This window comes from Miniopterus schreibersii (assembly GCF_964146895.1).
Source record: "Miniopterus schreibersii genome assembly, chromosome: 8".
NCBI lineage: Eukaryota > Metazoa > Chordata > Mammalia > Chiroptera > Miniopteridae > Miniopterus > Miniopterus schreibersii.
The window spans coordinates 705,542-842,495 of NC_138109.1; the positions used below are offsets into that span (position 1 = coordinate 705,542).

Here is a 136,954-nt window from a genome sequence, read left to right on the forward strand (position 1 = left end):
GGAGGAGAGATAGTAGGGAGGGTAGGAGGGGACGTGGCCTCTTCTGGGCACCGCAGGAGACCCCTGTGCCCTCACCCCAGGCAGGGGCTGCATGTGGTCCCAGACCCAGGAGTGGAGCCTCCTCCAGGAACACCTCCTGGGACAGTTGCCTCCCCCTCCTGAAACCCCACAGAGAACAGTGACCCAGGCACCAGCCTCCAGAAGGGAGGCTCCCAGTTGGCACCCGAGGCCAGGCCAGTGCCCAGGGGATGCTGGATGCCTGTGGCTCCAACCCCAGCAAGGTTTTTCCTGGTTAGAAAGGGCCCTGGGGCCCCGGTTGGAGCATTGTCCTGTGCACCACAAAGGTTGTGGGCACCATTCCCAGTCAGGGCACATACCTTGCTTTGGGTTCGATCCTTGGTTGGGGCACATAGGAGAGGCAACCGATCGATGTTTCTCTCTCACATTCATGTCTCTCTCCACCCCAGTCCCCCGTTCCTCTCTCTCTCAAATCAATAAAACATGTCCTCAGGTGAGGATTTAAAAAAAAAGGCTCTGGGGCTCGACTTGGGCTGTTGTGTCCGGCGGGGCCTCGGCTAGGGCATGGTGAGAAATGGTGTCCAGTGGAACGGCCGCCCGCCAGCCTGTCCGCCTGCAGCAGCTTCAAGGGTTGGGCCACTTCCCTGTCGGGCTGGACACGGGGGGGTGGTGGTGGTGGTGCTGTGGGATGTCAGAGGACCCCCCTCCAGGATGGCCTGTGCCCATGGAGGTGGAACGGGGTCGGCTGAGGGGCCTGCACAGGGGCTGCATGTCACACATTTGCCTCCCTGGTTGCTGCTCACGTGGCTGATTCCTGTTCCTCTCCGGGAGTGCCACACTGCTCCCCTCACGTGGCAAACCCAACTGAGGGCCATGGAGCTGTGTGCCCATGCTGGAGGAGTCACCCACGGGTGGGGGTGGTGAGTAGACTAATAGAGGGGAGGTGGGGTGGGATCTAAAGGAAGTGTGGGCCTGGGCAAAGGTGCTCCTGGGAAAGAGAACGGCAGGTGCAGAGGCCTTGAGGCAAGAGGTAGGTGGCCAGGTGGCTGGTGTGGAGTGAGCCGGGGTGCAGATGGTGGGAGACGAGGGCAGAAAGAGATGGGGGTCCAGACCCTGCAGGGCCTGTGGGCTTTTCCCAAGAACAGTGGGGATCATTGGGGATTTTTGAGCACCAGACAGACGGACACAGACTGACTCATGTTTTAAGGAAATTGGGGCTGCTGCAAAAACCCCAGGGCAGAGGGTGGGGCCTGGCCCAGGTGGTCGCCATGGAGGTGGCAGGACGGCGTTGGAATCCGGAAGTATGTTGAGGGTGGAACGTTCCAGGTTTGCAGCGGGAGGGCGGGAGGCGTCAGAGGGAGGACGCAGAGGGGCCTCCCAGGCCTTCAAGTTGAGGACCTGGACAGGTGGTGCTGGCACCGTGGTGAAGAGCAGGGTAGAGGGAGGTTAGGAGGAGAGGTGTGTGTGGTGGGGATCAGGTGCAGGGGAGCCGTGGGGGCTTGGGGTGGCATTAGGAGCCAGCGCCTGCTGGGAGGAGGCAGCCTGGGGTGGGGGTGGGTGGGAGAGAGGCATTCTAGAGTGAGAGTTTCTAAGGGGATCCCGCAAGGGTCAATTAAGAAAATGTCTGTCCTGCCAGTGTGGCTCAGTGGTTGTGTCGACCTAGGAACTGAGAGGTCATGGGTTCGAGTTCCGGTCAGGGCACATGCCAGGGTTGCAGGCTCCTCGATCCCCAGCAGGGGGCGTGCAGGAGGCGGCTGATCAATGACTCTCATCGGATGTTTCTCTCTCCCTTCCTCTCTCTAAAATCAGTAAAAATGTATTTTAAAGAACAAACAAGTTTCTTCCATTAAGAAAAACCACGTGTGAGGGGTGACCATTGTATTTAATTTTTTTAAAAATTGATTTTAGAGGAGAGGGAGAGAGAGAAGCGTGGATTGTCGTTCCACTTACTTATGTGTCATTGGCTTCCTCTTGTATGGGCCCTGAGTGGAGATCAAACCAGACACGGTGGCGTCTGGGGGGCTGAGCGACGGGCCAGGGGGACCATCGTGGGTTTAAAACACAGGAGTCGTGGTGGGTGGGGGCAGGGCTCAGAGAAGGTGTCAGGAGAGATCAGGCGGCCTAAGGGATGCAGACAGACTCAAGGGGCCGGTGGGTGGAGGCGTGCGGGGTGCCTGTTTTTAGTGGGGTTTTTTGTCCAAGAAGGGAGAGTCCCCAGCACCTTAAGTAGGTGAGAGGTGGGTCGTCAGCAGGTTTCTCTGTGGCCGGGTCCAGGAAGAACACGGAATCTCTGACCATAGGGACGGTCCCTTTGGTTCCCCACGGTCCCTCCAGTGCCCAGCACCAAGGAGGCGCCGGGAACCATCTGTGGAATGAAAGAGTGAGTGAGTGAATGGGAAGTCCTCACGGGTGTCCAGGCGAGGGGTGTCCAGGTGGGGGCTGTCCAGGCGAGGGGTGTCCAGGTGGGGGCTGTCCAGGCGAGGGGTATCCAGGTGAGGACTAGCCAGGTGAGGATTGTCCAGGCGAGGGCTGTCCAGGCGAGGAGCGGCTTGGCAGGGAGTAGATGGGGAAGGGGAGGGAGGTGGGGGGGTGATGGCCAAGGACCGGGCTTGGCAGGGTGTCCGAGATGAGGGGCTGCAGACCTGGAGCCCAGGTGCGGTCCTGCTACCCCCTTGCAGGTGCGGGTCGGGTGGACGCAGCCGGTAAGGGGTGGGCTCCCCAGGAAAACTCAGTCCCCCATATAGGGGAGGGGGCCTAGGAGGCAGGTCCCCGAGGGCGCGGGCGGAGGGGCGCGGACGGCGCCTGAAGGCGACCGCCAGGCCCAGCGCCAGGGGGACGCCGCGAAGGCAGAAGCGGCCGCGGGCAGCCGGGCGGACGCAGTGTCCTCGCCCAGGCGCAGAGCGAGCGGCTCCGGGCGCGGACGGGCCTCCCCCCGCGGGCCGTGGGTTCCGCCGGGGCTGCAGCGGGGCTGGACTCCCTCCGCCGGGGCCTCGGGCGCGGCCTCCGCTCCTCCGGCCTCAGTCTCCGCATCTGTAAACGGGCCGCCGGGGGACGCGCCGTCGGAGCGCGCTGGGGACCGCGGGGGGGGGGGGGCTGAGCTCGGGACCGCAGGGGTCCCCGGGGGAGGTCGCGCTCCGGTGTCCGCCCGGCTCCCCGAAGGTCAGCGGCGCGCCCTCCCCGCTGCCCCCTAGATGGGCGCTCGCCCTGGCATCGCCCGGGGCTCGTCGGCACCGACGGCTGCGGTTTCGAGGCGGCCGATCCCGGCGCGGGAGCTGGGTCCCGGTCCGAGCGCCCCGGGCGCCGCCGCGAGGGCCCCCCAGGACCCGCGGGCCCCGGGGTGCGGGCGGGCGGGCGGGGAGCGCGCCGCCGAAGGTTGCCGGGCAGAGCCGGGGCGCGCGCGCTCCGATTGGCCGCAGGTGGGCCCCGCCCGCCCGACAGGTAGCGGCCCCGCGCCCCGCCATTGGGCCGCGGCCGCGGGGTCCCCCGGGGATTGGCCCAGGTGGCGGCCCCGCCTCGCCCTCATTGGCCGCAGGTGCCGCCGCCCCCGCCCCGGGACCGCCCGCCCCGCCGATTGGCCGCCGGCTGGGTCGGCCATGTTCGGGCCCCCCCCCCCGGACGCCGCGCCCGCCGCCCCCCCGCGCCCGCCCCGTCCCGGCCGCGCAAGTTCTGCGGAGTTGCCGGGACCGCCGCCCTCGGGCCCCGCGCCGCGCCCCGCGCCCCGCCGCCCGCGCCCGCCGCCCGCGCCCGCCGCCCGCGCCCCGCGCCATGGCCCGAGCGCCCGGGGCGCAGCGCTGACGGCCCGGCGGCCATGCCCAGCAGGACGGGCCCCAAGATGGACGGGAGCGGCGGCCGCGTCCGCCTCAAGGCGCATTACAGCGGGTGAGCCGCGCGCCCGCGGGAGGGGATCTGGGCGCCCCGGTCCCCGCGTCCTGACGCTCCTGCGCCGGGAGGGCCCCGGGCGCCCCCGGCCCCCGCGCTCCCTGCGCTCGGACTCGCGGGGCGGACGCCGCCTGGAAGGGCCGCCGGACCCCGAGCGCTCAGCCTTCTGGGGGCGCGCCCCGCGGGGAGACTCCTAGCGCCCCGGCTCCCTGGTCCTCCCGGCGAAAGACCCGGGCGGGGCGCACCTTCCCGACGCCGACGGCCCCGCGGCCGCGCTCGGCGCCGGACTCGACCTGCCCCGCGGGGAAATGGGCGAGCGGCCGCCGAGGGCGCGGGCGGCGGGCCGGGGCCGCGGGAAGCCCCGGGGGGTGGGGGGTGGGGGCGGCGCCGGAGGAAGAGCCGGGCGCCCCTGCTGCTCCCGCCCGAGTGGGTCGGAGCCGGGTCGCCGCTGCCCCGGGCGCTGGGTGGGGGTGACCCCGCGCGTGAACTCGGCGGCCCCCGAAGCTGCGGCCCGTGGGGTCTGCCCGAGGGGCGCCGCCCGGGCGGGTCCTCAGGCCGGAGGAAGGGCTTCGGGCTCTTGACCTCCCGGGTGTTTCTGGTCTGGGGTCTGGCGTGAGGTCCCCCCTGCCCCCTGCGCCGTCCTCAGCCGGGGTGGGGGGCGGTTGGGGGGTTGGTGGCAGAGCCCGAGCGAAGGAGGGTTTCTGGGGGAGCCCGCCGGAGAAGGTGGGGGTCCTGCCTCCGGGATGGGAGGCGGGGCCGCGATGGAAGCTGGACGGGGGTGCGGCCGGGCGAGCTGCGGGTCGGCCGCGGAGCCTTAGAGTTGAGAGCCGGGGCCCGGTGAAGATCAGAGGTGACCCTCAGCGCGAGGGTGTCCGCGCCCAGCCCCGCCGCGGGCGCGCGTGGGGGGCCCCGGGCCTGCGGCATCCCTGCCCCCCCCCGACGGCCGGCGTCCCCCCAGGACGGCCGCGGGCGCCGGGCGGGGGCGCGGGGCGGGGGCTGGTGGGGGGCGTCGCAGCCCCGAGTTGTGGACCCGCCGCCCGTCCGCCCGGCTGCGGCCCCCGGGGAGCGCTTTGGTTACCGGGGGTAACGTGACCTGTTGAGTCGGTTTCCCGGGGATGGGGCCGCGCCCCACGCGCCGCCTTCCCGGGCTCGCTCCTCCCGCTCGGCCCCTCTTCCCCTCCGTCTCCCTCCCCCGCACTGCTCCCCTCCCTCCCGCACCCCTCTTTCTGCCGAGGGCTGCCCCCCGGGTTCCTTCGCAGGCCCAGCTCCTCCCTGGCGGCCCTGAGGCTGGGCAGGAAATCCCCCCCCCCCCCCCCCCCCCCCCCCCCGAGCTCAGCGCTCAGGGACCCCAACCCCGAGGGTCCGGGTCCGATTCTGCACCTGGACGAGGTGGCTTTTGTGCAGCAGGGCCAGGGGCTGAGGGTCAGGCACGTGGGAGACCCCGTTGGTAAAGAGGGGAGCCCCCCGCCGCCCCTGGGGGGCTCCTCCCGGTCCCCGTGCCCCTCCCGCTGTCCACGTCTCCTTCCCACCCAGGGGCCCTTCGGAGGGTGTGTGGTCACCAAAGTCTGAGTGAGGTCCCACGGCACCTGCATTTTTCAGGTGTGTTTTTTTTTTTAGGGTGATGCTTGGCGGGTTTGGGGACGCCCTGCTTTCCTAAGGTCATAGAAATAAATGATCCTGAAGTCGGGCCTTGTTGCGGTTGGGTGGGGAGGGGCCCCTGATGCTGGGTGCTTCCAGTGTTGGGGTCCTGGGGGTGAAACACTAGCTTCCATTCGGAGGTAGAAAGCAGGGGGAGGGTCTTGGGGCAGGGAGAGGTCAAAGGTGAAGGGATGGCAGACCCTGACTCCCAGAGTTCCTGGGGCAGGAGGGCTGTGGGCACTGGGCCAGGTGACGGGTGTGCCGGGCAGTGAGGGTTCCAGGTCTGGGTGACCCCAGGGTGATGGGGGAGACGGGGGTGGGAGCTTTGTCTCTGGAGCCCTCACTCATGAGCCATGTGCCCCTTCTGTGCCTCAGTTTCCCCATCTGCTGAGACACTACAAGCCATGGTGACGACAGGCTGGGTCTGTCCTGGGGGACCGCTTGGGGTGCTGGGGGCAGGTGCTGAGGGTCTGTGAGCAGACGATGGCCAGTTCCAGGGTGAAGGGGTGGCAGTGGGGGGCCGTGAGGGTGAGCAAGGCCTGTGGGCGGGGCCCTGGGCTGCTGTGTTGAGCCAAGGTGCTGCCCACGGATGGACGAGTCCTGGAGCCTGGTGGCCCTGGGCTTACTGTCCTGTGGTCAGAGACTTTATAGCCACTAGTTTGGTGGGATTCAGGAGCCAGCGGTGCTAACACCAAGCAGCCCCCCATGTCTGTGGTTTGGGATGTTTCAGAGCCCGTCAGATTTTTTGGGGGCTCTGCACCCTCGGGATGTGAAATGTGGGTGCCTTTTCCCCTCAGCTGCAGCCTCGGCTCTGAGGGTGAGCTTCCCACGCAGCTTCTGCAGGCACGTCCCCCTGAGTCAGCGCCTTCTCTGCCCTCTGGTGAGGGGACAGGACTGGTGCTTGTTTCAGGGCATGGGGGGGCAGAACTGTCCGCTCCCGCCTTCCCCTTCCCCCCAAGGCCAGCCATCCGAGGGTGACCCAGAATCCCCGAGCCATCTCCAGCCTCCCTGCGTCAGCGCCCCATTTTTGGATGAAAAGAGAAAAGGCAATAGCACTCTGTGACTTGGCTTTTCAAAAAAAATCGTGCAGGAGGCAGTTGAATGGTCCCTCTGGGGCGCCCTCAGGTCACCCTGCCCCTCCCCAACCAGGCCCCCCCTTCCTGAGGCCCTTAGTCCTTGGATGTGACCCTCTTGTCCGCACTGTCCAGGTTTGGGGGACGACTTAATGAAGTGGATGCTCTTGACCTGAAGGGCCTGTGTCCACTCCCACCCCCCACGTGACCTTTTGGGCAGAACTGGAACCTGGTGCCTGGGCCCCTGCTTGCCCGCCTTCCACTAGGGGGCGCGTTCTGCCGTCCAGGCGCCAGGATAGGTCGTCCTTTTCTGCGCAGGGGCCTTGGTGGAGCTAATTTAACAAAACTGTGGTCAGTGGTCCTGGGAAAATCTCATTTATTTAGTCGATAGTTCGGTTAATCAGTAACCCGAGTTCAATGTGACTTACATATGCGCCCTGGTGACTTGCCCCGCCCTCTCTGCCCCAGGGACATCCTCATCACCAGCCTGGATGCCGCCACCACCTTCGAGGAGCTCTGTGCGGAAGTGAGAGAGATGTGCAGCCTGCACCAGGGGCAGCCGCTCACCCTCAAGTGGGTGGACAGCGAAGGTAGCCCTGGGTCACCTGCCATCAGGGGGTGTCTGGCTGCCCCCGCCCTCCATGGGGAGGCGGAAAACCACCCGGCAGCTTCCCCAGTGGGGGCAGGGGTCTGTCCTGGACAGAGGTTGGCCGTCTGCGGGAGGGTGGGGGTGGGCAGGTGAGACACCCCCCGGGGAGGACTGCAGGGGTCCCGGCCCCACCGTGGGCTCATCCTTACCCTTCTTACCTGACCCTTGGTCTCATGTTGGGGGCTTTCCTGTGGGTGATTTGGAAGGATGGGCTCTCCACTTCTCAGGGAAAGTGTAGCCAGGCCCCCCTCACTCTGATCCCTCCGTCTCTGTTTCTTTCTGTCTGTCTCTGTCTCTGTCTCTGTCTCTCTGTCTTTGTGCCTCTGTCTGTCTCTCTGTGCCTCTGTCTCTGTCTCTCTGTTTCTCTCTGTCTCTGTCTCTCTGTGTCTCTGTCTTGTTTCTCTCTGTCTCTGTCTGTCTCTCTGTGTCTGTGTCTCTGTCTCTCTGTTTCTCTCTGTCTGTCGCTGTCTCTCTGTTTCTCTGTCTCTCTGTTTCTCTCTGTCTCTGTCTCTCTGTGTCTTTGTCTTGTTTCTCTCTGTCTCTGTCTGTCTGTCTCTCTGTGTCTGTGTCTCTGTCTCTCTGTCGCTGTCTCTCTGTTTCTCTGTCTCTCTGTTTCTCTCTGTCTCTGTCTCTCTGTCTCTGTGTCTGTGTCCCTGTCTTTGTTTCTCTCTGTCTCTGTCTGTCTCTGTCTCTCTGCCTCTGTCTCTATGTTTCTCTCTCTCTGTCTCTGTGTCTCTGTCTCTGTTTTTGTTTCTATCTGTCTCTGTCTCTCTGTCTATCTCTCTCTGTCTCTCTGTCTCTGTCTCTGGCTCCCTCCCTCCTACTCCCTCACAGTCAGACACACCCCAGAAAGCTGAGGGGTTGGGAGACTGTCCAGGAGAGACCCCCTTCCCCGGGATGACGGTGACCGTCAGCTGTCAGCCCAGGACGTGGGGGAGCATGTGCCTGTTTGGGTTCCCCGTACAGCGGTGGACGACCAGGAGCCTTTCCCACCGGGTTGGGACTGACCTAAGAGGAACATTCTGGGTCCCGTGCGAGCCCGGAAGTTGGTGAAGCTTATCTCTGCGGGTGGCTGGCTGGGGCTGAGGGTGACCTCGCCTCCTCCTGCGGTGGTTTGGTTCTGATGTGGGGCCTGGGCTGGCTGTTCTGGGACCTCCCTCTGCCCTGGGGGGATTCGCGTCGAGGGGACCCCTTTGCCTTAGGCCTGCTGTGGCCTCAGCGCCGTGTCTTGCCGCCTAGGTGACCCCTGCACGGTGTCCTCCCAGATGGAGCTGGAGGAGGCCTTCCGCCTGTCCTGTCAGCACCGGGTCGATGGGCTCATCATTCACGGTCAGTGTCCCCGGCGTGGCGGGCGTGGCGGGCGCGGCAGGGTCAGGGGGCAGGGCTCTCCGGGGCCGCCCTCTTCCGTCTGGGGACACGGGAGCTCATCTTTGCCAGACCACCCGGGGACTGGAAGCCACATGGGGGTCACAGTTTAAAATCTTAGGGCACCAGAGAATTTAAGGTGTTGAGCCTAATGCAATTTGGATTCCTTTTTTTCTTTTACATATTATTAACCCAAATAAAAATCGCTCTTATTGCTAGAATCCGTAGGGTGTGTCTTCTCGCTGGCACTGAAGCCTGGGTTCTGCTTATGAGTCCTGGGGGCCAGTGTCCCCATGAGCCTCAGAGCCGGGCCGCTCAGCTGCCTGCAGTTCTCCCGGAGCCCCAAGGGTTTGGACCCACAGCCCGGGGCAGAGCAGGGACCGTCCCGCAGCACTGCTCAGGGACACACCGGACCTTCCCTGTGGCTTCCCGGGCTCACAGCTTTCCCCAGCCTGTTAGGCTCAGAGCTGGGGTATAAATCAAAATACTGTCATTCCAGTTCTAGTGGGAGGTTTCTCACTGTGCTCCCCACACTTCCGGGGTTTTCCACCGGATGTCTGTGGGGCCCAAGAGCGTGGCTCCAGCAGCTGTGGCCGACTAGGCGCGTGGCCGACCAGAGCGTGAAACTGGTCACCGTTTTCTCTAACGCTGGGTTAATAGTTGGCTGAAACACCCTATTTTTGTGGCTCTTTCTATAAACATGGTTTAGATTTGAAAGCTCTCCTGGTCCACTTTATCACTGTGGTGTAAGCACATTTACGGCACCTTCGACATTCACAGCTAAGGTGCTTTAGAAGTTCACTGCTTCCCAGGTTAGGAAAAAGATTGTTTTAGCTTAGTTTTCGTGCTTCCTAAGCTTCTGTTTTAATAACTAACCGAGGAAGTCCTGCATATTTGACAACCTTTAATGGTGAACTTGAGTACAGAGACGCGGAGTGTGGCGAGCTTTCAGACGCTGGGTTTTTTTATTGTTAATCTTCACCCGAGGATATCTTTTCCATTGCTTTTTAGAGAGAGTGGAAGTGGGAGAGAGAGAGAGAAACACCGATGTGAGGGAGACACATCGATCGGTTGCCTCCTGTACGTGCCCTGACCCAGGGCCAGGGATGGAACCCAGCCCAGGCATGTGCCTTTGGCTGGAAATTGAACCCGAGACCCTTTAGTGTTCGGGCGGATGCTCTGACCACTGAACCAAACCGGCCAGTGCCAGACATCGGTTTTTATAGTAATGCTGGGTCTCCCGCTCCATGTTAACTTGGCACCCGTCAGGCTCTGTGTCCGCATCCCTGACGGCTCCGCAGACGTCCCCGTGCCTTCAGAATTCCTGTAGGAGGGACTTGGGTTCCCAGGTCTTTGCCTCCTTGAGCGTCTCCCAAAAGCAGGTGGTCGTCGGCCACGCGGGCTTTGTGCTCCTGTGTGGTCAGCCCGATCCGCCTGCCCGTGAGACTGCACCGGGTGACGGGTGCCCAGCACTGACGCTGTCTCTCCCCCTCCGTGTAGTGTTCCCGAGCATCCCCGAGCAGCCCGGCATGCCGTGCCCCGGAGAAGACAGTGAGTACCACCCTCTCCTCTGACTGCCGCGGGCGGCGGGCTGAATGTGGATGTGTTTGCCGGCAAGGGGAAGACGGCATTTTTGGTGGCCTGTGGCTTAGGACCATTTACCCCATGATGACTCTACTGGGAGTGGGCAGATGATGAGGCCTCCTGTGGGTTTTCTCTGGCTGGTGTCCCTGCCTTTTTCTGTGTGTCTGTCAAGAGGGAGGGGCACAGTCTCAGAGCCGCATGCACTGGATGGGCAGGGGGCAGTGGGAGCCCGACCGTCCAAGCGGGAGGCAGGTGATCAGTGAAGGCAGAGGTGGGGAAGGGAGGGATGGGGGTGTAGCTTGAGATTTGGAGGCTGGGAAGGGGTGAGGGAGGCACTTTCTGGCAGTGGCCCAGCCCAGGTGGGGCAGTCCAGGGGGCACACTGGCCCAGGAGCTCTGGCCTGGGTCACATTCTCACCGGCCCCGTGTGGGGAGGGTCATTGGGATTGGCTCGGCCTCTCTCTGCTGTGGCCGGGGATGTGGGGGTCATGAGACGCTGAGGACCCGGGTCTCTGCCCAAGGTAGAAAGGGGGGAATTTGGAGAATGTGCTGAGCTTCTCCAGAGTCCCGTCTCGCGCACAGGTCCTCAAGATGCTCACGTGTGGCTCTGAGGCTGTGGGAGATCTGGGGTTTGTGGGACGATATTCCACCAGCGCTGGGAGGCGGCGGGAGGTGGTGGGTGGTGGGGGAGCCAGGGTGGCTGGCGGCTGAGTGTCTCCCATGGGCACGACCTTCGTTCTGGGCCCTGACGTCGTCTGTCTGACGGCCACAAGGAGCAGGATGGCTTCATGTTGCTGGTCAGCAGTGGGCAGAGCCCCCCTCACACGGGGCCTCCCAGGCTCCTAGGCTGTTTGAGGGTTGACATTCTCTCCAGGATTTTACTCTTTGGCTCGGTTTTAATGCTAATCTCGGACAGTTAGGACAGCCCTGTTGTGGTCCCCCCATAGCCCCAGTGCCCATGTTCCTGGTCATTTTCACGGCCTTGAGAAGCTCAGCCCAATGCCGAGGGTGCGTGTGAGGGATCAGGTCAGAGGGATGTAAAGTTGTCCTTGAGCCACGTGAGGCCCTCGCCAGGAGGGCTGGATGGACTGATGCACCACAGCCAGAGATGGGCATGTGGCAGGAATGTGGCTGCACCGTGGCAGGAATGTGGCTGCACCGTGGCAGGAATGTGGCTGCACCGTGGCAGGAATGTGGCTGCATCGTGGCAGGGATGTGGCTGCACCGTGGCACCTGGGCATGTCCAGCTGGAAGGACTGTGCTGCACCAGCCCAGCCCTTTTTTTCAGCAAAACACCTTCTTACACATTCTGTTCAGTATGAATTTAATCGGTTTTACAGATTTTTTTTTTAATCTTCACCTGAGAATATGCTTATTGATTTTTTTTAAGACAGAGAAGGGAGAGTGAGAAACATCGATGTGAGAGAGGGAAATGGATTAGTTGCTTCCTAGATGCATCCCAACCAGGAATTGAACCTGAAACCTTTTGGTGTACGGGTGACGCTCTAACCTCCTGGGCCGCACTGGCTAGGGCTCTGTTTGTAGTTTTTGGAGGGCTCTCCACACTGCCTTGCACAGCGGCTGCACCATTGTACGTCCCCACCATTGGTGTGCAGGGTTCCAGTTTCTCCGTGTCCTTGTCGGTGCCTGTTTTCTGTTGTGTTTTATAGTAATGATCCTAATGGGTGTGAGGTGGTGTCTCGCTGTGGTTTTGATTTGTAGTTTTGATTTTAGGTCTTTGACTCATGTCAAGTTAACTTTTGTGTGTGGTGTGAGGTAGGGGTCCAGGTTCACTCTTCTGCGTGTGGACGTCCGGCTCTCCCAGCCCTGTTTGTTGAAAACACTGTCCTCTCCCCATGGGTGGTCCTGGCGCCCTTGTTGGAAGTCGTGTGACCACAGGTGTGAGGGTTCACTGTGGGCTTCTGTTCTGTCCCATTGGTCTCTGTCTGTCTCTATGCCAGCACCACCCTGATTCGATCCCTGTAGCTTTGTTGTTGTGTTTTTTTTAATGTTTTTTATTGATCTCAGAGAGAGGAAGGGAGAGAGAGAGAAAAACATCAATGATGAGAGTCGTTGATCGGCTGCCTCCTGCACGCCCCCTACTGGGGATCAAGCCCACAACCCAGGCATGTGCCCCCACCGGGAATCGAACCCTGACCTCCTGGTTCATAGGCTCAACCACTGAGCCACGTCGGCTGGGCCGTAGGAGGTTTAAGACAGGACATGTGGGACCTCCAGCTGTGTTGCTCTTCTTCGAGAGTCTTTTGACTATTTGGGGGTCCCTTGAGATTCCATAGGAATTTTTGGATGGGTTTTTCTGTTTCTGCAAAAAGCATCCCTGGGATTTGGATACGGATTCGCTTGGGGTGGGGTTTCCTTTTTATCCATGGATGTGGGATGTCTTCCCCGCTTACTTGTATCTTTGATTTCTTTCAGCAGCGTTTCGTAGTTTTCAGTGTACAAGTCTTCGATCTTCTTGTTAGGTTTATTTTTAAGTATCCTGTCCTTTCTGATGTTATTGTAAATGGAACTGTCTTATTAATTTCCTTTTTGGGCCGTTCACAGTTAGTGTACGAAAATGTAACTGAATTTTGCTGACTCTATATCTTGCTCTTTTGGTAAGTTTGTTTATGACTTACGATAATAACCATTTTCCTAGAATCATTAGTGTTTTCTGCGTCCCCCAGAGACAGTTTCATTCTTTCTTTTCCAACCTGGATCCTGCTTATTTATTTTTCTTGTCTAATTGCTCTGGCTGGAAATTCCAGTGCTGCCTCGGATTGAAGTGGTGAGCTCCAGGCATCACTCCCTTGTTCCTGATCCTGGAGGAAAAGCCGAAGTCTCTCCCCACTGATGTGTTTGCTGTGGGTTTTCATACATAGCTTTCGTCACATGGAGGTACATTCCTTCCGTGGCCTAATAAGAAATATGTGGTCTGTGTTCCTAGTTCCGGACTCAGAGCTCCTAATGCCCTTGGAATTTCCTGAGTGACCGGAGTATGAGTAGGGCCCCTGGATAGCCTGGGGGTCGGGCTGCTTAGCACAGAGACCTGGTGACTGGAAGGTTGGGACATTCACTCAAACCCCTCACCTCGGGGGAGGGGAGAGGGCCGGAAGCTGAGTCAGTCCCCACCGGCCGATGGCCGAGTCGGTCATTCTGGGTTGGTGAGCCCATGGAGCTGTGCGGTGAGTGGTGCCCCGAGAGAGCACGGACACGGACACAGGCGTGGCCGCCCTGGCCCCTTTCCCCGCACCTGGCCGCCCTTTGCGTCTCTTCTCACCGGCTGTCCCAGAGTGACCGCCTTTTATAATAAACTGGTGATTCCGTGAGCACAGCATTTCCCTGAGTCCTGTGAGCCCTTCTAGTAACTGAATGGAGCCTGGAGGGGGTTGCGGGGACCTCTGATCCATAGCGGGTGGTCGGAAGCACAGGCGACACCCTGGCTGGCATCTGAAATTGGCGGGTGTGGGAGACGGGCGGGCGGGCGGGGTGGGGGAGGGGACTGAGCCCCTCACCCGTGAGACACGGCGCGGGCTCCAGGGAGACAGGTCAGGATCGAGGTAATTGTTTGGTAACATGGGGACAAAACACACGTGGTACCTTCTGTTTCTGGTTTGTTCGGTATTTTTATTGTGACTGGATTTTCAACGTTGTCAAATGCCTTTTTGGCACCGATTGAAACAGCGCTGTGGTTTTTTCCCTTTGCTCGGTTAACGTGGAATATTACACCTATTGCTCACGCGTGGGGCTGCCCTTCATGAACAGGCCCCCCAGGGACTGTGTCTAATCCTTGCCGGGTGCCGCTGACTCTGTTGAGGGCCTTGTGTCAGCGTTCATAGGGGAGGTGGGTCTGGAGTTTTCTCTTGTGTTTTTGTCTGGCTTTGGTGTCGGGACGGTGCTGGGTTAAGATGTGTGTTCTCTCCAACTTTTGGAGAAGTTGGGGAAGGGTTTGTGTTCGCTTTTTTGAGTGTCGGGTAAAATCACCAGTGAAGCCGCCGGGTCCGGAGCTTTTTTGGGGGGAGGACCGATGTCTGACTCACTCCCCCCCCCCCCCCCCCCCCCGCCCGCGCAGGTCTCCGTGGCGTTTCGGCGTCTTCAGGGTTTGCCCGTGTGGGTTGTGACTCCGGCGTCTGCTTCGTGCAGGGTGCCCGGCTCTGGGCCCCGACTGTAGAATCTCCCGCCACCCGCCCGACGTCTGCAGAACCAGCACGAACGTCCCCCCTTGCATCTCTGGTTTTAGTGACTCGAGTCTTTTCTCCTCCGTCCGTCTCGCTAAAGGTCTGTCGGGTTCGCTGGTCTTTCCGCCGACTTTCTGGGCTGTGTCCTGCTCCCTGTTTCGCTTCCCTCTGCGCCGATCCGTGTTCTTTCCGTCCTTCCGGTCGCCCTGGGTTCGGTTCGCTCCTCTCTCCAGCCTGAGTCGTGCGTGAGGTCGCTGGCGTCTCCAGCCGTCACCCCCCCTTCGCACCCCCTTCTCTGCCTCCTGTGAGCCTTGCTTTCTTGTGTCTTGTTTTCTTTTGTCTCTAAGTATTTTCTAATTTCTCTTGTGATTTCTTGTTGGCTCCATCAGTTGTCTGAGAAAAGTGTCATTTAGCCCGGCCGGTGTGGCTCGGCGGTTGAGCACCTACCCACGAACCAGGAGGTCACAGATCAATTCACGGTCGGGGCACATGCCTGGGTTGCGGGCTCGAGCCCCAGGAGGGGACGTGCAGGAGGCAGCCGATCAGTGTTTCTCATCCTTGATGTTTCTCTCTCTCCCTCTCCCTAAAAATCAATAAACACATTTTAAAAAAATAAGTGTTGTTTAGCCCTGGCCAGCATTGCTCAGTGGTTAGAGCATCGGCCTGCGCACGAAAGGGCCACAGGTTCGATTCCTGGTCAAGGGCAGGGACCTGGGTTGCTGGTTAGATCCCCGGCCCCAGTCGCACTTGCGGGAGGCAACCAATCGATGTCTCTCTCGCGTCGATGTTGTTTTTTTTTCTCTCTCTGTCTCCCTTCCACTGTCTAAAAATCAGTGGGGAAAAAATCACCTCAGGTGAGGATTTAAAAAAGAAAATACAGGTTCCCAGGCACCCGTGCCTCGGTTTTCCCCTTTGTAAAAGCCGGCTGTAGTATTAGGTATCTCAGGGCTGTGTGAGTTGGGAAGGGCCCCGGGAATGTGCCTGGGGCTCGGTAAGGCCAGCTGGGCACCCCCCCCCCACACCCAGCTGGCTGACCGAGTGGGAAGCAAAGTGCCCCTGGCAGGTGTGTTCAGGCCCCACCGTCCTGGGGAGCGAGAGGAGTAGGCCGGGCTGGGGTGGGCACGGGGCTCAGGGTGGCCAGCTGGTCGGGCAGGGAGCCTGGGACCTGGGGGCCGAGGTCCTCGGGGGCATCCTCCGGGCACAGCAGTTGGGCTCCCAGGCGTCTTTCAGAAATAACTAAATGCCTGTAAGTCCCTGGTGTCTCTAGGGATGTGTATTTTATTAAAAAATCTAGTTTCATTCAGCTTTGTCTCCAGTTATTTGCAACAAACTGGAAAAGCCAGTTTTCTGCCTCCAACAGGCTTCCAGTGAAGTCAGCGGCCTGCCGGTCCAGCCCGGGCTTCCTCCCGTCCTGCAAAACCCCGTGTTTTGGCTGGATTGGGGGCGCCGTGGGCCAGAGGGCAGTGGTTGTGCTGGAAAGCCCGTCACAGGCGACCGTTCACACCAGACTCGCCAAATTTGCGTTTCCCGTGGGAGCCCCGTGCGGACGTGGGGGCTCAGTTGTCTTAGGATTGATTTTAACGACTTACGGGTCGTGGGCAAGCTTTTGCGTGACGGCCCAGGTGGTACATCTTTGGGCTCTGTGGGCTGTTTGCCTCTGTCGCAGCTGCCCGGCCGCCGTGGTAGCACGAGAGTGACTGTGCACCAAGCGTGAACGGTGAGCGTGGCTGTGCCACGAGGACACGTCGTCAACGGACACCGGCATTTGTGTTTCACGTAATTTTCGTGGGTCTTGAAGTATTACTATTTTGATTTGATTCTGCTGATCAGAACCACAGAAGCCAGCCCTGGGGGGTGTGGCTCTGTGGCTGGCGCGTTGGTCTGCAGGCCAAGTGGTCTTGGGTTCGATTCCCATCAAGGGCACGTGCCTGGGTGGCAGGTGGAATCCCCAGCCCTGTGTGCAGGGGCAGCCGATGGCTGTGTCTCTCACGTTGATGTTTCTCTCTCTCTCCCTTCCTCTCTTTCTAAAAAAATCAATGGAAAATACCCACAGGTGGGGATTAACAACAACAAAAACCTACCTGAGCTCGTTGGCTGGGAGGCCCTCGGCACCCTGGGTTTCCAGTAAAGGACACGTGGGGACCTCGGGCGCCTCTGAGTGACGTGTTTACAGTGTCACGCTGGTGAAGGGCTGTGACACGGCCACTGGCCGCTCAGGAGGGAGCCTCCAAAGCCACTTCAGGCCACAGGGCGAGCGGCTGAGGTGCCGGCGTTCGAACCCAGACCTTAGGCCAAAGTCTGTGCTGTGAACACGGCAGACTCCTGAGCCTGATGCCTGCTCTTTGCAATGGGGGGGGGGGTCAAGCCGGGGCCGCTCCCCCCAGAACTCTGCCCTGCGAGGGCAGCAGGCGTTTGTCAGTGGGTGGGCATGTGGCCTGTCACTGCCTGAGCCCCGGGGTGAAGCTGGGCCACGTAGAGTTGCCACTGCGCCAGGCGGATGTGGGGCAGTTGGCAGAGCCCCCTGGGCTTTCCTGTGTGTGTTTTGGGTTTGGAGGGAAATGGGCTTGGGCTCTGGGGGCCCCGCCAGGACTGAGGCCTGGGTTTAGGGGGACGCACACAGGTGGAGTGGAGTCAGGACGTCCATGGTGGCTGGGGTCTGCTCTGGCTGCCTCCGGGCACCACCCAGGCCACATGCAAGGTCCTGCCTGGCATCACCAGGCCCCTCTCACCTTAGGCTGGCGGGTATGTGATTGCAGCCAGTCGCCCCATTCTCACCTCACGTGTGGGCGTCCCCCTTGCTGCCCACTGCCCCCCGGAGCAGCAGAAACCTCAAAAGGCCACCTGACCCAGGGCTTGGCCAGCATTTGACCCTCCCCACAGCTTCTCCCTCCTCCGCTTGTCCCCTGGGCCAGGGCATCCAGCTCAGACCCCCCCGGGCATTCGTGTTGGGTCCATTCTCGGCCTCTGTGGATGCAGGTCACAGGTCACTCGCACTCGGGGGGCCGCTGTGTCCCTGCACCCCGGCCAGCTGGGCTCTGCCCCTGCGGACCCTGCGCGGATGGCTCGCCCCGAGCACCGAGGACGTCTCCGCGCGGAGATGCTTGTTTTCATGTGACGTCAGCTCCTTGATATCCAGGCCGTGTTTTCGTTGGTGCCTCAGCTGCCGGCTCCAGCTTCCCAGGGGAGCCGGGTACCACCCGGGCCTGGAGACATGAGGAGGCAGGGATGTGAGAGGCGGGGGCAGTGCCGGCCAGCGAGCTTCTGAAAGCCATCCCTGCCTCGGAGCCCACCCGCCTATTGTGGGGTCGCGGGGACCGGGCAGCCCCGGCGCCAGAAAGGGCAGGAAAATGCCTGCCCTCCCGCCCACCGCCCCGTAGAGCATAAAGCCCCTGTGCCCGGGAGGAGGAGGGTGAGTAACGAGCCTCGCCGCTGGCCGCCGGCCGCCGGGCCGGGTGCTCGCGGGAGAACGGCCCCGGACTCCCAGCCGCACAGATGTTCCAGCTCAGACGCAGAGCCGGGCGGGCGGGGGGGGCGGGAGGCCCTTGTTTCCGAGGGTGACGGATGAGCCCAGCCGGGGGCGGCTGGCGCGGGGGCTGCGGCAGCGGCCGCGTGGCCCCCAGAGCGGGTCCGCTGGGCGGCCTGTCAGCGGCTGCGGCTCTGGGGATAATCGCGTCTCCGCCTGAGCCCCGGGGGGGCCGGTGGCGGCCCTGCTGTCAGCAGCGGGCGAGGGGCATGTGCGTGGCCGGCTCCTCGCCCTGCGGAGCCGCGGGTGGCGGGTGCCCGGCTGCAGCGTGGAGCCCAGCGTGGCGGCACCTGCTCCCCGCCCGCCCGCCCGCCCGCCGCGGCTCCCGTCCCCGCCGCCCCAGCCGGTCCTGGCTCCGGTTTGCGTTGACGACAGCGCGTGGCCAGTGTTGACGTGCGCCCGCCCGCCCGCCCGCCCGCCGGTGGGGTCCCCGTCGGAGGCGATGAGCGTGGTGCCCGCTTCTCCGCTCTGAGATGGTCGGAGGTACGCCGAGTGGCGGGGGCCGCGTCGTGGGTGGGAGGCGGGGTGGGTGCTTTTCTAACGTCCATTTTGCGAGGTGTTTCTGTAAAAAACAAACAGCAACAGGAAGCCCCCCGAGGCTGGCGGGGGGCCGGCAGCTTGGCCGACGGGCTGGGGCCGTGGGTCTCGCATGTGCATGTGCTGGGTGCTGGGGCGGCCGGGGTGCTGGGGCGCAGGGGGCCCCGGAGCAGGTGCGCCCCTCCCCCGCAGCAGAAGGGGGGCTGTGCGGCCCCCGGGTCACAGGGCGGCTCGCTTGTGTTGGGCCCTGGAACCGGGAGATGTGGGCAGTGCTCTGGGGCCGGCGGGCAGGGCCCGGCGGTGCCTGCGTGCGTCCTGCCGGTGGGCAGAGATTAGCTGTGTCATGGTTTCCTCAGGACGCCTGGGACATCTCGGCCTCCTTCCTTTCGGGTGATCACGCGCTGGCCCTGCACGGCCAATGCAAACCCTCAGAGCACGGACGTGCTGCTTGGGGACCCGGAGCAGGACCAGGGGAACCGAGAGCAGGGTGAGGGACCTAGAATGGGCCGGGGGACCCAGATCCGGGACAGAGGGACCCAGAGCAGGGCCGGGGGACCCGAGCAGGGATGGGGGCACCCAGAGTAGGGCCTCGACTGGGTCTAGTTAGAGCCACGAACAGGGACAGGTGGGAACGGCACCCCGCAAAAGAAACAGCTCCATTCTGCATTGGTGCTGGCAGAGGGGCTGTGGCTGCCTGTCACCTGTGCCTGTGTCCTGGTCAAATCCGTGGACTCGCTGTGGCCCTGTCTCAGCCGTCACGAAGTTTGGAGCTGCTGACAATTATGTAAGGAGTTGAGGGTGCTGTTTGCTTGACTCTGGGCTCGGGCTAACCTCCCAGACTTCACCCCCGAGCGCTGGGCTGCCTCCCTGTGCCTTAGGCCACCTGTTCACCAGCCGGTGACACGGAGCAGCTGAGAGTCGGGGTCGGTCCTGATGCGATGGGGCAGGGCCGGTGGATGCCACCCTCGGCCACCCTGCCATCTGGTGGGGACCCCATCAGGGCTGTCTGTGGCCCAGCAGAGACTCCCCGTTTCATGAGCTCCCTGTAACGTGGTGGAGGTGAGGCTGCGTCTTTCCTGCCGGGTGACCCTGGCCTGACCCTCCAGATGACCATTCTTGGGTCAGGTCCATGGTGCCTGGGGCCAGGCCCTGACCTCCGCTGAGGATGGAAGCTGCTGGTAGCCGTTGTCTCCTTTACTGACTTGAAGGACGCACTGAGCAGGGGTTGTCCTGGGGCAGGGAGATGCCCCTGAGCCTGGCCCATCCGGGAGAAACCTTCCTTCCAGGTCCGGTGTCTGGTGTTGACACCAACAGGACAGAGAACGTCTCCTTTCTGTGCTTTTTGGGGGAAGATTATCAGGCCTGGCCAGTGGGTCTGTGCCATCTGCTCAGTATCCCTGCTGCCACTGGGCCTTTGCACATGCGGTTCCCTCTCCCGGTCCTCAGGGCCCGGAGGACGCAGGCCCTGCTTTACGGGAGGGGCAGAAAAAGCTTTGTCCGAAATAAGCCGTCGTCTGAACCACTCACTCCCCCGATGTTGCTTTTGGTGATGAAGTTGTGGCAGCACCTTGCAGGGTATTTGTGCTGTATTTTTAGGCGTTTCCTAAATATGTCAAGTTAGGGCACCTCGTTTATGACTCGTCTCTCTTCTCTTTCGTGTCCCTGAGGCTTCCCAGCTGATCCAGCCCCGTTCTGACCCACCCCAGCGGCCGAGCTGGGAGCCCGGGGGTCTCTCATTCCCCAGAGGACATGACCGTGCTCGGGTCTCAGAGTTGGGAGGGGAGTGAGGGGTGGGAAGGCCGCGCCGAGAACAAGTCCTTTAAAAGGTGGTGTCACTGGGGTCCGTCCGACAGACGTGGAGGCCGCTCAGCTTCCTTTTACTCCTTGGTCATTTATGGGGCTAGTAAGAGGCGGTAGCCTTGCTTGTCCCACGTGGGTTGCGGGTTCGATTTCCGATCGAGGTATGAATGGGTGGGGGGGCGGCCAATCAGTGTTTCTCTCTCTCTCTCCTCCCCTCTCCCTTCCTCTCTCTATAAAATCAATAGACGTTTGCTTGGGCAGGGATTAAAATAAAAAAATAAGAGAAAGAGAGATTGTCTTCACGTTGCCAGTGGGTGGAGGGGACCCAGATTTTATATTTTACTGTCTGATATGGTGACTTGATTGGGTCTGGTTTTTTAAAGTTTACTTTTTATAATGTCGCTTTCATGGGGAGTTTAAAACGGTTTGATTTGCAGCAGGATGGAGCCTGCCCGTGTGCGTGTGGCGAAGGCCTCGCGGGAGAGCAGGCCGCCCGCGCCTGGCCGGGCCCCTCGCCCCTGCCTCCGTTTGCTCGCCTGTGAAATGGGACCGTCGGAAGTCAGATGTGGTCGTGTGAGGGTGCGAAGGCTGGGCTGCCGCCCTGGTCAGGAAACGGCCGTTACCGCTCAACGCGCGTGTGTTTGTATCATGCGTCGTTTTCACGAGTTTGACGTATTTCTCTTTGAGGGCATTGAACAGCCCGCGGGGTTTAAAAGAGAACAGGTGTCCTCGCCGCCCCCCCAACCCCAGGAGGGGCTCACATCCCGTCGTCGCAGGTTCTTGGCGTTTGTTTCCAGATTTCTGAATAACACATTTGTGCTGCTGTTTCTGGACTTTTATGTTTGGGGCGTTCCTGGGTCCCCTTGTCTCTGGACCGTGTCTGCTGGGCTCGCCTTTCCTCTGTCCCCCCCAACCTGCAGGGTCAGGTCACCATTTATCGTTTAACCGCTGAGCGTTTGAGTGTCATGATTTTCTTTCATAGAGTTTTCTAGAACTCCTGGGGATAGAGCCCCGGATGGGAAATCATTTACCCTCAGCTCCCAGGCGGGTGGAGGGGTCGGGAGACATTGGGTTTTGTATGTTTTCTCTTCCCGGGAGTGTTGAGAACTATTGTCTCCCGTTTTCTCGAGTTTGCTGATGTTGCCCCTCGACTGGGCCGTTGGCCTGCGGTGCTGGGAACTGCGAGTGCGGGGACTCGGGCGTCTGGGCGGGACGGTCTCACTCAGGGGTCTCCTTGATGATTTCCTACCACTCTTGTCGACAGCAGGGTGGGGAACGTCCCGCCCGCAGGCCATATACAGCCCGAGAAATCATTTGGTCTGGCTCTGCCAAGGCAGCTGCAGGCAGACTCGAAATTCAATAAATCTAGCTTTTTTCATAGCTGATTTTTAAGTGGATAATTTTGTATGGCCCGCGAATGGTGTTATAAATATCCAAGTGGCCCTCGGTCGATAAAAGGTTCCCTACCCTTGGTCTAGACCTACTAGCGATCATTTGATGTGACCCCCAGACTGTTCTCTGATTTTCTTGTCTGTTTCCCATTTCTGTCCATTTTCTTTCCCAGGAGATTCTTCAATTTTTTTTTGGTCTAAACCACCTATTAAGCTTGTTGTCTTGTCTTTTTTTTTTTTTTTAAATTTCCAAGAGTTCTTTCTGTGCCCACAAGGTTCCTCTCTAAGAGAGTCCTGCTTCCATTTCAAAGGGAAAAGATCACACCTTTTATCTGAGGTTATTAATTGTGGCGAGAGGCCCCAAACTATAAAGCGATTATATAAATCATCAAGTACTTTGATGGCTTTGAGGCTTCACGTGTGTGAACCCGTGTAACCCTCACCGGTGCCCCGTGCGGGGCCTGCTGCTGTCTCCATTCTGTGGCGAGATCGGCACCTGAGGCACAGAGAGGGCGAGTAATTTTCCCAGATCGCGCAGCTGGTGGGCGGTGGAGCTGGGCTCAGCCCCTGTGGCCGGGCCAGATCCGTGGGCTTTGCCGAGGGGTCCGGCCCTGCTCTGCCGTCTGCCAGCCTGTGACCTGGTCACAGCACCATCCGCCCTGTAGCTGACACCCTCGCGAATGGAGTGGCCGTCGTGGGTGACAATTAAGTGATGCTCCAGTGCCCACCCACGTAGCCAAGACTCGGAGAGGTGCAGACACGTAATGAGGTAACACGGTGCTTCATGGAGCGGTCAGGTCTTCTTTGGGTGTTTTCTTTGGTCCTTACGCACTGTTTCCACCGAGGTTCCTCTTCTCGGTTGGTTTCGGCCTGGCAGGCTACCCTGGGTCTACCCTACATTGACATGTGGGCACTGGGAAGCTGGTGGGCATCACGGTTGGTCCTGGCTGGGCCTGTCCCTAGGAGCTCCTGCGGTGGCTGCCGGTCCAAATGCCTGGGGCAGGTCTGAGTGTCCCCCAGGCCGCGCCCTCGTTCCGCTGGCTGCTTGGGGTAAGGACGGGGTCTCCTCCTTAGAGGGGTGGAGCTTGTGCCTGGGCTCCCCACTCCCTGGTCCCCGGAGCCTCCTGGTGGCTGGCTACCCACCGTCCAGCGTCCAGAGTGGCTTCCCCCCCACCTTCGATGCTGTGGGTTCATCCGTGTTTCTGTCTGCGGGGGGAGCGTAGGCAGCCGCTCTCCTCACCTGGGCACCGTCTAGGTCACACCTTCCCGAGGCTCATTTACACCGAGACCTGGTCCCAGGAAGGGTCTTCCCTGTGGCGGTGGATGTGTGGCTGTCGAGAACCAGCAGGTCCCGGGAGCTCCAGTTGCCGTGGGTCTGAGCGCGAGGGCAGAGGCTTGTGGGCACGTGGTGGGTGAGCCCGGGGGTGTGGAGGTCGGTTCTCCCCCCTCATGTGGGCAGGTGCTAGGAAGGCAGAGCTGGTGGGCCCGCAGATGCTGTGGCAGCAAAGGTGTGTGTTGTCTGTGTTTTTATTTTATTTTGTTTTTTTAAAATATGAATGTGTTGTCTTTTTTTAATATTGATTTCAGACAGAGGAAGGGAGAGGGGGAGAGAGAGAAACGTCAATGATGAGAGTCGCTGATCGGCTGCCTCCTGCCCGCCCCCTGCTGGGGGTCGAGGAGCCTGCATCCCAGGCCTGGGCCCCGACTGGGGATGGAACTGCGATCTCCTGGATCCCACGTTGATGCTCAGCCGCTGAGCCACACCCGCCGGGCGGAAAACACTTTAAATGATGTAATGTTGAGGCAAGATAGGAATGATGACAGCTTTATTTTATTTTTTTAGAATGCAGAAAAAGTGATCTTTATTTTTTCTAATAACAGAAGGAAACATTTTAACAGACAATAAGCTGGTAAAACTTGAAAGAACCTAGAAGCAGTGGCTTGGTTATGAGGTCTCCCTGTTCTCTGTAATAGGGGACTTGACAGCTTTGCAGTGTATTTCCTGTATGGCTTCTTTGTAAAAGTCGGTAAATGTTTTAGGAGGCAATTTTTATTATTTTTTTAAATATGTCTTCATTGATTTCAGAGAGAGGAAAGGAGAGGGAGGGAGAGAGAAACATCAGTGATGAGAGTCACGGATCGGCTGCCTCCTGCACGCCCCCCACTGGGGATGGAGCCCACAACCCCAGCCTGTGCCCTGACCGGGAATCGAACTGTGACCTCCAGGTTCACGGGTCGACGCTCAACTGCTGAGCCACACGGCCGGGCCGTGCGTTGTCTTTGAATAGACTTTATTTTTTAGAACAGTTTTGGAATTACAGGAAAACTGAAAAGCTATAGCCCGTACAAGTTTCCTGTTATTAATGCCTGTGGTCAGTGTGCGTATTTAGTGTAATTAGTGAACAAATGTGGGTACGTTGTTATCAGCCACGGTTCTCACTCTATTCAGATTCCTTAGTTTTCCCGACGTCCCCTTTATGTCTCAGTGTCCCATCTGGGGGCATTAGGGGGGCGGCCAGCCGTGCGGGCTCCTTGGGCCCAGAACTGCCCATTCCCGCCCAGGCAGGGCTCCCCCTCGGTCCCTCGGCCCTGCCGCCCTCTGGGACACACCACCTTCTTTTGTTGTGTGAGCAGATGGCAAAGGCGGGAGCGAGCGAGGGGCAGTGTGGCCGGCACCCACCTGCGGATGGGCAGTCTGCCCTGTAAGCGCGTCCGTGATTCTGTCGGTGGTGACGTTCCTAGAGGCGACCCCGGCATGGTGGTTCCCATTGCAGTTCCAGATTGGACCCCTCATGGTGACCCGGGATGGCACCCAGGGCTGCTGGGAGGCTCTCCGGGGACGGCTGCCGCAGTGACCCGGCTCCTCTCCCCCTCTGGGGCTGCATCTGGACAGAGGGACCCCTCGCGGTGCGTCACCAGCGATCGGGACGGGCTGGGCGAAGTGTGTTTTCGAGCGGTCGCCTGTCTGGCTGAGACCAAAGGGAGTGGGTGTGAGGTGCGTCATTCACCTGGGCCGGGAAGGGGGTGCACAGGGAGACTCGCTGACCCTCAGAGGTGGAGAGGCACCTGGTCTGCTGGGATGTCGGCCCCACCCTTTGTTTTTGTGTCATTAAACTGTGCTTCCTTGGGTGGTGTTTTATTTTAACAGAAATGCCCCCGTGGCATTTCGGTGTTTTGTGCCCTGCTGTGACGGGAAGCGGCCACGGAGCTGCACCGTGGCCTCAGGACTTGGTGGCTTTAATGGGCCGTCGGACAGGGTGAGCTGGTGACGCTCACTTGGCACCGCGGCATCTTCTCAGACGGCCAGAACCCGGCTCTGAGGGGGTGACCATCCTGGGTCCTACCTGTGGTCCCCACGCTGGCTGGCGACAGGGCCAGAACCCCAGCCTCCCGCCATGGCCCCGTCACCTCCCCTTTCCCAGACGTGCTTTTGTTTATTGTATTTTTTCAGAATCCTTTGTTTCTTGGAGATGCTCGGAGCCAGTGCCAGCCAGAGATTGTGCTCTGACCGCAGAGCCAGGGCGAGGCCGGTGGCCGCTGGGTCCCGCGCCCCCTCCCCGGTGGTTCTGCACCCCGTGGTGGGCTGTGCCAGACCCCAGGTCACCATTGTGTCGCCGTCACCCCCTTTCCAGTGCGAGCTGGCACATACTGCAGGAAGGGGGCCCCCTCTCCCCTCTGACTGACGACACGTAGTAACTGTGGATGGCGGTTCCGAGACCAAGTTTATTAAAACCCATTTCTGTTACTGATTTTGAGGCTCATAGTCTCCCACATTTGGCAGGTGGAGCCTCTTTAAGCTGCTCCCATGTTTTTTTAATTTTATTTTATTAGATTTACTGGGAGCCTGGCCAGTGTGGCTCAGTGGATAGAGCATCAGCCGGAGCACCGAAGGGTCGTGGTTTCGATTCCCCATCCGGGGCACGTACCTGGGTTGCAGGTTCGATCCCTGGCACCAGAGGCAACCAGTTGGTGCGCCTCCCTCCCGTCGATGTCTCTCTCTCCCCCTCCCACTCTCTGAAGGGCAATGGAAAAAAATTTCCTCGGGTGATGATTAACAAAACAAAATTATTGGGGTGACGCTGGTTAATAAAGTTACGTAGGTCTCACGTGTCCAGCTCTATAATCCATCATCTGTGTGTTGCCTCCTCTGGGGAGAAGGGAACTTGGAAAGCAGGGTCCCAGGCGCTCGAGCTCCTGCTGGACCCAGTCTAGCCCGACCCTCAGCTCCATCTCCTTCCTCCCGTCCAGGTGCCCGGCCCGTCTGCCTGTTGCTCGGGCCGTCACTCCGACCCGCACGGGGACAGCAGGGTCTCCCGGTTCCTTTGTCCCGACTGGGCCCGGGGAGGTGCGGTGGGCGAGGGTCCGGGCGTTAACGTGGGCGCCGTCATCCTGGGGGTTACGTCACAACGTCACAGTCACTGGGTTTGTTTATTTCTGCTGGCATTCAGTTTCAGGGTGCTTTCGTAACCCCTTTTTATTTTATCTATGGGATGTGTAAAATAGTTACAGGACTCACAAATAGTGACATGAAAAGATCCCTGTTGCTATAACGTCCACCCCGTGTGCACCCAGTTTGGTTCGCTTTTGGCTTTTGTTTTTGTCAGAATGGGTGTGTTTACTTTTTAAAAAAAAACCTCACTCGAGGACATGCTGAGGGAGAGAGAGGAGAGAGGGAGACGTGACAGAGAAACATCAGTCGGCTGCCTCCTGACGAGGAATCTAACTGGCAGCCTCGAGGGGTGCAGGACGACTCACCAGCTGAGCCAGCGGCCGGCTCTCCTGTTGCCGGAGGGGAGTCTGGGCCCTTTGCTACTTTGTTACACTCGCCTGCTTGCTAAGGCGCACGTGGATACATAGTTACCATGAGATTACAAACCAAAACGAGTGTAAATTTTTACAGATCAACAGCCTCACAAAGTCCAGGAAAACAGCCTTATTAAGACTCGTCATTAGATGGTCCTACGATACCTCCTCCCCGGTATTTTCTAGCTGCAGACGCTTTGCCGTTGCATACGACAGTGTTGCAGTATTTCCTACAGATAAACCTCAAAGATCGTTACCTCAGTCTTTCCTATTACAGTCGTCAAAATTTCCCTCTTTTTGGCCATTTAGAAAATCTTTTTTTTTTTTCCCTCCCAGCCTCACCCGTTATTGCCGTCATGTCACAGACACGTTTAGGGTGGTTTTCCAAGTTTGGGAAGAATCTAAGTAAGTGCGTTTCGGTTAAGTCCTGGAGGACTTGGGAACATTTCCGGTTTTCTCGTGCGGTGACTCGTCTTATGTGTGTCACGCTCGCCATCGAGGTCCTCGTTGTAGGCACACGCTCTGTGAGTTTTGCGTTACCTTTGTTCATGCTCTGGTTTTGAGAGATGTGTGAAGTGGGTGACAACTCGCTGTTTTTGTGGGGATGCGTGAAGCGCCGCTTGTCACACAAAAGTACCAGCTGCCAGTAGCCCGGCTCAGATTTGTGCCCACAAATGCCACGGGTCTTACATATTTTAAATCATGTGATTCTTTTCTTATTAGCTATAAAATTTTTAAAGGCCATTACATATTTTTTGTTTATGGATTTTTAGGGCGAGAAAGGAAGGGAGAGAAACATCGATTCGTTGTTCCACTTATTTATGCATCATTGGTTCATTCATGCATGTGCCCTGCCCAGGGATCGAACCCACAACCTTGGTGTATTGGGGTGACGCTCCAGCCAACTGATCTACCTGGCCAGGGCTATTAGCTATAATTTTTATTCAAAATAACCACTTCTGCTTTATTAACTGGGAGGAAGATGATTGGTGATTTATCACACAAAGCATCTTAGTGGACCAGGAAGACTCCTAAGTGACGATCATGCACCACTTAACCAGGGTACATTCTGCAGAATTTGTCATTAGGTGATTTCACTGTTGTTCGGACATCACAAAGGCACATACATCACCCAGATGGTCCATCCCGCTGCACACCTGGGCTCTGAGGTCCAGCCTCCTGCACACCTGGGCTCTGAGGTCCAGCCCCCTGCACACCTGGGCTTTGCACTCCAGCCTGTCATTGTACTGAATCCTGTAGCAGTTGTAACACTGTGATACACAGTATTTATGTATCTAAACACAGGAAGGCTACAGGAAAAATGACTGTATAAAAAGTGGTTCACCTGTGCAGGGCCCTCACTGTGAGGGGCCTCGGACTGGCTGTGGCTCTGGGGAGCTGGCGAGTGGCTCACGCAGCGAGTTCTGTGGAAACGGGAGATGAGCAGCAGTTTCGGAGCCTCGCAGCTCACAGGGCTCCGCACACCAAGAGCTGTCCCGTCAGCACCTTGGACGGGTCCTGAGACGCCAGGTGGTTCCTGCGGCTTCCCTGCCACTCACGTGACCCCTTTGCTCAGAGGGACCCTGACGAAGCCCTTATTTCTGCAGAACTCATTTTGGTCTTTTCCCAACACCCGGAAAATGTTGGTGTCGTATCACCAAAGGACTATAATAGAATCTCTAGTCACCAGAAAGGTTTATTGTCTGAAACCCACATTTGGAAAGGGGAGGTTTGCCGCCTCCTGTCTGTAGTGGGAGAGGGTTGTTGGGGGTGACATACTAGGGAAACAGGTCTGATTCCTGGGAGCAGGGCAGGGGCCCCACTCCATCCGAGCCCCTTGGTACCGAGGCCCCCGCTCCATCCAGGCCCCTTGGTGCTGAGGGGCCCGGGGCCCTGAGGGCCGGCCTTGCCGTGGGGCTGCAGCCCAGGTGTGAGGAACGCCTGCATGGTGACTGGCACGTGCTGGCTGCCTGGACGCAGGGTTTGAAGGCGTCCTTTGTTCCAGTGAGTTCGGGGTTCTGAATAGTGTCTTTCTCTAGCCGCCCTCAGGGGGGCGGGGGCTGTGGTGGTGACGGGCTTCGCCTCAGAGGCAGCCCGAGTTCCAGTTTCCTTTCTGTTGCTCCCCTGGCCCTGGCTTGCGACCTCAGGATGGTCACTTAGCAGCTTCCCCACCTCCCAGGCTCAGGGTCCACCTCCCTTACCAGCTGACCCCGCCCCTACAGGCCGAAGGAGCCTGTAAACAGCCCCACTGGGCCTGGCCGGTGTGGCTCAGTGGTTGAGCATCCACCCAGGAACCAGGAGGTCGCGGTTGGATTCCGTCAGGGCGCACGCCCGGGTTTCGGGCTCAATCCCCGGTAGGGGGCGTGCAGAGGGCAGCTGATCAGTGGTGTTTCTCATCAATGTTTTATCTCTACCCCTCGCCCTTCCTCTCTTTCTAAAAAACCAATAAAAAGTATTAAAAAAGAAAAAGAGCCCCACTGGGCCATGACCCTCCCCCCTCCTGGCTTCTCTGTGGTCAGCAGGCCCTGCACTGCCTGAGCCCTACGTCTGCGAGGACAGCTCAGGCCAGGAGGTCTGCTGGCTGCTCTTCCCTTCCCCACGGTCATTCCTCCTCCCACCTCTCCCCTCCTTCCCTGGAGGTTCTGCCCCGAGGTGCCACCCCTCCGTGAAGGCTCACCCCATCATCCTCTCCCCAGCTCGCAGGCTATGTGACCCCCAGCGTGTGGCCTCCTCCAGGGTGGGACCATCTGCTTTGATCCCGGGTGTGTCCTCGCTGGGCACTGACTGGACGTCCTGCAGTGAAGAGGCCCCTTTGTGATGGGCACCTGGCTCCTCGCACAGGCCCCAGTCCCCAGACGGGTAAGGGAGGGGCTGCAGCAGGGTGGCCCGGTCCAGGGGGTGTCACCACTGCCGTCTGGGTCAGGTTGCACCCCTGGGTGTCATGTGTGCCACTTGGTCGCGCAGAGGCCTCCTGGGCTCCAGCTCGTCACTGGGCGTCTCGGGAGGAGCAGTGACCACAGGGACGGGGTGAAAGCAGCACCTGGAAGAGAGGACTTTGCACTTTGTATTTTCAGCAGCGTTTCTGGTTGTAAAAGCGGCACAGGTTGATGACAGGAAATTTGAGACGTGCAATAAAATGTTAGGAAGAGAGATTAATTGCCCCGTGTGGTGCTCCCCGGAGAACGGACCGTGTTAAAATCGATTCTGGCCTCATGTGCTTATTAATACGAAGGAAAAGGTAACATCAGGTTAGATAACGTTCCTCCCGGTCACCAGCTCATGGTTCGGGATCCTGTCGTGGGCGGTGGGTCCTCGGACTCGCTGACCTACCCCCGGGGGCGGTGTGTCCCCTCGATGGGGCCCTGCAGACAGCTTTCCTGGGAGGGAGTCCTGGACCCCCTCCTGGGTGCAGAATCCCAGAAGAAAGTCACTCCGTCAAAGAATTGAAATAAATGCATTTTTATCACTTAAAAATTTGTGAAATGGTGAGACCGTCATGGTAGGTGTGGGGCACTTGTCTCCTGGGACACGGTCAACTCAGGTGCACGAGTGACCGGAGAGGACCCTGCTGACCCAGGGGGTGTGGCCTGAGCACCGTGCACCAGGGCCCTGTGCCCAGTGTCCAGCACTTTCCAACTTCCCAGACTGAAACTGTCCCCATTAAACACTCACTGCCACCCCCGCCCGGCCCCTGCACCACCATCTACTCTGTCTCTGTGGATCTCAGTCCTCCAGGGACCTCCTGTGGGTGGAATCGTGCAGGATTTGTCCTGAGTCTGGCTCATGTCACGGAGCATGTCCTCCAGGTCCATCCTTGTAGCAGGTGTCCTCTGAGTTTCCTTCTGTTTAAAGGCTGAATAACATTCCGTTGTATAAATAGACCACGTTTTGTTTGTCCATCCGTCTGCTGATGGACACTTGGGTTGCTTCCACCTTTTGGCTGTTGAGAGTAGTGCTGCTGTGGACGTAGGGGTGCACGTATCTTTGGGTCTGTGTTAAAATTTTTGAGGAATTGCCACACCGTGTTTCATCACATCGACACCACTTTACGTTCCTGGGGGTGCCCTGTGTGCTGAGCACTCGGCACCCTCGGCCTCCCAGGGAGCACCTGCTGGGCCCTCAGCCAAGGCCACAGGTGAACGGAACCCCCCCCCACTGCTGAGCTTTGGGCCTTTAAAGAAGCCACGGGGTCAGGCGCACTTGAGGCTGTGGGTGACGCAGGCTGTAACTTCGCGAGCTTCACATGGGTGTTCTCGGAAGCCAACGAAACGGGCATAATTTATTCATGGATCTTAGCCGGTCTGTTTTTGTACAAAGGGAGCCTTTACATTTAATTATTTTTAAGCACTAAAGGGCGGTTTATCTGAGGAAGCTGAGGCCCGGTTTTCCAGGTGAGCAGCCGGCGAGGCCGTGGGGAGGCGTCTCCCATGGGGAGGGCCAGGTTTGCGTCCCACCCCTGGCTTTTCCTCCAGCGGAGACCGGAAGGGTGCTACGGTGGCGTCCACTCTGACCTCAGTCTCTGCTCAGGCCCGGGAGCTGGGACCTGCGCACAGACAGGCTGTGTGCCGGTTCCCAGGGAGCCTTCCCTGCACTTGGGTTGGGTTTTGCAGAGTTTAGGGGGACGAGCAGTTGGAACAGCTGATTAGCTGATATCCGTGCAGAACTGATTTGTGTGTTAGCACAGCAGGGTGGGCACTGACGGTGCTTGTCGCCGAGTGTTTCCTCGGACGTCACCCGGTGGTAGCTGACTGAGGGACAGGGGAGCAGTGTGCAGCAAGGGGGGTCGGGGCAGCCTGACCACGTGTCAGCAAGCCCAGCCTGGTGGGAAAGCGTGGCGTCGGGGCCCAGCCGAGGAGCAGCGGACCAGAGGAGCAGGGAGGGTGACGGGGCGAGGGCTCTGCCCCCCTCATGCTGGTGGTTCCTGCTCCTGTCCATTTTGACAAAGATCCCACTCTCCGCTCTGATCCCCGTGCCCCTTCCTGGGTCCTGGGCCCACCCTGATTGTTTGTAAGGGGTGCGATGTCCCGGGACCTGGGATGGAGTGGGAAGCACCCTGCACCCTGCACCCCGGTGCTGCTGCTGCCTGGAGGTGGGAAGTTGTCAGAGCCAGTGGCACAGCTGCCCCCCCCCAGGAGCTGGCCGTCTGAGAAAGTTTGTCCCACGGACCTGGCTCCCAGTCATTTGGGGAGGGGTGGAGGCTACTGCTTCTCAGGACTGTGGAGACCTAGCGAGGGCCTGTGGGTAAAACGCCGTGTGCTGGGCAGACCTCAGGAAGGGCCGGTCATCTACGTTCTGGTGTGACTGTGGGTTCTCTGGGTGGATGGGGGGGGGGGGATGTGTGAGCCGTAATAGGTGCCCTGCTCTGCCCCCAGGACCAGGGGTCCCCAGTGAGAGGACCGAGTGGCTGGAAGCTGGGCCAGGCCCTCGGGCCACTCACCCGCCCTGGGGATCAAGTGTCTGGTGAGTGGCTTCTCACAGAGACACAGGCCTGTGACCTGCAGGCGTTCAGGTCACGTCTCCAAATTCAGGAGCTGCTTCACTAAAAGGAAATGTGACTGTGAGAGACGCTAAGTGTCAGCTTGGGTTGCGATCCTGCCTCAGCCTGGAGCAGCCCCTGGAACCTCCTCTGTGCGTGGCAGGGCAGGTGTGCACGTGGGACAGGTGTACTGGCCAGGCTGTGTGTGCATAGCAGGGCAGGTGTGCATGGCAGGGCAGGTGTGCGTGGCAGGGCAGGTGTGCGTGGCGGGGCAGGTGTGCATGGCGGGACAGGTGTGCATGGCGGGACAGGTGTGCGTGGCAGGGCAGGTGTGCGTGGCAGGGCAGGTGTGCGTGGCGGGGCAGGTGTGCGTGGCGGGGCAGGTGTGCGTGGCGGGACAGGTGTACGTGGCAGGACAGGTGTGCATGGCGGGACAGGTGTGCATGGCAGGGCAGGTGTGCGTGGCAGGGCAGGTGTGCATGGCGGGACAGGTATGCATGGCAGGGCAGGTGTGCACGGTGGGGCGGGTGTGCTCGGCGGGGCGGGCGTGCCAGCTCCTGGAGGTGGTGCTCGGGACTGTAAGAGCCGTGCTGCCGTCTGAGCCTTTCTGAGAAGACGGATGGGCTGAGGCTGAGAGGTGGTGGGTGATTTGGCTTTGAAACCAAACCCCGCTCCTGCCCTGGAAGCCTCTGTTGCGTTGACTTTGGAATCAGGTTTTTAACTTCAGACCGAGCAAAACCCGGACAGCTGGGGCTGAGGCCAGTGACAGAAACCACAGACGTCCTGTGGCCTCCGGGACAACTCCAGTTCAAACAGCTCTGCCCACTAATTGACCGAAGGATGGGCGTTGGCTGCTTTGAACCTAATAACGCACCACCTTTATCTGCGCTGTGATGTGGGCTCTGGGAGGGGCTCCGGGAGAAGTCACTCCTAGAGCCACACAGTCAGGGTCACCTGGAAGCCTTGTCATCTCCCTTCGCAGGAGGAGCAGTGACCCTTCCCCCTCCCTCCAGGTTGCAACATTGTAGCTGGAGGCGGCTGTTCCCTCACTGCCGAGGTTTTTCTCTGCATGGCATTCTGGGAGGTTTTCCTTCCTAGAGTCCTGCCGTTCACTCACTCACTCATTCCCTGTACGTTACTGGCACCCCCGGGTGCTGGGCAGCTGCTGAGAGAGCAGTGACCCCATGTACTTGAGCACAGACAGGTAATTTAAAGTTCCAGGTTGTAATTAACATAAAAGTGGCCATCACAGTGGAGCCGAGACAGAGACACTGATTGGGGCGGGTGTGGCTGGCACCTCAGTTCCAGGAGGGCCTGAGGGGGGACCCGTGAGGCGACGCTCAGAGGGCACGAGGACCTGGCAGTGGAGGGTGCTGGCCGGGGCTTTCTGGGTGTGGGGCAACACCGTGCAAAGGCCCTGGGGGGTGGGTTGGGGCTGGTTAGAGGATTGGGGAGACCCCATGGGACAGAACAGCCTCTAGAGGTGAAGGTGGGCCTGGGGGGCTGCACAGTGGCCGGTCCCTCAGTTATGCATTTTGTGAGCCTTTGAGCTTATTCAGTGGCCCCGAAACCCAGGTGTGACCTGTTTCCCGTTGAGTTGAATGTCAGTTATCCGTGTCCAGCTAAATTGGTTTTCACGCCAGGAGCAGAACTATCTCGAAGTGCATTTTTGAAGCACGGAAAGTGGGCTGAGGATGCCTTGTCCTGGGAAAGGACGAGACTCGGGACCTGCACCTGGGTCCCCGATGAGCCGTGCCCATGGGGCGAGACACAAACACCCTGCTCATTAAACCTCGAGGTATTTGTCCGTCTTCTCGACGTGCCTCCAATCCCTGTCAAGTATTAAATCGCCCAGTGTCTCCCTGGCGTTTAAATAATTACGATTTCTCACACCCTGGCCCAAAGGCAAACGCGGAGGCGTCCTTGGCCCACGGCTGACCCTTCGAGTGGTTTAATTTTATTCTGCAGTCGTAGAGGTGGTTTTGCTAAAACTATTTCAAAATCTGCCACATGGAGAACACGCATGTCAGGGGACCATCTGCGGGAGCTGAGGATCCACGAAGGCAGCAGCTTCTGTGCGGCTCGGTGCTCCGCCCACCTGCTCGCCCCAGGGTCACCAGCTGCCCTCTCTGTCCCCTCCCCCAGGGCCCGACTAGCTGCCCTTTCCTGCTGGTCTCCTCCCTGATCTTCAGGTCCGGTATTGCTCTGGGGCCCTGCCTCTGGGTCTACCTGCCACGTCCTGTCCACTCCGAGGACAACCTTGTCCGGGCGCCGGCTTCTCGTGCCTGCCCCATGCGTGAGGATGTGGGTGACGGAGCTCACGGGCAGTTTGTAAGCCGGGCTTCCTCCAGGAGACGTGAGCAGAGAAAGTGAGGCCACCGCCCTGGAGGATGCCCTGTGGACAGGCCTTCCCCCAGCTCAGGAGCCTGGACACCTGAGAGGTGGGGCCTCCCAGGGAGAGGTGGGGAAGGAGGAGGGATGGGCACCGCGGGTGCTCTGCCCTCGGCACCTCCCTTTCCCCTACCCAGGAACCGGCTGACCATGGGAGCGTCCAGGGCGTGCTCCAGGTACCCCCCTCTCACTTTCCAGGGGACCTGAGAGGCTGTCCCTGAGGTGCCATCCCACCTTCTTATGTCTGACTTCCTAACATGAGCAGGACAGTGAGACGTCACTTTAGTTTGTGAAGGACATTAAAACGGTGCTGCTTTGGGGGGCCATCCCGAGGGGCTCTGGGGCCGGCCCCCCCCTTGCAGGTGAGTCACCATCTTTCCCGACCATGAAGTCTCTCTAGTGCCATATAGACCCCCGAGTCTGAATTTAGTGGTGACAACTAGCGGCTTCCCCCCTGTAAATTCTTAAAACCTTTAAAAATGCTTAATTGCAAAGAGAAACAGGCCCCCTTTTTTGTGCTTAATTACTAAAGCTGTTTTGAATCTCAAATATGATTTAAGAAACCTAAAGAGCCCTGGCTGGGTGGCTCAGTTGGTTGGAGCCTCATTAAAAAATGTTGCGGGTTCGATCCCCGGCAGGGTGCCTGTGGGAGGCAATGATAGATGTTTCTCTCTCCCATCACTGTGTCTCTCCCCCCCCCCCAAAGTCAATAAAAAACATCCTAGGGTGAGGATTAAAAAAAAAAATCTAAATAGCATACAGCCCACTGAGTCCTATAATTGGGGGAGGCTGGTGGGCACCCTCCCTCCCCCTCTTCTGGGTGGGGCACTGGATCCCTGTGCCCATCTGACACCCCTTCCCCTCCTCTCCTTGGACCTTGTCCTGAAACCGCAGGGATGACCTCCTGGGGGGAGGCTCTGAGGCTATTCACTCGTAGTCCCTGGTTTAGTTTGTGTGCTCACTCACTCCATCCTTCATTCCTTCTAGCTCAGCTGTTGAGACCATGAGCCAGGCAGCTTCAGCTGGGCTTGGCCTGTGTCGGTCACCAGCTGTGGGACCCCCCAGGGCACTAGGCTTCAGGGTCCTCATGCCTCAGTTCCCCTCCCTATGATACCAGGTGGTAGCAGTGCCGCCTTGTAGGCTGGTGTGAGCCCCTCTCCCTGCTCTGTGCTGCTCTTTGCTTAGCAGTGGTGACAAGGCCCCTACTGCTCGTCCCTCACCCCACAAGAACGGGGCCCAGGGAGGGGAGAACCGTCACATGGACGCAAGCCTGAGCCTCAGCCAGGCCCATGGGACTTCTGCTGTGTGTGTGTGTGTTTTCCTGCCCACCGTTACCCTCGTTCTGTAGCTCCATTCCTTGGAAGTTAAGGATCAAACAGGCTTTGGAAATACAGAGCTGACCTGGAGTCCAGGCAGTGCCACAGTTTCACCAGCTGGGCAGCCCTGTCTGTGAAACGGACGTGACGGTGCTGCCTCCTCCGGGGCCTGGGGAAATGAAAAGATTCAGTGCGTCCTGGTGTCTGGAACAGCATCCGACACACAGCAGGTAGACAGTGGACACGTCGTAGAAAGGGAACAGGAACACAGGTATGGACTAGACGTGTGGCAGAGGCACACGGTAAATATAGACTAGATACATAGTGTACAGAGGATAGATATGTAGATGGATAATAGATACGATACACAGCAGAGATACATAGTATATGTGGGCTAGATACATAGTGGAGACAGATATACTAGATACATAGTACACACTTAGCTGATATGTAACAGATACATACTAGATACATAATAGATCAACACTTGCTGGTGACCAGTGTCCCAGGGATCATCACTATCTGAGGGATTTTTGTCACGAGGCAGGACTGTGGATGGGGGTTTGGAAAAATACCTGATTTCCTTTCCCTCTGTTCCTCGTTTCCATTGGATCAGACACAGAAGAGCCACTTCTGTCTGTGGTTGGGGGGTGTGGCTTCTGTGTTGGCCCCGGAGCTGATTTTCCAGTGACCTTGACTCCAGGCCTTCCTCACACCCATCCCTTTGCTCTGCCCCAGGATTTCCTTTTTTAAAAATATGTCTTTATTGATTTCAGAGAGAGGAAGGGAGAAGGAGAGAGAAAGAGATAGAAACATCAGTGGTGAGTCATTGATCGGCCGCCTCCTGCACACCCCACGGTGGGCATCGAGCCAGCAACCCAGGCATGTGCCCTGACCAGAAATCAAACCGTGATCTCTTGGATCATAGGTTGATGCTCAACCACTGAGCTATGCAGCCAGGCAGGATTTCCTTTTTTTTAAATATATATGTATTGACCTCAGAGAGAGGAAGGGAGAGGGAGAGAGAGAGACAGAAACATCAGTGATGGGAGATTCCTCGATCAGCTGCCTCCTGCACGCCCCCAACTGGGGATGGAGCCCACAACCCAGGCATGTGCCCTGACCGGGAATCAGACCGCGATCTCCAAGATCCTAGGTCGATGCTCAACCACGAGCCATGCCCAGCCAGGCAGGATTTCCTTTTTAATTTATCTTTTCCCTCAGGGTCTGGCGTGGGCTTTTCCAGGCCTGTACGTTTTTTGTTGTTTTTATTTGTTCGGGGCAGCCACAGATTCCTAGAAATGATGTGTATTTCTGCTTTATTTCAACATTGCAGAAAACAAGTCTAAAAATGCAGCCCCATTCCCACCTCACTAAAGGGCCCAGAAGCAAATAAAAAATGTGCATGGCCAGGTGTGGGGCCCATGGCCCTTCTGACTGGCTCTGGGCTCCGTCTGCACTGAGAAAGCAGATAGCACTTCAGGCTGTAGGGCTGGCAGCCAACCAGGGACAAGGAGCCTGTTGGGGATTTGCAGAGAGGACCTGGTGGAGAGTGTGGGGAGGGTATAGGGAGGCATGGTAAGTGTGCCCAGGTTCATCTTGTCCTCCTGAGAATGAAGTGAGTCCAGTGGTCAGTTGTTCCGGTGTCCAGTTTAGGTCTTTTTAAATGAATGTCCCAACAGAGTGGATTATGGGTCTAGTCACATGGCTGAGGGCTGCCAGGAGCAGGGCATCCCAGCCCCTGGGTTTGTCTGGGTGCTGCTGTGGGGGTGATGACCAGGTGATGTCAGGAGGATTTCTTTGAGACATTGAGTAGCTGCGGACAATACTCCTTCCTCCAGGGTGGACATGGCTGTCCCCAAGGACCGAGATGAGTCCCGAAGGGGGACCGTGCATGGTCACCAGCACAGCCCCAGGACAGCAGCAGGATAAGGGGGAGAGGCTCCTGTATTGGTCATCTCTCTGGTCATCTCTTATGGAGGCATCGCTCTGTTCTTCTTGGTCTCATTTGCATTTGGCTTGTTTCTGAGTTGAGAGAGCCATTTGGCTCCCCCCACCCCGCTGGCTGAGTGGCCTGGGGGGCTCATGAAGGCAGAACCCCCTCTTCCCAGAGCTAGCTTTCCAGCTCAGGTGGGTATGAAAGCCAACAGTGGAAATCAGTTTCTTGTTCTTTTAAAGAAATTTTTTATTATGAAAATTCTGAGCATCTACAAAAGTAGAGAATTGTGTAATGCAGCTTCATGCACCCCCACCCAGCTCCAAGCTGCAGCCTCAGGCACCCCCACCCAGCTCCATCCTGCAGCCTCAGGCACCCCCACACAGCATCCTACAGCCTCATGCACCCCCCTGACCCAGCTCCATCCTGCAGCCTCAGACACGACCCCCCAGCTCTGTCCTTAAATTCTGGCCAACCTGTACCCTTTTCCCAACCCCAAATCCCAAACGTGTCATCCATAATTATTCTAAAAGACAAGCATCCCATAACAACACTGTCTCACTAAAACAAAAAACATTTATTGTCATTTTTTTCACTTGTTTACTTTTTTCCATTGCTGACAGTATTACAGATCCTCCCCCATTTCCCCCCATTGCCATTTTTAATATTGCCAAATAGGTAGTAAATATTCCAATTTCCCAAGTGTCTCAATTTTTTTTAAAACAATGTTTGCTTTTGAATCAATTAAAACAAGACACGGACCGTAGCCAGCAGTTGCCGGAGTCGTAGAGTCTGGCGCCCCCTTGGCTCAGCTCCCCGGCGGCTCCCATGTGTAGCGGGAGCCCCGGAGGCCTGCGTCAGAGGCAGCCAGGGGCCGTTGGGCGAGTCTAGTTCCACATCGTTTCATCAGCTGTGTGACCGGTCAGGGTGTGGACTGTTGCATCGGCACAGGATCTGCTGCTGCTGCCCTTCTGGTCCGCCCACCGCTGCCCCCGCCAGCCGCCCACCTGCTCCCCATCTCTGTGTGTGCCCCGCTGGCTTCCTTGGGGGCCTCCACCCTCCATCCTTGGTCACGCACTGCCTCGCAGTCCCGCTGATGCTGCGTCTCACCTGCGGGGGACAAGCAGAGGCTCTGGCTGGGCACTGGGGTCCCACCAGCCCCTCGATGCCCTTGGTCACCCACCCTCCCTCAGACCATCACCAGCAGAGCCCAGAGGGCGGGGAGTGGCGTGTAAGGGGACCCTCTCTGACCGGTCAGCCGCCGTAACATCCCACGGACCCGTGGCTTAGAGGACAGAGGTATTTCTCACGGTTCCGAGTTCAGGTGCCAGCCGGGTCCTATGTCCACAGCGACTTGAGGCCGTGTCTGTGAGCAAAGAGGCATTTAGTGTATAAGAAATGCCCTACTTCCTCGGACAGAAGCAAATGTGGTGGATGTGAATTCTGTTTAGAAGTAGTTTTGAAAAATAATATATGAGAGCCCTGGCTGGTGGGGCCCAGCGGTTAGAGTGTCCGCCAGGCACTGAAGGGTCACTGGTTCAATTCCCAGTCAAAGGCATGCACCTGGGTTGCAGGTTCGATCCCCAGGTTCGATCCATCAGGGCGCATGCGGGAGGCAGCCAATCAATGTGTCTCTCTCACATCGATGTTTCCCTCCCTCCCTCTCTCTAAAAATCAATGAAAAAATATCCTCAGGTGAGGGTTAATAAAATAAAAATAATATGTAACATTGATGACATAGCAGGTTAACTTTTGAGTGTGGGCCCCAAGAGTTCATCTTATGGAGCAAATAGAGGACAGAAGAGAACATTAAGACCCGGAAGGGACACCATAGGCCGGCCCTGGTGTTGGAACTGTAGCTTTCCTTCCTGGAGGTGCTGTTATGACCTGGGTCCCTTCTGTTCGGTGACCCCTCTTTCTTAATTTTTTTCTTAAATTGAAATAAAGCATTCCATCCAACGTAAACCCTTTGTCCCGTTGTGGGATTCCTGTGGTCTGTCCCTCCCGGCACCGGGTCATGGGAGACGCTGGTTTTTGCCGGCAGAGCAGGCGTAAGTGGCGTCGGGTTGTGGCCTGGGTTTGCCTTTCTCACGCTGACAGCCACATGGCATCTGCTTCTGTGACGTGCCGTCCGGGTCTTTGGCCCAGTTTCAGAGCAGTGTAATTGGGCTGCTTGCTGTTTTTATTAACTCGGGGAGCTCTCTGCGTTTCGGAAACGCTTTCTGTGACTGTGTCACGCGCGTCATCCCTCACCCAGCGGCCTACTTTTCACTCGGGGTGAGCGTGAAATCTTACAGGTAGTGCTTTCTCTCCTGTCGAAGAAGAAATTTCCCCTGTAGCCGAGGTTCTGCTCTCACGCCCAGGTGGCGGCCTGGCCCTGAGGCGCGTGTGGTGCGAGGTAGCAGCAGGGTCCTTGTCCTGTGGCGAGTGCCAGGTGACCCAGAACCACGCCTTCCGAGTGGATCCGAGCAGCATCCTTCCCACAAACTAAGTGACCACCTGTGGGGCTGCCTCTGGGCTCTGCCCCTTGGTCTTAGTGGCAACATAGTTACAATTCAGTTATGATTCAGTTACGATTCAGTTACGACTCAGTTATGACTCAGTTACGATTCAGTTACAATTCAGCTTCATAAAGGCTACTATCCTGTTGTAAGCCTCCTGGTTTTGTATCTTATGTGTCTATAGAAACGTGTGGAGGTGCCCTGGCAGGTGTGGCTCCGTGGTTGGAGCCTGCACACCGAAGGGTTTCAGGTTCGATTCTGGCCGAGAGCACGTACCTGGGTTGCAGGTTCCAACCCAGGCCCAGGTCAGGTACGTGCAGGAGGCAACCAATCGATGTGTCTCCCCCCCCCCCCACTGTCTCTAAAAATCGATGGAAAAAATACCCTAGAGGATTGACGACGACAGAAACGTATGTAGAAATGCGGTGAATTGCCCTGTTCTGCCCTCTCACCCAGCTGCCTCGCACGGTCACGTTGGCCCCGGTGCCTAACCAGTAGATTGCTTTGGTTTCCCACACGCACCACCGTTTCTCCGGGGGACGACCTTTGCTTACCCCTCCCAGCCCTTTGTGTGCCGCCTTCAGCCCACCTCGTGTGCCTGGCGTCGGGGAAGCTTCAGTTTCACCACTGACGCCGTTGTTTGCCGAACGACTCTTCTCTGTAAATCGCCACCACCGGACGGAGGGGCTTCTCCATTCCTGGGTCGGAGTCAGTATCCTGAGTGGTGCAGAATTTTGTCAAATGCTCTCTTCTCTTTATCTGTGGACGTGCTGGGACTTTTCTCCTTTATTCCGTGGAGGAGGAGATTTATGCCTTGTGGCTGGAGGTGAAGCAGCCCCGCGTCCCTTTAGTTGCCCCCTCCGGTCACGTGCGTTACCTGTGTGCTGCTGGACTCGACTTGCGAATATTTTGTATTTTTGCAGCTGTGTCTGTTTATGACATTGGGCTATAATTTTGCTTTTTGGGGGATGTTGTCAGAGTTTGACATGGACGTATGTTGGCCTTATGACATGAACTGAGCCTTTATTTAAAAAAATTGTTAATTCTTCCCCGAGTATTTTCCCCCATTAATTTTCAGAGAGCGTGGGAGAGAGAGAGACACGTCTGTGTGAGGGACACACACCGAGAGGTTGCCTCCCGCACGTGCCCCAACCAGGGGATCGAGCCTGCAACCGAGGTACGTGCTCTTGGTCGGAAATCGAACCCGGGACCCTTCAGTCCGCAGGCCGACACTCTAACCACTGAGCCACACTGGCCAGGGCAGTCTGGTTACATTTAAGGTCACTTTGTGCTGCAGTTTAACTGTCTCACCTTTTTCTTTTGTCATCGACCCCTCGGTCCCTCCTTCGGTTTACTCAAGTGTTGTTATTCTATCCCCGCTCTTTTACTAGCTTTGTTCAGTGATACTTAAAAAAAATGTATTTTTAAAATATTCTGGCTTCCTTAGAAATTATAAGACACGTCCTTAGGACGTACCTTCAGTTGTTCCTTTTACTGGTTCCCAGCAAGACAAGAACCATGTCACACGTCGATTCTCTCTATCCCGCTGTCAGTTTTTATGCTGTTATGTGTGTAAATTCTACGTGTATTTGAAACCCCACAGTCATCAGTAATATTGTGGTAAGTGGTATCCATTCGGGTTTACCCTGTGTGCTCGTTTCTTCCTGCACTGACTGTGCTTAAGCTGAGACCGATTTCCTTCTGCCTGAAACGCTTTCCTTCGCCTGAAACACTCTCCTTCTGCCTGAAACACTTTCCTTCGCCTGAAACACTTTCCTTCTGCCTGAAACTTTCCTTCTGCCTGAAACACTTTCCTTCGCCTGAAACACTTTCCTTCTGCCTGAAACACTTTCCTTCGCCTGAAACACTTTCCTTCTGCCTGAAACACTTTCCTTCTGCCTAAAACACTTTCCTTCTGCCTGAAACACTTTCCTTCTGCCTGAAACACTTTCCTTCTGCCTGAAACACTCTCCTTCTGCCTGAAACACTCTCCTTCTGCCTGAAACACTCTCCTTCTGCCTGAAACACTCTCCTTCTGCCTGAAACACTGCCTTTAGTGTTTCTTTTAGCGCAGATTTCCCGACGATGAGTTGGTTTTTGTTTCTGTTAAACGTCTTTCTTTTGCCTGCGTTGGCAGGGACATTTTCCATTGGGAGTGACGTCAGGTGACGTCGGGCTGGTGGTGATGCTCTGTGGGCACCTGTAGGCCACTGTCTTCTGGGCTTTGTTTCTTCTGTTGGAAACTCACCTGTAGATCTTGTCGCCGTTCCGTCGAAGGTAATGCTTCTCTTTTCCCTCTGGCCACCTTAAAAATGGTCTTTGTCCTTCCGTTCCAGCAGCCTCTTGGAAGCCGGGGAAACACTGAATTTGTCCTGACTTGGGTCTCTCGAGCTTTTTGGATCTGGGGCATAATGTCTTTGACTCTTTTGCAGGAGATCAGCTGGTGTCTTTTCAGATATTGCCCTGTTCCCGGTACTTTGTTCCCAGGCCCGTGTCCCTGTCTTTTTACCGTATCTCATAGGTCCTTTGCTCTTTTCTGTTGCTTTTCCCCTCTGTGCCTCAACCTGGGTCCCTCATATGTTCTCATTTTGTCTAATCTGCTTTTTTAAAAAAATATATTTTTGATTTTAGAGAGGATGGGAGAGGAGGAGAGAGAAACATCGAGTGTCATTGATCAGCCGCCTCCTGCACGCCCCCTACTGGGGATCGAGCTGAAACCCAGGCGTGTGCCCTGAGCGGGAATCGAACCCGTGGCTTCTCAGTGCATGGACTGTGCCCAGCCAACCGAGCCCCACTGGCCAGGGCTGCTTTTAAATCCACCTCTTGAATTATAAATTTCAATTACTCTTTTCACACTTAGGATTTATGAAACTCCCAGGAATTTTAGACGTAGATTCTTTTAATACATCCAGTTCCCGGTGACATTCTCTCATTTATCTGTCTTTTAAAATATACTGAATATCTGAACCACCTGTGAGTCTGTTTCTGTTGGCTGTTTAGTCGTATGCGTCTTTCTTGGCCTGCCCGGCAGTGTTTGACTATCCTACATTGTGTTTGAAAACTGCGGGGCCCAAATGATAGGATTTTCCTCATGAAAAGACTTAATTTGATTCTGGCAGGTGGAGTGAGGACCAATCACCCTGATTCAGCGAAGGCTGGTCTGTTTCTCATCTCCTGGCATTGTTTCCGTTTCGAGCAGCTGCCCCCTGGGTGTCCCGGCCTCTTGCCCTGGACGTGTGGGCTCGGGACTGATCGACGCCGCGGGGAAACCACACCCTGAATTTCAGGTCCACACCCCGTGGTTCCCTTTCCTCTGGGCTCTGGAGAGCCCGTAGCCAGGGAAGGACATCAGAGCAGGGAGCGGGTTCGCCTGACTGGGGGGTGGGCTTGCGGGGACCTGGCCTTTCTTTCCTTCTTTCCCGGGTCTCCTCTTCGGGACAGGATGGCACCCCTGGGCCTGTTCTCACCCTGCATTCTGGAAACTGATCACCTGTCCCGTTTCATAGGTTCAAGCTGGGAGTGGGGGGTGGGGGGTGGGTTGACCTCACGATGGACACACCTTGAGCCTCAGGCTCCCAGTTGAGGTGATGTTTAGGAGACACTCGAGAGGTAGCACTTCAGGGCTGTTAGGCTGAATGACTGTTTTGCGTGTGAGACGGACACATATTTGGGGGGCTGGAGCTGAGTGTTACCTGCTGTGTCCCCCAGATTCCTGTGTTGAAGTCATAACCCCCAATGAGACATATTAGGAGCTGGGGCCTTTGGTAGGTCCTGAGGTCCTGAGAGTGGAGCCCTCAGGATGGAATCAGTGTCCTTATAAAAAGACCCAGGCAGCTCCCTGCCCTGTGAGAACAGCAAGAGGGTGCCCCTCTGATCACCAGGAAGAGGCTCCCCAGGCCCCAGGCCCCCAGCACCCCGATTTCGGGCCTCCAGCCTCCAGAACTGTGAGAAGTAACTTAGCCCATTCGTGCTCAAGGTGGCCTGGGACACACGGTCCTGTCCAGCCTGGCGGGCAGAGTGCCACTCGGGGCACTTTTATTTGTGTTTAAGTGAATCCACGCAGGGAGGTCTCCACATGGGAACGACTTCTCTTCAGTGCGAATTTATTTACAACAAATTGCTTGGAAGTTGGAATACGTGTCTCCGTGGAATCTTTGTGAAAACACTGGTCAGCTGTTTCATTAGGAACGTCACTCCTATCGTGACAAATTAGTTTCTCTGCAGTAAAAATTATTAGAAAGTTGAACTGTTATAAATGGCCTCTCCCTCTGAAAACATCTCGTGGGACTGGTTTTTGTGACGGTTTCTGACGGTATTGGATGGCGAGGGGACAGCTCTGAGGAGCCGGGAGGCCGGTCCCCCTCCTCCTCAGCCCCCCACACCCACATCCCTGTAGCAGCCTCGACCGGGCGAGCGGGACACCTTGGCCCTGGGAATGTGCCCTTCTCACCTGTTGCCATTTTGGGTCAAATATTTGCCTAGAATGAGCTGACGTAGCACCTCATCCTGGGGACACCTGGTGAGAAAGATGGGTGGCCCTGCCCTCCTGGGGTGCAGAATCCAGCGGAAGTCGCTCCCCGGAGGCAGCTGGCCTGGATGCTTGGCCAACCCATGTGGCTGCACCCACTGTCCCGCCTCCGTGGTCCGAGGGCTCCTCACCAGTTCTGTGGCCTTGCCTGGCACTGTCCCCGTGTGCCGTGTCCCCAGACTCTGCAGAGCTGGGCTGGGCCGGTCACCTGGCAGCAGTCTCTGTCCAGTGAACAGGGGAGGCCGCGACCACCGTCACAACCCGCTCTGGGAGACGGCACAGCCACGGGGGTCCCCAGATCTGGGGGATGCGCGGTTTGCGTCTCAGCCTGTTGCTCTCAGTTCAGTTTTTTTAATGTGTTTTCTTCGCCTTGTCAGAGCCGTCAAGACGCCAGATTGCCATAGAAACGGCTGGTTAAAATTCTCCGCAGCATCCTAATTATAGAGTTTCAGCCGAGGGAGGAGCCGCTTTTGAGGGCCGTGGAGCTCGGAGGCTGAGAGGGAAGCCAGTGCCCGACAGCTGCCACAGCCACCGGGCCTCTGCCACCCGCCGTCGGTCCCGCCGTGGAGCGCGTAGGCCAGCGAGGCGACGTGGTGCGCTCGCCGGGCCAGTGGGCACACGCCTCCCAGCAGCTCCACTCGGAGTGACACTCAGGGCCAAGACGGACCAGCATTGTTCCTCAGAGGCCCATCTCCAAGTACAGCCGCACCTGGGCTCAGGACTTCACCCTCTGAAATTTGGGGGGGGGCACAGACATTCTGCCCTAAGAGCAGAGATCCAGGTTTTCTCACAGTGGACGCCAGGGTCTCTGTGTTGTGCGTGTCTCCGGCCACGTCCCATGCCCACAGGGGTCACGCGGAGCTCTCTGCCCTGTCTGCTCGCTTCAGCCTGCTGTGGCTCCCTAGCCCCCCACGGCGTCTCCCAGGAAGGCTTTGGTTTCTGTTCCACTCGGCTTTAATAGGATTTGAAGGATGCCTGGTGGATGTTTTTAGATTTTGACACGTCCTGTGCGCCGGGCGGGAGAAAGAGCCAGAGTGTTGGCGCTGCTGTGTCCCCACCCGACCAGCTTGGCTCCCTCTGTCATCACTGTCTGTGTCCCTGTCTGTCCCTGTCACTCCATGCCTGGGCCCTCGCTCTGTGGGGACAGGCAGGGTGTGAATGCTGCACGTGGGGACTGTCACTCCTGTGGATAGCACAGACCCACCAGGGGCCAGGTTCCCCCAGATGAGCCTGGGGACACACCTGTCATTTGGGCAGAGGCCCTGGGGGTCACCAGGACTCCTTAGAGCTGAGGGGGTTGCCCCTCCCAGTGGCCTTTGCCTCCTGTGGACCCCAGGCCGGGCCCGAGGTGTGAGCCCCCAGGTGAGGGGGGAGGGAGGCGCCGGCTCTGCCTCCAGCCTGTCACCTGGGCGTGGAACCTTCTGGGGGTGGCCGGGCCACGCGGCCTCTGCCCACTGGCTGTGGGCTCCGCCCAAGGAACCCAGACCTCGTGGCTTCTGACTCATCTCCCACGAAGGGGGGAGAAGCAGGTTTTGTAAGCGCCGTGACCTGATTCCGGCGGGTTCCAGCCCTAGCTGGTTATTTGCTTGTTTTAAAAACATTCTGTTACAATTTCCACATTAGTGTCCTCAGGCCCGTCCACGGCTCCTGGAGTCGCCCTCACTGCGGGACGTTGTGAGAGCACAAAGCTGCCCTGTGTCCCGGAGACGCCGTTCCACACACAGTCATTTCCAAGGGGCTCGGGGGCGCGAAGGTAGAGGGGCCGAGACTCAGCTGGCAGCTCGGCTCTGGCGTCAGCTCCGTGTTTCCGAGCAGAGGGTTCGTCGCTCCCCTTCCTGGGACTTGGCGCCTGCGTGTGGTGAAAGCAGTTTGATGACAGGGCCCAGCATAGGTGTTCTGTTTGCTTTCCTCCTGCCCCAGGAGTTGCTGGGCTGGGACCCTTGGGGGCTCTCGCGTCCCGGGGAGGAGGCTGGGACGGGCTGGCAGGCGCTGTGGTCAGGCTGTGGACAGTGAGGCGTAAACGTCACCTGAGCTCACAGCTCATCTGCACTGTTTCCCGGGTGCAGAAGGGCCCGGTGGCCATGCCCAGAGGGAAAGGGTGCACAGGACGAGCGGGAGGACTGCAGGCCTCGGATAGTCCCGTCCAGGCTGCCGTCTGGGGCTCCCCTGTCTGTCCTTCCCACCTGGGCTGTGACATGAGGACCATGTGGGAGAGGCCAAGAGGGAGCAGCAAGCTGGGTGCCGTCGACTCAGTGCCTGCCTCCCGAGGCCCCTGACAGGAGCAGCCTGTCCTGAAGGCACCTCACGTGTGGAGCGGGGCCGCGGGCTGGCGGCCCTGTGCTGGTCCTTTATACTTTCCTCATGTCCTTTCCAGAATCCATCTACCGCCGTGGAGCCAGAAGATGGAGGAAGCTGTACCGTGCCAACGGCCATCTCTTCCAAGCCAAGCGCTTTAACAGGGTGAGCGCTGCCCCCTTGGGATGTGGGCTCGTCTGCCGAGTGCCATGTGTCAAGTGCTGTGTGCTGAGTACTGTGTGCCAGGTGCTGGGTGCCAGGTGCTGGGTGCCAAGTGCTCCGTGCTAAGTGCTGCTTTAAAAGCAAAGAGCAAGGAGAGGAAGCGAACAGCTGGGCTCTGTTCAGCACACAGCGGAGAGACCATCCGGAGCTGGGTTGTAGACCCGCCTTCTCCCCATCACGAATGAGCCTTTACAAGGCTTCCTGAGCTGTGTGAGTTCTGGTTCAGGTTTTTTCCGGATGGTGCTGGGTGATGAATGCAGCCTGTGTCTGGGTCTCCTCGGCCTCCGGTTATGTAACCCTTGGTCGGGGTGCTGTGGCCCTGTGGTCCCGCCTGCCTGTGCCCAGGGTGGGACTGTGGCTTTGACAGATGACACCAGGATGCATGGTGTGCTGAGCCGCGTTTCCTGTGGCAGGAAGGTCTCCTGTGACCCCGGCAGCCCTGGCCCCACCCACTGTGTCCACCGCGTCTCTTCATGATGCCTTTATCTTCTCTGGGAACCAGTGGCTCACGTGGCTGCGTGATTGTCCCGTTTCACAGCCAGAGGGGAGGTGCCTGCAGGGGCCTCGCGGCCAGGGATCGTTAGTACCCTGGGGCTGCTGCAAAAAGCACCACAAACTGGGGGTTTAAATTTATTCTCTAAGAGTCTGGAGCCCAGATGCCCAAACGAAGGTGTGGGCAGGGCCGCTCCCTCTGCCATCTCCAGGGAGGGTCCTTCCTGCCGCTTTCTTACTGCCGGTGTGGCCAGCACTCCTTGGTGCTCCTGGGCCTGTAGCTGCTGCGCCCCGGCCTCTCCCTCTGTCTCCACCTGCCCCGTTTCTCCCTGTGTCTGCTCCCATCGGGACACCAGGTGTGATTAGGGCCATACAGTCCACTCTGGCCCAGTTTTAACTTAACTACACCTGCAAAGATACTTTCTGCAAGTAGGGCCACATTCTGAGGTGCTGGGTGGACATGAACTTGGGGGACACCATTGAACTCAGTATAGTCACACCAGCGTGCTCACCCAGGGGCCTTTGCACGTGCCCTGCCCAGCCTGCCCTCCCGCACGTTCTCGGAGCTCACGCTCACCCCTGCTTCCTGTCTTGGCTCAAATGTCCATCCCTTCAGGATATCAGAGGAGGGGTCCTGGAGCCCCACACCCCACACTGGCTTTCAGTCCAAGATGAAGCCCACCCAGTGAGGCAGGCCAGGTTTTGGGAGAAAAACTCCTTTCTCTGACTGCAGGGTATAGGCCCTGACACCCCTCCTTCCCCACAATTGGTGGGCAAAGGGTTTTCCTCCCCATGGAGAAGCGGGGACTTGGCAGGGGCACCTGCTCTACTCCGTCCCCACCCTGATGAGAGATGAGCTTCTCGAGGCCATTGGCCCAGGAGCAGGTGCGTCCCTGTGAGGCCCTGTGAGCGCTGGCGCAGTGGTCTGCTTGCTTGGCCACAGTCCAAACCACGTGGTGTGGGATTTGACCAGTTTTCTTAAATGAGCTTAGTCCAGGCTACTGGTACAGGTGTGCCCTCTTACTCATCTCCAGGAGTATTTGACTCTTTCAAAAGAAAGAAATTTGTTTAAAATAGTGAAAGAGAACTGAAACGTGTAAATGAGCTATGGCTGGGGGGGATTCTAATTCAGAAACCCAGGTACCTTGGACTCCTGAGGGTGCCACGTGCCTGTGCCACGTGCCTGGAGCTGGCTTTAACCAGGTTCATCCTCACGCACCTTGAAACACTTCACATTTGGGGTCAGTAAACAAGCTGAGATGACCATCAATTAAGAACAAAGGTGGGCCATTTAAGTAAAAGTGCTGGAAAAAATACCAGGATGATCGCACATTGCCCCGTGGCCATTCAAAATGACAAGTCAGATGCGGGGAGAGTGCGTGTCTCCGTCCTTTGGGTGAGAAATTTGGACAAGGTTCGGGGGCTTCCCCATCTCCTCTCATCCTGGGTCACTCCACCCAGGCGGGTCCCCACGGAGCCTGGCTAACCGCCCTCCTTCCTGCAAGCACGGGGGGCCCTGCCCGTCACCCTCGCCCGGCAGTCCTCCCTTTGCCCCTCTCACAGAGCAGGGCCCCACACCCTCCTCGGGGCCACAGGTTCCCCCCACCTTGGGATGGACCTGAGTGGGGGCGTGGTGCCCATGTGTGACTAGGTGACCAGGGCACCTCTTGCCCCAGCGCCATGTAATCTTTTGAGAAAATCAGCGAAGGTGCATCTGACCCAGGGCATCGCCTCGTTCCTCCGTGGAGCGTGGGCTCTGGGAGTGCCCGGGCCCCGCCTAACACCCCCTCTTGTCGTCTGCAGAGAGCGTACTGTGGCCAGTGCAGCGAAAGGATATGGGGCCTCGCGAGGCAGGGCTACAGGTGCATCAACTGCAAACTGCTGGTCCATAAGCGCTGCCACGTGCTCGTCCCCCTGACCTGCAAAAGGCATATGGTGAGTGTGGGCCTGCCACGGACGAGGTGAGGGGACGGCACCTGTGGGAGGCAGAGCGATGGCCCTGGCCAGCCGTCTGGGACAGGACCCCTCTTTCTGAGCCCTGAGAACCCCCAGTGCCCTTGGGGTGCCCAGTGCCCTCTGCTGCTCTGGGCTGGGTATGGGGGAAGCTGTGGCTCATCCTACCCAGTCATGGGACCTGGGGAGGTGAGAGCCTGTGCTGCTCGGAAAGTCAGAGGGCTCAGCCCCGTGTGCTGTGCGCCCTGACCACCAGCTGGGGATCATGGATGCCAGGTGTCTGGCCCTTCAGGCCGCTGTTGGTAGATTTTTTTCTCACCAAGCATCCAGGTGTCCGCTGGCGCACGTGTGGACACTTGGCTCATCTGCGTCTTGTCGCAGTGGAGGCAGGACAGGCACCTCTGGGGGCTGACGTTTGAGTCCGGCTCTTACCCCGATACCGCTGGAGCACAGGGATGTGGGGTCCCCGCACAGACTAGCTCTAGGGTTCCTGTCACCTGCGACAGCCAAAAACCATAAAGGTGCCCATACCCTGGAACCCCCTAGGTCCATGTTAGCCTCAGAAGTGAGGCCAGCCCCAAGGACGAGTCAGTCATCGAGCTGAGGGACACCCACCCTGGAGCCTAGGCGACCGCCAGGAGGGAGCAGCTCCATTGTGACGTCAGTGTGTGGAACCCCGGGAGCTGGGCCGTGGGGCTCAGAGCCTGCCTGGCTGTGACATGCACACGTGTGGCAGTGGGGGACTGGGGAGGTGACCGAGCACTAGGTAAAAATGCCCGTTTTATAAAGAAAGCATCTGCAAGGGTCACGAAGCGCTGAGCCAGCACCCCTGCCTGTGGAACCACAGGTAACTTCAGTGCAACAAAGTAACAGTTTGCGCGATGTGTATCCTGATATGTGTAACAATGTATATGTTTTAATAGGTGACTTTAAAGTCTCGCAGCATCTCCAGAAGCCGTCCTGTGGCCCTGCCCGTCACTCTGTAACGCCCCGTCTCTCCCTCCGCAGGATTCTGTCATGCCTTCCCAAGAACCCGCAGTAGATGACAAGGACGACAGCGTAGACCTTCCTTCTGAGGAGACCGATGGTAGTAAGCGCTGCCTCCTTCCTGCTGGTGGGATCTGGCTCCGCTCGCCCCGGGACGCCTGCTTCCTCCCCTTTCTGACCACGAGTCCTGCCCAGACCCCGCCTGCTCTGCAAGGGTCCATGTCGGCAAGCGTGGCTGCCACCAGTGGGGCCTGGGACATGCTCTCCAGGGCCTCCCCTCGGCCCCAGCAGAGATGGGCAGGGCGGGTGGCCTTCCCTGGGGCCCAGGTCTCCCCGAGTTGCTGCCATGGGAGTCCAGGGCTAGGGGCTCCCCTCTGCGCCTGCGTGGGGTGTTCTACAAGGCACTCCGTGTGGCAGTCACCACGCGGGCCCCTCCCATAAATTGGCTGCTGCAGAGCCGGTCTTTGGGGAGAAAGGCCTGCTGGGCGATTGCTGTGCACGCAGCCTGCTGTTGTGTGGTTCTTGGGGTTTTGCTTTTTTTTTTGGTTTTTGTTGGGATAGACTTTTTTTAATAAGCACTTGGGGAGAGATTTTGAATGCCAGTGTAAGTGATGGCCTGACTCTGAGCTTCCACAGTCTGTGGACTATTACAGGGTGTATGAGAGCCCTGGCCCTGGCTTCATAAACGTGATCCATCCCAAGAGCCCTCGATGAAGTGAGACCAGGGCACATAAAGCTCTGAGCACAGCACCTCACCCAGGAGACTAACAGTTACCTGTCCACCCACCTACCTCCATTACCCGTCCATCATCCACTTGCCTGCCTACCTATCCATCACCCATCCACCGTCTACTACCCACCCCCCCACCCATCCATCTGTCCATCTATCTACTCTAAGAACAAAGACTGGTAGGGTAGACACCAAAATCTTACATGACTAGTTTCCTCTAGATGAGTCCCTGGGGGAACTTGTCACACATGTGGGTTCCCAAGCCCCATCCTCAGGTGCTCAGAGCCAGCAGGTCTGGGTGGGGCCCAGAAAGCGGCGTTCTCGCCCGGCTAGCTGAGTCGAGTGTGGCTGCTGCATGCGTCTGCCTTGAGGGCCCCCCTTTGTCCTGGTGCCTGGGGACATGCTCCTGACAACACCTGTTACGACGTGTTTTCTCTCTCTTCACAGTTCCTTACATTTCTTCCTCCCGGAAACGTGACAGCATCAAAGATGATTCCGAGGTGAGTGCACAGGGGGACGCGTCAGAATTTCTAGTGTCCGTCTCAGTCCGTTGGCTCATTTTTCGGGCAACTGTGGAATTTTAATGTGAACTGGACGCGTTTGGGGATTGTGGCTCCAGTGAAGGCGTGGACTTGTGGGCACCCAGGAGTGCACACCGCAGCGTTTGGGGTGGAAGCCCGTGAAGTCTTTCCTGTGTTTCGCAGAGGTGACCTCTGCGTGGCCAGATGGACTGAGAGCAGGTAAATGTAGCAGAACTTGAACCGTGGCTGAATCTCAGGGTAAGGACGTGGTGCTCAGCGTATAATCCTCACCAAGATGCTGAACAGGCCACGCTGCCGTTGGCTGTGTCTGTGGGAGCCCAGGTGGCAGGGGAGGCCGAGCTTGACTCGGGACCTCTCTGACCTCGGGGTTCTTGGCTGCCAGGTTTGGATGACGATTGCACCTGTCCGTGAGCATAAACACTTAGCACGCGCCTGGCACACAGGGAGCCTCCACAGCACTGACGTTGGTGTGGCTGTGTCCATGTCAGTACAGGGGGCTCAGGCTGTCACAGTGACCTCCACACAGGGGACCCTGTGCTCAGGCTGGCCCCCGGGGGATGGCTCACGAGCCTTTGCATTGTTTTCTGGGCCCTCTTACAGGGTTGGCATTGTCTGTGGGCCGAGGGACAGCCCAGGTTGTCACCTGTGCTTCTGACCAACCAACTGTAGATTGAAGGTTGCACCCACCTCCTCCTTGGGTTAGATGGTTTTGCTAGAGGGGCTCACAGGGCTCAGAGAAACGGTTTACTTACTAGATCACGGATTCATTATAAAAGGACCTAACTCAGGGCCAGCCCAGTGGGAAAGACCACAGGGCGAGGTGTGTGGGATCAGGGAGGAGGTTCCACGCCCTCTCTGGGTGTCACTCTGCCTGAATCTGCACCTATTCATCAACCCAGAAGGTCTCAGAGGCCCGTCCTTTTGGGGGTCTTGTGGGGGGTTCATTACACAGACAGGGTTGATTCCACCATTGGCCACAGAGAGAGAGCTCAGTCCCAGCCCCCCTCCCGTCTGTGGAGGTCGGGAGTGGGACTGAATGTTCCAGCCCTCCCATCACGTGGTTGGTTCCCCTGGCAACCAGCCCCCATCCTTAGGTGATTGAGGGGCTTTCCAAAAGTCACCTTATTAGCATAACAAAAGGCCTCCTGGCACTTAGGAAATTCCGAGGGTTTTAGAAGCTGTGTTCCAGGACAGGGAGGGAGACCAAATGCATAGTTCTTTTTATAAATTCATGTCACAGGTGGTCCTTCTGGCCAGGCAGACCCTCTGCTGGCCTTTCCTGCCCTCCCCAGCTTGGGGCCAGAGGTTCAATGTGGCCTCTGTGTGCAGCAGCTCTGGGTGACAAAAGGCATGGTCTCAGTGTCCTCGGTCAGAGTGTACTCGGGAGCAGGGAAACCTCCGCAAAACCTCAGGGAGCGGCCCCACTTTGCCCAGCTTTCCCAGAGTGACCGGCAGATGTCACATCTAGGTTTTTCTGCCTGCTGGTCCTGTGCGTGGGTCAGGACCACTTAGTCACCTCCTTCATCCACCACAGATGTCCTGGCCAGAGATGATTTGCAGGAAGGAAGTGACCTGTTTTAAGTCGATTGCCTTCCTCCTTCACTGTGCCTTTCCAGTAACACTGGCTTTGGCAGACACAAGCCAGTGATGGCCCCGGGGAGGGCCAGCAGCGCTGGGGCCCCAGCCCTGATGGCCCTGGGGTGCGTGAACCTGTGGTCAACTCTCTAGCCCATCCTGGTTTGGTTGTCCCCTATCACTCAGAGGGGCCACCAGTGGCTGGGGACGGGGCCACGCGTGGTCTGTGGAAATGAAGAGCTTTTTGGTTTCAAGCTCCTTCCATCAAAAGCTGCAAAGTCCTTTGTTCTTGGTGTTTCTTCCTGGGTGGGGCGGGTGGGTCTTTAGGACATGGAGTCATGACTCGTGAGCAGATCGGGGTCTGAGGTCTGGGGCATGCAGGGTCTTTGTCAGGATTGGCAGGGATGCCACATACTTAGAATCCCACATGTTCCCCCTTTCCACGTTCTGTTGTCCCCCCTCCCTTAGGACCTCAAGCCAGTCATCGACGGGATGGACGGAATCAAAATTTCTCAGGGGCTGGGGCTGCAGGACTTTGACCTCATCAGGGTCATCGGGCGTGGGAGCTACGCCAAGGTCCTCCTGGTGCGGCTCAAGAAGAATGACCAGATCTATGCCATGAAGGTCGTGAAGAAGGAGCTGGTGCACGATGATGAGGTGAGTCAGCCACGGGTGTGCCACGGGAGGGTGTGCCACTGAGGGAGTGCCACGGGAGTGAGTGCCACGGGTGCACGTGGCACGGTTACTGTGTGAATCTTAGTTCTGGCTTCGTGGGCTTTGTTCTTTTCATCGAAGTGAAATACACATACAATTGGCCATTGTAACCATTTTGAAGCGGTGGCATTTAGCACATTCCCAATGTTGTGCCACCATCACCTCTGTCCAGTGCCAGGATGTTTTCATCCCCCCAAAAGGAGACCTGGCAACCACTGATCTGTTTTCTGTCTCTGGGTTTCTGTTCTGATATTTCATTTACACGGAATCGCATGCTATGGGCCTTTGGTGTCTGGCTTCACTCACTGAGCATCCGGTGTTCAAGGTTCCTCCGCACTATGTAGCCTGTATCAGAGCTTCTCTCCTTTTCATGGCCAAGTAATATTCTAGTTTGCAGATGGGCCCATTTTGGTTTATCTAGTCATCTGTTGATGGACATTTGGGTTATTTCCACCTTTTGGCTGCTGTGAGTAGAGCTGCTGTGAACACACGTGTATAGGTATCTGTTAGAGCCTCTGTTTTTAGTTCTTTGGGTGTTTACCTGGGAGTAGAACTGCTGGGTTGTAGGGCAAGTCCATGTTTAACTGTCTGAGGAGCCGCCAGCCTGTCTTCCACAGCAGCTGCACCCTCCGCATTCCCGCCAGCCGCATGCAGGGGTCCCTGTTCCCAGGTATCCTTTTCAGCACCTGCTGTTTTCTGGGTTTGGATTGGCACCGAGCGGGTGGGTGTGACGTGGGATCTCACTGTGGTCTTGGTTGGGTTACCATAGTGACTAGTGATACTGAGAATCTTTCAAGAGGCTTGTTGGCTTCATGCACTTTTGATCTCCTTTCGCATCCAGATGCAGCCTCTGTGTGTGTTAGAAGCAGAGGATACTGAGCTCAGAGAACAGGACACTGTTATTGTTAGGCTGTGGCTGGGACACAGGCCCACCCTGGCCCAGGTTCATGGTGGGGAGGGAGGGCAGAGCTGGGGCTGGACCTGAGTGTGCACGGGCCCCACTCACAGGAGGCGTTTGGGCCATGCACAGACTGCCCAGCGGCCCTGAGTGCTGAGCTCACATGTGAGTGGTGGTGTCTGGGCCTCACAGTCAAGGAAACTGAGGCTCTGGGAGGTGCGGTGCTGCCAGTGTCCTCACCGCTGGTCAGCTGCACTGCTAGATGGTTCCAGACCCCTTCCCAGCACAGCTGCCAGCTGGAAAATTAATGGGATGGGTGAGGTCGAGTTTGCAGAACCCCGAGGGAAAAGGCATTTGGAGGAGTCACTGCTTTGTTCATTCTCGGCCTCTTCCCGTCGTCCGCTGTGGACCAGGATTGGGAGGTGGGGGTTTTAGGTGGTCTCCAGGGAAGAGAGAGACTCTAGGAGTCGGCGAGTGGGAGCTGAGTGTGTGTGTGAGACAGTGGTGTCCTGTGGCTGTGAGCCTGGGCAGTGGACATAAGGCTATCAGGGACACTCTAGCAGTGGGCTGGATGGTGGCCTCCAAAGAGCTATGTTCACATCCTGATCCCCGGAACCCGTGGATATAGTCTGGCAGGCAGGAGGCAGTCGCAGTCAGGCGGAAGAACCTGGTGGCTTGATCTCCACCTGGGGCGGGGGGAGAGTCTCGGCGACCAGCAGGGCTTTCTGCCTGTGCATCCGGGTGACCGGCTGCCTTTGGAGAACAGATGGCGGGGCTGGTCAAGAGCTCTGCTGGAGGCCTGCCTTGCAGGGTGAGATGCCGAGTGGAATTATCCAGCAGCCGTTACACAAGCAAGTCTGGAGCTCGGGGACAGGAGGGGCTGGGGGTCCTCTGCATGGACAGATGGGGTTGAAGCCACTCCACCCCGGGGGTCTCTTGGCACAGACGGAGGGAAGAGGAGAGCTTTTCCCCAAGTTCCGGTGTGGATTGGGAGGGGGCAGACCTGTGGGAGGAGTGATGCTCAGGAGGTGGGTGTGGGGCTCTTCGGAATCTGTTAACTCTCCATCTTCTGTTTCCTCATGTTTTAAGTGGGGATGAGACCCACCTCCCAAGGCTTCCGTGGGGAGCACGTAGAGCAGTCATAGCCTGTAGCCCAGAGGCTAGCACACAGCTGGTGACAGTGGTAGAAATGGTGGTAAATGATGATTGTGATAGATGATAGTGATGCTGATGATGGTGGAGATAGTGGTGATGGTGATGCAGTTGATGGTGGTGATGGAGGTGGTGATGGTGATGATGGTGGAGGTGGTGGTGATGGAGATGATGGTGGTGATGGAGATGATGGTGGTGATGGAGATGATGGTGGTGATGGAGATGATGGTGGTGATGGAGATGATGGTAGTGGTGGTGATGATGGAGGTGGTGGTGATGGAGATGATGGTGGAGGTGGTGATGATGGAGATGATGGTGGTGGTGATGGTGGTGGTGATGGAGATGATGGTAGTGGTGGTGATGATGGAGGTGGTGGTGATGGAGATGATGGTGGAGGTGGTGATGGAGATGATGGTGGTGGTGATGGAGGTGGTGGTGATGGAGATGATGGTGGTGATGGAGGTGGTGGTGATGGAGATGATGGTGGTGATGGAGGTGGTGGTGATGGTGATAGAGGTGATGATGGTGATGGAGATGGTGGTGGTAATGGAGATGATGGTGATGGAGATGATGGTGGTGATGGAGGTGGTGGTGATGGAGATGATGGTGATGGAGGTGGTGATGGTGGCAGTGATGGTGATAGAGATGGTGGTGATGGTGGTGATGGAGCTGATGGTGGTGGTGGTGGGTGATAATGGGTGATGGTAGTGGAGATGGTGATGGTGGTGCTGATATATTTCCAAATGGGTGTCTTCTTTTTTCTCTGCATTGTCTTTCCACAAGCAGAGGTGAGAGACATCTTCCCCTTCACCGGGCTGCCTGTGGAGAGTGTTCAGGAGCCTCCCTGACACCCCCCGGTTTCTGTTTCAGGACATCGACTGGGTGCAGACAGAGAAGCACGTGTTTGAGCAGGCGTCCAGCAACCCCTTCCTGGTCGGCCTGCACTCCTGCTTCCAGACGACCAGCAGGTAAGGAAAGGGGGTCTCTGAGATTCTGCTGACGTCTGACTCAAACTGCGTGGAGGCCGAGTTGGCATGAACCCTAGGCATCTCCTAGTGGCAGGTATGGGGGGGATTTGGTTTGTCCACTTAGCTTTGTTCTCATTGGCTGGTGTCAGATTAAGTGAATCTCATACATCTGAACTTAAATTATTTTATTCCATTTACAAAACATTTATTGGAAGCATCCCATAGGTGCTGGCATTGGATCGGGTGTCGGGTGCCCCTGTGATCAGGAGGTGGGTCTGTGCTTGTGGGTCTCATTAATTTGTGGAATAAATCGGTAAATCCTAACAGCTGCACATGTATCGGAATTCTGCTGTTTTGAAAAGGTTGAGAAACTATGGGTCCAGGATGTAAAATACATGCTCTGATTAGAAATTTCTGGCCCATTGACTTGAACTCACCAGTTTATTTGGAAAATGACTGTGTTTTGGGGGAGGCGGTCCTCACGAGCACCCCGGGTTCAGCGGTTTCCTAGAACTCACGGGGCTCAGCACACAGTTGTGCCCAAGGCTAAGATTCTTTCTGGGCAGTTTTATCTCGGCGCAGGGAACGGCTTACCATTCGAGGCCCAGCCCCCAGCTAAGGGGCCGCCTCGCAGGCAGGCCTGTCATAGTCCTAACTTTTCCTCTGAGCGCTCAGCTGTGCGTCAGACCCGCGGCTCACCCACCTCCTCACCTGCCCTCGACTCTCCCCTGTTCCCACCTGGACTGGCTGCCACCTGTGTGTGCACAGCACCTGGGATTCACTGGCCTTTCCCCAACATATGTGTTGTCACCTCCCCAGATCTCACCGATTCCACCGCCTGAATGTGCCTTAGGTTCTCCCCTTTCTCTCCGGCCTGAACCCCACCACAGCCTCCTGGGCTGCCAGGTCCCTGGGCCCCCCAGGCTGCCTGTCCCCCCATGTTGGCACTGACCCGTATTTTGAGAACACAGATCTGAAGTGTCTTTCTCCAGCTTCCAAGCTCCTCTGATTACTTTCTGAATTGCTTCTGGGGTGTGATCCAGGGCCGGGGGAACGGACCAGGTCGCTGTGACCAGCTCCACCCTGGTCCCTGCTCTGCCCAGCGTGGCCACGCTGCCTGACCATGTGGCCCTGCCCTTTCCTCTCCGCCCTGGAGCTCGCTGGGAGGGTGGCAGCCGGGGCTCCGTGTGTCGCTCTGTGTCCGGACCTCTGTTCAGCCCTGACCACAGTCTCTGGGGTTACAGACCCACAGGGGGCGGGCTGCCAACCCCAACCCCCGTCCCTCCTCACTGGGCTCCAGAATGCATTGGTTTTGGCTTTCGGTGAATTTTACTCTATGAACTGTAAATATGGGTGTAAAAGGGGCAAATATTCTAACCTCGCTTCCCTCCCTGCTGTCCAAGCACTTTCTGCTCTGAGGCCAGGGACTCCCCTCCGCGTCCCAGTCCCCCGGTGGGTTTAGGCGGAGCTGTAACGACTTCCTCCCGTTAGATGTTTCTGTGGGATCCCCACGACGTGACCACTCCCTGTCCTGCTTTTCCACGCCGGGGGCCACATACAGGGGTAACTCGTGCACGTGTGGTCTCTTAGTCGGGGGCCTCTAGAAGCGCCTGGAACGTGGGGACCCCGGGCAGGGCATCTTTCTGGGCTGTTTCCATTTCTGTCCGGGCCTTTGTGCCACGTGAGATGTGAGCTCCTAGGGCCGGGCTGTGCTGTGTGGTTTATTAACACCCGGCACCGTGTAGGCAGTCCTGGTGTTAATGATTTTTTTAAAATACAGTCATGTTCCTGGTACAAATGTAAAGTGAGCACCTGTCGGGCTTTCCTGGCTCACTAATTAGTGAGAGGCTAGCGAGACGTCACAACCAGCTCTACGTCGAGTTCCGAGTCCTGCACGCGTCGGCTGAGGCAGGTTTGCAGATGGGTGGGGGTGCCCCAGGAGGTGGGAGGGGACTGGGGTCCCTCCACCAGACAGACTGCACTCGATTGGATCGCGTGGCTGGCTTTTGAAGTTAGAAAGTGGCTGCAGACAGTTGAAGACACATAGCAACATTAACCTGGAAGGGTGTGTGCCGGGTGGTGCCCACGTCCCCTGCAGACACCTTTTCCTGGCAGCTGTCCGAGCAGAGGCCCTGGCACCGGCCCCACGTCCAGCCTTTCCTCTTCCTGCCTGTGCAGCCTTGCCCAGGTCACCCCCAGGGCCCCAGCTTCCTCCTCTGGGAACGGGTGGCAGGGGTGCCTGCCTCCTGCTGTGCGGATGCGTGAATTTAGTGGCTGGGCGGGGTGACCTGCCGCTGGGAGGCCCATCTGGTTGTCCAAGTGCTAATGTGATGAGAACCAGCAGCTCCCCCGGTCAGACACCGGGTGGCTGTTAGTGGCACAGCCACCGGGACACCCACGTGGATGCAGTCACGGAATGTTAGCGAGGCCGTGGGGACTGAGGGTCCCTGCAGGCGTTGGGAGGGCTCCCTTTGTTTGGCATCACTGAGGGTTTGCCGTGGCCGGTGCTGAGCGCCAGGTGACTGTCACTGTGTTGACACAACAGGAAACGGATTAGGCCTGGAGCTGGGCCGGGTGCCCTGCGGCCTCCGGCAGAAATCTGGTAACAAACAGTGACGGTTCCACAAACCCCGGTGATGAGAAGGGGGAGGAGTGTCGCTGGGTGGGGAGAAACGGGCATTTCTGGTCGGCCGTGTCCCGTGGTCATGGGTGACGTGGCGTCTCCGAGTGTCACCGTCTGCATCGGTGGCATCACATATACACAGGTGCTTCCACCAGCACAACTGTGTTTCAAGACAAAGTGATCATCGGTGTTGTGGAAAAACCACATTTCACACCCACATGGCCGGCCCGTCTTCTCCAAACAGCAGCCACCTCAAAATTAACCACAAAATCACCCAAACGGGAAACAGCTTCTGTTTAAGCTGTTTCAGGAAAATGACCCAGAGATTGTAGCTGAAATCACTATTTTTAGCAAAACCCAACACCCTCCCCCTCACTAGACTGCAGTTTGGGGACATTGTCACTGCAGCACCGTCCCAGGCCACAGGTGACAGGCCACCCCTGAGACAGACAGTTGCTGCTGAGCTTCGGCTGTTTAACTTCCACTTTGTCTTTAAAATCGAGGCTCCTGTCACACGCTGTGTTGGGGACACAGCCCAGCACTGCTCTGTGCCCGTCTTTATAAACCCTACTTAGACCCACCGTCCGCCTGGACAGGGAGGGACCTCGTGCCCGTGTCCCGCCTGGGGAGTCGGCGAGGCTGGTGGGTGCCCGGCCTCGAGCAGGGGGCGGCCACCACGTGTAGGTGGGGATGGGCGACGGAGAGACACTGGGTGAGCCGGGCGAGGGGCCGGCCTGCTCGACCTCAGCAAACGGGGAGCGGGAGGAGGCGAGAGCCGGACGTGTCACGAGCGTGGAGCAGGCACAGGGCGAAGGGGTCGTGACCTTGGCCGCGCCCCCCCCCAGACCTCCACCAGCAGGTGGCGTCTCCGTGGGAACGTGAGTCACCGCGGCTTCCAAAGGCAGTACGTTCGCTACAGTCATAATTTAAACCCAGAATAGAGCTGACGCTGAGTGACAGGTGGCAGAGTGGGCGGGGACCATCACCCGGCCTTTGTTCTCTTGACGCCCGGTGACGGCTCAGAGGTCCCTGTTTTCCTCGCTTTTCATTGGGATCAGTCACGTAAATCGGAGAACACGCGGCCCCCGCTACTGGGTTCTGGTGCAAGGCCGCTCGGGCTGGCGGACAGCGGCCACGAGGGCGTCACGGAGACACGGCTCTTCCATCGGGGGTGATCGCGACTCGACCAGGGCCCCAGAGAAGTTTCAGGGTTTGTTTTATTTCTGCATCAAGTGCATAGACTGACGGCCACTGGGAATCATCCTGAAGCTCAGATGGGGAGGGGCCCTCGGGGGCTCGGCCTCGGTCCCGGTCCCCAGAACCTGGGGGCTGCGTCCTTTATCGGGGTCCACACCCAACACTAGGAAACACGATTCGTTGGTTCTTCCTAAGCTGGAGGTGGCCGGCTGCTTGGGGACAGGACGTGTCGGGAGCATGTCACTGGGGGCGGAAGAGCCTGGGGGTTAGCCAGGCAAGGACGTGGCAACCTCGGTGGCTGACGTCCACGGCCCGACTTGGACGACTGCGCAGAGATGAGGCCACGGTGCCCCCGCCTCTTCCCCTCCAGCCCGGACGCCCTGCCCAGCTGTGTCCCTCACAGGACAGCGCCTCGCTCGGGCCAGGCCTGCGGACCAGACGAAGCCCCAGCTGCTTTTGTCACGACCGGACCAGAAACTTTCCTTTTTTGCCAACTATTAAGTAATATCAGAAACCACCTAAAATAGCTTTTTTTTAAAAAAACTTTACACAATTAAAAAAAATTTTTTTTTACACCATTTAAAATGCAGAAAAGTGCCGAGAAGGAAGCCGCTGTGGGGCACACTCCCCTAATTAACCAGTCCTGCCCGCGTCACATCCGTGCTTGTATTTATTTTCCACGTGGGCTTTAGAACCAGCCTGGCTGCAGAAAGAAAGAGAAACTGGCATTTTTATTGGGAGGCGTTATGCCTACAGGTTCCCCAGGGAACAGCACCACGTCCCCGTGACGTCAGGCCCCCCACGCGGCTCGTGGCCACCTTCCCACCTTCCCACCCTCCCACCTGTGCGCCCCCACTTCGGGGGATTTAATAATATTCTTCGTGCGGCATTCCCACTTCCTTGCTTCGTGTTTGTCCTGAGTGTCTCTCTCGATTCTGGCGAGGTCTTTGTCCCATGTGGGAACGAGCCACATGGTTTCGGTACATTAGCTTTGCCCGTTGCCTCCTGCGTCCTTCCCGCGGTGACCCGCAGGTCGTTTTCTTGGGCTTCAGGTGCACGCTGACAACCCCTGCGATGTTACCCCTCCTCCAGGGGGCGCCCCTGCTCATTTCTCTCTCATCCAAGGGCATCGGTCAGTACCTGCCTCACTCAGGGTGGCTGGTGACGGTGACAAACCTGTTCCCCGTGGGGGCTGGAAGGATTTTGGGAGAGGAAGGGGCGCAGCCAAGACCAAGGCACCCACCTGTGACCGTCACGCTGGGTGCATCCGGGGAAGTGGTGCCCCGTCTGCCAGGGCTGGAGGCCACGGAGGTGCTGCCCCTGACCGAGCGGCTGGGAACGGGACCGTCCCCTCCTGGTTCCCGGATCCCGTCGTCCTGTGTCCTCCAGGGTGTCCGCTGGCTGAGGGGCTGAGCAATGCCACCTGCAGGCCCCGGCCCCACAGCCGGGCGGAGGTTACAGGCCACGGGGGGGGGGGGGGGGGGGGGGCAGTAACCGCCCAAGAGTCGCCGCTCCTCTTACACAAGTTCCCGCCTGTTCCCGTCTTACTGTCCAGACGGAAGATCACATTTTTTTCACTCGTGTGGCAGGCGCCCTCCCCCCAGGCACCGCAGCCAGAGGTGGGCTTCACCTGCTCCCCGCGGACGTTGGAGGGTTTGTCACGGCAGCTCGTCTGAGTCACAGCGTTGTCATCGGGTGAATCGGCACCTGGTGCCACTGATGGAGCCTCACTCGGGAGAAATGTCAGACGTGGGATTAAGGTCTATCTATGGACAAAAAAAATAATAATCCTGCTTTAAAAAGAAAAAGAATCCTCTACTGTGATTGCAGCTGGATCGGCGTTAAAATTAAGTGAATTCCCTTATCGGAGAGGGACCCAGGACCTGGACCAGAGGCCCCTGCGCATCCGGCTGGACCTGCCTGCACGTCCCTCGTAGGGAAACGGCCCGTGGTTCCCGGACGGAAAAGGAAACTCCCTTCGGTTCCACTTTTCTTGGTTTTCAAATGTCCGCTTCACTCCTCGGCCCCCTTAGGCGCTGTCAGGATGCCTTTTCCAGAACTAGGGACACGATTCCTGGTAACTGGACAGTATCTGTCCACTTAGAAGTCACCCTAGAATTTTGAATAAATGCTGTTTTTTTTTAATGTTGGACTAACTCTTAGGTTCTTTCCCTGGTTAACAGGGTTAAGCGTGAGTTTTGTTAGCACAGAGCCTGGCAGTGGGCTACGTGGCTGCCACCTGTCTCTGGGCTTGTCGGGTCAGTGGTAGGTGCGCCAGTCTCTCACCCGTGGCGTGAAGGTGGGCACAAGAACACGTACAGACGGGTGAGGCTGTGGCAAGGTCAAGGGTGCGTTCTGAGGACATCCCTGGAAGTGGGGACGGAAGGAAGACCGGAGCTGTGCGGACTCTGCCGCGTGGCCCGAGAACTGGGGTTGTCTCCCTCCCGACTCCCCCAGCGGAGCCAGTGACCTACAAATACAAATCCGAGAGCTGCCCTCAGCAGGGTATTTCTGGAAAATTGTGTGGGAATTTAATTCTGAAAATGGAACCTGATTAAATGCGAAAACGAGCTTATCTGGAAAGAAGCCGCCTGGTAGATTGTCTGGAGACTTGAAGGGCCCTGAGCGCGTCTGATGACGTCATCGGGTCTCGGTCCCTTAAATCCCAGGACCCCGGCAGCTTGGGCCTGACCCCAGGGGCCCCTCGACTGCTCCCCAGACTTGCTGGTAGGATCAGCACTGAGCCCCCCACCCTCTGGCCTGCTGCTCGGGGTCATCTCTGCACCGGGAACAGCCAGGCCCAGTGACCAGGCTCCAGCAAGGAGTCCCCCCAGCGCCTTCCTCCCTACGTCCTGCTCACGGGCACCTCCTCACCACCACCCCCTCGACAGGGCCCTCCATTCCTCCGCCCGCCCCGTCCCCTCCTGGAGTCCATCCAGACTCAGCGGCCAGGCCAGTCGTTCACCAGCCTTGTTCCCATCACCTGGCCTTGCACCTGCCACTGGCTCGCATGGTGTTTCCTCCGTGAGGGGAGCTGGTTCCCGTTGCTCCCCAGGCCTCCGCTCCCCCCTGGGCCTTATTTTTTATTTATTTTTTTTACCTTTTTTGCCCTGAGGGAGATCTCGCTCTGCTTGGATGGAACGAGCGAGTTGGTGAAAGTTGGGGTGTCCGCGTTTTGTTACATCGGGGGCAGAACTGGGTGACCGCGGGCCTCCCCAGGGTGATACTTTGATGAGGGGCGCAGGGCTCCGCCTCCACCGTGGCCTCTCCAGTCTGGGCTGCTTTCCCTCCCGACCGGGAGCGGCGCAGCTGACCCGGCCGCTCGGGAGAGTTGACGCGGCCGAGAAAGACGACAGGCCCTCGGCCTGGGACAGCCTGTCCCCAGCGCGCAGCTCCTGGGAAGGTTCTCGGTCGCGGCTGCTTCCCGGCGAGCAGGTCGGGGGCCGCCGGCCGCCCGTGGTCCCAGCCCCCACCGCCCGCTCTCCCCCCAGGTTGTTCCTGGTCATCGAGTACGTCAACGGCGGGGACCTCATGTTCCACATGCAGAGGCAGAGGAAGCTTCCGGAGGAGCACGCCAGGTGGGTGCCGGCCGGGCGTGGGCCTCGGAGGGGCGGGCGCGGGCCCCGCGGGAGGTCAGCAGCGCGGAGGTGAGGTTTGGGGGCAGCGGGAGCCCCGCCCTCCCCCGCGTGGGCAGATTCCAGAGCCCCTCGGGGGCGGCCGGGAGCCTGGTCCCAGGGAGGCGGGTGTTCCGTGGGACGGTGCCGCCCTGGTTCTGCCTTGTCTGTTCCTGAAACGGGGGGACAAGCTCTGACTCAACTCCCCCGAGTGGATGCAGCGCCCGCCCGCTTCCTGGTCTGTTTCACACGGATGCAAAGCCGGGGTTCGCTGGGCCCTGGGAGAAAGTGACCCCCGTTTCTCTTTTTTAAATGGCTCCGAAGGACACTCGCCCCTTCCTCTCCCGCCTGGGCCCGGGCCGGCTCCCTGCGCGGCCTCGGCGTCTGCGTCCACACCCCCCCTTTCCTGTTTTCCACGGTGTTCTCTCCCCTCATTTCCTCACTTGAAAAAATTTCCATGCAGCTTTGAGTCACCTTAGAGCCTTTTTGGGGAAAAGCAGTTTATAAATCGAGAAGAGCACACGCCCCACACACTCACTTTTTCTTTTAACTGTGGTGAGATACACACGACATAAAATCTACCACGTTAACCACAGTTAAGGGCACAGCTCGGGGACACGAAGCACATTCACACTGATGTGCAGGTGTCACCACCGCCCATCGTCCCCAACTAACACGCTGTCCCCATTGAACACTCACCCCCTCCCCCGGCCCCGCACCACCATCTACTCTGTCTCTACCACCGACCGACTCCTCCAGGGACCTCCCGTGGGTGGAACACGCGGCGTCTGTCCTGACTCTGGCTCCTCTCGCTCAGCATGACGCCCTCCAGGTCCATCCACGTCCGGGCAGGTGCTGGAGTTTCCTTTCTTTTTAAATATATATTTTTTTATTTTTAATTTTTTTTTATTTTATATGTCTTTATTGATTTCAGAGAGAGGAAAGGAGAGGGAGAGAGAGAAACATCCGTGATGAGAGAGTCATCGATCGGCTGCCTCCTGCAGGCCCCCGACTGGGGATCGAGCCTGCAACCCGGGCATGTGCCCTGCGCGGGAATCGAACCCCGATCGCCTGGATCCTAGGTCGACGCTCACCCGCTGAGCCACGCCGGCCGGGCCTGGAGTTTCCTTCCTGAGGCCGACGCTGTCCCAGGGTGTGGACGGGGCATGTCTGTCCGTCTCCATCACCCTCCACCCCTCCGTGGACACCGGGCTGGCGCCCCCTCTTGGCGGGTGTGAGTAGTGCGGCTGCGCATGGGGGTGTGCAGAGGCCTCTTGGAGACCCCGCGTCCTGTTCTCCGAGGGCACGTCCAGAAGTGATTCTATTTTTAAATTTTTCGAGGCGTCTCCATAGTTTTACATGGTGGTTGCACCGTTTTACATTCCCACCTGCGGTGCCCCCCGGGTTCCAGTTTCTCCATGTTCCTCCCTTGTCAACACTCTTTGTTTTTGTGTTTGACACTGGCCGTCCGGTGGCCGTGAGGTGGTGTCCCGTTGAGGTTTTGATTTGTTTCCCGGACAACTAGGTGCTGAGCGTCTTTCCTGGTCCTGCTGGCCCTGTGCACGGTCGGCCAGAGGACACGGGCCGTGCGATGCAGGAGCGGGGTCAGTGGCGGCCCCCCGGCTCGTGCCGGTGCCCAGGCCTCTCGTCCGGGCTCCTTGGGTCCTCTGCTGACACAGGCTGTCCCCCCGGCCCCCAGGTTCTACGCCGCTGAGATCTGCATCGCCCTCAACTTCCTGCACGAGAGGGGCATCATCTACCGGGACCTGAAGCTGGACAACGTCCTCCTGGACGCCGACGGCCACATCAAGCTAACGGACTACGGCATGTGCAAGGCGAGCGCCTCCCCGGGTTGGGTCCCACGGCGCCCGACCTGCTCGCCCGCTGGGTCCTGGGCAGCGACGCCGACCCACCGGGTGCCCCGGCTCCAGGGTGACCAGCCTGGGCACCTCCCCCTGTGCCGAGCGGGTTTCCTCAGAGGCCTGTGGTCCCACCGGCCCGGTCGCATCGGGGGGGTGTCCCCCCTCCTGGTGACCGACTCTGTCCCCACAGGAAGGCCTGGGCCCCGGGGACACCACGAGCACTTTCTGCGGAACCCCGAATTACATCGCCCCGGAAATCCTGCGTGGGGAGGAATACGGTGAGCACTGGCTCCTGGCCGGGCGGGCGGGTGGGGCCACACGCAGGGGACAGACGATGTGGGCGATGGCGACCCCAACTCTGGAAGCTTTCCCTGCTCGGGGACGGGCTCAGGGCAGAGAGGGAGGGCGGAGGCCTCGCCCGGCGCCCAGGAGGAGGGGCTTGCTGAGCAAACTACGCCTGAGACGCGCACGCGTTGCCCTGTTCCCAGCCCCGTGTCACTCGGCCTCTGCTCCCCCACGTCTTGCTAGAGGGTCCCCAGCAGAGGACACTGGATGGAAGGTCTCTGATCAGGGAGCCCTAAGGGCCCGAGAGGAGGGAGAGGCACACGGGGTCCCGGCTCAGTGGGTGCCGTGGGTGAGGCAGCAGAAACCGGGCGTAACCCGCAGCCAGGCCCCCACCACCTCGAGGACACGGCAGTGCCTCTGCCCCCGTCTCCCTCGGGTGCGAGGCAGGCCTGTGCCCGTGGGGTGGGGTGGGCAGGGTGGGCAGTACCTGCCCTCAGGTAATCAGGCACCAGGGGCCACTACGATGATGTCACTTAGTAGCCGGAGGACAGGCGGCAATCACTGGGCCACAGGGAGGGACGAGACTTCGGGGTCAGCTGCCGTCCACGGGCCGAAGCCCCCCCATCCCCTGTTCACTGAAAGACGTTCCCCACGGACCAGCTGTATTTGAACGTGAAGCCGCAACAGTTACTGTGGAAGGAAATGTAACAAAGTATCTTAGGAAAAGGGGTCCTCAAGCCTGGTGACCGAAAGCAGGAAGGAGAGGACGGTCGTCCCCACCCATCAGCTCGGTTTCGTGTGTCTGTGGCCGAAGGTGCCGCACACAGAATCAAAAGGCCAGGTGACCCCTAGACGTCGACAGGCAGAGCCAGGCTGGGGGTTCATGGCCTCGACGTGGGACAGCTTTGCGAGTCGATGCGAAAGACCAGCGTCCCCAGGACGGCGGACGGAGGGAGGGCCAGGCCCCCTGGGGAGGTTGGGGACGTGTCAGAAACCGCACCCGGACCTGCTGGTCCAGCAGCCGGTGCGTGAGGCCGACCCGGCCTGATGGCCCCTGCTCCCCCCAGGGTTCAGCGTGGACTGGTGGGCGCTAGGTGTCTTGATGTTTGAGATGATGGCCGGGCGCTCCCCCTTCGACATCATCACCGACAACCCCGACATGAACACCGAGGACTACCTGTTCCAAGGTGACCGACGGTGCGGCTGGGAGGGTCCCCTGGCTGGGCCCTTCACCTGGAACCGATCGTCCCCCACACGCTAGGCCAGCCCCGTTCTCAGACCCGCCAGGGGCTGGGGACACTGTCACCGGGGAAGAACCCGTCCTGATTTAGCACAGGCGGGTGCCCCGGGCAGGTGCGCCCTGGAGGCCTGGACCGTGGCGCATGCTCAGCCGGGGCGATGCCCCCATCTCGCCACCGTTAGGGCTTCTTGCCACCCAGGAGCCCCTGCCCTGGGAGCCAGGCCCTCAGTTGTCCCCGAGGCGCCCTCTGGCGGCCACATGCAGAGGTTCCGTGTACCTGGGGACGCCGGTGGCCAGAGGTTCACCTGGGATGAACACACGCGACCGTGTGCTGGGTCTCTGTGGGCTGCCGATCCCGCTGGGCTGTAGGAAGGGGTCCCGGGGTCCCAGGGCCCTGCCCCTGAGCGGCTCCCCCGCTGCTGGGCACAGCAGACATGGGGGTGCGGCAGGGGACCGGTTTCTCACTGTGACCCCAACCTTCGCAGTGATTCTGGAGAAGCCCATCCGCATCCCCCGGTTCCTCTCCGTCAAAGCCTCCCACGTCCTGAAGGGATTTTTGAACAAGGTACGTTTGCAGCCACCTGCTTGCTTGCAGCCCCCAGGGCAGGCGGAGTCTGTGGCGCCCTGGGCTCCGGCTCCGTTAGGGGCCAGGGCTCAGCCGCTGCGCTGGGTCGTTTTCCGGCGGCTCCGGACACCTCGGTGCGGGTGGGAACCTGCTTCCTATCCCGGCTCGTTCTGTGGGTCCTTGGTTGTTACCCACACGGCAAAACAGGGTGACAAATTACACCCAACAGACGTGTGGCGAGGAAGCTGGAGGTGCTGGGGGAGTTTTAATGGAAGGAGGGCTGGGCCTCTGCTGGTCACCAGCAGGCGGGCTCCCTGCTGGGCATGGGCTGCAAGCCTGGCCGTGAATCCGGCTTCTTTGCTTCTCGCTGACATGTCCTTATTTGAACTTGGACCCCTAGGACCCCAAAGAGAGGCTCGGCTGCCGGCCACAGACTGGATTTTCCGACATCAAGTCTCACGCTTTCTTCCGCAGCATAGACTGGGACCTGGTAATGTCACAGAACCCGAGTCCCCTGCCCCTGGTGATGGGTGGGCATGAAGGGTGTGGTGGGCACCTTGGCAGGGCTAGAGGGGCGTGACTTGGAAGCTGTGACAGAACAGGGAGAGGGAGGACCAGATACACCCCTGGGGTGGTGCTTCTTGGTGATCGGGGGGGAGTCTGGCCTGGCGTCCCCTGGCCATGCCGCCGGGGTCCCGTGGGGGGCGTCCGGGTCTGCGACCGTGCCCCTTGATGACTCTGTGGGGAATCGCAGGGTGGGGCTGACCCAGAGGAGGGTGTTCCCTTTGGTTTCCTGTTGGCTGGTTTCAAAACTTGGCGTTATCTGTCCAGAGGCAGCCGAGGAGCGTGGCCATTCGGGCCGTCCTGTTAGGGTTCAGCCCTGTGGTTCCCGCTGTTAAAAGGAGGGAACCTGATTTATTTGAAAGTACACGCACGGTCGCAGAGTTGCCGAAATATAATGTTTAACATGCGCTATTTTGGAGAAAAGATTGTATGGCTAATGACTAAACGTGGAGCTTCAGCTTGAACTGGGTGTGGAGAAAGCCCGGCTCTGGGGCGGACGGGGGCCCCTCCCGTCACCGGCACTTTCCGTGTGCAGGGCTGCGGTCTGTGTGTCTGTGGGGTGGGGCAGGGACAGCTGGCCCCAGGTCGGGGACCCTGGCTGGTGTGAGGAGCGTGGGAACAGTCTCGTGATGCCCACGCGTGGCTGCCAGGCTCGCTGGCAGGTTCCACGGCAGAACCCGAGGCCCCCTGCAGTTAGGTGCAAATCTCACGCGGAGCTCAGAGCACTGGCACTTTGCAAGAAACCGACTGAGTTTTCTCAGTTGCGTTGTTTCCTTGAGCACAAGGCAGAAGCCTGGACTCTGGCTGGTCTCGAACCCTGTCCGTGTCACTCGGGCACACGTGGCCTGGAGGGAGTGCCATGCCCAGGCTGTGGTCAGTGATTGCGCCTCTGCGCCTTCAGGCCTGTCCTCAGCCTGGCGCCCACGCTGGTCCGTGACCCTTGACCCTGCAGGTGTCGGGTCCCCCAGGTGCGGCTCAGGCACTGCCGCGGCTACGGCCAGATCCAGTTCCCCCCGAGACCTGGTGGCTGCAGCACCGCGTCCTCGGAAGGTGGCCTCTGCTCACTCTGGCCACTGCGTCCTTGCCGGAAGCCTGTCCTTGGGTGTGGGCCGTGCCCCTAACCCGTTTCACCCCTTTCCGGCAGCGCAGGGTGAGGCCTGGTGGCCTGGTGCGCACCGTGGGCTCATCCTTCCGTGGGCAGCGCTTGTATCTGAGCTGCGTGGCTGGCCTCTGAGTCCCGTGCCTGGGACGCCTGAAGGGGGTGGTTTTCTGTGAGGGGTGCGGGCACAGAGGAAGGGGCAGAGCATTTGATAGAGTGGGGACCAGGGTCCCCCTGCCCTCACAGGTCCCCACGGGCAGGGGCGTCCCACTGGCCGTGCTCCTTGCTCACCCGTTGCGGGCAGGGCCGCACTCCCGACGCAGCCCCAGGCCACGGTGGCCTCCCGGGTTTCCTGACGCTGTCCTAGATCTGGACATAGAATACACGTGGCCCGTGGCGCCAGCTGGCCTGGCCGAGCGTCTGCCCTGAGCAGTCAGAGGTTTGGGTCTGGTGACCGTGAGTCTCCGCATCAGGGTTGCTACGTGGTCATTTGCCAACCAAATGTGGTGTTTTGTGTGGCATCTGGCTCTGCGGGAGTGTCCGCATCCTCTCGGGAGCGCAGAGGGTGAGGCGGACTCGACGGGCAGCTCCAGGCAGCCCCGGCTGTGGGTTCCCCGTCGGTGTCTGGTACGTGGTCCGTTCTCAGTGTCCCAGCTCCCACGGGCCTGGTGTCCTTCCATCAGCCGCTGATGTTGCACCTGAAAGCTCAGCGTCTGAATCGTTTGAGGTCCAAGGTCTTGTGCACACACCTGGGTCCTGGGTCCTGGGTCCTGGGTCCTGGGTCCAGAACCACCCCACTTGGAGGCCAGGGGCAGGGCCCGCTCGCCCCGTCCTCATGTTCCTGCTGCCACCCTGGGGCCCGGCCCTGGCAGGGGGAGGCTCCGTCCCCAGCAGGTGACGGGCCTGACTTTTGTCTTCGGCCTCCAAGGCTCAGTGCCCACTGCCAGCTCCGCACGCGCCGTGTTCTCGCCGCCCTCGGCTCTCTGGGGATTTTGGGAAGAAGTTTCCTGTTTGTACAGGTTCCTGTAGGTGTCCTCGGCAGCGCGGAGCTGTGGGACACGGGAGTGTCACACGGACACGCCACAGTCCCTCCAGCCCCGGCCCCACCCCCGGCTCAGGCCGCAGACCCCGCAGTCGCCTCGACCCTTCCTGAGGAAGGTGGCCTGGGCACGTGGGACACTCGGGGGGGGGTATGACCCGCCGGGCTGCTTCCCGGACCCCCCTGACTTTTTGCTGAGAGGGCGAAATGGTTTAAGAAATACCCCACCTTTTACACTTTTATTAAAGACTGTTTGTTTCACACTGACAGAAGAGTGGGTGTGGCGGGCAGACGGTAACGAAGGAAGGGAACGCCTCGTGTCCCCATAATCCCGCCCAGGCCGTGGCCCGTCCCTGCCGGTCGCAGCATACACGCTCAGGCACGCACACGCATGCACACACGCGTGCACACAGGGTCACCCTGCTCTGCCTGCAGGGACCCCCTGTCCCCTCTGCTCTGCACTGACCTCCCTGCCATCCTCTGGGTGACAGAAGACGGACGTGTCCCCACCCACGGCCTGGCTGTGGACACGGCTGGTGGCCCGGCTGCCGTGCTGGCCGCACCCCCGACGCCCGCTGGGCCTCGTGGGCAGGACCCGTCTGTCTCTGTGACGCCCTGTGTCCTTCACCGGCTTCCTCGGCCGAACCCGAGTTCACTCTTCACGTCCCCAGAAGCTGCCAGCGTTTCCGTGTCCCCGGCCCCCTTGTTTGCGTTGTCGGAGCTGGCGATCCTGAGCGCTGTGCGCCCGGCGTGCCCGCGGGGATGCGAGCCGGGCTCACCCACTGGGCCCTGCCATCCCCGCCGCGTGGCGCGCGCTCTGCTGTGCTCGGGGGCCCCCGTGTCCCAGGCACGTGGCGACGCCACGCGCCTCCCGCCGTGGGCCGTGGGCCCAGCAGAAGGACGCGTGACCCTGACGTGACTTCTCGCGTGTCCCCAGCTGGAGAAGAAGCAGGCGTTGCCGCCCTTCCAGCCGCAGATCGCGGACGACTACGGCCTGGACAACTTCGACACGCAGTTCACCAGCGAGCCCGTGCAGCTGACCCCCGATGACGAGTAGGCCGGGGTGGGGGCCGCGGGGGTGCCCGGCCGGGGGCGCGGCGGGCGGGGGGGAGGGCGTCACTGCAGCCGCTGCCCTCCGCCTGTGCCCGCAGGGACGTCATCAAGAGGATCGACCAGTCCGAGTTCGAAGGGTTCGAGTACATCAACCCGCTCCTGCTGTCCACCGAGGAGTCCGTGTGAGGCGTCCGGCCGCGGCCACGTCCGAATGACCCCCACTCTCCTTCACCGCAGCGCTTGCATGCCAGGGAGGGACGCTGCCGCGGGCGCCTCTCGCATCGGCCCGCAGGGCGGCTTCGCGCTGGAGGACCCTGCTTCCTGTGCCTGCGCGGCGGAGGCCCCGGGACGCGTCCGAGGGAGACGCGGCCCCGCGATTTCGAAGGTGCACATTTTCCACAGAAACAGACCCGACCCGCGCCGCCGGGAGACTCACCTGTAATGTCCCGAGGAATAAAATGTACCGATGGTGTAGCCGCTCCCCATGCTGCTTTTTTTCCGTGGGGGCCCCGCCAGCGGCGCGGACGAGGAGCGTGGCGCTGCGCACGGGGGGCTGGGGACGGGAGTCGAAGTGCCTGCCGTGAAGAATTTTTACAAAAGCGGAACATTTTCTAAGTCCCGGTAAGTTCCCGTTGTTAACCTTTAACAAGTATTTTCCTGCCGAGCGTGCGAGTGGCCGTGCGGTCTGGGGCGGACGCCGCTCCCTTCCCGCCGGGGGCTGCGGCCCCACCGGCCCACCGGCCCCACGCGAGGAAAACGGATCGGGCGGCGGAGATGCTGACGTGCTGCCCACCAAAGCACCAGGAGACCAAAAACACAACAAACGGGAAACTAAACACTGAATCTGCTCAAAATATATTTCTGAAAACCCTACGCCGTGCCTACGTGATGTCTTGTGTTACGTATCAGGTGCCGGGGGAGTGTTTCTATCAGTCGGGGTGAGGCTCAGAGCTAGGAAATTTAAGATACGCCTGCGGCGGGCCCCAGGCTCGCAGTGAAACCACCTGGAGCACACGCGGTCGCGCTGCGCGCCCCACGCGGCAGGCCGGCTCCGACCACCTGCGCAGGCGGCACGTGTCCCCGGGCCGCCCTCCTTCGGCGTGAAAAGCCAGACCGAAGGTTTTCTAGAAGGAGGTGAATCACATGGGTTTTTAGGTCCCTAACACGTTAGCTGGGGCGCGAGCCGGGGACGCGACCACGGCCTGCACTGCCACGTCCCCTCTGCGCCTCCGTGGCAGGTGGGGCTCGGTCTCTCCCCACGTGGCTGGTGTCTGGGGCAGGAGGTTACGGTGAGAACTGAAAATGAAGCCGCCGCGGTGCAGCCGCTCAGCTTTGCTGGATTCTGTGCAGCCCCGGTGCTCACGCTCCGGCTTCTCGGGGCCCCGGGTGCGGGGGCAGGAACACCAAGGCTCTCCGGCCCTGTCCCTGTCCCCGGGGTCTCTGCTCCCCACCCCCGAGGTGCAGAGCAGCTTCTGTGGATCATGGAGACTTGTGTCAACCAGACCCAATGTCACCAGGAAGACTTCCCTCCAACAAGCAAGACCAGGGCGCACGGGGCAGTGCGGGAGCCGACTGGGCCTCACGGGCGTCGCTGCCGGTGGGGACGTCCAGCGGCAGGGCCCCGGTCCGAGGGCTGTGCGTTCACTCGTGACGGGAGCAGAGCGCTGGGACGTGTCGACGCCGCCGGGGAGGGAGACCCCGGTGTGGCAGGAACCGCCTGAGTGCCCTTCGTCCTGGTGGGTCATCGGCTGTGTTGGGCGCAGTGACCCCAGTACAGGGCCCTGGACTTGTCCAGGTTGAGGCCTTTATTTGTCCAAGTTGGGTGTTGCCCAGGAGCTTCCCGGCTGCCGGGTTGGTCGATTGTGTAGAGCACGTGCGCGTGACGCCGAGCTCACGGTGGCGGGAGCTCTACACGCAGCCATCGGTCTTACGAGGTCAGGGAGGCACAGGACCCATCGGCCTGCGGTTTGGGGTCACAGTCCTGACGTTAGCCAACAGCTCCGGGCACCACGTCGCGTGGTTCTGTACAGTGAGCAGAGCCGTGGCCACCGGCTCTCCGGTGGATGGCCCCCACGGCCACAGCTGCTCTGTAACTGCACGGCCATTAAAGACCTTCATGAAAACGCTTACTGTTGGTTTCTTTGAAAGGAGGTGTTTCCAGGAAGCAGAGGTTTTGGGAGCCATTGGGGGAAAAAAATAGATTTTATTGGCTGAGTAGTTTCAGGTTCACAGCAAAACTGAGGGACAGGTACAGAGATTTCCCCTCTGCCCCCCACCCACGCAGCGGCCCCCACTCCCGACACCCCACAGGGTGCACGTGGCACAGCTCACATCATCTCCCAGGGTCCCCGCTTACAGCCCGTGGGTCGGGACAGGGTGTTTGACGACATGTGTCCACCACGAAGCATCCGTGTGCTGCACCTGCCCCTCCTGTCTGTGCCCCAACCACCGGCTTCCTGTCTGTCATTTACCTTCCCCAGAAACCCTCTCAGTGGGAACCCACAGGACGTGGCCGCCTGGGGTGGGCGTCTGGCACTTAGTAACCTGCCCTTAAGTTCCCTCCGTGTGTTTTCATGGCTGGCACAGGGCCATTTTTGAAAGGAAAACGGACGTCTGCGAGTTCACCTTGAGGTTTTGTATCGGATCCCCCCCCCCCCGCCAGCAGTGCTCCGTGGCCACGTGGCTGTGGCAGAGATGAGGGCGCCCGGCCTGAGCTGGTGCCAAAGCCTGGTTCTTCCTGAACCGGAAACCAGCCCAGGCGCCCGGCCCCCGCCCCGGAAGCCTGAGCGAGGTCGTGGTTGTGGCTGACCAGCCTGTCCACTGCCCATGGCGCTTGCTGGGCCTGCCCCCCCTTAAATTCTGTTAGAGGGGAAGCCACTCTGACTCGTCTGCCAGTCGATGGGGGGACCCAGGGCATCAGTGACCGTTTCTTCCCCTCTGGGAGAGACTGTGGCTGCATCTGGGGGACTGAAATGCACTGAACTGCATGGAGCCAGCCTGTCACCAGAGCACAGACGGGCCTCCTGGGTGCAGCTGCCCAGTTCGGCTGGTGAAAAGGTCCACTCATGGCCCAGGCCCATTTGCTGACCACAAGCCAACGTGGAAAAAGGGGCCATCTGGTCCCAACAGAAAGAGCTACGACAGGAGCAGGTCACAGTGACACGTTTTAATGCGCACCCTCAGCTTTCTTGCGGGTCACGGGCAGGGCGGTGATCCTGGCGCAGACCTGCAGCCGGCTCACCACACCACGTCTTCTGTGCTGTCCGCCAGGCACTGGGCAAGGTGGCTGTCGATGTCCAGCTGGGCCAGCCTGTGAGGAAGAGATGGTCACTCCCAGGGAGGGAAGCACTGCCGCACGGAAGGGCGCCAGCCAGAGCCTCCACCGCGCACTCGCCCTTCCCAAGGACGAAGAAACCCCGACGGTCTCCACGGCGGGTCAGAAGTGAGCCGAGGTCTGGGAGGAGGGGCCCACCAACCAGGAAAGGCCTCTCCACATCCTGTTCTTGGGTCAGAGGCTCTGCGTGCGCCCTGGACACGTGACACTGGAAGACGTGTGGGACACGCATTCTCAGGCTCCACGCCCGAGGCTGGGGGCACCCTAGTCTGAATGAGCCCCAGGGGAGCTCCCCCAGCAGCCAGGCGGAGAGGCCACCTCAGGCCCACCCAGGGGCTGTGAGACGCCAGGAGTCCTGCAGGCCCCCGGAGACACCTGTGGCCATGGCCCGGGAGGCGGTTTGCTGGCAGCCCAGATGCCCTCTCCCTGCCTGCAAGGGCCTCCCAGACAAGTCGCCTCCAGGACCATAATGACCAACTGTCCGAGTTCACTGCCCGGAAAAGACAGGCTCAACCCTGGAGCCAGAGAGCCGCTGCACTGAGCCTAGAACGACGTCCTTTCCTTACAACTCTCGGGCCAAGGGCCACAGCCCCACCAGGATGGACAGCCCGGGGCCCTCAGCAGACCTGGCCCCGCAGCCAACTCCCTGCTGCTCCAAGGCCCGAGCCAGTCCTGGCGGCTGCCTCAGTATTTGCAGACCCCGGCCCGTGAGTTCTGAAGTCCCCGGGGCCACTCAGCCCATCCTCAGAACCAGCCGCACCACATGCTGTCACCAAGGCTGCCAGGAGAGTCTAAGGTCTGGACCTTGGGCACCCTGTCCAGAGGTTTCCGGGCTGGGGTCCCTCGGGGAGGGCAGCCTCTGGGCTTCCTTCAGGCCTCCCCCAGTGACAGAGCTTTGTCTCCGCTGGATCTGTCTTCAGCTTGTGTCAGGACAGCCCTGCCTCGCTCCCCCTCCCAGGCCCTCTCCATCATCATGACCCCCACCGCCGGGTCCTCGGCTGCGTGACACTCGGCCCACAAGCCGGGCAGTTTTGAGTTTAACTTCTTAGTAAAGTTGGACTCCGTCTCCCAACTTAAAGCATAACGATTTATACCGGCTTTTTAAAAAAGAAAAAACATCTGTAGACACAAAACAGTCTTCATTTTTAAAACCTCCAACCCACCGCTGGGGCGGTACTGGTGGGAAACCTCTCAGTGACCCACAGCCTTGGCGGTGGCCGCAGCCCACCAGGCCCGATGGCAGGGCCACCGCGTGGGATCCGGGAACAGGTGCTCTGACCTGCCATAGAGCCTGCAGGTTGGAGCCAGAATGCAGCCTGTGGTCAGGACCCTGGACCACTGGACCAGCAGGAGGACCCCCAAAACCTACATCCGGGTGCCCTCTGGCTAGTCCATAGTCACTGCCTTGGCCAACTTTCTGCGTGTAAAAAGTTACTTTGAAAGGCCAAAGTCGAGCTCGGGCACCTCTTAGCTTTCTAAAGATGGCTGGGGTCCCGGCTGGCAGCCGAGGGGAGAGGCCCAGGGCAGGTGCACTCACCCGGGGGCGAAGTCGGCCTGGCACAGGGGGCAGCTCTGCAGAGTCTGTGCCGCGTCCGCTGCCGGCTGTGCCCGGGCACTGGGCACCTCGGGGGGCTGGGGCGCGGTGCATCCTTGCGGGGCCTGGGCACTGGGGACCTCGGGGGGCTGGGGCGCGGTGCATCCTCGCGGGGCCTGGGCACTGGGCACCTCGAGGGGCTGGGGCGCGGTGCATCCTTGAGGAGCCTGGGCACTGGGGACCTCGGGGGGCTGGGGCGCGGTGCATCCTCGCGGGGCCCGGGCGGGGGACGTGGGGCGCACGCCGGCTCCGCGGATCACCCGGTAGGAGCGGCCAGTGCCCTCTGCCCCCCTCGGGGCCGGCGGGAACGGCGTCCAGGTGAAGGTCTTGGACCCCACGGTGAAGACCTCGGGGGGCGCGGCGGGTTCGGGGTCGCGCGTGGGCTCCTGCGAAACGGGGAGATGGGTTGGGGGCGTCAGCGGCGCGGGGAGGCCCCGGTGCGCCCCGTCGGCTCGCGCACGCACCTGTCGGGGGAAAGCGGGCTGCGGGGGCAGCTCGCCGTCGGCGCTCAGGTCGGCGCCCGTCGTGCGCATCAGCTCCGCCCACAGCCGCGCGCGCTCGCCGCCGCCGTCCCGCGGGGACCCGGGGCGGGGGTTCGGGGCGCTGGGGGCGCTGGGGGCGGGGGTGAGATGTCAGCTGCGGGGAGCAGAGCGCGGGGCGTGGGGCCCTGCGGGGCGGCCCCGGGAGGCGAGGGCGGGACGGGAGGGGGCGTGGGGCGAGCTCACGGGGGGGGGGCTGGGGCGGGGCCCGGGCGCGCTCCCGAAGCACGTGGGGGGCACGCGCCGCAGCTCGGCTGGGGGGACCCTGGGCCGCCCCCCCGGCCGCCCCCGCCCCCGGCCCCAGGCCCCGGGCTCACCCGCCCCCCAAGGGCGGCCTCCGGCGGCTCAGCCGAGCCCTGCGCGCCGCCTCCATCCGCCCCGAGCCCGCGCGTCCGGCGGAAATGCGCCGCCAGCGCGCCCGGACCCGCCCCGGACACTGACCCCGCCCCTGACCGCCCCCGTCCGGGGCACCGGTCCCGCCCCCCGGGGCTGGGCGTGGGGCTGGGCGGGTCCCTGGCCCGGGAGCCCCGACCGGACCCCTGCAGGATGCGCGCCGGGGACCCCAACCTGACCCGCCCTTTCCCACTTGCGCGCTGGATCCCGCCCCCTGGGGTCCCCACGGCCTGTCCTCAGGCCACGAGGTGACCTCCCCTTCGCGACACTGTCGAAGCAGGTGCCCTGACTCCAACCTTTGGGGAGCCCGGGGCCGGGATGCCTCCCGCCGCCCCCGAGGTGGCCTCGCCCCAGGACCCGTTTCCCAGCGGCCCGGCTCTGGAGGCCCCGCTGGCCTCCCAGGACCCTCGCGGTGCCCTTACAAAAGGGGGACGCGGGTTCCTTAGTTAAGAAAAACAAGTGAGGTGACAAAGTCCAGGTGGCGGGACCTGGGGGTGGAGGGCCTGGGGGGGCTCCCCTGATTCCCGGGTCCCCCGGCCCATCACCCGGCCACCGCGCCGTCGCCACTGGGTGGCAGCAGAGGCCCAGGCTCCCTCCTCCACCCTGGACCTTGCAGAGCCCCTGCCCTGCTGCCCGAGGTGGGCACAGGGGCGACTCCACCGGGCTGGGGTGTGCAGGGGGCTGGTGGCAGGAGCTGCTCTGTGGACACAAGCAGGTGCCACTCACTCGGGCACAGGACCCAGTCGTTTCTGTGGCCCCCACCCCAGCTTTGGGGCTCCACTCTGCGCCTGCTTCTGCAGGGGCTCCCACCGGGCAATCCTCAGCCCCTCTCCACGGCACAGTCCTGCCTCCTCCAAGCCCCAAGTTTGGGCACCCCCGGCCCGGGCCCCCATCCCCGAGCGCAGGCCACTCAGGTGAGCAGTCACCCTCCTGTGACACAGGTGGGCCTCTCCAGCTGCCAGTGCAGACCTCCCGATGGAGGCGGCCATTCCCCTAGTGATCCCCGAGTACCGGCCGGAGCCAGGGACTGGTCTAGATGCTGGAGACCCCAGGAAAACCAGACCAGGGTCCTCACCCCCAGAGCCTCCTGACGGCTGGAAGACAGCCCCTCAGTGTGCGAACCAGAGGAGCTGGTGTGGCAGGGGCTCTGGGCCCCGGGATGGCAGCCTGGGGCTGGGCCTGCTCCCAGGTGTAGGGGCTCCCAGCTCCGGCACGTGGCAGGTGCCAGCTGATTGAGGACTCCCAGGCAGCTGTGTCTGGGGTTCCCTGCCCGGGTCCTGGCTGGCCCTGGCTTCAGAGCCTTTCCTGGAAGTGTCGCCACCCTTCTGCAAGCCAGCCGTGGGGACTTCCAGGAGAACTAGCGCCAGGCCCCCCCCCCCCCCGAGGCAGAGGGAGGCCCTGCCAGGCCTCGGTGACCAGTGTGTGCCCGGCGCTCCGGCCATGCTGGGAAGCTGTGGGGACACCTGGGTGAGGAACTGCTGCTCCTGAACAGGGCCCAGATGGAGCACCGGGGTCTTCAGGGTCCCGGCCCCTCCTGGCCACTCACACTTCAGCCCCTTCTGGCCCCTTCCTCTACAGACCTCACATGGCCAATCCCCTGAAGGGCAGAGCAAAACAGGAGCAGGGAGGGGCCTCAGATGGATCCAGGAGGCTGGGCTGGTAGGAGGGCAGGTGCCCCGGGCGGTGCAGGCCCTCAGGGCCGTCAGGGTCTGGACGAGCCTGACTCCAGCCTTTGGCACAGAAGGGAGACACCGAGTCTTCCTTGGCTATGAGGGTGGAGCAGAGGCCCCCAAGGGCCTGGCACTCTGGGGAGGGAGGGCAGGGCCAGAGCAACATGCGAAAGTCATCCTGGGGCTTCTCCTCTCTGGTTTCATCCAGCTGCTGGGGATTAACACACACACCCCATCTCTACTGGGACCCACAGCCTGGGACACTTCCTCAGAGACCAGAGCTGGGGCCACCCTGAGCCAGACACGGCAGGTGCCAGAGCTCATCAGGAAGCCCCCCCATCCCCTAGGCCGCTGCTTTCCGACAGCTGCCACCACCCCAGGCCTCACAGGGGCTTCTGGAGGTGGAACGGGAGCACATGCCCCCTGACAGCCCCACCTCACCCGGCTATCCCGGCGTCATTAATGAGAAGTGGTGGCCAAGGTTGGGCTGAGGAAGTTTAAAAGTTGAACTTAATTGAAAGGCTCACGTTTTCTGAGCCACCTGCTGCGGTGACAGGCAGCCGAGCTTCATTGGAAAATAATTTCCGGTTGGGACTGGTGCTGGTGCTGGCGCTGCGGAAACAAGATTTCATGAGCCAAAATTCACGTTGACAAAGAATATCCCAGTGTTTTGCAGGAGGTGCCTCCCCCTCAAGCAGAAAGTGCTCGAGGGGGCAGGGGTGTCGGGCCCCACCCTGCAGACCCGGAGCCCCCAGTGCTGGCCCTCACTGTGTGCTCCTGCCTCGTCCACCATGGAGACCTTGGTAGATGGTGAACCAGCTCCCCTCCAAGGCACCTGGCACAGAATCAGGGCGATGTCTGTGGCCATCCATCAGGGCCCCATCCCTCCCTGGCATCTCCACTCCAAGGAACAGGGATCTCAGCTCCTGGCGTCCTCAGAGCCAGGGTGTGAATGGTCCCCTGGCTCCCACGAAGGGTAGGGGAAGTTTGCCTCTGATGACTCAGTGGCTCGGCTAGAGCCAGCTGTGGTGGTCCAAGCCCCACTTTGCTCCCCCACACACTCTGATTTTGGGGTGTTGGTCCTGCCATCGGGCAGGATTAAGACGGCTCAGGCGACAAGACTAGCCCCTTCCAGTTTCCAAGTGAAGCCAGCGGGCACGTGCTCTCAGCTCAGAGGTGTCGAAAGGCACAGCATCCACTCAGGGCACCCTGCCCGGCCCGACTGCTGGGCTGGGATGGCCCCAAGGGCCGGACCACCCCCTCCCTGGAGCCCGGCCTTCTGCGCTCATCCACACCTGCCTGCCTGTGTGCGCCAAGCGGGCGAGCCTGCCTGGAGCCAGGCGGTGGCACTCGTGGGGGTGTAAGCGCCAGGCAGACAGGCTGAATTGAATCAGTTGCCTGGGAAACACAGGAGGATCGGAGGGCAGCCGAGCTGGTGTGCAGAGACCACCACCGGTCCAGGAGCCGGGCACCCAGGGCTCCTCCAGGCACCTCCTCACCCTGCAGGGGGCTGGGCGTCGATGGCCAGAACTGCTGGAGGTCAGCGGGCTAAAGCCAAGGCCAGCACAGCCTCCACCCCCCACCCCAGGAGCCCAAGTCAAGGGGCAGCTGGGGAGAGCCGGCGGGAGACAGTGGCCCCCATCCCAGCCACCACCTGTCTCCTGGACAGTCACCCCCTCCCAGCACTCAGAGTGAACCTTGTCACTCCTGTGAGGTCCCCCAGCCGTCTCCTCTGCTGTGCCCTTTATCAACCACATGGGTCCTTCTCTGTCCCCACGTCTCCAGCTCAGGCTTCTGCTCTCGCTGGTCCCCTACCCTTAAGTGGCAGCTCCTCATGACCCTCGAGCTCTGCTCTGCCACCCCCTCAGCAGAGAAGCCTTCCTGACCGCCGGAAGCCTCCTCCCCAGCCCCTCCCTTCACCCCATCGCCCTCCTGGGTTCTCCTGCCCCACAAATGGGAATTGTAGGGCTGGGGTGCTGTCTGACTACCCAGGAGAGTGAGCCTGCACTCTGTCCCCTGCAGTGTCCCCGGAGCCTCAGGGGATGCACAGCCCACGGCCGACCAGCCAATCCTGAGGGGGGGGGGGCGTCTCAGGCAGTGTCCCTTGGGGAACATAAGTCAAGCAGAGACCAAACGTTGGGGATATTGGGAAGTTGGGGTCACTGTGAAGGTGACCTTGTTTGGAAATAGGGTCTTTGCAGATGGAGTCAAGGGAAGATGGGGCTGTGCCGGGTTAGGGTGGGCCCGACACCCGGAGTGACTGGGGTCCTTCTCAGAAGGGGGAAGCTTGGACACAGAAGCAGAGGTTAGGGTGATGTGGCCACAAGCCAAGGGACACCTGGAGCCCCAGAAGCTGGATGAAGCGGGAAGGAGCCTCCCCCGGAGCCTTCGGAGGGAGCTTGGCCCTGCAACACATTGAGTTTGGACTTCTGGCCCCCGGCAGTGACCAAGGGCACAGCAGCCCCGGACACGCACACGGGCTCTCGGGCCTCGCCAAGCCGTCGCCCCAAGTACAACTTAACAACCCTGCCTGGTCAGGTTGGGGCAGTGTGGGGCCCTGAACCCACTTCTCTGGCCCCCGTGTCCTGACAGCCATGCCCCCAACACAGGAGGAGCTGAGAGGTGGCCCCTTGGAGGGAGGACCAGCTCAGCTCCACACCCACGTGTCTCCTGGTGGGCAGGGTGGGCCCCGCATCTCGGCTCCCAGGGAGCAGCTTTGCCCCCCCCCGACTCCTTGCTGGCTGGGGGCCCCCGCTTCCTGAGATGCCACTGTCCCTGCACCTTCTAGGCTCCGACCCCATGACCCCAAGGCCACCTTGAGCCCTGGGTGCCACTCTCATCTCTAGGTGAGGGAGGTCTGATGTGGAGAGCCCTGTCCCCTTCCCTGGGGGTCTCCTCGGACACGGGCTGTCCTTGTCCTCAGGCTGGTCTGCTCCCGGTGAGACCCCCACTGTGCCCCCCTCCTCTCTCACAGGGGCAAAGGGGCCCGGCGCCCAGTCTGCACACAGAGGCTGGACCAGGGGTCAGCAGATGGTTTGTGACCTCCCTGGCAGTAACGGAGGGGAGGTCTGTGCGGCAGGGTGGTGGGTGCCCGCGGGGAGAGGTCCCTCCTCCCTCCCACCCTCACCCCCAGGGGCCACGCTCCTGCCACTCCTCTGAGCAATTTTTTTCCGGTTTTATTGAGAAATAATGGACACCCATCCCTGCGTAAGGCATGTGCGGGGTTCCCACGTATTGTAGAGGTTTTGGCAGTTTTATCTTCTCATATAGATGCAATAAAAAGAAAAATAGTTTTTTCCCTACGATGAGAACTCTCAGGACCTGCTTCCAAGTCTCCCCGGGCCCCAGAGGGCCCTGCAGCACCCAGGGGTCACAGGGTCCTCAGCCCCCCAGAGGGCCTCTGTCTCCCCATCCATTTGCCAGGCTCGGGGCAGGCAGCTGGTTAGGGCCTAACTGTCTGCAGTCTGGTCCAGGGGGACAAGAGGGAGCAGCCGCTCTCTGCCCAGGGACCCCCTGGCCTCGTACCCAGGACCATCCAGGAGACCCCACCCGCTTCCGTCGCCCTGGGGCCAGGGCCTCGGAGGTGGGTGCCGAGCTGCTCCTACCTCCCCAGCCCGACACCCCGCCCCCCAGGCCAGAGGCCCCAGGGTCCCCTCTGAGGCCTGCAGGGGGCTGTCTGGCAGCAGTGACATGCTGTGCTGTGTAGTCGCTTCTCTGAACTGGCCCTCTGTCCCCTGGAGCCCAAGCTGGGGCCAGGACAGGCTGGTGGATGACGCTGTGTCTTCTCCACCCGGGCAGCCACCCGCAGGCCCGTGGCCACTGAGCCACGGAGCGGGCCTGCCCTCCCCTCCTGGTGCCTTTGCCCCCCCCAGCCCCTCGGCCACTCTGGCCGCTCCGCAGGCCTCCCTGGGATGCAGGCGGGCGGGAGGGAGGGCCTGGCTGTGTCAGTAGCCGGGGACGGAGCTGGGCTCGCCTCTCGAAGTCCCCGAGGCACCTTCAGGCCATCTGGCCCCTCGGAGGAGACGGGCTGGGAGAGGAGCAGCAGGAAGCTGGAGAACCCCCAGCGGTGAGGAGGGGAGGTGGAGCTGGGGAGGGGGCAGTGGGGGGCGGGGGGCCGGGGACGCATGACCGGTCGAGGGGCCAGTCTCTGGAGCGCAGCCCGCCACGGGCAATGGCACCTCCCGGGAAGGTGGCACTCCCCCACCCCTCTCCGTGGCACCGGGATGGCTCGCCAGCTGTCCGGGCCAGGGTGGCTCTCAGGCCCTGGAGCAGCCCAGCAGCGCCTCTCCCCGCCACCATCTCCTTTCTCCGCAGGACGCCGGGGCTTCTCTGTGGCCAGACTTCCCTCACACAGGGCCGGCCGGGCTGCCACTGGCCGCACCTCCCAGGCCAGACTCAGCTGAGCTGGGGGGTGCAGAAGCCACTGGAAGCCCCGTGCCTATGGGTCAGCCCAGCACTGTCCTCTCCCGGTAAGCCTGGCGCTGACTGCCCACCCCTCGGGGGGAGGAGGGCAGGTGGCTGAGGCCTGGGCAGCCCCTCAACTTCCAGCTCGGGCTGGTGGTGCCCCCAGGGCCCTGCTAGGGGTGAAGGCGGGAGCAGGTCCCCCATTTGTTAGAACCAAACCAGGATGCAGACTATGAGGCTGTGTCAGGGCCTAAGCAAGGGAACGGCTGGGCCCTCTCCGTTTCCCTGCATCCTGCCCCAGGGCAGCCCCGGTGCCCGGCCAGGGGCCACACTCTGCACTCACTCCCAGGGCACCAGCCTGTTCCCCTGCACCCACCCTGGGGTGGAGGTGTGCGCCCCCCCCCACATACAGATGGGCCAACTGAGGCCGGGCCCTCCGTCCCCTTGTCGTGGGCCATGTGGCAGTGAGCACCGAGCCAGAACTTGAACCCAGGTCTCCTGGGCTGAGCTGCCTGAGCCCATGATCTTGTGCGAGGGGGTCAGGGTCAGGGAGTGAGGGCAGAGCTGGGCACGCTGAGCACTGGGGCAGCTTCTCTGGCCTGGGAGGCCCAACCCGAGGCTGGGCAGAGGGTGAGCTCACGCCTCCCAACCCCGGTGCCCGGGTGCCCCACTGGCCGCTCGCGGGACCCTGAGGGAGAGCCCTGTCCCACGCTGACCGCACCCGGCTGCCCTCTCTGCACCCACGTGGTCAGCCTCCCCAGGCCCACATCCACGGTCCACTGACGTGGCCGGAGACTGCGGCTGCTGTCCACAGGCCTGGGTGCTCACCCTGCCAGCGTCAGTAGCCTGTACCTGGCTCCCGCTGCATCTCTGGCCACGGGAGACCCTGAAGGGAGCTGCACTCATCAGTGGCCCCTGAATCGCCGCTGTCCCCGCTGGGACGAGCCTGGGATGGTCAGAGCCCCCAAACAGCAGCCCGTCTTCTCCACAAAATGAGAGCATCTGGCTGCAGGGCTCAGGGGAAAAGCTGAGACCAAGTGCGCGGGAGGGATGCTGCCGCCGAGATCCCGGTCCGCCCAGGGCTTCGTGCCGGCCCTGTGGCCACAGCAACTCCGTGGAGACAAACAGGAGCCCCAGACGCCTGTCCCAGTCGCCTTCCCTAAGGACCACAGCCGGGGCCGCTCACTGCCCAGCGTGCCTAGGACTCAGCGGGGGCAGGCAGGGTGACCGCTGGGTGAATTCCACCTGCCCTGGTCCCCACTGCCCAACACCTTTGGAAACTGTGGGGCTGGACCTGTGCTTACCCGGGGCAGGTGATGCAGACCCACCGATGAGGGCACACTGGCAGGGGCCCTGCCTGTGGGCACTGGGGTCGACCCGGGGGCTCAAACCTTCCTTTGGAGACAGCCCTGTCCTGGCTGCATCCTGCCCTCCCCCACCCCCACCCCACGTTCCAGCCTCACTTCTGCTCCCCCTTCCTGGGTTTTTCCATCCCTGCGTTGAAGCCTCAGGCCTGAAGGCGGCCGTGCTGTTCCCAACTGCGTGTTCCGTGTGTGTTCATGTGATGGGGGTGTGTGTGTGTGCATGTCTTGTGTCCAAGGCTCCGCCTGACCAGGGTGGTTTCCACAGGGGAAACTGAGGCAGCAGGGGCTCAGCCACATACCCAGCGTGGATCTCCAGCCATCTGGACGCAAGGTTCCTGCTCGCGGGGCGGGCGGTCCTAAGGCCTGTCAGGGGTCCAGGCCCCAGCAGTCCGTCCCCTGGCCCCTGCCGTGGCCGGTTCCCCAGGCCCGCCTCCCGCCTTTCTTCCTCTCAACTTTGCCCTCTCCCTCCCTCCCTCCCCTCTCCCCTTTCCTGGCAAGCAGATTGCAATCCAAACCTGTTGTTAACTTCAACCCTGCAGTTGTCTGTCAGCCCTTCCAAGTTAAATATTACTCATGGGGACGAGAGCCCGCTGGGCAGTGCGCGGCCAGGAGGTGGACCGGTCTGCAGAAGGCGCTGGGCGGAGGCCAATGCCAGGCCCAGGCCACGGGAACCCTCCCTGCGGCGTCTGTGGGGCCACTGGGTGTGGGGCTGGGTGGCAGACCGGGCAGTCCTCGCTCGCCCTGCACCCAGGTCCCCGCCAGCCTCTGGTCCCGCCCTTTGAAGCCGCCTGTTTACTTAACCCCTGCTCTGCGGCCAGAGTGGGCAGGACAGTGGGCAGCGGGTCCCTGGGAGGGGAGGGAGGGGCCCACGGGGGCCACAGAGGGGCTTAAGCGGGGCCAGGCGAGGGCCCTCCCCGTGACGGGTCACTCGAGCCCCATGCCAGGCTGGGGGCGGGGCTGGGAACAAAATGTTCAGAAAAATAGTGTCATCTGTTTCCAATCGATTCCTCATTTGGCCTCAGTTTTCCCAGCACAAAAGTGGAGGCACCGGGTGCTGTTGGTTGCACTTCCCCCCACCCCTCGGGGCACCCTTGCTGCCAGGCAGCGCTCGACCCAGGCGGCCAGCCTGGCCAGTGGCTTTGGGGGCCTCCTGGACTCAGAGCAGTGTCCTCAGGCCCCCACGCCCTGGGGGTGAACAGCAGGCTCTCTTCCCTGCCCCCCTCCTACCACCCCTTCCTCTCCTGACCCTGCCCTCCACCCCTCTGTGTGGACCCTGCTGCCCAGGACGCCCGCCTTTTCCCACCTCCTCCCCGGGAGCCCCCGGACTCGCTCCCACCCGCCTCACCCCGGCCAGTTCCTCCTGCGAGCGCGTCCCCCTCGAATCTAGAACTTGGAGTCTGCGAGCACTTAGGGCAGGGATGCCATCCTGCTGGTCGCAGGGAGGCTGGCGGACCGCTTGGTGGGATCGGCTCCCTGCGCCCGGCCTGGGTCCCACCCACCGCACTGACCCTCAGGCCGGATCCCGCCTGAGCTCAGACCCGGGGCCTCCTGTGGGGGCAGAAAGGGTCCAGACAGGGCAGGGGCGGGAGCCTGGGCCTCACACAGACTCCCCCAGGGAGAAGGGCAGACACAGGGGCCCACAAAGAGCGGACGGCGAGGCTGCCTGTGGGGAATGGTGAAGGGCCAGGGCCCTGTCCTTCCCGCCCACAGCCCCTGACCCCATGTCCCACAGCCCCAGACCGTGTCCCCAGGCCCCAGAGCCTGTGTCTGCCCTCCCGCCCGCCTCTGCGCAGACGGAGCTTGTCGTGGAAGTAGGTGCTTCACTGGACAAGCCCTGTCCCCCTCCCTGCCGGAGGCGCCTCCCCTCGAGGAGCAGGCTGCCCGGGCCGGCAGCACAGCCCCGGGCGTTCGTCCACCCGCTGCCTCGGCCTCTCTCGCAGGCCCCTCCCGGCCCGCACCCCCCGCGCCAGCCGGCCTCGTTCTCTGCACACCTTGTTGTGAACGTGTCTGTGTGGGGCTCGGAGACGGGGCCGCCCACCTGCCTGCCTCGTGCCCAGACCTGCGAGTGTGCCTGCCCCTGTCAGGCGGGGGCGAGTCGGGACTTCGTACCGAAATCCAGCGGAGAGGCAGGAATGTGGGCCCCGAAACCTCGAAACCACCTCTGGGAGCAGAGCTGCAGGGATGAGACGTCTGCTCAGCGTCTTCCTCGCCCTCCGGGTGCTGTCAGAACAGCGTGGCCCTGAGCCTCGGCGTGGCCTGTGCTGGGAGCCCCAGCCCACCACCGAGCCCCCCAGCCCTGCCCGCTCCCCTCATTTCCACCCGGACCACGGCTGCTTCCAGGCCAAGGGGGTGGGGTGGGGCTGGAGTGCATTCAGTCATGTGGGGTGACTGGAGGAGCAGGCCCTGCTTGGGGATGGGACCCCGGCACCCCACGGGTGGCTGGCAGGCCTGCACAAGCCCGGGGCCCTGGGCCACAAGAGAGCTGTTCTGACCAGGTGGGGGTGCAGCTCTCCAAGCAGCACCCGCCCGCCCTCCCGAGAGGCTCCAAGAGACGTCTCAGCTGCTTCCACAGATGTCCGAGTCCACAGTGCAGCGAGCACCCAGGGGTGGGTGCTTCTCCAGGAGGGGGATCCAGGGTGCAGGAGCCCACCCTCCCACCCCATCCCGGTCAGAGGTGGCCCTCCAGCCCCGGGTGTCCCTGTCCTCGGTTTAGCCTGAGGGCAGAGCTCAGGCTGGGTGTCACCGGGACAGATGAGGGAAGCAAGGTCCAGCCAGAGACACTGCCCAGTGACCAGCTGCAAGAGCTCCGGGCCCAGGAGGAGGGACCTCGGCCCCGTGTCCAGGTGCCTGACCAGGATGGAGGTACAGAAGGTGCAGGCTCCAGCAGGCCTGGATGTGGCCACCACCAAGCCGGAGGTCAACAGCCCTGCCCCGGGTGCCCACCACACTGTGACGGGCACTGGGCAGACCAGGCCATGGGCCCTCCTGGAGCAGCTGCCACCTCCTCAGGCCCCTGCCACCGTCACCAGTTCTGATGCGGATGCCTCAGGGGCTTCCCAGGCCAGACCGGCTGCTGCCCCAGAGGCCAGCAATGCCCGGCGCCTCCTGCCAGGGCCTGCGGCAGCTCCCACAGGGCGCCCGGGGTGGCAGCGATCCGGAGCGGGAGGGGAGGCAGCTCCTGGGCCTGTGCCCTCTGACCAGGGCTCCGGCACCGCCGCTCTCAGGGGCGCAGAGAAGGAGGCTGCCACGGAGGCCCCGTGCGGGCCAGCAGGGCCCAGAGGCCAGCACTCAGACCGGGCCTGGCCCGGGAGCTGGGGGGCGCGAGCCCGGCCGCCTGCTCGCCCGGCTGTGCCTCGGGCCTGGGAGGCAGGAAAGGGAAAGGTGACGTCATTGCTGCCTGGAATCTGCTGTTTGGAGGCGTCGCCATGGAGACCGGAAGGCTCAGGGTGGGTAAAAATAGCAAACCCAAGAGGGTGTAAGTTCCAAGAACGCGAGTCTCTGTGAAGAAAGGAAAGCTCGGGCTTGTTTCTGGCGGGGCCGGAGGCCCCGGGGCTGCGCGTCCACGGGAGGGGCCTCGGGGTTTCTGGGTTTCTGGCTCGGCCGCCACACGCTGGCACGAGGTTCCCCTGTCCCTGCCGCCTGGGAGCTTTGTCCCCAAGCAGGGTGTGGCTAGCGTGACAGGCTCCCGGCAGGAGACGTCTGGAAGTCCTGAGCGCCAGGGCTTCCTTTAGGCGGGGGCCCCGAGAGGTCAGCGCGGGAGGCACTCGCCACTTCCCCCCAGTTCTCCCAGAAAGAGGAAGCGGGGCCACCAGCCCCATCCAGGCCCATCCGGGGCCTCAGAGCCTCTGCCAGGTTCCTGTCCTGTTCTCTGCTTTTGAGAAAAGATTGAAGCAATCGCCCCCAGGCCCTGGCCTCCCAGCCGCCCCCCAGCGACTTCCCTCCAGGCGAAGAGGAGACCTTCCTGCTCCCACAGGCCCCTCGAACGCCCCGGCGCTCGCTGCCTGCACGTCCCTTCAGCCGTGTCCTCTGTGTCCTCACTGGTCACCCTTGGTCCCAGGCCGCAGAAATGAGGCAGGAGGTGCCTGGGCCCCTCTCCCCTGATGCCGAAGACAGACAGAGCCGCCCAGGGCTGGGGATCCCTGCAGCTGCGAGGAGGGGCTCCCACCTCCAGCAACAGTGCTGTACCCCCCAGGAGGCTGCTCCTCTCAGGACCACCGGTCCTGGCTGCAATGTCAATGGGCCTGGGGCCCTCGGATGACCAGGTGCCCCACCAGGTGGGGGCTGCCAATGAGGGAGACCCCCAGTTTCAAGGCTAGAAAGACACCTCCATCCCCGACAGTGACTCTCAGCAACAACCATCCATGCGGTCCTGGGGATGCTGGCTTCCTTCACGCCCGAGGCCGGGGTGGGTCTGGGTCTCTGCCCACTGTCCCCCCCACCCCGGGGTGCCCACTTCCTGAGGTGCCTGGAGGAGCTTCGGCCTCATCTCTCCTGCAGATGCCCCTGTCCTTAGGGTGGTGGAGCTGGGACCTGGGTGGGGGGCTGGGTGGGGGCCCTGGGAGCACTGCCCAGACCCCCTGGGTTTGTGGTGGTTGGTGCTGGGACTGGGAGAGGGGAAATGGAGCCCCGTGGAGGGGAATAGCTCACATGCCTTATGTAACGAGTGAGCTCACTGCCGCGCCTGCCAGGAATGACGGCAGGAGGGCGGGAGGGGGCCTGCTGGGGAGGAGAGAGGGGCCCAGGGCCTGTGCAGCCCGAGGGGGCTGCCTGGGTGCAGGGCGTGGCCAGGCCCGTCCTGTTCCCCTTTCCCCCCCTCTGCTAGCCAGATGCTGGCAGGACCATGATGTCAGAGCAGGGGCCCTTCTAAGTCACCCAAGACCCTCTGGGGAGCAGCTCGGAGCCTGAGAGGGGTGGGCACCAGCTGCCCTCTACTCCGAGGCTTCCGGCCCTACCCCGCCCCCTCAGTGGGGAGAGGGTTTGCTGCTCCGAGGACGGCCTCTCCTTTTTCCCTGCTGCCGGAGGCCCGGCCCCCTACCCATGGAAGCCTCCTCCCCTCTGGGCGGTGGCGTCCCCCTCACTCCTCTGCGACAGGCCCAAACCCCAAGGCCACCCTCTGTCTCAAGGGGGGTGACCTCAGGCCCAGAGAGGGGAAGGGGCTCCAGGGAGGGTGCCTTGGAGCTGCAGGCAGTCCCTGGGCCTGAAGTCCTTAGGGCGGTGCCCCTCGACCACACGGGGCTGCAGCCTGGGGCTAGCCGAGTCCTGCCAGGGGACGGGCTTGGGGCCCCGGCCTCCTCTCATCAGACCTCGGCCTGGCCCCCGACAGGGAAGGACAGTGATGGCACAGGGACAATAGCACCTGGGCCTGGGTGGGCACAGGAGGGCTGAGGAAGGTGCTGGGCATGCAGTGGGCGACAGACCCTGCTCCCCCGACGGGGAGACAGAGAGGAGGCTGCTGGAGGAGAGGGGCAAATGGGGAGGGAGGGGACAGCCATGGGGGCTGGGGGGACCTCAGGCCTCACCCTGCTGCTGGGAGGTGAAGTGGGTGTGCCTGGAGGGTGGAAGGGCTCTGGGGTCCCGGGAGTCAGTTCTCAGAGCACCCCTGACCCCCACCCACTCACAGCCCCCCCTGTCCCCACCCTGCAGCTGCGGCTGGGCCTCGCCTGGGTTCCTGTCCCCCTGCCATGCGGGGTCTGCCCCATGCCCTGCTGTGAATCAGGGATGGTACCAAACCCCTCAGCGCCTGGAGGGCGCCCTGCGTGAGCCTGCTCACCCAGCCGACACCGAGCCCGCTGCTCCTCTGACCGCAGGCCCTGGGGGCCGACTCTGGAAGGTGCAGGTGGAAGACTCTATGAGGGGCAGGACCTGCCCTTCTGCCCCCATCCTGTCCCCGTGCCCACCTGGTGGCACTGAGCAATGTTCGCGGGGCAAGGGGACAGCCGGGTGCCCAGGTCTTGGCCCTGCCCCACCCCCCTCTGCCCCCATATCCTAACCAGGGCTTTTCAGGAGGAGGGGGCTCTGGCCTTGAGCCCCGGCTGGCCCCGGGCTATAGGGCACAGGCAGGAGCCGGCCACACTTTGATCGGCAGGGTGTGGCCGGCGCCCCTGGCAGCTGCGGCAGGCAAGGTGCGCATTCCAGAGCAGCACTGGATGCTTCAGGGGACAGGGTCCTGCGGGCAGAGGCGGGGCCACAGGACCGCGGTGCAGGCTCTCTCTGCCTCCTCCCGGCTGGGCCCTGGCTGTGGTGACCCACAAGCTGAGGACATGTCCCCAGAGCCAGGCCAGCAAGCCCCTGGGCTCAGAGCCCCAGGCAGGCCGAGGCCTATGTGTGCCCTCTCCCTGCTCCTGCTACTGATCCTCGGCCGACTGAAAGGTGCCCTGGGTTGGCCTAGCAGGGGCTGGACAGGGCCATCCTGGGGGAAGGGTTTCCAGAGCCGGCCTTGCCTCCCGGGCCTGGGGCCTGGGCCAAGCCCCCTCCCATCCTGAGTGTGGGCCCAGAGGTGGGCCGAGCGATCATCTGGCTCCCAGGGCAGCCCACCGCTCTGCCCCGGCCCCAGAGGCTGGGCCGCCCCGCGGTGGCCCCGTCCGACTGCCCCCGGCAGGCTCACACCCTCAGCCACGTGGGACGAGCAGCCCTTGCACGGTCCTCACGGCTTGACCCCACAGAAGGTTCCCTGGGGGAGGGAGGGCCCCTCCCAGCCAGGATGGTCCAGAAGAAACAACGGGGAAGGTCAACAGAACTGAAAGCAGCTTTTTTGGAAAAACTAGAAAATGCAGGTCAGCACAAAGGAGAAATTAAAAATATCCGTAGTTCCCTCACTCGGCAAAATCCGCATTTCTTGTTTCCTGACACAGGAGCTGTAGAGGCTGTAAAAACCTAAGCACCAGGTCGCTGCAGCGGGATTTTTTTTTTTTTTAATCCTTACCGGAGGATATTTTTTCCATTGCTTTTCAGAGAGAGTGGAAGGGAGAGAGAGAGAAACATCGACTGGTGGCCTCCTGCAGGCGCCCCGACCCAGGCTGGGGATCGAGCCTGCAACCGAGGTACATGCCCTTGGCTGGAATCGAACCCAAGACCCTACAGTCCCCAGGCCGATGCTCTAACCACTGCGCTAAACTGGCGAGGGCCTCGTTCCCTGTTTCATCGGCGACTTGTTCGGAGTGTTCTGAATCTCGGCGTTTTGCGGTGGGAACGTCAGTTTGTTTTCCTTTGTTATTTATTTTTAGTTTAGAGTTCTGGTTTGTTTGTTTTAATTCTTACCAAAGAAAGATACACAGATTAAAAAAAACCCCAAAAAAAATAAAAATAAAAACGCAAAAAAACAACCAGAAAGAACCCAGAGGGTTAGCATCTTTTCGATGCTCAGCGTCCTCTCTGCGGCCGTCCCCGAGCCCCTCCTGACGCTGGCCCGCTGCCCGGGCGGCCGCCCCTCGGTCCTTTCAGCTGCTCCTCGTCTGGTTCCTCTCCAGGTTTCTACACTATGTGCTCCGGCCGCTTTCCCTTCGACGACCAGCTCTGGACGTCGCGAGCGGCCTGGGGCTCTCACCCAGCACCCAGCACCCAGCACCCTCACCCTACTCTCTCCGCCCATCTTCCCAGATGAGGCGTCTCATCATCTGGGGTTGTTAGCACCGTTCCTTTGTCCGTATCGTTCGGCGCCGAGCCGAGCGGGGAGCTCTGCGGAGATCTCCCGTTTTTCCTGGAGTCGTCTGCCTTGCTGTCGTTTTTTGTCCGCTGGCTTTTCCCTGTGCCTGAGGTCGTCCCTCCCCCATCTCCGACGGGCTCCCGAGCCGCGTCTGACCTTCTCGAAGGCACCGCGTCCTCCTGTCCTGGTCCGGCTGGCTGCGCTCTGGGCCCCACCTCCAGGCCGGAGCGCAGTGTCCACGTCCCCTTCCCACACTGGACAGCCCCTGCTCAGCTCCTGCTGTCCCGACGGAAGCCCGGCGCCCGTCCTGTTTCAGAACCGGCCTGTGACCTGGGCTCACGGGGCCGCTCCCCCTCGGCCCTGCTCACCTGCGGCGTCCAGCCCTGGGAGCTTCCTCCCCGGCGCGTCTTCGTGGAGCATTGAGAGAGTGTTCCCGTGTCCTCCGGCCGGCGCGGCGATGGACCGGGAAGGGGCAGCTGCCGGCCACGGTGGTTGGAGAACTGGCAGATGCTCTGGGTGTCCTGCTGTGTCCCCTCAGGCCTCACCTGCAGGGCCCGAGGGTAAGACTGTCGGGCGCCTCTGCCGGCCAGTCAAGCCCAGCAAGGCCGGGCAGACCCTTCAGGCCCCCTCCCAGGATATCCTTAAAGACGCATTTCCTATTTTCTCACCGTTTCGAGCTCACAGAAAAGTTGCAGGAACTGCCCCGGCCCGCAGGAGTTTGACAGGTAATTGCTGACGGGGTGTCCTGCCACACCCCAATCAGGGACGCTCGGACACGACCGCAGCACCCGTCCCGGGAGGCCGGGCTGCCGCTGTCTGGTCGCCAGACCACACCCGAGGCTTTCTGGTGGTGCCGTTAGCCCCCTTTGTGGTAACGAGATCCAGCCCAGGACGGCACGTGGCTCTGGGCCTCCTGTCTGTCTGGTCTCCGTCGGTCTAGAACACACCTTGGTCTCTCCCCAACTGCGGTGACCCTGACACTTTTGAGGGTTCCGGGCCCGTCCTGTGCAAAGTCCCTCCGTGGGGGTGTCTGAGGCTTCGTCATGGTCAAATGCAGGTTGTGAGGTTCGCAGCAGGGATGTGTGGGACGGGACTGAGCTTGATCCGGTGACCGAGGGTGTCCACTTTGATCACTGGGTTATGGTGGCGCCTGCTGGCATCTCCCCTGGGTCCTCGCTTTTCTTCCCTTTGTGATTCGTGGGAACCTTGTGGGAGCAACTTTAAAACGGTGCAAACAGCCCATTTCTCATCAGACTTTCAACTTAGGGAATACATTTATTTTAATAAATATTCAAATACGCGTGGACTTGTGGTTTCCCATTTTATTCCTTGGTTATAACCAGCGACTACCATGGTCATCTCTGGTTTCCCGTGGGGTGGCTATGTGTCCTTTTGGCCCGTCCCTGCTGTGCTTGGAGCCCCTCTGTACTTCCCTGCACTGGGACCAACCATTTCTCTACAGAACTGTGGCTCCTTTTATTATTATTATTTTTTAAATTGTCACCCGAGGAGATGTGTTTTTTCTTTTTTTTAAATTGATTTTAGAGAGGGAGAGGAAGGGAAAAAGTGAGAGAGAGAAACATGGATATGAGAGAGAAACATCCAACGGTTGCTTCCCGCACGTGCCCCGACAGGGGGACTGAACCCGAAACTTAGGCATGTGCCCTGGCAGGGAATTGAACCTGCAACCTTTTGGTGCCCAGGACGAAGTTCCAACCGATGGAGCCACCTGGTTCCTTTTGGTAGAGGATGGGATTTAGAAACCAACATTCTCTTCTCGGTGTGCTCAGGGCTGCTGGGGTGCCGCCTCTCTCAGGGCCGCTCCCTGGACAGAGCTACCGATGAGACCGAGGTTTGTACAAACACATCGACCCCTGCGGCTTTTCCATTTGATTATGAGTATTGAAATGAGCTAATCTCGAATTCTGACTTATCCCTTCCTGTGCGTGAATTCCTGCCTCTCCTCACCTGTCCTGTTCTCCCGTTTGCTCAGTCTCCCTGCTCCAGGGGCCATCCCCCCACCCACTGAGCCCCAGGATCCAGCTCCCAGGGCCCAAAGGTGACAGGTTGCACGGCACACGCCTGTGTCCCGCCTCCCCACCCCCTGCCCCCGGCTGTGTGTCCTGGGATTGCCTCCCAAGTAAACTGTTTGCACCACCTTTCTGTTGAGGGCGATTTAGGTAGAACCAAAATGAAAAGTCTAAATTTCTATCAACATCATGTTACTTGAGAAAATTTTTTTTCAAATTTAAAGTTTTAAGACAGTATCTTAGCATGTTCCTGACCATGGTGGTTTGTTCCCGGCGGTGACTAGGTGTTTCCTTCTGCTTCCCCAGGTGTAGGGAGTAGGGGCAGGTGGGAGCCGGGAGATGGGAGATGGGAGCCGTCCCCCCAGGGTGAGCTGTCTGTTGGGGGTCTCTTGGAGGGGTCTGCCGATCTGAGCCTCCCGGCCCATTTCCCCAGCTGGGCGCTTGAGCTCCTCTCGAGGCAAGGGGTCCCCGTCATCGTCAGCACCCTCATCTCAGCCCTGCTGACTCCACGGCCAGCCCCCAGCCCCTCGAAGCCTCCTCAGACCTTCAGGATCTCACTCCATCCCCGGCAGTGTTGTCCATCCTGTGCCAGTCTCCGGGCAGGAGATGGAAGCCATGTGCGGAGAACTTGACTGGCCCCAGAACCCGGCTCCTGCCTTCAGGGTATAAACTACATGTGCTTGTCGAGTGAGTGAGCACACGCATGACCAGCTGCCCACACTGGTCGTCAGCTGGGCAAGATCCGGGTCCCTGCCTCAGCCCCCAGTGTGGCTTTGCCTGTGCCCTGGCCCCTCCGCCTGCCCAAAGGGTGCCTGGCCCGGCTTCACTCTCGGCCCTGCGGCCGTGTGAGTGTGGGCCCTCGGCTGGCCTCTTCCCAGGACGCCTTCCTGGAGCCGGGCAAAGCCAGAGGGCGCAGAGGGAAGGGGCGCAGCGGCGCCAGCAGGGCCCCCGGGGGCGGGTGGGTAGTGCCCAGTGGCCCAGGGAGTAGGAGGAATTCTTCACTTGGCTGGAAACCGCTCCGGCCGCCCCTCGGTTGGCCAGCCACCTCCTCTGGACGGCAGGCCGCCCGCTGCCCGGGACTCGGGTGCCCACGGGAGGCGCGGGCGCTCAGGTGCAACGCCCACGGCCGGGGCAAGGACGTGACCTCTGGAAACAAGCCGGGCCCCGCTTATTCAACGCCCCTCCCGTCTCCTCGCGCGCACAGAGCCTGGCTGGGGGGCTGCCGAGTGTGGGGGGCAGGTGTCCCCCCGCACAGGGGCGGGCTCAGGTCCGTGGGGGCGGTCAGGTGCGAACACGAGCCCTGCGCCCCGAGTCTCAGCCCCACCCGGCCCCGGCGCTCGGCGCGTCTGCGGCCCCGCAGGAGGCGGCCGCCCCCCAGCTGCCCCCCGCTGCGCACCCGCCGCACCCCGCGGTCGGCCAGGTGCCGGTGGGCTCCCCGGGGCGCTGGCTTGGGGTCCGCTCCGGCCTCCCTGGGGGACACTCAGCCCGCCGGCCAGTGGCAGGGCCGGGATCTGGCCACGTCGGGGGGCTCTGGCCTGAGAGGGGTCGCCCCGTCCGCCCGGGCTCGCGGGGCCAGCTTCCCGGGGACCCCGCGCGGGGCGCGGGGGGGGGCACAGGAGGGGGGCCCGAGGGGGGGCTGCGGGCCGTCCCCCCGCAGGCGCGTGCGCGTTACTTCCCCTGGGGGGGGGCCAGGGCCCCGAGGGGTCTGCGGGGCGCGTCTCCCCTCGCGTGCGGGGGACCCTCATTGTTTCGGGGGGTCCTTGACCTAGGTGGGCCCTAGCGCCACACTGCGTGGGGTCCCCGTCGCGCGTGGGACCCGGGCCACGCCCCGTGGCGTCCCCGCCGCGCCCTGGGGCCTGGGTCGAGCTGCGGCGTCGCCAACGAGAGGGGGTCCCCGCGACGGGTCGCGTCCCCGTCACTGTGGGCGGCGCGCGGCGCGCGGCGGGGCTGCGCGGTCCCGTCCCGCCCGCGTCCCAGCTGCTCTGCGGTTGTGGCGGGGCCGCGTGTGGGTTTCTGGGCCCCGGCGGCGGGGGCACGAGAGGCGCCCCCCCCCCAGCCGCGCAGGAAGCGGCCTCGGCCGGAAAGGGGGCCCCCGGCGCCGCCGCCGCCGCCACCGCCACCGCCGAGCGGCCTTCCGGAGGGCGGGGCCGAGCGGAGCCGAGTTCTCCTGTGGGCGGGGCCAGCGGAGCCGAGCGGGGCCCGAGCGGAGCCGAGTCCCCCGGTGGGCGGGGCCGGGCGGGGCCGAGCGGGGCCCGAGAGGAGCCGAGTCCCGGGCGGGCGGGGCCGAGGGTCAGGCGGACGGGCCCGAGCGCAGCCGAGCGCAGCCGAACGCGGCCGAGCGGCACGAGCGCGGGCGGGGGGCGCGCGCGTTCCTGGAAGAGCCGGCCGCGGGGCGTTCGCATTCCTGGCCGGCGCTCGGCTGCGGCGGACGCGCGGCCCAGACGGCGCGCGGGGCGGGGCGGCGGCGCGGGGCGGGGCGCGGCGCGGGGCGGGGCGGCGGCGTGAGCTCAGCGCCCGGCGCTCAGTCCGAGCCGGAGCGAGCCGCCGGGAGGATGTACGCCGAGCCCCGCGCCGCCGCCGTGCTCTGAGGCCGCCTCACAGCGCTCCGCCGCCCCGGAAGCCGCGCGCGCGGGGGCCGGACGGGCGGGCCGCGGAGCCGGCGCGGGCGGCGGGGTGGGCGCGGGCAGGGCCGGGCCGGGGCGGCCGGCGGCGGGCGCGACGCGGCCGGCCAGCGCCGCCGGGACGAGCCGGGCGGGCGCCGCGCGGTGGGAGGAGCGGGGCGGCGGCGGCGCGCCGCGCGAGGACGGCCCGGCGGGCCCCGCGCCCGCGCCCCCGCTCCTCCCGGGCCCCGCGGCCTCGGCCACCGCGGCGATTCGCGCCTCGCGGCGCCGGCACCTGCCCGCGCGCCCCCCGCGAGCCCCGGGCCCGCGAGCGTTGGCGTTGGCGTTGGCGGCGCGCGCCGGGGCATGCCCCGCGCCTAGGGCCCGGGGGGCGCGCGGGGGGCGCGCGGGGGGCCCGGGCGGCGGCGGCGGCGGCGGGCGCGGCGCGGGGCGCGTGGATGTGGCGCCGGGCCCGGGCGGCGGCGGGCTCCAGCGGCGGGACCCCTTCGCCCCGCCCGCCTTCCCTTTCGCGCCCCCGGGCGAAGCCGAGGCCGCGGCCGTGATCGGCCGGGAGCCGGCGGCGGGGGGCGGCCGGGGCCGCGGCCGGGGCCGCCGCCGGGGCGCTCGGGGCGGCGGCGGGGGCCGCGGGGGCCCCGGCGCGCGGGATCGGGAGCGGCCCGTGGAGTCCGAGCGCACCATGGAGGCGGCGGCGGGCGGCCGGGGCGGCTTCCAGCCGCACCCGGGGCTGCAGAAGACGCTGGAGCAGTTCCACCTGAGCTCCATGAGCTCGCTGGGCGGCCCGGCCGCCTTCTCGGCGCGCTGGGCGCAGGAGGCCTACAAGAAGGAGAGCGCCAAGGAGGCGGGCGCGGCCGCGGTGCCGGCCCCGGTGCCCGCGGCCGCCGAGCCGCCGCCCGTGCTGCACCTGCCCGCCATCCAGCCGCCGCCGCCCGTGCTGCCCGGGCCCTTCTTCATGCCGTCCGACCGCTCCACCGAGCGCTGCGAGACCGTGCTGGAGGGCGAGACCATTTCGTGCTTCGTGGTGGGCGGCGAGAAGCGCCTGTGCCTGCCGCAGATCCTCAACTCGGTGCTGCGCGACTTCTCGCTGCAGCAGATCAACTCGGTGTGCGACGAGCTTCACATCTACTGCTCGCGCTGCACGGCCGACCAGCTGGAGATCCTCAAAGTCATGGGCATCCTGCCCTTCTCGGCGCCCTCGTGCGGGCTCATCACCAAGACGGACGCGGAGCGCCTGTGCAACGCGCTGCTGTACGGCGGCGCCTACCCGCCGCCCTGCAAGAAGGAGCTGGCCGCCAGCCTGGCGCTGGGCCTGGAGCTCAGCGAGCGCAGCGTGCGCGTGTACCACGAGTGCTTCGGCAAGTGCAAGGGGCTGCTGGTGCCCGAGCTCTACAGCAGCCCGAGCGCCGCCTGCATCCAGTGCCTCGACTGCCGCCTCATGTACCCGCCGCACAAGTTCGTGGTGCACTCGCACAAGGCCCTCGAGAACCGGACCTGCCACTGGGGCTTCGACTCAGCCAACTGGCGGGCCTACATCCTGCTGAGCCAGGACTACACGGGCAAGGAGGAGCAGGCACGCCTGGGCCGCTGCCTGGATGACGTGAAGGAGAAGTTCGACTACGGCAACAAGTACAAGCGGCGGGTGCCCCTGGTGAGTGTCCCCACCGGCCTCGGTGGAGGGAGTGGGAGGGGCGGGACTGGGGAGAGGGTGAGGGCCCTGTTCGGGCAGGGGCTCTGTCTCTGCAGGCTGGGACCTGTGCTTCTGCCTCCCCCTTCGGCTCAGGGTTTTGCTTTGTTTTAAGAGAAAGTCAGGTCAGCTTTAGAGTCCTCGTTGACAGTCCTGTAGCTTGGGAGGAAGGCTCTCCTCCTGCCTGACCCCTAGAACTAGCCAGCTCGCCTGGTTATTGGGGGGGGGGTGCTCTGGCCTGGTGGGTGGAGAAGCCTTCCTGAGGCCCACAGCAGTTGCCCAGATAGCCCGGGAAGGGCAGGCCTCTGACCTCAGACACTCTTGCCCAGAGTCCTGGGAAGTTTAGATCTGGACCCGGCCCAAGCTGGATAGGCCCAGGCCTTCCCCTGGGTACCCAAGGAAGTGTCCAGACCAGGTGGGGGCAAAAGGGCACTGCCATCACCCTGAAGCCCCCAGGCTCGCAGACAGGGGTGCCTGCCTGTGGTCCCCAACAGATAAGATTTGACTAGGCAGAACCTTTTGTATCTCGAAGTCCTGGGAAAACACACTAAAAAACGGAACCAGGTGTACAGGCACCATGGCAGGGGGCCGAGACTTGGGGACTCCAGCTCTGTGCGTCTCCCTGGGCCTTCCAGGGAGTGAATCCAGAGTCTGTGTGTAAGGGCCAGGGCCACTGGGCAACGGGCTTGGGGCCTAATCAGCGGGCACCCGGGGCCCTGAGTTATAGTGGCCGATGACTCGCTATTTGTTTTGGATGTGCCCATTTTCTTCTCTCTATCTGAAATGCTGGAGGGCACCGAGGGCAGGGAGGGCCCGGCCCAGGCTCTGTTTGTCTGGCACGGGACGTGTGTGATCCAGGCAGCTCCCGAGCCACTGGGCCCTGAAACCAATCACTGAGGTCCGCACCAACTTTTTGTGGCATCTGTCCCCTCCCCAGGTGGCTGCAACTTGCCTTTTAAATATCCAGGCTTATTAAATTGCACACACAGAATGCTGCACTGGCTCAGCTATTCTTGGGAGGCCTAATTAATTCAGCTATTGCATCAAACTTCTTTTTCTGAATCTGTGAATAGAGGCTCCCGCCTGATTTTCTCTGGGCGCCCCTCCAGCGGAGTGTCAGTCTTGGGGAGCGGAGGAGGGGCTGGGGAAAATGAGGGCCTGTCTCCTGTGCTTGGAGGGGGCCCCGCGTGTGCGTGTGCATGCCTGTGCATGTGTTCTGTGGTGTTTTTGCCCTAGGCTAGCCCAGGGCCCAGGTGGCAGATGTCTGCAGACTGGGGGGTTACTGCTGGGCAGGCCGGAGGGTCCGCGTGGGCAGTGTGGGGTTGGGGGGATGCCTGTGGAAAGCCTGACGGCTGGGCCTTTCATTTCAGACAGGGTCTTGGCTCTGGGTGGCATGACAGGCACTCCCTGGGAACTGGGAGCCTTTCTGCGTGGGGTGGCTGCACCCTGGACAGCCAGTGTGGCTTGAGGGAGCCCTGTGTGCAGGACTGGTTGGTTCTGGCAGCCTGGAGCTGGTGGACAAGGCCATGGCAGGTCACTTACCTTCAGAGTGGACAGCAGAGGGTGTTGTCTGGCAGGGCGTGTCTGCATCTGTGTTTGTGTCCGAATCTGGGTCATGTGTGTGCTTGTGGTCTCCTGCTTTCCTGGGGTTTGGCTTTTAGTTAGAGCTGCAGGCCAGGCCTAGGCTCCCTTGCAGCAGGCCCTGTGGTTCTGGGTGCAGGTGTCTTCAGGCTCAGGGAAGGCCTGACTCGAGCCCATGGGCCCAGGCGCTGCCTGTGGGGAGAGCAGGACAGTCATCTGAGCCATGGTCTCAGACAAGTGGTCAGAGCACACTTTCACTGGCCATTTCAGCAGATGGTCAGTGATCTCCTCAAAGCTGCTCAGAAGTCTTATGTACTGATATAAAAGAAATTCCCCAAGTGGTTGGGGTCTCCAGGCCTAAGTGGCGGCCCACCCCTGTCCTCATAGGGGTGGCCTGGGCCTGTGGTCCGGCATGCCTCCCTCCAGGCCTCGGCACTGCCTGCCTGTCTGTGTCCCCTCAGACCTCTGCAGGCCACACCTCCAAGAGCTCCTTAGTGCCCCTGCTGCTGGCTCCTCCGCCTCCCAGGCTTTTCTGCCAGCCTTGCCCCGTTGTCCTGCTGCCTTGGCTCTGACGGCACTGTTGGGAGTTTCGGGGTGTGTGGTTCCCTTTAAATCTTCCCAGTACGGCCGTGTGCTTGTGTGTCTACGTGCCAGAGGCACCACGTGAGGAGGAGGGTCTGAGCCTCAGGGTGGGGGGACACACAGCTGCCCAGACTCTGCTTTCTGCTGGGTCTGGAAGGAGCTGCCCGGGAGGACCCCTCCCAGTGCCCTGCCTGTCTCTGTTCACTCCTCCCACTCTCCTCTGGACAGTGTGCTCGTGGGGCGTTTTTATTTATTCACTTCCTTCGTCGCTTATCTTAATAATTTGATATGCCGAGGATGTGAACAGAAGGCAACAAAGAACGTGCTAGAGCTGCTCCTCATAGGGGACAGGGCTCCCCGAGGCAGAGGGTTCTAGTGGGCGGAAGTGCGTCCCGGGTGTGGGCGGCCAAGGTGTTGCCAGGCCTCCTGCCAGACGGACACTCAGTCAGCACTTCTTTGCCAGCGATGGTGGGAGGGGTTGGTGATTTTCGTGGAGTCCCTGGTGGCCCGATCGCCCTCGCTCCCCTTGCTTCACCTGTGGCCCAGGACTGGCGGTTCCTGTGTTTGCCCCAGGGTGGACCCGAGCGTGGACCAGGTGCCAGCACTGAGCCTTGAGACCCTGTGGAGGTGGCAAGGCCCGTGTGCAGGTGGGCAGCCTTCCTTGGTGATGCCACTGATGTAACAGGTCCTGGCATGAGTGCTCTTGGCTGTCCCAAGGCACTGCTTAGGCCCCGGCTGCTGTCCATGGGTGTCCACAGTGGGTAGCTGGGTGGGAACTGCATGGGGGCTGCTCCCACATCCTTACTCTGCCCCTCACTGGCTGTGTAACCTAGAGCTCAGTTTCCTCTCTGTGCCTCAGTTTCCTCATGTGTAACGTGGGGACCTAGGTAAGTGGTGGCCGTTGATGTTTTATTTTTCTCAGGTGTGTAAGTGTTGGTATCACAGGTGGGTGGAGATCTGTTGGTTTTGCTGCTGAAAAGACATTGCAAAGAGATGAGGACCTCGGCTCCCGCTCTCCCCTCCCATTCTGCACAGTCAGCTCTGCCCCTCCCTCTCGGACTTGTCTAAGGGCTTTTGGACTAAATTGGACTAATTTTTTAGCAGCACAGGTTGCTGTCAGTCATAGAGGAGACGTTGGTGCTACCAGCTTGGGTGCTGCCTGGGTGAGGCTTGTGGTCCCTCCTCCCAGGGGAACAAGGTGCTTCCCTTTCAGGGGACGACAGGGCAGTGCTCTGCCTTCCCAGGGCCAAAGCAGGGCCAGCTCTGTGTGTTGGAGAAGCAGGCTCCTCGGAGGTGCTGCTGGTGGTTCGGTGCCCTGGTTTTCAGACCGCAGAAGCCATAGCGCTGTCTCCGATTCCCGAATCCTGGGAGGGCTCTTCTCGGGAGAGCTGCCCTCATCGTGGGGCTGATGCGTCTTCGGGGCGGGTGCCTACTGGCCCCACGGTGTGTGGCGTGAGCATCCACGACTGGGTGGTCGGAGTTTCTAATGTCGGAGTGGTTTTCCCTGCCTTGCCCGATGACTTCCCTGATCAGAGGGCGGTGTTTCTCGAAGCAGAGACCTGGACAGGCCATCAGTGTCGAGGAGCCTCTGAGAGTCTCTTGGTCCCTGTTGGAGAATGACTGTGGCTTTTAGGTGCAGAGGCTGGGTGATTAAGGGGGGGGTGTCCTGGCCTGGGGACCCTCTCAGGTGCATTCTGCTCTGTAAGCTGAAATTCCCATGGGAACGAGCCTCATCTGGAAGGTCCCATGAGGCTGGAGCGGGTTCTAGGAGTCCCCTTCTGTCATGGGGTGGCCACACTCACTCAAGGCCCCCAGGACCGGGCAGAGATTTAAGGATCACCTATCCCTTTGTCCACTGGTGTGCTCTAAATTCGTGGTGTCCCATGGTGATTTCCTGACTCTGAAGGTGGGGTACCACCCTGGATGATGCTCTGCGGTGAGGCTCTGGCACCTCTCCCCCATGCAGAAGGATGGCGCCTGTGAGTTAGTCTGGACGGGAGGGCAAAGGCCTAGAGCAAAGATCTGGGGGTGTCTTCTCAAATAGGGGAACAGCAGCTGGAGCGAGGCTTTTGGTTTCTGCCCTGCACACTGTAGTTGGCTGTGTGAGAGAGGGAGGGTGTGGGGCTACTGGGTGTCCTCTGTCTGCCTGGGCTGCCGGGTGTCTGTCCGCAGCAAGCAGAGTCACAATGGGTGGTTCTCCAAGAATAGTCTGTCTGCCCATGTCCAGCAGCCTTCTTTGGAGCTGGGCTGGGCCCCTTGCCTTCTGGGATTTCCCCAATGGGGGTGTCTCTCTGGGGGGCAGCAGGACATTGAGTGGCTCTCACCTCTGTCCCTGCTGCCCTCCCTTGGGTCCCTCCGTGAGCGCGGGGCTTTGGGAGCAGGGTCACTGCCTTGCCTCAGCATGTGGGTGTCTCAGTCCTTCTGTAGCAGGCTGTGCAGTGTCTGTGCCGGGTGTCGGGTGAGGGCAGACAGGACGGGAGGTGAGGAAGTGTGCAGAGTGTGACCCCAGCCCTGCCCCACACCCTGGCCACCAGGCGCTTCCGGGCCTGCACGCTGGCTGTCTGGCAGGAGGTGTCCGTGGCCAGTGGCTGGCGGCCGGACTCTGTGGCCCAGAGACTATTACACAAGCAGCAATAATGTGGCTCTTTCTAAGGATTGCGAAAGAGGGAGGGTTTCTCCACTGGAAGAGTTATGCAAGTTTCAACTGAAATGTTTTTTGAAAGTTTCTTTGTTTTGAGTCAAAATACAGAGGCTGAATTATTTCCCTAAGACCTGTGAGAGCCCGAGGAGGAGGAGAAGGCTTCCCTTCTTCCTGAGCGCCGTCCCCTCCCGCCTGGCTGGCCACTGGGCCTCGGCGGGCAGGGCACGTCGGGATGGCGGCTGGGCAGTGAGATGGTGGAGCTGGGCACGCCTTGTGTTTATGAGCCGGCTCAGACGCAGGGGGCGGGCCAGACTCGCAGAGGGAACAGGAAGTCACTGCTCAGGAGTATGCGGGGGGGTGGGGGGTGGGGGTGGCCAGTGGCTCCTGCTGTGGCCACGCAGGGTCTAAGGTGGTTTCAGTCCTTGGCCTTGGGTTAGAGCCACCAGCGGTGTTGGTGGGAGTGGAGTGGGCCAGGTGCCCCCCGCCTCCCGCCCGCCCTCTGGGAGGTTGGGCCCCAGGTAGGCCAGGTGGGGCCTGTTCAGGTGACTGCTGGCTCAGGAAGCACCTAGCGTGGCCCCAGGGTTGGCAGCCGAGTAGCGGCAGCTCAGATGCTGCTTTTCTGTGGAGAGAGGACCAGCTCACCAGGAGCCCTGCCTTCCAAGCAGCCAGGCCCTCCTGCTTCCGTGGGCTGCGCGTGGCGTGTGTTTTTCCAGGTGGCATTGCTGAGGCACCTGGTGAGGTGGGGCCTACTGGGGTTCCGGGGGTTTTCCAGCTCTGGGAGTCACCACCACTCGTGTCTGCTTATCAACTAAAATGAAGGACCCAGGCTTGGGCGTGAATTTTAAAGGAGATGGTGGGGACCAGAGTGACATCCGGAAGAAGGACCAGAGTGGATGGAGCACCTGCTGGGCAGAGGAAGCCGGCTGGGTGCCAGTGCCCATGTGTGGGGTCTTCGGGGTTGGGGGGCATCTTGGGCTGAGCCTGCAGGATAGAACCAGACTCTGTCCTGGTGTTCAGCCCCCGTGTCTTCTCTGACTCACAGAGAGCTGTGACTTCTCAGTTTTGGAGCCATCGATAAGGATTCAGGAAGTCTCGGCGGGACTCTGGCCGACAGCCCGCCGCGGTCTGGGTTCTCCTGTGATGGTGTGTTTGTGGTTGTGTTGTGGGCCTCACCGGGGTGTGAGGGTGGGGGGCTTGGTCACAGCTGGGTCCCTGATTCCGGCCCCCAAATAAATACCCATCAAATGACTCACGGAGGCATGAAATCATTAGTTGTCGGTTTACTGGCAGCTCTGCTCTCGATGGCTGGAAAGGAGAGATGGAGAGGGAGCCATTCTCAGGACCACAGTGGAGGCATTGGGCGAGTGGTGCTTGTCCTTGCCCTGCTGTGTGTGTTGAAGAAGGTGGCTTGCTCAGGTCTGTGTGGGGCACTGAGCTTGGGGCCGCGCTGACGGGTCCATGCTGGCGCATGGCTGCTGCCTGTTGAGCGGCAGCGTCTCCGCTGTGGCCCTGCCTGGACCGGCCTGCGTGGTGCCCTCCCTGACTTGGCTTCCACTGGGACACTGGCCGGCTCCTTTGAAAGAAACATTTTTTGTTGAAAATAGGCTTCCTGCTTGTTGCAGGGAAATGGGGTGGCGGCAGCAGTGGTGGGAGGTTGGCTCCTGGGCTGTAGGCAGGTGAGGTGACATGATTGGCACCCTGGTCAGGGGTTCGTTCTGTCCTGAGGGTCAGCGAAGCCACAGGCTGTTGGAGCACAGGTGGTCTGAGGGCCCAGGGTGCCAGCGGAGCTCTGGTGTGGCCCTTGCCTCCTAACTCAACCCCTGAGCCTACATGTGAGGTTGTGAATGGGGGTGACAGCCACCAGTGGCAGCTGAGTTGTGCACCTCCAGTCCCCGGGTGCAAACTCCCAGGTGTGGGTGGCACCAAGGAACCAGGCTGTCCCTGCTCGAAGCAATTAGGAGTGGGGGTGGTGGACATGTTTCTGGACTCCCACCAGGTGTCGGATTTTCCCACTTACCTGCATCATTCTTCCTCTGCCCCCGAAGGTGGGTGTGACTTGGTGTTTGGGGAGTAGTCTGGAGTCATGGTCTCCTGTACCCCCTTCCCAGCCAGGCAGGGGAGCTCCTCCAGGCCTCTCCTGGGCCACGCGGCCCCGTGCACTAAGAGAGAGCAGCTTGCTGGGGGGAAGTGTGTTCCTGGCGGGCTGAGTGCCTGTCTTGCCTCATGTGTGGTGACCCTGGATCAGAAAATGACCCCAACACTGGAGCACCCCACATCCCTGTGGGTTAGCAAAGCCATACCTGGCACTGGCAGGCAACAGGGACCTGGGCCCCACAAGGCCACGGTGTCTGAGTGACCTGCGAGAGCCTCTGTTGGGGGGCTGGTGCCTCCCTTTCCCTGTGGAGCAGTGCCAGCTCCTCTTGCACGTCCCAATCTGTTTGCTGTCACCTCAGCACTCCGTCCATGATCCCAGCCCCCTGGCACTGTTGTGTGGCTCAGGACTGGCAGGTGGATGAGGCAGCCATGTGGAAGCAGCAGTGATGGGGTGCTTGCTTTCCAGACCCCGCCATTTCTGTCTCTACACAGAGCTGGAGTTTGCTGAGGGAGCGTGTCTGTCTGTATGAGCTGGAGTTTGCTGAGGGAGCGTGTCTGTCTGTATGTCGTGGCAAGTGTCGCCCTCCTGCACATGGTGGTGCTCGTGGTTCTGCTGGAGGCTCTCTGTGTCGCCTTCGTCCCATAGCTGCGGCTCTGTGGGAGCAGTGTCTTGTTTTCTGCCATCTGAGGCCATGCATCTGTTTGCCTAGGTTCTGATTTCATGTGAACTCACTGCTACACTTGACTGTTACAGCAGACGTGGCTGTCACCCACGTGGCATCCTGTGCAAGGCAGGGGTGCCTCACGCGGGGGCCCGTGTGCTGGTCTGGGGAAGGTGAGCGTGGTCATGTGCACTCTGACACATTACCACCAGAGGGGTGGGTGGGTCTCTCCACTGGCAGGGCTGGCGTTGGGCAAGTACGTAGGGGAGCAGGACAGACTGGCAGTCAGGCCGCACCGTGGGGAAGCTGGGACCCGCTCCCTGGAGGACAAGTGCGCCTGTCCCACATGGTTCTGGTACCCGCTGGTATGACAGCCCATGTGTAGCAGGCGTGCTGGGCAGCAGGCGGGCACCGCCATCACACTGCACCACAGTGACCATGTCCACTGGGTGGGGGGCTCCCTGCCTGGGGTCAAGCCTCTGATGCCCCAGGCTCTCCTGGCCCTCTCTGCTGCCGCTCGCTTCCCAAGGTTACAACCGTTGTGCCCAAACCATTAAGAAAATTATACTCCCAAGTCGAATGATATGCAAATGCAGTCAATTAAGCGAGGGGATTTTAATTAGCAGTTTAAGTTCATGTGTGAAGTGCCTTGCCTTAATTACTTGACAGTTTTGTTGTAAATTTGCTAAGTTTTTTTTGCAGAACTATCAAAACTGTGATTTTTTTTAACATCCTTGTGCGCAGTAAGTGTCGCCCAGCCTGCCTGACCCTTGTCGATTTTGTCTCAATTTACAAAGGTCTTTAAACTGTGAAAACAAGGTAAGCCGTGGGCTGCCTCCGTGCGGCTCAGTGAGGGAGCTGCTCTGTTTCCTGGAGTGGGGCTGGCGTGGTCCTGGGCTCTGGGTGGAGGAGGGGAGCACCTCCTCTCAGTGTGGCGCCGGCAGCCCAGGGCAGTGGCCCGGCTGGGAAATGTGCCAGGAGGGCCTGGAGTGGAGGTCAGGAAGGGCCTTGACCTGTGGGACCACAGAGCAGCAGTGGTCCCAGAGCCCAGCCTGGGAGCTGTTTGGTGAGAGGCCCTCGTCCTGTGGGCCTGCTCCTGGGCCCCTGCAGCTCACGCCGTGGCCCCCGCTGCCTGCCGCAGGCCCAGGGACTTCCAAAGCTTGACGTTCCTTCTTGGCTACGCTGGAGGAAGCCCCTGCTGCTGCCTCCCGGGACCAGAGCATCACGTGTGCGCGGGGCTTGGGCTCAGGAGGCGGGCAGGCTCCCCTCTTTCCTCGAATCCGTGTGGGGAGAGTTTGCTTTCTTGGCTGTCTCGTGTTAGGGGGTCCTCTGTGGTTGTTCATGCCCCAACTTAATTGCCCGCCTGAGCTGGATGCCGCCGAGGCTTTTGGTTATGTTTTCTCACATGTTTATGCCTGAAGCGTGATTTTTGTGCTGGGCCGAGCTCTCCGTGACGAGGCTTCCCTCTCGGTTCCCTCTGTGAGCCCCAGAGGCCGAAGACGACAGCCCACAACAGGGCCTGCGGTCCCTGTGGTCCAGGCTTCTGGGGCCCTGCTGGCTGTGCAAGCAGGTGGGAGGGAGGCAACGGGGCCTGGAGAGCTGGGGAAGGGATGCAGTGGCACCCGGGGCTCCGCAGCTCCCTGGGCTTTGCAAGGGTGGCAGGCTCTGGTTGGTGGGCCTGGGGACCTGGGCCTCTGCCGGGCTGCTCAACCTCTGAGGGAATCGGCGCAGGAAGCCAGGAAGCTGTGGGGCTGCAGGCAGGGCCTCGCCCATCCCCGTGCGTCCCTCTGCGGCAGCACAGATGGCCTGAGTCCCCCTGCACCTACTCCTGGCGGGACCAGCGAGGAGCGCTCTCAGTGTCACCGTGAGGCACCTATGGACGCAGTGTCATGTTGTGGTGGGACGCTCCATGCCAGCACCGACCAGAGCCTTGTTAATGAGCCTGGCCCAGCTCAGCAATTACAGCGTCCAGCTCATATTGTTTCATCTAACTCTCCCCTCTTTTTTGTGAGGAGGCTGTGATTTTTTTAAAAGCAAATCTCAGGCATCATCTTATTTCATATTTAAGTGTTTTAATATCTGTTTAACACACACAGAATTGTGAGAAACCACAACCCTACGGTGCCATTCATGTGCCCAACAGAACCAGTGGGATTCCTTAACGACCACCAGCCCGTGTTCGGATCCCCGCCATTTCAGAAACGTCTCTCCTGTGGTTCTTTGCGGGGTCCGGGGCCTCTGTGTGCATGTGCCTGTGTGTGCACGTCTGCATGTGCACGTGTCCAGCACACAGCATTGTGAGCCTCCTGCGGTATTGAGGGTCTGGAACTTATTTAACGTCCAGGACATTTTTGTTGTTGTTATTACAAGTGATGCCTCACTGTCTTCCCGGCATGGCAGCACGTGACAGTGTGGACTCAGCGTGCTGGGCCCCTGCTCCTCTCTCATTGCATCCCTCAGGGCATCCCCTCCCAGCCGTCCCCCTGCTGTCTGGACCTGGGCCCCGGCTAGGACGCCGAGGCTCTGGCTCCAGTGCGGTGGCCTCACGCGGTAGCTCGTCCCATTCTCCTGTGGGAGCGTGTGGGCGCTCATGTCTGGAGCAGGGGACAGAGATGGCAGGTCGAGCCAAGGGGTGGCCCTGTTTGGATGTCCCACTGCAGGGAGGGCAGAGCCTAAGCCCCAGGGTGGTCTGTGGGCTCGGGTGTTGCTACAAAGGCATCTCCACACAGGGAACCTCAGATGTGGGGAGTTCCCCTGGGAAGACTGGGCGGGTCAGCTGTAACCCTGTTGTCTTATTTATTCATACATGACACGAGACGTGTTTCTCCTGCTGCTTAGTTCCCGTGGGTGACTGTGCTGGGGTCTTTGTGCACCTGTCCTTTTTTTCTCTTTCATTAAACACAGTGGGTGGGTGGTTGTTAATGACGCGTGAGTTTCAGGGGCACAGTCCCCTCAGACCCTCTGTGTGTTGCACTCTGTGTGTTTGCTGTGGGCACGTACTTCCGATCATTTCCTTAGTGTACTCTGATCCCCAGGAGGGTCAGGGCCTTTTGGAGGGGCCTTGGTTTTACGTGTTACCAACATTTTCTCTAAATGCCTATCTAGTTTACAGGCCTAGAGAATCATTAAGAAGCTGCCCGTTTTCCTGCCTCCTCACCACCTTAGATTATTGTCATTCAGAAAACACATTCCCATTGCTGTACAGCCATCACTTCCATCATCTCCAGAACTTTCCACTTCCAGGACTGAGCTCTGTCCCCACCAAACACTCAGCCCCACTCCCTGCCCAGTCCCTGCACCACCATCTACTCTGTCTCTATGGATCTGACTCCTCCAGAGACCTCCTGTGGGTGGAATCCCACAGCATTTGTCCTTCTGAGTCTGGCTCATTTCACTCAGCATGACGTCCTCTAGGTCCATCCATGTTGTAATGTCAGAGCTTTATTTCTTTTTAAGGCTGATAATATCCCAGTTTGTGTGTGTGTGTGTGAGAGAGAGAGACATTTTGTGTGTCCATTCGTCTATCAGTGAGCACTTGGGTTGTTTCCATGTTTGGCTCTTGTGAGCAGTGCTGCTGTTAACGTGGGGGTGCACCCAGGGGTGGAGTGGCTGGGTTATGTGCTGATTCTATGTTTAATTTTCCGAGGAGCCGCCACACCGGTTTTTGTTACGTCTGTACCAATTTACATCCCCACCAACCGTGCACAGGGTTCTGGTTTCTCTGTGTCTTGCTAACTCCTGTTGTTTTGTGTGTTTTTGATGGTAGCCCTCCTAGTGGGTGTGAGGTGGTGTCTCACTGTGTGTTTTTTATTTAAATTTTTATTTATCGATTTGAGAGAGAGAGAAACGTCGGTTTGTTGTTCCACTTATTTATGCATTTACTGGTTGCTTCCTGTATATGCCCTGACTGGACATCAAGCCTGAAACCTTGGCACATGGGACAACGCTCTAACCAACTGAGCTACCCGGCCGGGGCCTCGTTGTGGTTCGAGTTGCATCTCCCTGGTAACCAGTGACGTTGAGCATCTTGTCATGTGCTTCCTGACCACACGTGTCTTCTTTGGAGAAGTGCCCGCTCAGGTGCTTTGCCCTTTTTTCGAGTTGGGCTGTTGTGTTGTTTGGCTGTAGGAGTTCTCTGCACATTGTGGGTATTGATCCTGTCACCTGTAACTGTCTGGTGTTTTGTGTACCACGTGTGTTGTGGTGTAGTCTTCCATCTGTGGCTGGAAACCAGGCTGTGGGGTGTTGGAGGCAGGAGCAGCTCTGAGCTGGAGCTCTGTCTGTTTTTTAAACATGTTTTTATTGATTTTAGAGAGAGAGGTAGAAACATTGATGAGAGAGACATCGATTGGCTGCCTCTTGCATGCTGCCTACTGGGGATTGAGCCCATAATCTGGGCTGTGCCCTGATGGAATCGAACTGGGGACCCCTTGGTGTCGGGAACAGCACTCAACCACTGAGCCACACTGGCCAGGCTGGAGACCCTCCCTTTTAAGAGTACATGCCATGCATCCTGGGCCCCTGCCTGTTAGAGGTGGCAGTGACCTGCTGGAGCCAGGGGCTGCTGGCCGGGGTGTCACATGGGAGTGCAGCAGCAGCCGACCTGAGTGTGCATATTGTTCATTAGGGAGCCCTACTGTGTGTCTGGCCTGTGGCCACCCAGAGAGAGCCCCAGAGAGAACTGGTGGAGGGCCAGGGGGTCCGTGGGTGGGCTGGTGGCTGCCTTTGCCTCCTGGGAAGGCCTGTGTGAGAACACTGGCGTGTGAGTGCGTGTGTGTGCGTGTTCCTTCGTGCCTTGGCCTGGGGGTGGGGGCAGGGAGCAGGCTTTCAAAGGGTGAGTCCTCATGCACCTCTCTTTCCCTTCTTGAGTCTCTGTCCCGCCCGTTTCTGGGGAAAGTTCTTTAAAAAAGAACTGGAGAACGGACTCACTGGAAGGGACACTTCTCACCCCAAAAGACTGGGCTCCTTTCTTTTTAATCTCAGCACCAAACGTGTTGGACCTAGGGCAAGGAGATGGCCACCCATGCCCTGGGACAGCTCAACCCTGACTTTTCCCCAGAGGGTAGGAGAGGAGCCAAGGCTGCTCCTGGGCAGCAGGAGGGGCCACAGGATGAAGGTCAGCTGGGGGTGGGCATGGTGGGCCTGCAACTCAAGTCCAGCTTGGCCCTAGGATATTGGGAGTTTGGGGAGGCCGTGGTGACAAGTGGCCTGGCTGAGGCTGGTCCTTCTAGGAGGGCTGTATGCTGCTGAGCTCTGGCACCATGCAGGGAGGTGAGCCTGCGCAAGTGGTCAGGGTCATGATGCTCAAGGGGAAGCCACGCCCCTTCTCCTGAGCCCCGGAGGGCATAGCCGGCTGCCTCTCAGGGTCCTGAGGCCTGGACAGTCTCCTGGGCCAGGCTGGGCAGTGCCCACACTGCCCTCAGCCCCCTCCCCGGCCACTCTGATTGAGCCGATGACTCAGCCATGACAGCCATTTCCGTTACTTGGTTTCCAAACGCCCCATCTTGACCTCCTGCATCCATGCGGCCTGGACCTAGGAGGGCTGACTCCTGGCGGGACCAGTGCTGGGCCCTCGGTCCAGCTTTGTCTTAGCTGCTGAATATTAATGAGGGCCATGAGGGTGAGGGCAGCCCCCCCCAAGTGGCTCTTGAAAGGAGGGGCCTCAAGTTTTGTTTTGCAAAACAGCTATGGCCCCACCTGCTGGGTGGGGGCGAGGGCTCTGCTTGGACTCTAAAGGAAGGCCCGGGGCTGGGAGCCAGCCGGGCCTGGAGGGTGGCTCTTTGTGTTTGGGTTGAGGAGAGACTGCAGCCCTCAGAGCCCCTGCTCCCTTTCCCTCCGCCCAAGCGAGGCAGCAATCACTGCTTCCCACTCTGATTCTGACCCACTGTTTCCTTCGCCGTCTCCTCTGTGCAGAGTAGATGGTGTAACTTTGGGTATTTCTGGCCAAGGAGGAGTTTCTAGAAGGTTGAGGGGAGGCACTGTCTAGTGGTTAGGGGCGTGGACTCCCCAGGCCGGGACCCCAGCTCTGCCGGGTCCTGGGCCATGTCCTGTCCTGGCCTTAGTTTCCCCATCTGTAGAAGGTGGGGATTGGTGTGCTCACACGCGCCATCCCTGCACGCGGATGGCGAAGGCACAGCAGCGTGGCGGCTTCCAGCTGCGCGGCCCTCTCTCAACAAAGCCCAGTTCATCGACAGGAGCCCGCCAGGCACACGAGGCTGGCACTGCAGTCCTCCCCACAGCCCGCCAGGCTGGTCGCATGAATGCCAGCAGGTGCTGAGAGTGGAACGCAGAGGGTGTGCCAGCAGCGGGTGCATCGTAGACTGAGGCTGGTGCTGTCCGCTGTCAGTGTGCCCACACTGGCCACCCCAGATCTACAGCCCCTCCGGGGTCTCAGCCAATTTCCCCAGATGGTGTTCACAGAGGGGTATTTGATGGTACATCTCACCTGGGCCTCTGGGTGCGATCCAGTTGTGGGCTGGTCCACACAGCCCCTACCTCGCCCACGGGGATGCTGGGAGCCACCACTGTTGGGGAAGCCCTGCTTCATCCATGCAAGCTGATGGTGTTGCAGGCTCCTGGGCCCTGAGTGAGGGCCAGGCGTGCGCAGGTGAGTGGCTGTGCAGACAGCTGTGCTAGTCAGTTGGTGCCTGAGTCGGTTAGGGAGTCACTTCTCTGCTGGGTTTGATCTCAGACGATCCCATGGCCACAAGGAAGACCTGGGTCGTGTTCATAGTGAGGCTGGTGAGACAGGTTTTCGAGCAGGACAGCTCTTGGTAATTCTTCAGGCAGCGATTTTGGTAAATGTGCCAACAGTGGTGGCTCCTCACCGACAGCCTGACCCAAACAGGGTGTGGCTGAGTCCGGGGAAACGCCTATCGGGAAAAGGGAGGTTTTTCAGAAAATGGAAAAAAGGCACTGTGTAAAGAACCGGTATTGAGGCTCAGTTTCCTGTCCTGCTGTTGGTGGGCGCTGGCTGGAGGTTTGGGGAGAGAAGGGCCAGTGCAGCTGGCTCATGGACCTGATTTGTTTGACTTGCCCTGGCCTGACCCAGGGGGGGCCTCTCGGTCCTCCTGTCCCCCTGGGTTCCTGGATCGTTGTACCAGAGGATTGAAGTGGAATCCGGGCTCTGTTGTGACACCCAGGGTTTGTTACATGCAGTTCGGGAAATTTGGAGTTTTTAGAGTTACGTGTCACGCTGTTTCATTCTGGGGCCTCTGGCTGCCTGCTTTACAGAAGGCACCGCATGTGGCTCAGACGTGGAGGGAGCTCATTTTCCCGCACAGCTGACTGGAGGCTTAGATGTGGCCCTGGCTGGGTCGGCCCTGAGCTCCTGACGCACATTCTCAGCATGTGTTCTTGGTGTTCCCAGGTGTCCACAGTGTGGGTGGACTGTAGCCCAGCGGGCAGAGGGCAGACACCGGCGTCAGTAAACCTGCCGCCTCCTCCGCCTGCTCTGTTTTATCCTGAACTGTTTTCCCACCTCTGGTGAAGCCGAGAGTGCCATTCACCAAGGCTCAGGACTGCAGGTGTCGGGATGCGCGGGTGCTCGTGAGAGCATGTGTCCTTCACTGTGCTCCTCGGTGTGGCCACAGCGGGTGCCACCTGGGACCCAGGACCCAGCAGGAAGGGGATGCGCCTCTTAATTGGATCACCTTTGTCCCAGAGGCCCTCTGCCTCTGGGTCCCCCTCTGCCTTACGATGCTGGCGCATTTGGAGGGCGAGGCCATCCTGTGGATTGTCCCTCCAGTCAGGGTTCCCAGCGAGTTCCCTGGTGGGACACGGGTGGCATTTGGGTGGGCCCAGCAGTGTCCCCCATCCTCCCCAGCACTGGGGCAGGAGGCTGAGTCGTTGACTCCCCTCGGGTCGATGACTTTGATCTCACCCATGGGTGGGGCCTGCCTTTCCCCTCCCTGGTTAATAAGCAATCCTCAGGGCGACTTTGGACCCTGCCAGCATCCTGTCCCCATGAACTTTCTCCCAGTGGGTCCAGTGTCCCTCGAGATCCTGCCTGACCCGGTTAGATGGCTGTCGGTGTGCTCGGTCTCCTCCCTCTGTCCTGCCGTTCATGTCCCTGTTTCTAACCCAGTCCCTCACAGTGTTGCAGTCCGTTCTTGTCATCATTTTGATGCCTAAATTGTCCCTCTTTTTGCCACCTGCTGGGACTCGGTTCCTCCTGATGTCCTTTCCCGGAGGACCCCCCCCCCCCCAGTACCTCCTGGCAGCACGATGCCCACCTGTCCTGACCCGGTCACTGTGAGAGAGCCCGGTTTCCAGGGTGGTTTGGACGGATGGATTCGCTGGCCGTAGCCACGGACGCATCCTTCTCTCTCGGGTTGGAGTTGGGGCAAGATAGGCAGCAGCCGCTGACGGCAAACTATTTTCTGCACGTGAGCGTTGGCTCCATGTCCCGTTGTTGTAGGTCATTTATAGAAACCGAGCCGCTTCCTCCCATCCGTGGTTTCCTCTGGCTCTGGTCTCTGGAGGCCTCCCACGCAGTTGTGTCCGGCGGCATTTCACTGTCCCTGTCAGTGGCTGGATGGCAGCCTCCTCCCAGAGCCCGTGTCTGCGCCTGTAGCTGCTCCAGGAAAGATGAGAGTGTTGTGAGAGTCGCTGCTGCTGTTTTAGGATGAGGGCATGCCCGCCACATGGCTGATCGTCTAAGAGTCCTGTGGACCCTGCAGGGGTAGACAGGCTCCTGACAGGTGCCCTGTAGCAGCAGGGGCGGCCGCCCCCAGTTCCCAGGCCTGTGCTGGGCACACTTCGCCTCCCAGGGAACGTCCTGGGCCCTGGAGCCCTCGGCACTGTGCAGTTGCGGTCTCTATGGGTCACAATGCTTTGTACCTGTTGATGGCTTCTGTGTGCTTGGGCTGCTACTGTAGAGAAATGCCAAACATTAAGCAGAGGACCAGCACTTTGGTGACTTGTGGCTTTAGAGGAGACCCAGAGCCACACGACATGGCCACCTTGCTCTTGGACCTTGTCGGCATAGTCTGTGGGCTCCAGAGGAACAGGCCAGTGTCCCACAGCCCTGCTGAGGTTGGGCAGGCCACTCACTGCTCAGCTCTTAAGAGCCTTCTAGTGGTTCCAACTTGTCAATAGAAAGAAGGTTGTGAGCACCGCCTCATGAAGGAAGATGCCTTACTGGGTGAGGATTCCATGGCAGGGTTCGATCATCGTGTCTTTGGCTGCTCCACGGGGTTCAGTGCACTGCGTACGGCCTCACCCATCTGGACCCCAGGCACATGCGCGTGGGCGGAGACCGTCATCTCTAGCCCTAGCCTCCATGTTGAGCAAGAGTGGGTGTCACAGGCCGGGGGCACCCCAGCCCCAGGACTCTGTCCGCCCTAGAGGAGGCTTCTGCAGTAGCATGTGCTCGGTTTGATGGGCCGTTTGTTTGTTGACCCCAGGGCCAGCCTTCTGTGGCAGGGAGAGGGAAGTTGTGAGCTGGTCTGTCCTCAGGACGGGCTTGCTGAATAAACAATGGGCAAACCCAGATTCTTTCAAACTCTCCTGCGCACACAAGCCTCGTCCCCAGCACATGTGCATCCATTGATCTGGCTACCTGCTCTGCTGTCTGAGGGTCTGAGACAGGCAGGAATGGGCCACCGTGACGGTAAGGGGACGAGATGGGCTTCCCAGGGCTGCTCTGGGTCTCCTGGTGCACATCTGCTGGCCGTCTGCAGGGCCTGGGGGTGGCATGGGGCTGCGCGGTGCGCAGAATAGGGCTCCTGCCACATGGAACCAGCAGCTGGCTCACCAGCACTTTCTGCCCCAAGGACCTGGTGCTCACTCAATGCCACCACCCCACCAGGGGTCAGTTTCTGTGCAGACTCCTTCACTCAGACCCTGAGGCCCTGTGGCCCCAGGAGCCCAGGCCCAAGTGGGAAGGAGCCCCACAGCTGCCAGGTGGCAGTGAGGGGTAGGAGGGACCCATTAGCAGAGGCCTTGGCCAGGTTCAGTGCTGGTGGTCTGTGTTTCGTGGATCAGCTGGACATCTTGTACAGGGTACTTACTGCTGGCAGAGAAGTTTCTTATTCCCCTAGACACCCACACTCGTGGTCCATGACCTGCCTTGATGCCAGCTCTGAGGGTTTCCTCTCGCCGAGAAACCGTCCCAGGCTCACATGTGCCTGGCCACAGTTGCCACCTTATTGGCGTGGGATTGCCCCCTTTCAGGGAGGTGAAGTCGTTGGCACTCGCCCCCCCCCCCCCCCCGTGTGTCAGCTAAAGAAGGACCTGTCTCAAAGGTGCCGAGAAGAGGCAGCCATCATCCCTCTGGGCTCCTGGGAGAACCCAGCCGTGCTGGAGGAGGTGAGGCCCGCTGCGCAGCCTTTGGGGCCTGCGGCCTGCCATGTCTGAGTTCCTTCATGGGTCTGGCACTGTCCTGAGCTGTGCTGTGTGTTCTTTGTTTCACATGTCCCTGCTTCGTTCATAAGTGGCCTCTGGATGGACCCAGGGGGCAGCTGTGTTTCTCTGAGCCATTTTGATACACGTGGGAGTTGCTTGTAGATACTGAAGGTTCTAGAAGGTCCATCCTATAGATAGGCCACAGCCTAGTTGGATGCACCTGCTTGGAGTGTGACTGGTGGGCCTGCTTTCTGCTGTAGCAGCGCATCGGTCCCGCCCCCTGGTTGGTCCTTCTGCCCCAGATAAGGTGTCACCCGGCTGTGAGCCTGATGGCGGAATTGTCACATGTTGGTGCTTATGGAAGGAGCCTCACCCTGGAGCACACCAGTGCCCTTCCCTGTGCATCTCTTGTGTCACACAGTACTGGGGGACCCTCGCCCCACCAAGGTCATCTCGTCGCCTCCCTTTCCTTCGAGCAGCCTTGCAGTGATGCCTCTGTGTCCCAGGACTTGCCATGCCGAGAGCTCCAGATCCTGTTTATGTGTCTGGTGGCTTTTTGCTTTGATTTCCTTGGTGCTCGGTCTGGACATGTTGAAAACACACCCGCTGTCTGTCCAGCTGTCCTGTGCACTCCCGGTCGTCACTGCTCTCTCTGGGGGTAGGCTCAGGGGGCCGGGGGTGGGAGCTCAGGGAATCTTCTCTTTGCTTCTGGTGTCCCCACTGTGCAGGCCAAGTTATTCTGGCTGAGACTCAGTGATTGTGGGCAGGATTGGGATGTCCTGGGTCGGCTTTCCCCTGCTGTGGGCGCCAGCGGCCTTTACTCTGCGCTGCCCAGCGAGGCCTCTCTGCTGTGCTCTGGAAGGTGTGGACTGGTGCCCTGCTCCTCGGGCTGATGTCGCTGCTTCGTTTGTTTGGAGTTTGAGGGTTTGGTATTTGTATCATGATGTGGTGTTCTCTGCACTTTTATCGTCACTTAAGGTGTCTCTGGACAAGGTCTCTGGCTAAAGGGCTGAAGGCACGATCCAGGCGTCCCGCTGTTCGCTGCTTTTCCTTCTCTTGACCCTGTTTCTGGGTCATCTGCGTTGCTGCTTCCTGCAGGCAGAGCCCGCCACCTGTCCAGGCCTGCTCACGGCCTGTGTCTCAAGTCTTGACAAATCTGTCCCTTATGCTGATTATTGTGACTGTGGGGCTGTGTTCACCCTGATCTACACAGGTGTCCCGACCTCACTTCCTGTTCGCTCCACCCTGGGTCCCGTGTCCCGACTTCACTTTCTGCCTGCTCCACACTGGATCTTGCAGTTCTGACATCACTTTCTCTGTTTTGTGTCCTGCAATTCTGACCTCACTTCCTGTCTGTCGCCTTTGGGTCTCCCAGTTCTGCCCTCGCTTCCTGCCTGCTTTGCCCTGGGTCCCCCAGTTCTGACCTCACTTCCTGTCCCCCTTGGATCCCACAGCTCTGACCTCACTTCCTGCCTGCTTTGCCCTGGGTCCCCCAGTTCTGGCCTCACTTCTTTCAGCCCCCTGTCCTGGAGGTGGTCCTGGTCTGGTTTTCTCCCCTCTTTGGTGGTGTCTCTGGCCTGAGCCCTGCACAGGCTCTCCCTGCCCAGGAGGCCAATGTGTGAGACCATCTGGCCCTGCACTGGGTACCCACGTGCCTGGTCCCCACAAGGCTCCCGCCTGATGGGCTTGCTGAGGTGCTCTGGTTCCTTCCCTCTGGAGGGCCTTCTGGATGAATGGTCCCTTGGGTGCCTGGGCCGCTGATCGCCTGGTCCTCCCCTCTGCCTCGGGGTGTTACTTTATGGTGTCCCCAGCTTTGGCACCTGACGCTCACTGTCTTTTCACCCTCTGCTTTCAGCTTCTGGGGCTTCATTTTTAATTCTGAGCCTCCCTTTCTTGCTCGTTTCTTTGTGGAAGCGCCCACCTGTTCCTGTTCCCTTGCGCTCCGTCCCCAGGGATGTTGGCTGTGTTTGTTTGGCAGTTTCTTTTGGTTCCCCTGAAGCTCCTGGGCTTGTTTTTGACTTTGGCTTTTGCGGGGCAGCTTTCCCTGTGTTGGTGATTCTGGTCCCGTCGAGGCTGGAGCACCAGTGGCAGCGGCGAGAGTCCAGCTCTGTTCCTCGCGCAGACCCGCTCCCTCGGCAGTTCCCTGTGGCTCCCGAGGCCTGAGCTTCCCTCGCGGCCCCTGCGCGTCTTTCTCCGCAGCCACCTCCCACCCTCGCGTGTGCTCACGGCCCCTCGTCCACCGCAGGGCAGGGCAGGGGTTTTGGTGAGTTTTTACCGAGTGGGGCTGCAGTGCTTCTGCTCCTCTTTCCTCAGGGTGCACTTTATTAGCTTCCCTGGTGTGTCCCTGTGGATTAGCACAGCTTGGACAGTGGAGGCCGGCACAGGGCCGCCTGTGACTTGGACCCGAGGTGTCCCCAGGATGAACGGGATTTACTCTCTGAGAATGTCCTCCCCGGTCATGTGTGCCCGTGTGTGTGCCCATGTACCTGTGCACCCGTGGGTGCCCGTGTGTGCGCATGCCTGTGCGTGCGCATGTGTATGCACCATGTGTGTGCCCGTGTGTGCGCTTGCCCACGAGTTCGCTGTCCTTGAGGTCTCACAGGCGGTGTCTGAGGCAGAACGTGTCCTGGTGGGTGCTGGAGAGCTGACTCAGGCCCCTGGTCCCTGGGCTGACTCATCCCCGAAGGGTGACTCAGCCCCAGTCCTGTGAGTGCTGCAGGGCTGTTTTTCCAAATGGGCTGGAGAGGAGCCGGCGGCAGCCCTTCGCGACGGGTGCTGGGAGGCGTCGCCTCTGCCTTGCTCTCCCCCCCCCCCCGCATGTTCCCGTGAGTGTTCCCCGTCAATAGACTTAGGTTTTATCCTGAGAAATGCTTGCTTGGTGGTGTTCATTCTTGGCTCCGGATCAGTCTATCACTCTTGCTGCCTTTTCTAGACCAATGGTTCTTAAATTCGAGCTTCAGAATTCTGAAAATGACCGGCTTCTGGGTCCCACCCCCAGAGCTGTGGATTCCTAGGCTTGAGGTGGGTCCTGAGAATGCATTTCTAATAATTTCCCAGGTGACGCTGCTGCTGCTGGGACCAGACCCCGCCCTCATCACAGCTCTGGGCCACAGCAGCCCCCACCTGTTTGTGTAAATAAAGTTTTATTGGCTCTCAGCCTTCCGCTGTTCACGTGGCCTGTGGCTGCTTTTGCGTGGCAGTGGCAGCCTTGAGTCACGGGAGCCCTGGGCCCCCAAAGCCAGGAAAGCCTGTGATTTGGCCCTTTGCAGGGAGAGCTTGCTGACTCCTGCTTCAGGGTTTCTGTGTAACTTTTTGGGAGGGGAGAGAATGTGTTTGGGATGAACTGTAGAAGAAATGGTGGCCTTATGCTGCTAGCTGACATTTGTCACTGAGCTGTGGCTGTTGTTTAAAGCTATAGGACAGAAGAATTCTAGAACACCAAGGGTCCAGGTGGGATTGTTGCTGTGTCGTTATTTTTAAAAACAGCCTTTTTAGAACCATAATTAACGCAACAAGCGGCACATAGAGTGTGCAGGTTGGTAACTTTGACAAATGTGTACACACATAAAACTGTCACTGTGGTGAAGATAAGGAACCTGTCCATCAACCACAGGTCCCTGTGCCCCTAGGGACCCCTCCCCAGCCCCGCTCTCAGGCTGCTGCCGATCAGCCTCCTGTCACAGTAGGTGAGTTTGCCTTCTCTGGAGCTTCACATAAATGAATCTGGTTTTTGCTATGGTTTCCCCCACTCAGCATAATGATTCTGAAATTCTTCCCTGTGGTTTTGTGTATCTATCAGTCGCGTCCCCCCCCCCCTTTTTCACTGCTGGGTGGTGGTCATCGTATGGATTTGCCACAGTTCTGTTTACCCATTCTCCTGCTAAGGTGATTCAGGTCATTTCCAGTTCTCAGCTGTCACAACAGCTGCTGTGGATGTTCATTGACAAGTTTTTGTAGGGAAACACGTCTTACTTCCTCGGACAGATACCTGGCTGCGGAGAGGCTGGACCATGTGTTCACGTGCACGTTTAATTTTAGAAATGCCAGAGTAGCTCCCAAAGTGCTCACACGGTTTTCATCCTCATTAGCATGCTCGAGGGTCTCGGGTCCCCCACATCCTTGCCAGCACTCGGGGTGGCCATCTTTCCACGTTGGTCCTTTTAGAGGGTGCACAGTGCGACCTCACTGGGCTTTCGTTTGCGTTTCCCTGCTGGCTGCTGTGTTGGGCATCTTCTCATGGGCTCATGTGTCACCCATGCATCTTCTGTGCTGCATGTCTGTGCCGGGTTTGCCTGTTATTTTAAATTGAACTGTTGTCTTACTGTTGAGCTTTAAGAGTTCTTTATATATTCTAGGTGCAAAGTCCTGTTCACGTTTGTATTTTGCAGCAACTTCCTGTCTGTCTGTAGCTTATGTTTTTTTCCCCCTTAATAGCGACTTTTGAAGAGTAGAATTGTGAAATTTTGGTCAACTCCAGTCTATCAGTTTGCTCTTTTGGGCTGGGCTCTTGGTTTTCTAGCTGAGAAAGCTTTGTCTACCCCAAGGTAACGAAGATGACCTTCTGGGCTTTCTTCTAGGAACGCTGTAGTTTTCAGGTTTACGTGTGGTCTGTGTTCTGTTTGGAGTTAAGGTTTTGAGTCTGACGCAAGGTGTGCCTCCCAGCTCCTGCCCCCACCTGTGGGTGCCTGGGTTCCAGCGGCACTTGTGGCAAAGCCACTTGGTCATCCTCTGGGTTGTTTTTGCACCTTTGTCTAAACCCAGTGGTCCACGGGCGTGTGGGCTCACCTCTGGACTCTGTAATGTTCAGTTGGTTTATATGTCTGCTTTTACATCAATAATGTGCCGTTTTTGTTACGACTTTCTAATTCTTAACATCAAGTAATGTTAGCTTTCCAACTCTGTTCTTTTTTTAAATCTTCACCTAAGGATGATTTTTAGAGAAAGTGTGGGGGGGCGTCAATGTGAGAAAGAAACATTGGTTGCTTCCCGCACAAGCCTCAGCAGGGCCCAGGATCGAATCTGCACCCCAGGTACATGCCCTTGACCAGGAATCACACCCAAAAACCCTCAGTCCACAGGGCGACGCTCTAACCACTGAGCAACACTGGCCGGGGCTCCTAGTCTCCTTTCAGAGGTGTTCTGGCTATTCCAGGTCCCCTACATTTCTTTGTGAATTTTAGAACCAGTTTGTCAATTTCTATGGAAAATAACCCTGCTGAAGTTTCGATTGGGGTTGAGTTGGGTGACAGATATGTTCAGGAAAGAACTGACATCTTAAAACACTGGGCTTTCCACCCACAGTCCGGCACAGGCGTTGCTGGCCTGACCGCACCTCACAGATGTCATGTTTTTCACAGGTCAAAGGCCAGACCCTCCAGCAGCCGAAGGATGATGCTAGCGGGAGTCTGGGACCCGGCCTGCAGTGTCCCCAAGGTGCTCCCGCGCCACTCCATTGGTTTACTTGTGTTTAACTTCACCAGCGCTGCTGTTCCCAGTGCACAGTCTCTGATGCCTTTTGTTGGTTCCCTTTTTAAAAAGGTTTCCCTTTTTCCCTTGTGGTGTTACAGGCAGTGTAGTTTTTATCTTTAAATGTCAAGTCCCTGAGTTAAAGTCTCCAGTACTGTGGATCTCTGTGTATCGATCTTGCGTCCTGCGATCTTGCGACGCCCTCACTAATTCTAGTAGCTGCTTTTTGTAGATTTGCCCCGGTTTTCTGCACAGATGATGGTGGCTTCTGCGAATGAGCCTTGCTTCCTCCTGTGCAGTCCGGGTGCCTCCTGCCCGGCTCGCCTGAGCGCAGGGGGTGGGCCCTGCTGGCGGGGAGCCCGGGGGCCCGGTGGGGGCGGGCCTGTCGGAAGGGAAGCCCGCTTCCCTGAGGAGGGGCTGCGGCCGGGCTGGCCAGTGTCCTCTCCTCCTCCTCCGGTTCATTATCCTGGCGAGTTCCAGCGACTGGCTCACCTCTGGGCCCTGGGATGTGCACCCCGTCAGGCGCTACCCTGTTAGGACCCTGTCTGCTGGGCTCCCTGGGATGTTTTGTGTAGTTTTTGCATTGGCCCTCGTGGGGGATGCTGGCCTGGGTGTTCGTGTGACGTCTTGTCCGGTTTTGGCGGCACAGCCACGCCGGGTCCCTAGACCAGTTGGGAGGTGTCCTCAGCCTCTTCCCTCCCCTAGGGAAGGACTCCTCCTTTTTAAAGGACGGGGTAGCACTTGCACAGCAGCCCATGGGGCCGGGAGGCTTTATCGCAGGAGCTGTTTTTAACCTCACAGGGCTGCTCACGTTATCTGTTCTCGATGAGAGGTGTTTGTTGTTACAAGTAATTGCCTAATTCTTCTACGTTGTCAAATGAGTCGGGCGTAAGGCTGTTGGCCACGGCCCCTCGCCGCCCGGAGTACCCACAGGGACCGGCTCCCGGTCCCGATGCCACCGCCCTTCTCTCCTCTGTTCCCGCATCAGTTGGGTGGAGGGAGGTTTATCAGTTTTACTCACCTTCTCAAAGAACCAGTTTTGGCCCAGCCGCTGTGGCTCAGCGGTTGAGCGTCACGCCATGAACCAGGAGGGCCCCGGTTCGATTCCTGGTCAGGGCACGTGCCCAGGTTGCGGGCTCGATCCCCCAGTGGATGTTCCTCTCTCATCGATGTTTCTCTCTCTCCCTCTCCCTTCCTCTCTCTCTAAAATCAGTAAAAACATGCTGGAAAAAAAGAGCCCGTTTTGGTCTCATTGATTTCCCCCCGCCTGTTATTTTTCTGCTTTCTTATTCCATAGGTTTCTTTTGTTCTTTGTACCCTCTTACCTGGCTTACTTTAGGCTGAGTTTTTCCTTTTTTTGAGACCATTTTTTCTAATAGACATTGGTTTTCTCCTAGGCGCTGTTTTAGCAGCAGCCCACAAATTCTGATACGTTGTGTTTTTTTTCATTCCGTTCATAATACAGCCGACCCTTGAACAACACGGGTTTGAACGGCATGGGCCTTTTCAATAGATGCTGTAAATGTATTTTCTCTCACGGTTTTCTGAATCATGCTGTCTTTTCTCTGGCTGAGTTCACTGTAAGAACACAGAATACAACACAGACACACACAGCATGTGCTACCAGGCTGTCGGTAGTTCAGTTTTGGGGGAGTCAAATGTTATACACAGATTTTCAGCTGTGCACAAGGTCGCACCCCTGGCCCTGGCATTGTTCAAGGGTCAGCTGTACTTTCCAGTTACTTTTTTGATTGCACGCAGGTGTGTTTCCGCCCAGATTGCAGCCTGTCCTGGCGTTTCTGTCCTGGAGGAGAACCTGTGCCAGGCAGGCCCCGTGGTCGATGGCGTTCAGATCGGCGTCCTCGCTGGCTTTCTGTTGACTGCCCTACCAGTTACTGACAGGAAGCGCTGACGTTTTCTGTTGTAACTGTAGGTCTGGCTCTGTGTAGTTATGTCCGTTTCTGCTTCGTGTATTTTGTAGCTTTGTTATTAGGGACCTCAGTGTTTATGGGTTTTGTGGGTGGGTTTTTAAAATTTCTATTACTTGACCGTTTTATTGATTCTGAATCTCCCCTGTCCCTGGTTCATGCTCTCTGCTCTGAAGTGCACTTTCTCTGGTGTTGACGTAACTGTCCAGCTTCTTTTGGCTGTTGTGAGCACGGCTCATCCCTGTCCGTCTTCTTTCTCGCCTGTCTGCGTCCTCTGTTTAAAACGGGCCCCACGTTATCTCTCCCAGTCTGACCATCTCTGCTCTTTCACTGGGTGTTGCCACTGTGAACATTTAATGTGACTGTTGAGATTAGATGTGAGTCATCTTGTTGTTCTTTTTTATTATTATTATTATTTGTTTACTTTTTAGTGGTTTTCTGCTTTCTTTGGAGTAACCAAACATTTTTTATGACTCCACTGTATCTCCTTGTCGGCTGATTTGCTGTACTCACGCTCACTGTCCCAGTGGTTGCTCTGGGCCTCAGGTGTACCTTTTCGCTTTCTGCCTCCGACTTCCCACGTCACCCTTCAGTGGTGGCCTGGGCCGTCACCTGTGGTGTGAGGACATCATGGCAGAGTCCATCCTTTCTCCCAGCTGCTCACCACCACTGCACTGCCACATTTCATAAGCCATGGATACATTGTTGTTGTTTACGACTAAATACTTGATTTTTAAATGTACTTAAGTAACAAGAACAGATTTGATATAGTTACTTTGTAGCTCCCATTTCCAGTCCTGTTTATTCTTTTGTGTAGACACAGATTTCCTTCTCGTGGTGTTTTCTTCTGCCTTGGGTTCCTTTAGCACTCCTCCTTAGTGTGGGCCTGCTGGGAGTGGGCTGGGGGTGTCCTTATTTCCCCCTTTTTTGGAGAGATTTTTGCAGTGGGTATAGGAGTCCAGTTGGCGGTGTTCTCCCCAGAAGCCTGGTCAGCTGTCCTTCCTGCTCACTCTGCATGCGATGCCTTCAGGCTTTGGGCTTTGTGACAGGTTTGAGCATCTCAAGGATGCAATACTTCGCTGTAGTTTTCTTTAGGTTGCACGTGTTTGTGGTTTATGGTTTTCTTAAGTTTTTTGGGGGAAGGGATTTTTGGCTACTATTTTTACAGCTTTTTCTGCTGCCCCACCTCCTCCGGTCCCTCCAGTTACCCATGTATTAGGCCGGTTTAAGTAGCCCGAGCACCTGGCTGGTCTTACTCCTTTGGACTCCTTTTCTCTCCGTTGCATCTTGGCTGGTTTTCCCTGCTCTGTACTCATGCTCACCCATCTCATCTTCCGCAGGCCCGTCTGCCGTCCGTCCGCTGCAGTTTTATCTCAGCCCTGGTTTTCATCTCTGGTCTGACAGGACTCTCGTATCTTCTGTCTCTCTGTTTGACTTTTTGAGCGTGTGGATTATAGCCTTACTGATGGTTTTATGTCCTTTGGGAACTCACCCATCTGCCGGTTCTGGTGCGTCTCAGTGGACTGATGGTTCTCGTCATGGCTCACGTTCTCCTGCTTCTTTGGCTGCGGACATGGTAAAATTTACCTGCTTGGGTGCTGGGTATCTCTGTGCTCCTGTAAACCTCCCCACGCTTTGTCCTGGGCACAGCTGGGTTCCTCAGAGACAGTTGTTCCTTTCAGGTTTTGCACTTAGGGTTTTTAGGTGGGTCCAGAGCAGTGCTCCTTCTGGGGCTAATTACTCCCCTTTCCTGTAGTGGAACCTTCCTGCCTAGCCAGTGCCCCACGAATTCGGAGGTTTTCCAGTTTGCCCCGTGGGAACAGGGGCTCTGCCCCGCTGGGTGTGCGCCCCGGCCCGGCCCCTCTGATCCTCCGTGTGGGTCTTTCCTGCCTTGAGCAGTTTGCTCTCGCGCTGCTGCAGACCTGTGCTCCACAGGCCTGGCGCTCTCCCTGCTGCTGTGGGTCCTGTGGACTCCAGCCACATGGTCTTGTGTACCATCAGCTCCATCTCCTCTCCTGGAGTCCACTGGGCCTGCCTGGGTCCCCTCCCTGGGCCGCAGCCTGGCTCTCTCGGGCAGTGAGTGGGCGGTCGGAGGGCTCACCGTGATTGCCTCTGTCTCCCGGGGATCATAGGCCGCAGTGCCTGGTGTCTGGTACCTCGAGCGCTGTTCCAGGCGGGGCGTGTGGCCCTGTAACATCATCCTGGCTGCAGTCCGCCCTGTCGCAGCGTAGCTGTTGCCCCCACAGTGTTCACTCTGAGCCTCTCTAGTCAGCACGCTCTTCGTAAAGGACCCTGGAGAACGAGACGGGGACGAGAAGACTCGTCAGCCTGCTCGGCACAGACAGCTGCCCGGCGGAGGCGGCCCCGTGTTCTGGGGCCAGGTGCCACACGCAGCGCAAAAGTAACTCCCGACTCTGCGCGACGGGTCCTGGGGGGATGGTGACTTCAGGGAGGAGGGAAGGTGGCTCCAAGGTGGAAGGTTTTGGGAGCTGTGGCACCGTGCTGACTGGCAGGCCTGGGAGCGGATGCGCTTCCCTTGCTCAGCGATTTGCTGCGTCTGCCCGTTCGCTCTGTCTTCATTGCCGCCTCCTCGGCTTCAGCGGGAATGATGGGGAACAAAGTGCCGTGATTTTGACTATTGAAGCCCACAGCTGCACTGAGCCAGCCTGAACTGGAGCAGTCACAGGCTCGGTGGCCACACACTCCGTGGTGCCTGTGAGTGTGGAGCCAGCTGAGGAGGGAGGGGGCTCACCTGGTGCCACTGAGAACTAGGCCTGAGCGGAGAGAGGACTGGCTGTTCCATTTTGCTGGGACTCCTTCAGCGTGAGGAGGCGGCAGGCTGGGGGCTCTGTTCAGGGTGGGACAGAGCAGTGTGCGAGGGCGAGGCCAAGTCCTCCGCTGTGGGTGTCATCACATCAACACCAGGTTTCAGTCCACGTTCATCTGGAGCCTCCTGTAGGCTGAAGGTGCTCGAAGGCCTTGGGGTGTGGCCAGGCCCGAGGGCAGTGCTGTGTGCTCACAGAATACCTTGGCACAGGGCTGTAGGGACCACTTGGGTCAGCGCTGTGTTCTGCTCTTTTCTGCAAGGTGCTGGGCGAGAGAAGTGGTTGGCGGGCTGTGGCCAGAGGAGGAGTGCGCCCAGGCGTCTCTCAACATCTCAGCCCCACTCCTGAGTGCGTTTCAGGGACACGATGGGCCTGGGCGTCCAGGCCTTTGTGCTTCTAAGCGGTGCTGCGGCCCGTGGTTCCTTCTCCGGGTGACTGGAGGCCCCCCGCACACCCCGAGGGCTGGCCAGCCGGGAGGCTCCTGCACCGGGAAGGCTGGCACCTTTCTCTGCAGCCTGGCCTGGCCTTGCGTGTGACACTGCATGGCTTGTCCCTGGCACACCTGCAGTTCAGGCGTGGCACTGGGGTCAGGCAGGCCAGGCCAGGAGAGTGAGGTTCGCTTTGCTGATGGAAACCCTGTGGATGGGGGTGGGGATGGGCGTGGGGAGCAGCCTGGGGGCTCTGTCCTCACCACCTGCTGGCTCATTGGGTGTGTGCTGGGCTGAGGGAATCGCTGCGTTTGGGGCATGCACAGGAATCTGTGTCCTCAGTCCCCGTGCACAGGCCCACCCGTGTCCCTGCACATCCCCCTCCCGTGAGGCCACGCCCTGGGCCTGCAGTCGCTGTTCCAGAGTGGGGGTTAGATGTGCTCTTGTTGTAGGAGAGCCTGTCTGGGTTGGGGTCAGAGGCCTGATGGCACTGCTGGGGCTGTTGTCATCCATTTTGCCCCTGTGCCCGTCCAGTGGGTTTGGTTGTTTTTGGTTCTCACATGAGCAGGTCTGGGAGATGCTGGACCCTGCCTGGTGACCTGCTCCGCCTGGGCAAAGGGGTGTGGCCACAGGTCCAGGGCTCTGTCCCCATTTACGAGAGGTCAGGCGGTCACAGTGGGTGATGAGGCCTGCAGGCCCTGGCCGCCATCTGGCGATTGTAAAACGGGCAATACACATTGCTGAGGGGGATGGTGGGGAGGCAGAGCGCAGACGGTGGGGCCCCCTCCTCCCGCAGACACCTTTGTGGCCCTCTCTCTGGTGTCTGTGCCAAGGGTGAAAAGTTCAGCTTGTCCCATCTCCAGAGGAAACTGGGGGTGGGGCCGAGCGGCTTTCTTTCCTTTGGGTCCTAGGACTCCGGGGGTGGCCAAGCAGGGCTGGCCCATTGTTGGAAATCCCTGGGCGGACAGAGTGGGCCATCGTGAGCTTTGCAGGACTCTCAGCCGGGCCTTGGACGAACAGACAAGTTCACAGGAATCCTCTCCTGCCTGCCACCCCCAGCCTGGGCTGTGCAGGTTAACGCTGTTCACAGCAGGTGATAGGAGTATGAGGATCACTGGAACAGTCCCCTCACTTGTGGTCGGTGGCCCTCATGTTGCCATCACTCTTCCATCCCTTGGCACATCCCCAAGGCTCCAGGTGGTGGGCACCTGCCCCCCCATAGTCTGCTCTGGCTGCTGGGGAGCTGGAGGGAGACAGCGTCCTTCTTACACGGTGGGACTCGAGCTGCATGCGGGCCCTGTGCCTGGCAGCCTCAAGGGCCCACGAGGGCCCTTTGATAGCATTCCTTTTTAGGAGGACCTCCTCAGTGTCCCATCACTCAGTTTCCCGTGGACAAGAAGGGCTGGGCTGGGGACTCATGGCTGTGGCCAAGGCTCTGCTGCTGGCCACAGATGCCATTTCCCCGCCAGTGCTGGCCCTTCCCGCCCCCACAGGTCCCCCTGGACACCGATTCTGCCTTTGTTTCTGAGGGGCTCCTGGGTGTCTGCCTGGCCCATGGGGACTTGGGGACCCTGGGGAGCCCTTCCCCCCAGCTGCAGCGCCAGGATGTGTTGACATCTGTGATTACTTGAGTGGCTGATGCAGGGACAAAGACAGCTGGCCAGAGTTGCAGAGAGCCCCTTCGAGAAAGAGGACCTGGTCCCCAAGACTACAGGCATCGTTTCCCAGATGGGAGGGGGATGGGGGCAGTGGGGCGGGTGGCGCTTGTCTTGTTTCCCTGTTTCTTCTTCTCTGGGGGGCACTGGCCCCTGTGGGCAGGTGCAGGGCCAGCAGGGCCGAGAGGCCTTGGGAAGGGGCTCGTCCTGGCTGATGGGGACACCACGCCTCCCAGGCCCCCTCGCTGTGCTCCAGGCCTGGGCCCTGCAAAGAGGCTGGGTCGAAAGGTCACTGCCCTGATTTTTATTGCTGGCTCTCGAGTTCTCACGACCCCGCGCCCTCTGCAGAGACGGGCAGGACGGGGCTTTGACAGGGCCTTTCAGGGAATGAAAAACGTCGAAAGTCTGAATTGAAAGTCACCAAGGTGAAATGTTTCAGTAGCTTAGAAATGGTGCTAAAAACAGGAGAAAACACACATGCATCTAGGTCTGGGGTGGATGGAAACCAGAGTGAAGTGGGCAGCCCCCTCCCAGAGCAGGCCAAGGGGCCACAGGTGCTGTCCCGGAGCCCTGCGTGGGGCATCTGCATGGGGCCCGTGAGTGGGGGCACCCTGTTGGTGCTCCCCAGGGCTGGCCAGCAAGGGTGGGCGTTCACTGGCTCAGGTCCAGAAACCTGGGTGCCTTTCTTAAACTGGCAGAGGGTGAGTTTGCATTGGCACATCGCACCCAAGTAAGTCCCTGGAACCAGACACTCCCACGTCTCATGAACATTGTCCCTCATGCAATCGCACGTTTTATCAGAACCGGACTTCCTGTGGCTGGTTCACGTTCTGTCCCAGTGTTGGAGCCTCCTCTTGCCCTTTATCACGTGCGCCGGTTTCTCGGCCTGGCAGCAGGTCTGGTGCTCTGTTCCCGGGATGATGGGGGTCACCCAGCAGCCCTGTGTGACCTGTGTGACCTGAGGCATCCTGGCGCTCAGCCAGCCCTCCACGAGCTTCTTCCAGGGGTGGTCAGGTGGCGGGAGCTCCGGGTCTCAGGTCCCGGAGCCACTGGGTGGCTGACACTCCCCACTGCCTAAGAGCACAGGCACTGCCCCCGCTGCCAGGAAGACATTCGTCTCGTGGCCCAAATGTCCGCCTGGCTCACTCTTCCCGGATGACCCCTGAGGACATCTGGCCCTGTATCCTGTACTGTCGAGGGGCCCACAGCAGCCACCTGGGACTCTGGCCCAGCGCCCCGGGGAGACTGAGCATGCTGGGCTGGGGTGGGGGGGTGTTGGTGGCACTGGTGCCTGTTTGTGAGTAACATGGGGCCGCCCCACAGACCCTCCTTGTACAGAGCCACCCGGACAGGAGGTGGGAAGGGCCCCTGTGGTTCCTCTTCACTCTGCGGCTGTGCTAGGACCCGATTCCCCGGAGGGGTCGGAGCCTTGGCCGCCTGCATCTCTTGCTGTCGGTCACTCTGCAGTCAGTTCTGAGACGCAGTGCAGATGGTTCCGGTGGTGGGAGGGCGAGTGGGGAAAGCATGGGCCCCGCGGGACTGGCCGTCATTTCCTGTGGGTCTGCACCAGCCGCTGAGCAGGGCCCAGCAGGGCGCCCAGAGTGTGGGGTTCAAGCGTGGGATCCAGGAGATGTTCCAGGCTCCTCACCTGAGTGTGGCCTAAGGACCTGGGGGCGGGGCCTGGCTGGGGGTGCCCAGTGACTCTGCGACCATGACACCCTGTGTGGAGCTCCTCTCTAGTGGCCGTGCATGTGCAGGGTGGGTTGGGCTCTGAAGATGGGGGCAGCCCGAGTGCTCAGTGCTCCAGAGTAGGGGTGCCAAAGCTGTAGGAGCTGGGGGAGGGTGTGTGTGGCTGTGGGGAGGGGCACAGTGGGCACCGAGGCAGCCCCGTCTTTGGACCACCTTGGCATCATTCCTTAGAGGCAGCCCTGATGAGGGGGCAGGCAGCCCTCTGGTTTATGGGATTACAAGACTGTCTAGAAGCACAGGGCGGACAGGGCTCCCCACTCCTTCCTTCCTCTCTGCAGCTCCTCTCCCACCACCGTCTGCTTTCTGTTTTCTGGGAGCAGGTCAGTGCTCACAGGCTGGGGAATTCTCCCTCACACCTCTGTTCTGGCTCCTCTGTGAACTTCCCAAGCATGTCCTCAGTGAATCCTGGGTGTGAGTTCCCGATTTGGCGCAGATAAGTGCTGCACACTCACGTCCTTCCATCTGCTCACATGGCACCTGAGTGCCGTGGCCATGTGTGTTCTGGCTTGTGGCCAGCCTGTCCCCAGCCCTCCAGCCCTGGTGACTCTTGGCCACATGGACCCCTGCGACGTGTTCCTGCAAGTAGGATTCTAGGTTGGCCAGTGTGATGTGATGGACAGTGAGATGGACGTTGCCATCTAGCCCCCTGTAGCAGTGTGGCCGTGGGACTTGAAGGGGCCACAGTGTTGGGTCCCAGGACAACAGTAGTGATGACAGGGTGGTAGGAGGGGAGGGAGGCCGAGAACCAAGGATACAGCCCCTGACCCTCTCTCCCTCTGGCCAGCACGTGGCAGCACCCACCAGCCTCCTGCTCTTCCTGGGCTGTGTTGCCGTGGTCCTGGCGCATCTTTGCTGTTTTTGGCTCTCCAGTCTGTCAGGGTCTCTCCTGGGCCTGGTGCCTCCTACCTCCAGGAGCAGCCACATGGAGGCTCTGAGGGCTGGTCAAGCCACTCCTGGAGAGAAGGGCGGAGAGAGACTGTGACAGCTGGGGTCCTGCCTGTGTGCAGACAGTGGGGAGGATGCTCACTCGGCCTCGGGAGCTCCCACGAGTCCCACTGGTGCGGTTGTGTCTCCAGAAGTCACAGAGCTCACGCTGGTTTCCCTGGGGAGAATGCCCCTGGCACTTCGAGGGTGTAGCACGGGGGAGCTGTGAGCTGTGCTGATGGCAGAGCAGGGCGAGGGCTTCGTGGTGAGGACATGGTGGCCCTCTGGCTTGCGTCAGGCCAGGGTGTCTGAGCTTATGGTTTTAAGTGGGGGAGTTCTCTGACATGATCTGGGTGGGGCCTGTCCCCCCAGCCCTGGGTCAGGAGGTGGTGGGGGTGTTGTTCCTGGAAACATCTGCTGTGTCTTTAAATGTTTGCTGGAAGGAAGTTGCAGGGGGGCGGGGGGCGGGGCGACCAGCCACGGGCCAGCACCCTTCCCTCTGGGCTCTGTTGGAGAGTCCTGGACGCACCCCTGCCTGGCCTGGTCCCCTGGCTCCTGGGAGCACACCACCCCCTCCCTCCCACACCTGGGCAGGTCTTGCAGGCTCCATGTACTGGGAGGATGTTGGGGCTTGGGTTGAGTGACTATGTCTTGCTCATCCCAGCTTTTCTTTCACTCTGAGGGGGTGGGAGTGGGGCTGCTCTGTGTGGAGGAGCCGTGTCCAGCCTCCAGGAGCAGGTGTCTGCCTTGGTGGAGCTCAGTCCCCAAAACCACCTCAGCCACTGTGCCCACAGCCCAGCCCAGGGCCGGGGTCCATGTGCTGTTCACACTGGAGCTTCCTGGAGGAAAGTGGTCTGGCTCCACCCGCCCACCCCTGCCCTGGGAGCAGGACATACCCCAGGGACCCCGGGACCCCTCCACTGCTGCGGCCAGAGGTGGTTATCTGGGTGCCTAGTGTTATCTCCAGAGAAAGGGCTAAGACCAGGGGTGAAGAAAGGAGGCTGTCTAGGCCACGGGGACCCTAGAGGGAGGGGGTCACAGCTCTCCTGGCTCCTGCCTGCTCCTACACCCTGGGTGGGGAGGGCCAGACCAGGGCCTGCAGGACTCTGTGCCTCCAGTCCCCCTACCCCCCCCCCCCCCGCAAGGTTTACAGACCCGTGGGAGACGGTTTTGCAGAACCACAGTCCCTGCATGAGATGCACCCCCTCTGCCCCCTCTTGGATCTCTGCCCAGAGGGGTATACGCGGGTGGGGGGGGCAGAGCAAGGGACTGCCAGCACCTCTGAAGGTTGGCCGCCTGCGTTCTTGGATTCCTGGTTGCTTTCTTTCAGTAACTTGTTAGTGCTGCTGACTTTATGGGGAAAGATGAGCAGCCTGTTTGTGGCTCCCATCCTGACACGCTCAGGACCCAGTCTCTGAGGGTTTTCTTTGTTCTGAAACTTGGGGATTCGTGGGCCCCTGTGTCCCCTCACATGTTTGTAACAGGTGTCCATGGGTGTCCGAGCCCTTTTCCTTCCTCTGACATTGGGATGATTCACACAAAGTGAGACACCCCCCCCCCCCCACGGGGAGAGCCAGGCAGAGGCTCCTCTAACTGCAGAGCATGGCCGCTGCAGGTTCTCTCCTTCAGGGGCTTGGAGGAGGGTCTTGGTCTGACTGGTGAAAAGTATTTTGTTTGAAAGAAGGTCTATTTCAGGCCTTCAAACCTTAAAACTTCTTGAAACGTGTGACCTTTGGTTTTGCCAGCACACATGTGCCAGTGCATCCCTGCCCTTGACAGCTTCTGGCTAGGGTGCAGTTTGGCAACCGGTGACAATAATGCACACGTGGGTGCCCCCCCCCCCGACCCAGTGGCTTTGCTTGCGAGGGGTTTCTCTCTCCCTCTAGTGAGCGAAGTCTGCAGGCAGGAGCTCTGGGCAGGCTGACAGTGGCGCTGTCCTTGCCATCTCCATGGGACTCTTGCCTCATGGCCCAAAGTGGCTGCTTGAGCCAAGTCTTTACTCCCATGTGCCAGTTGCAGCTGGGGCACGTGTCTTTAGCTCACAGGACAGGGTGGAGTTATGTGACTGTACCTGAGTGCCAGGAGGGCTGGCAGGTGAGCCCTTTAAGGTGAGCAGCAGTGAGCTTGATGCAGGCCCGGCCACAGCACTCACACCTGGCGCAGCCTGGCCTTTGCTGTCCTTGCTGGGAGGTGGTGCAGATCAGCCTTGAGATGGGCCCCAGGGTCAGAGCAGCAGCCCATATAGGGGCCATTTGTGGGGTTTGGGAGGTGCACAGCTGGGTGCACGCAGACCTGGGAGTCCAGTGGGACCGCCTCTCTGTTCTTTCCCTCTCCTGTGCCCTCTGAGCCCCAGGGGGTCTGTGGAGAGCAGCCCTGGCCTTTGGTGAGGACCCGGATTGGTCTGAGCCAGTCTGAGTGGGCTTCCTGTTAACTGTGGTTAGGTGTGCATCTCACTGCTGAGGGGGGACCATCCAGTCCTCCCAGAGCTGCCTGGGGATGCTGTGTTCCCAGCACCCTGGTGCTGAGGCCCCAGGACCTGAGGTGGTCACTCCTGTTGCAGGAGCATCTCCATCTCCACGAAGCTCTGGCTGAGTCCTGCACATGCCCCTGGGCTGAGGGCCAGAACCCTGAGAAAACCCTAGTGCTGATGAGACACTCAGGGCCTCCTGACAGCCTCAGATGGATGTGTCCGTGGGTCCTCCCTCAGGCTTTGCTGCACCCCCAGAGGTGTGTGGGTGTGACCCGGATCCCCTTGGACATTGCCACACCAGCTGGGTCCCTCCTGAGGCTGACTTCCTGACCAATAGTACCCAGAACCAGGTAGAAAACTTGTCTTCCATTGACGCAGAATGAGATTCGGATTGGAGGACCTTTCGGAGGTGTTTCTGCAGCCCTGTACAGGGACTCTGGCCAATCACTGGATGGTCACCCGAACTCCTGCCCACCTGGCACCTCTCTGTAGGCTGTGTCAGCGTGCTGTTTAGCTACGGCCCTGAAACCCTCCATCGGGGTGAGTGCAGCCTTGAGGACACCCGCCTCCTGCTGTAGCCCATGCATCTCTGGGCCCCGTGCGCCCCCCAGGCAGACACCCCAGGGGAGGGAAGCCACAGGCAAGCCCCTGCCCCCATCGGCCTTCCCTGGGCACCATGTGCTCCCTTCCCCCATGTCCAAGCCCTGTGCACCGGCCTGCGAGGGGGTTGGTGGCTGGCCCCCCTCCTTGTTCTTGCTGCCTCTTCTCTGGGCTTGCCAAGAATGCCGGGAAATTAGGGGGAGGGGACACAGGAAATGCCTCCTTCCCTCTAAGGACAGCTCCAGCTGCAAGTGGAGGGAGCTGGGGGAGGGGCGGGCCTGTGGAAAGTTGTCCCCCCGCCAAGGCAAACCCGCACATCCCAGCCCTGCAGACAGAAGGGCTCTTTCTCCCCGTGCTGGCCATTGTGAATGTCCTCTGAGGGGACATCAGGGCCTGCTTGCGACGGTCTCCTGCTTTCATCCAGGTCTCTCTGTCAGCCCCTTGAGGCTGGGGCTTTTCAAAAGCAGATTAAGTGGTGCCCCACCCGTTACGGGCTCACCTTGGCCCCTTCTCCAGGAGGCCACCCCTCAGCGTCCTGTCTGTGTTGGAGGAGCCTGGCCCTGGGGATTAAACCCCTCTGCACAGTGATCCCGGCTCTTTGTCCTGCGGGTGGCATCTCCTCACCCTGCCGGGGGCCTGGCCTTTCTCCCAGAAGGGTCCTGGGGAGGCCATGGTACCTGACACCTCACATAGGCATCTTCTAGAAAAATAAACCCAGTTTAAAAAACAACCGAGGAGACAGGCTGTAGTTCAGGTACTTAAAAAAATAAAACAGAAGACCTCATGCTGATTAAGTCACTTGGACCCCAGTCTCAGAGTGAGGGTCAGAGTGGAGGTGGGATGAGGAGGGGGTATGGCCCATCCCTCCTGGGACCCCGCCCTCAGTGAGCAGAGTGGGCCCAGACCAAACCCAGTGCCAGGAGTCTGCTGTGGGTGGTGGGCGGGGCTTCCCCAAACCGAGGAAACCCTGGAGTCCACAGGCTCCAACGCCAGTCCCAGCTGTCCACCCTTCATCCCGGGGCCTGGGTGGGGGCTGCTGGTCACTCCTCCTCTGCCCGAGAGAAGGTACAGTGGGGCCTGTTCTTGCTCCCCCAGTGAGCTGCTCTGCCAAGAAGTGTCCGGAAGACCCCACCCTTCCCACGTGGGCCTTGGTCTCAGGCAGTGAAGGAAGGGGCTTATGGGGCGTGTGAGAGCCAGGGGCCCGGATCCGGGCTGGTGTTGGCCCTGGCGGGGGGAAGGGGTCATGTTCCTACCGGACCCTTGGTGCAGGGACTTCATGGGACACGGGCCTGGCAGCACTGAGAGCCTTGGTGCCTGAGCCCAGGCTGCCTCCACTGCCAGGCCTGCCTCTGGGCATCGGGGCCTGGAGCCTGCCCTCGGATGCTCTGCTGCGAAGGGGCGGTCGGGGCCTCAGGGCCAGTCCACTGGTTTCTGAGCTGTGAGGGATTCTGCTGTTGGGAGACGAGTCCTGTTTTA

The 136,954-nt window shown here is 60.2% G+C and overlaps 3 protein-coding genes across 11 annotated transcripts in view; 2 read left to right on the top strand and 1 right to left on the bottom strand.

The window, feature by feature from the left end:
- Positions 1-3,758: 3,758 nt before the first annotated feature.
- On the top strand, positions 3,759-72,728 carry PRKCZ (protein kinase C zeta). 7 transcript variants are annotated; one of them, XM_081144254.1, is made up of 18 exons: positions 3,759-3,897; positions 7,077-7,198; positions 8,497-8,586; positions 10,123-10,173; positions 46,960-47,045; positions 49,398-49,529; positions 50,556-50,637; positions 51,712-51,764; positions 53,850-54,038; positions 57,016-57,113; positions 64,425-64,511; positions 66,247-66,382; positions 66,600-66,687; positions 67,762-67,881; positions 68,420-68,499; positions 68,900-68,989; positions 72,139-72,254; positions 72,353-72,728. In XM_081144254.1, exons 1-18 carry the CDS (start codon positions 3,827-3,829, stop codon positions 72,438-72,440), a joined length of 1,779 nt encoding a protein of 592 aa, XP_081000380.1. In that variant the 5' UTR covers positions 3,759-3,826; the 3' UTR covers positions 72,441-72,728. The 7 variants fall into 7 exon arrangements, with proteins under 7 accessions (XP_081000380.1, XP_081000381.1, XP_081000382.1 ...); XM_081144255.1 differs by having other exon boundaries at positions 50,556-50,634; XM_081144256.1 differs by lacking the exon at positions 3,759-3,897 and having other exon boundaries at positions 7,096-7,181.
- A 1,711-nt stretch (positions 72,729-74,439) lies between these two features.
- Positions 74,440-78,106, bottom strand: FAAP20 (FA core complex associated protein 20). 2 transcript variants are annotated; one of them, XM_081144266.1, is made up of 5 exons: positions 78,039-78,106; positions 77,647-77,794; positions 77,358-77,568; positions 77,126-77,254; positions 74,440-75,564 (listed from the first exon to the last, which is right to left on the bottom strand). In XM_081144266.1, the coding sequence occupies exons 1-5, from the start codon at positions 78,092-78,094 to the stop codon at positions 75,434-75,436; spliced, it is 675 nt and encodes a 224-aa protein (XP_081000392.1). In that variant the 5' UTR covers positions 78,095-78,106; the 3' UTR covers positions 74,440-75,433. The 2 variants fall into 2 exon arrangements, with proteins under 2 accessions (XP_081000392.1, XP_081000391.1); XM_081144265.1 differs by having other exon boundaries at positions 77,126-77,568.
- Positions 78,107-98,275: 20,169 nt separating this feature from the next.
- Positions 98,276-136,954, top strand: part of SKI (SKI proto-oncogene) — a 57,107-nt gene continuing 18,428 nt past the window's right edge. Inside the window, exon 1 of one of the 2 annotated variants that reach the window (XM_081146073.1) lies at positions 98,276-99,490. In XM_081146073.1, coding sequence (XP_081002199.1) covers positions 98,522-99,490 — 969 coding nt within the window. In that variant the 5' untranslated portion in view covers positions 98,276-98,521. The remainder of the gene's footprint in view (positions 99,491-136,954) is intronic. The other variant, XM_081146072.1, reaches the window with a different exon arrangement.

What these genes read in the sequence shown, in the direction of transcription:
- PRKCZ (XM_081144254.1), top strand. Translation starts at nt 3,827, where the DNA reads ATGCCCAGCAGGACGGGCCCCAAGATGGACGGGAGCGGCGGCCGCGTC. An exon ending in CAAGTGGGTGGACAGCGAAG is followed by an intron (nt 7,199 to 8,496) that starts GTAGCCCTGGGT and finishes CTTGCCGCCTAG; the next exon opens with GTGACCCCTGCACGGTGTCC. An exon ending in CGATGGGCTCATCATTCACG is followed by an intron (nt 8,587 to 10,122) that starts GTCAGTGTCCCC and finishes CCCTCCGTGTAG; the next exon opens with TGTTCCCGAGCATCCCCGAG.
- FAAP20 (XM_081144265.1), bottom strand. Translation starts at nt 78,094, where the DNA reads ATGGAGGCGGCGCGCAGGGCTCGGCTGAGCCGCCGGAGGCCGCCCTTG. An exon ending in AGGCCGCCCTTGGGGGGCGG is followed by an intron (nt 77,795 to 78,038) that starts GTGAGCCCGGGG and finishes CCCCGCCCCCAG; the next exon opens with CGCCCCCAGCGCCCCGAACC. An exon ending in AGCCCGCTTTCCCCCGACAG is followed by an intron (nt 77,569 to 77,646) that starts GTGCGTGCGCGA and finishes CCCGTTTCGCAG; the next exon opens with GAGCCCACGCGCGACCCCGA.